At 42.5% G+C, this 122,525-nt stretch overlaps 1 protein-coding gene across 1 annotated transcript; it reads right to left on the reverse strand.

Moving 5' to 3' along the window:
* Nucleotides 1-37,577: 37,577 nt before the first annotated feature.
* Nucleotides 37,578-120,631, reverse strand: SPMAP2L (sperm microtubule associated protein 2 like). The gene is made up of 9 exons (XM_007998621.3): nucleotides 120,085-120,631; nucleotides 93,335-93,368; nucleotides 88,910-88,975; nucleotides 79,278-79,406; nucleotides 59,939-60,076; nucleotides 54,011-54,125; nucleotides 45,549-45,680; nucleotides 40,735-40,910; nucleotides 37,578-38,633 (listed from the first exon to the last, which is right to left on the reverse strand). Exons 1-9 carry the CDS (start codon nucleotides 120,575-120,577, stop codon nucleotides 38,519-38,521), a joined length of 1,398 nt encoding a protein of 465 aa, XP_007996812.3. The 5' UTR covers nucleotides 120,578-120,631; the 3' UTR covers nucleotides 37,578-38,518.
* Between the last annotated feature and the right edge of the window lie 1,894 nt (nucleotides 120,632-122,525).

Raw genomic sequence — 122,525 nt, forward strand, 5'->3', positions numbered from 1 at the left:
ATCTATCTTCTGTCAATATCCTGACCAATCCAATCCTTCTTCCACAAATGATAGCTACCAGTAAAAACAGCCAATGACATAAGAAATGGAAAGACATGTAAGTCCTAAATGATGATCTTTTAGATTATAAGCAGAGTGAACATGCACTAGCACCCAAGTCTCACAGTGCATAGAAAAGATATCCCCTTTGTTGTCATCATCAACATAGTGAGAAGGAGTGGCATCTAAAATATTTGTGAATCTAGGCCAAATCATTCCAGTAAAAAGCTATTTGACCTACTTATTCCAAAATTAAAGCTTATTCCAAAATAAAGTATCATTGACATACCAACTTAATTCCTCAGCTGGGCTTCCACTGAGTTCAGGTAGAAAGTTCTAAATTACGGCATGAAGTTTGTCAGGTTTCTGTTTTGAACAAGTGTATTAGTCCATTCTTACACTGCTACAAAGGTATTACCTGAGACTGGGCAATTTAAAAAGAAAACAAGTTTAATTGACTCACAATTCCACATGACTGAGGCCGCCTCAGGAAACTTACAATCATGGCGGAAGGCAAAGGGGAAACGAAGACCTTTTTTTATCTGGGGCAGATAAGAGAGAGCTAGCAAGAGCAGGGACAACTGCCTTACCAAACCATCAGATCTCATGAGAACTCACTCACTATCACGAGAACAGCATGGGGGAAACCACTTCCATGATCCAATCACCTCCCACCTGGTTCCTCCCTCAACACCTGGGGATTACAATTCAAGATGAGACTTGAGAGGGGACACAAGGTTCAGGGAGGCTTCCAAAAACCTCCTCACTGACCACAAAGTGTAGCTCACAGCCCAACTCATTGCATGGAAAAAAAAAAAAAGAAAAGAAAAGAAAAGAATGAAAGAAAGAGGAGGAGAGAGAAGAAAGAGGGATGCTTATGAGGTTCACAGAAAGAAAGATAACTCTTCAAATGAGGAGATGCCTCTTCTACATTAAAAAGCCTCATTTGGAAGTCCTCCCTGAGGGGCCAAAGGTAGGGGACCTAGAGAAGGATAACCTCATCCAGAATAGAGTGTGATTTTGCTCCAAACACACCAGCTCCCAACAGGGAATCTGAAGTGGCAAAAGGGGCAGCCAACAAGATAATGGAATATGACTGTTTATCACAAAGATGCCTAGGACAGACATTCCTGTAGGATCAACAACACAGCTAGGAAGAAAATGAAGAAGTCAGATTCTTCATCCATTTATTGAAATACTCACCAAGGCTGGGCATGGTGGCTCATGCCTATAATCCCAGCACTTTGGGAGGCTGAGGCAGGTGGATCTCCAGAGCTCAGGAGTTGGAGACCAGCTTGGGAAACACGGAGAAACCCCATCTCTGCAAAAAATGCAAAAGAAAAAAAAAAAAATTAGCTGGGTGTGGTGGTGCACACTTGTGGTCCTGAGAGGTGACTGTGCTAGCAGCCCTCACTCTCAGCACCTCCTCGGCCTGGGCATCCAGTCTGGCGGCGCTTGAGGAAACCTTCAGCCCGCCAGGGCACCGTGGGAGCCCCTCTCTGGGCTGGCTGAGGCCGGAGCTGCCTCCCTCTACTTGCAGGGAGGTGTGGAGGGAGATGCGCCGGCGGAAACCGGAGCTGCGCGCATCCAGGCGAGCGCGAGTTCGGGAGAGCGGGGGCGCGGCTCCGCGGGCCCAGCACACGGAGCGGCGGGCCAGCGCCTGGCGGCCCAGGGCAGTGAGGGACTTAGCACCCGGGCCAGCAGCTGCGGAGGTTGTGCCGGGTCCCCCAGCAGCGCCAGCCCGCCGGCACTGCACTCAAATTCTCGCCAGGTTTAGCTGCCTCCCCGCGGAGCAGGGTTTGGGACCTGCAGCCCGCCCTATCTGAGCTCCCCCCTGCAGTGGGGTCCCGCGGGGCCTGAGCCTCCCCCACGGGCGCAGCCTACTGCTCCGTGGCACCCGGTCCCATCGACCCCTCAGGGGCTGAGGAGTGCAAGTGCACAGCTCGGGACTGCTGGGCAGCTCCGCCGGGAGCCCCTGGGCGGGGTCCACTGGGTGAAGCCGGCTGAGCTCCTGAGTCTGAGGGGGACTTGGAGAACTTTTATGTCTAGCTAGATAATCGTAAATACACCAATCAGCACTCTGTGTCTAACTCAGGGTTTGTAAATACACCAGTCAGTACTCTGTGTCTAGCTCAAGGTTTGTAAATACACCAATCAGTACTCTGATTAGTTAGTATCTAGCTAACCTAGTGGAGACTTGGAGAACTTGTCTGTCTAGCACTCTGTGTCTAGCTCAAGGATTGTAAAGGCACCAGTCAGCACTCTGTCAAAGTGGTCCAATCAGCTCTCTGTAAAGCAGACCAATCAGCACTCTGTAAAATAGACCAATCAGCTGTCTGTAAAATGAACCAATCAGTAGGATGTGGGTGGGGTCAGGAAAGGGAATAAAAGCAGGCTGCTGGAGCTAGCCAGCAGCAACCCAGTTAAGTCCTTTTCTATGCTGTGGAAAGGTTGTTCTTTCTCTCTTTGCAGTGAATCGTGCTGATGGTCAGTTGTTGGGTCCATGCTGCTTTTATGAACTGTAACACTTCTCAAGAAGGTCAGTAGTTTCATTCCTCATAGTGTGATCACAAACCCACCGGAAGGAAGACACTCCAGACACATCTGAACATTTGAAGGAACAAACTTCCTACACACCGTCTTTAAGAACTGTAACACTCATGGCAAGGGTCCACGACTTCATTCTTGAAGTCAGTGAGACCAAGAACCCACGAATTCCAGACACAGTCCCAGCTGCTGGGGAGGCTGAGGTGGGAGGATCACTTGAGCCCAGGAGGCAGATGTTGCAGTGAGTCGAGCTCATGCCATTGTACTCTGACCGGGGTGACCGAGTGAGACCCCATCTCAAATAGAGAAAAGAAGAAAGAAAACTTCACCCATTCTAATTCACAACAAGCAATGAAAACAAAATCCAAAATCATGCATACTTTTTAGGATGATCCAAAATCATGCGTACTTGTTAGGATGCTTTTTGCTACAAGTGACTGAATAGTCAAGTGAAAGTGGCATATCAGGTTTTCTGTTTTTCTGTAGGCCATTCCAGGTTCCATTAATCCAACAGCCCAAGTAGGCCAGAGCTCTGTCATCCTTTCTGGAATTTTCTTCTCTTTCTCCTCATGGTCCCAAGATGATTGCTCCAGTTCCAAGCATCACATTCCACATGACATCATCCAAACACAGGAAAGGTCCTGGCTTAAATTATCAGGCACCTCTCATTTTATTTTTATCACAGAGGAAAAGCCTTTTCCCAGAAGCTCCTTAGGAGTCTTCTCTTCTGCAGTTGGACCACATGCCCACTCCATGCCTATAATTGGTGAACACAATCAGCACTTGGAACAGACTGGCACGTAGCAGGAGCTTATTACATTTTTGTTGAATGAATGAAAGGTGAATTGGATTACCATGGTTGGCTTAGACCAATTAGAGCCGGTTTCCTAGAGCCCATTTTCCTAGAACACGTTGTTGCTTAATGGCTGAAGAAAACTGGCATTTTCTTATCAAGGAAGAAGGAAGGAATGGCTATTGGGCAGTCAATAGTGTATGCCATATTATGCTATTTCTTAAAGCAGGGAACCAGAGCAACCCATTAAAAGGGCTTATTGTTTTCTAATGGTTACTTTGTAGAAAAAAATGTTTTGGAATTTAAACAAATTGTTTATGCAAGGTGTATCTCATTAGCGAACAAGTTACGCTATTCTAAAGAGAAATGAACATTTTTTTTTCCTGCTCCGGTTTAGACATCAGTTTGCGTAGATATTCCCCCTGCCTAAACCCCATCTGGGTTGGGTATCCTTCCTCTGTGTTATCATGCACTCTACCTCCCCACGTTACAGCAGTTACTACACTGGATTATATCCACTTATTCTCTCCTGCAGTACAGGCTGTTCACCAAATCCTGTTTGCTTTTCTTCTGTGCTACCTTTCTCAATCCCCTTTGCAGTTAGGTGTGGCCGTGTGACTCAGTCTGGTCAATGGAATGTGAGTAAAGTAGTGTATACCACTTCCAAGCTTGGCCATAAAAACTACCCGTGCAGTCTCCTGGCTTTCTCTTTCTTAATCTGCTGGCTTAATGGAGAAGACTTTGTGGACATAAAAAAATGTGGAAGGAGGCTGGGATCATGAACGACTGCGTGGAACAGAATACCTGTCTTCTCAGCAATCCACGCTATTCTAAGATGACATTGGTGAAGAATGCATCTTTTATTGTGCTAAGCCACTGAGAATTGAGTATTTGTGTTTTTGTTATGGTCGTTGTCCAACTCTAATGAATACAGTTCCTCATTAGAATAAAAACTTATTGAAAGTAGAAATCTCCTCTGTCTTGTTCACCATGCTGTTTCTTGACCCAGCACAGTGTCTGTAACATAATAGGCACTTAAGACACTTTTAAAAACTGAAATAAACGTAATTCTGCCAACATGTATTGAGTACCTACTAAATGTCAAAATAGCTTGAACTTTGTAATGCCATTGAAAAAACCTAAAATATTTCTTCCCCAAATTTTGAGGAGTCAAAGACACTGAAACAAAGTGTTGAGGACACTGAAAACACAGGAACGCTCTGCCCCAGCCTCCATTTGCCTGGTGGCAACCCCTTCCTTCCTTACTGGGGACAGCACTTGCTTATGGGTCCAAAGAGGGCATCAGCGGGCAGCAGAACACTCAGGGAACAGATTTTACGATCTTCCCACATTGTCCTGTCTTTTAAAAGACTGGAGCCGCTCTTTCCTTTGTGTTGTCACTGTGTAGGATTTATGGCTCTTTGTTAATATGCTATTTAATCTAGGCTCCAAGCTGGCTTGAGAAATACTTTTAAACTGAGGCCTGTCTTGCATGGTGGGTGCAGCATCCACTAATGAGCTTCTGCTTGTTTTCCTCTTTTTAATCTGATTTTTGTTTTCAGGAGAGTGTCTCAACTAAGAACCTAAAAATGGAGGAAAAAACAAACAAACAAAAAAAAGAAATTGTGTTTTCTCCCCTACACTATATTAGTAATTTTTTGATATCACTTCATAGCTCAATATAGGAACAAATGTCAATAGAAGAATGAAGTTCATAATTCAGAAAGGAGAGTTTTATTTCTCTTAAAAGTTTGCATCCTGCAGGGTGGCCATTCTTATGAGCCGGGAGGCATAGCATCCAGCCAGGGCCCGGAAACAGACACTTCAACGGTGGAAAGAATAAGACTGAAATTTATGCTTAGCAGGGTGGCCAAATATGTATATTCAATGAGGTATAGGAGGAGCGATGAATATTTATGAGAGGAGGAACATGCGCATGTGCAACTGAGCTTCATGCCTCTCCATGGGACCCACATTCCCAAAATGGTGGTGTTAGCATTGATACAAGAATGGGGTGTTTGTTTATTTGTTTGAGACGGAGTCTGGTTTTGTCACCCTGGCTATATTGCAATGGCGCAATCTCAGTTCACTGCAACCTCTGCCTCCCAGGTTCAAGCAATTCTTCTGCCTCAGCCTCCCGAGTAGCAGAGATTACAGGAATGCACCACCATACCTGGCCACTTTTTGTATTTTTAGTAGAGATGGGGTTTCGCCATGTTGGCCAGGCTGGTCTTGAACTCCTGACCTCAAGCCATTCACCCGCCTGGGGCTCCCAAAGTGCTGGGATTACAGGCATGAGCCACCACACTAGGCCCAAGAATGGAGTTTTCAACCCTCTAGAGTCAAAAGGTGGAGGAAAGATCATAGAAATCCTCACTGCGCATTCTCCATAGACTGGACAGAACCAATCTGTGCTCTAAGGAGGCCTGTCCGACCTCCCCATTCAGTCTTGGCCTAGAATGCAGCTTCCAAGGCTTCACTGGAGTCCCGTTGGCCAAGAAATAGTCCGTTCAGTCATTTTGGAGGCTTGTGATTTTATTTTTCTCATTGACAATAAATCCCTCAAAAAGAAGGGCTGAGAATTATCTATTGTGATTGACCTTTTTGGCAAAAAGGAAGGTAGGACAAACACTGCATCTCACCTTTTTTTTTTTTTTTGAGACGGAGTTTCACTCTTGTTGCCCAGGCTGGAGTGCAATGGTGAGATCTTGGCTCACAGCAACCTTCGCCTCCTGGGTTCAAGTGATTCTCCTGCCTGACCTTCCCGGGTAGCTGGGATTACAGGCGCCCACCACGCGGGCTAATTTTTGTATTTTTTTAGTTGAGATGGGGTTTCACCATGTTGGCCAGGCTGGTCTTGAACTCCCGACCTCAGCTGATCTGCCTGCCTCAGCCTCCCAAAGTGCTGGGATTACAGGCATGAGCCACCGTGCCCGGCCTGCATCTCACTTTTTAACCTGTGAGTGGGACTAAGAACTCCAGGGGACAAAGTGGATGGTGGAAACTTCCCCTCAATTTTGGTGTGTTTAAAAGGACACTTGTTAGCGCGTTTGTTGGTCTGTGGATCTGTCTCTAGTTTCACCCATGTGTGGATAAAACAGACCCGGGACTCCCTCTCTTCCAGCCTCTGACTGCCCTCCCATCTCCTCTCCACCTGCAACCTCCAGAATCACCTTCTCCATCATCTCCTGCTTCTGGGACTGTTGCAGGACTTTTCCGTAGTTCAGCTAAAGATGGGGGTCCTTGTCCCACAGCCACGAAAGTTTAGGTTCGAAGACGGTTTGAAGGGTGAGTAAAGCAGAGCTTTATTGGGTGAAAAGGAAAAAAGGGGGAACAGGGACTCTCTGAAAGGCCAGAGTTCCTCTTGGTGCGCTTCCCGCCTCCCAGTTTGAATCCCAGGTTCCACACAGGAAGAGGAGGGGCCAGACTCTTCCCTGCTGCAAACTGCGTGAACTCCTCAAGGCTCCACCCTAGTGCACAGGCTAGTTGGAGTTTTTCTGGCAACCCTTCCCACCTGACTGTGTTAGGACCAGCCACACCATTTTTGTGGTTAGCTCCTTGTTGCTGACCAACCAACCATGAGCTCCCAGATTTATCAGAATTATTCCACATATGTGGAGGCAGCCATCAACTCCATCTATGGTCTTCCTACAATTACTTCTCTCTGGGCTTCTATTTCAACCTTGATGATGTGGCTCTGGAAGGCGTGGGTCACTTGTTTGGGGCGGGGGGACAAGGTCTCCCTCAGTCACCCAAGCTGGAGTGCAGTGGCAGTGGTACAATCATGGCTCACTGCAACTTTGACCTCCTGGGCTTAAGTGATCCTCCCGACTCAGCCTCTCGAGTACCTCGGACAACAGGTGTGCACCACCACACCTGGATAACTTTTTGTTTTATTTTTGTAGAGAGTGAGTCTTGCTCAGGCTGCTCTCAAACCCCCGGGGCTCAAGTGATCTTCCTGCCACACCCTCCCAAAGTGCTGGGGTTATAGTCATGAGCCACAGCACCTGGCCTACTTCTTCCACAAATTGGCAGAGAAGAAGCACTAGGGTGCCCAGTGTCTCTTGAAACTGCAAAACCAGTTTGGCGGCCACACCCTCTTCCAGGACATCCAGAACCATCTAAAGATGAGTCGGGTAGTCCAGATGCAGTGCCTCACATCTGTCATCCCAGCACTTTGGGAGGCCCAGGTGGGAGGATCTCTTGAGGCCAAGAGTTTAAGATCAGCCTGGGTAACACAGCAAGACCCTGTCTCTACAAAAAAATTTTTTTTAATTAACCAGGCATGGTGGCATGCACCTGTAGTCCCAGCTACTTAGGAGGCTGAGGTGGGAGGATTGCTTGAGCCCAGGAGTTCAAGGTTACAGTGAGCTATGGATCACGCCACTGCATTCCAGCCTGGGTGACAGAGTGAGACTCTGTCTCAAAAAAAAAAAAAAAAAAAAGAAAAGTTAAAAATATAAATCAAATTTTTTTCCCTACCACTAGAATTATTAAATTAGAACCTCTGCACGTAGGGCTTGGGAATCTATATTTTTAACCAGCTCCCCAAGCATTCTGATGTCCAATGAAATATGAGAAATATTGCTGCCTACCTTGCCTATGCTCCTGTGTTTTTCAGTAAGTTAATTGAAAACAATTTTAGCATCTCCCATTCCATCAGATCCCTTTCCCTTTTAACTAGCTAATGTCCATGCTAGGAAACTGCCTAAAAATAGCTTAGGGTTTCCTTCCCGCTGGCACTGGTAGGGGTAAGACAGTTACAGGCTTCCCCTCTCACCTCTGTTTTTATTGTTTGTCTTTCATCAGTCAGCTGCAAAGCGTTACTGGCTCCATATCTCACAGGTCCTTGCAAATTTCGTGCTGCCAGGACTTGGCCTAGGTTAAGGTAGCCATTGACTTTCTTTTCATCTCAAAAATGACCACTAGAATTCTCATTGTTGATGAAAGTATAAAATGATACAATTTCTTTGGGAAAACTGTTCAGCAATATCTACTAAAGTTAAATATGTACCCACTCCATGACTCGGCAATTCCACATTTAGCTATATACCCAAGAAAAGTTGAATGTGTACATCCACAAGAAGGCATGGACACTAATGTTCATAGCAGCTCATTCATAATAGCAGCAAACTCAAAACAACCCTTCTGGGTTTGTCCAGTAACAGAAGAATGGATAAATTTATGATGTATTTATACAATACTATATAGCAATCATTTAGAAAACAATTGATACATGTAGAAATATAGATGGATCTCAAAAACATGTTATGCAAGAAGAGCCATCTGCAAAAGAGTATATGCTGTATTATTCCATTCATATGCACTTCAAGAACAGGCAAAGTTAACCCGTGGTGATAAATAAGAGCTACTTATAGGTGAGGGGAGGGGGCATATGAACTGGACAGGGTGTGAGATAATTTTCTGGGAAGATGGAAATGTTCTATTGATAAATCTTGATTTGGCTGGTGGCCTCAGAGGTGTATTTGTGTAAAAATTCATTGAACTGTACTCTTAAGATTTGTGCATTGTACTGTAATTCCAGATAGATGGCTGGATTCCATTGCTATCAAAAGACAGATCTAAAAGCGCATGCTTGTTACTTCCCCACCCTTTCTTGTCTGAATTTCTTCCACTCCACAGGCCTCTATAGTTTTTTGTGTTCTTACATACTTGCCAGACATTTCTTGTGGCTGCCAGTCTCTTCTGTTTTCTTCTAGAGTTTCCTCTCCTTGCAGTTGCCGTGAGCAGCACCCAAACCGATCCTCTGTATCCACCCCCTTTGCCTCCAACCAAGGGAGCAAGGTTGGGTCACTAACTAGCTAGAACTCTGCAAGCTTGGCCCTTTTATAACCTGAAGTAGCTGTTGCCACTTTTTTCTTTTTCTTTCTTTCTTTCTTTTTTTTGAGATGGCGTCTCTCTGTGTTGCCCAGGCTGGAGTGCAGCGGTGTGATCTTGGCTCACTGCAACCTCCAGTTCTTGGGTTAAAGTGATTCTCCCGTCTCAGCCTCCTGAGTAGCTGGGATTAAAGGCATATGCCACCATGCCTGGCTAATGTTTTGTATTTAGTAGAGATGGGGTTTAACCATTTTGGTCGTGCTGGTCTTGAACTCCTGATCTCAGGTGATCCACCCACCATGGCCTCCCAAAGTGCTGGGATTACAGGCATGAATCACTGTGCCCATTTGCTGTTGCTACTCTTTATGACTCTTTAAAATCTTCCATTTCTATTTATTTTCCCATTTCCATCTTTTTCATAAATTGGCTCCAGCTTCTGGGGATGAATGAAAACATGTTCCACTTTGGTTGGTAGATTTAATTTAGGACTGCTGTGGTTTTGGACACAATCCCACATAGATTTATCAAACAGAGTCAATGTGGCAGCAAAGCAATGTGATGAGTTGCTAACAATGGAGGATTTAGAACACCAAAGCTGGGAGGCCAAGATTAAAGACAGTTAAATGAACTGCTAAAGTTGGATGATCAATACAGAAGAGAGAGCACAGACGTGTGTAAAAGCCCTCACATGTATGTTGTATCTTAATTTTTCACTCAGAAATTTACAAATGATAAAATTCAGGTTTTTCAGAGCAGAGATGCCAACATATTTGGACAGAATCTGATTTTTGTTCCAAAGTGGAATGAATGAATCTCTGCCCACGGTTGAATCAACCTAATCCAAAAGGAGAAAAAAAACTGTAAAGCTATACTACTGAACATTTCTGAGTCACCCACAAAAATGAAAGTATCAGTTAAACAGGAGAAATTAAGGAGCCATTTTGACTTGGAAGGGGAGTCTGTTTTTGAGGGCATGTTGTCTTTGCTGATAGCTGTTCTTGGGTAAAAGTAGACAGGGAAAAAGAGCAGTCACTTCTCAAGTAACCCCAACCTGTTAAGAAGGCATGATGCTCTAGGCTGGTGGTGCTCAACCTTGGTTGCATCCTGGAATTACCTGGGGAGCTTTAAAAACCACTGTGGCCTGGATCCCACCCCAGAGATTCTGATTTAAATGTCTGGGTGTAGCCTGGGCATCAGGATTCTTAAAAACTCCCATGTGATTTTAATGTGCAGCCAAAGTTGAGAACCACTACTCTAGATTCTAGAACCTGGACCCAGCAGGGCACCTCACAGGCTACTAAACATTCAATAAATATGTGTTGTACTGGTAATAGTAATTTTAAATGTTTTAAGTTGAGATATAATCCACATAACAAAATCCACCATTTTAAAATTTGATTTGCTGATTTTTTTGTCCACTTATCATGTCATATAACCATCACTCCTATATAATTCCAGAACATTCCCATCACCCCTGCTGTAGACTAAACATTTGTGTCCCTCCAAAATTCATATGTTGAAATCCCAACCCCCAATGTGATAGTATTAGGAGGTGCCTTTGGGAGGTGACTAAGTCCTAAGGGTGGAGGCCTCATGAATGAGATTAGTGCTCTTACAAGGAAGAGACAGAAGAGCCCTCTGCTCTCTAGTAGATGAGGATACAATGAGAAGACAGCATCTACAAACCAGCAGGTGGGCTCTCACCAGACACAAGATCCACCAGCTCCTTGATCTTGGACTTCCCAGCCTCTAGAACTGTGAGAAATAAATGTTTGTTGTTTAAGGCACCCAGTATATGTTAATTTGTTATAGCAGGCCTATATTAGGCCATTCTTGCATTGCTACAAAGAAGTACCTGAGACTGGGTAATTTTTAAAGAAAAGAGGTTTAATTGGCTCATGGTTCTGCAAGCTTTACAGGAAGCATGGTGCTGGCATCTACCTGGCTTCCAGGTAATTGTAAGCTTCCTGGGGAAGGCAAAGGGGGAACAGGCATATCACATGACAAAAGCAGGAGCAAGCAAGAGAGAGTTCAGGGGGCAGGTGGCACACATTTTTAAATGACTAGATCTTATGTGAACTCAGAGAGAGAGCTCACTTAGCACCAAGGGGATGGTCGCAAGCCATTCATGAGGGATCTACCCTTATGATCCAAACACCTCCCACCAGGCCCCACCTCCAACACTGGGGACTACAATTCAACATGAGATTTAGGCACAGCATCTAAACCATATCACAGCCCAGTATGGTTTGGTTGTGTCCTCACCCAAATCTCATCTTGAATTGCAGTTCCCATAATTCCCATGTGTTGGGGGAATGACCAGGTGGGAGGTAATTGAATCATGGGGGCAGCTACCCCATGCTGTTCTCATCATAGTGAGTGAGTTCTCATGAGATATGATGGTTTTATAAGAGGCTTCTCCCCGTTTGCTCAGCATTGCCACTATGTGAAGAAGGACGTGTTCACTTCCCCTTCCGCCATGATTGTAAGTGTCCTAAGGCCTCTCCAGCCCTGTGGAACTGTGAGTCAATTGAACTTCTTTCCTAATAAATTATAATTACTGCTGGGCAGTTCTTTATAGCAGTGTGAGAATGGACTAATACACAGCCCAAACTAAGACAACTCCAAAGAGAAACCCTATACCTATTAGCAGTCTCCATTTTCTCCTCCCCTGAACCCCCGACCACTTATCTATTTTCTGTCTTTGTGAAGTTTCCTATTCTGGATATTTTATATACATAGAATCATATGATACATTGTCTCATGTCAGGATATTTTCAAGACCCATCCATGTTGTATATCGCAAGGTCAAGTGGCAACCATTTGGAATCTTTTGGAGGTTTAGATAATTCAATTCCTTTTCAATTAGGTGTTAAACAAAGTTTATAGGAAGGCATTGTTTTGGACTAGTCTCCTGCACTAGGCTCCAGCAGACCAGACCAAACCAAAATGGAGTCTGAAGCTTATGTTAACTGAAACAGGTACATCCCCACATGGACCAGTGTTTTCCTGAAAGCAAGAGATTCACAGCAACCAGAAAAAGCCGAGTTTGCTTGAGTCAGCATAGTAAGGAAGTCCCCTCTGCTTTAACCCTTATAAGAAATGAATTGGTAAGCTTGTGTTAACCAATCTACTTTTTAAAATTATTGTTTCCTCTGTTCCAGTGATGCATTCTGAAAAAACTTTTTAAACATTATTGTTTCCTTGTTCCCACTTACAAAATATATTCTGCCATGCCCAGGAGAACACTCATTCTATTCTATAGATTGAAGTGTTGCCCAATTATAGAATAGCAAATAAAATTCACTTAGATTTTTAAACTAAATGTGTCATAATTTTATCTTTTGACATAAGTTGCCCTATTTGTACCAACAATTGAGAATTGTGAGTGAAAACCCCACCAATAGTTTTAGATTCTGCAATTAGCAAATAAGTTGTAGACCATCTCCAAAGCCAAGGAAGCTTCAAAACAATAGCAGCAACCTAACAGGTCCTGTTTATAGGGTTAGCTGAGCCTAAACAAGGATAATAATCAGGGAACTTGCTTTACACTGTTGGGGGAAAAAGCCACAGTAGGGCTAGATTTAACAAGTATCCCAGAGAGAAGGATTGTTTTGCTTTAAGAAGCTGAACAGCTAGCCAGAAGGAGAGAGAACCTTTGGTATTTTTTTCCTGCTCTGGCCAACATTGTCATTCCTTTCATCTTCTCTCATGAGGAATATACTATGTTGTCCAGTCCTGGTACAAAATACTTATTCCATAAAAGCACATGAGTCTCTAGCCTGACAATCAGAAGGGACTTTCCCTTCAATCTCTCCTCTTTTGTGCTCTGCACTCCTTAATGCTTGGGGGATGTGGAGAGCAATAAGAAAAGCAAAGCCAAAGAATTAGGATCCCTGGGTCGTTTAATGAAGCTAGTTTATTTATTTATTTATTTATTTTAGAGCCTGAGACTTACTTGGGGATATTCAAAAGTCTGATAAAGTTGATCCAAATTCCACAAATATGGACTAAATGCAGTTTCATTTCAGTATAGTAAACATTGCCAGAGTGGCTACAAGGTGGCAGACAAAGGGCTGGGCACTGGGGTCCAGAGACGAATGAGGCCTGGACCCTGCTCTCACTAGATGGGTTTACTTAGCATCCAGCTCCAGAATTAAGCAGATTTCCCAGGGGCCATGTATGTCTGTCTTATACAGTACAATTGCTCTCCAAGTTTGCATGTACCTTCAGAACTGAACTCAGGTTAAGGATCAAGCAGAAGCTCAGATGTGGTTTGAAAAAGGGTGTTGGCCTTCCATGCTTAAAGGTGTAAAACCTGATGCGTATAAGCTCACCCTGTGATAAGACATCCCTGCAGAGCCTCCTTAGTTGATTTTCACAACATTTTGAGATCAGGACACATCTTAGAGTCACTTACTCAGGAGGTGGAGAGGGAAAGGCTACCTCCCCCTGCCAATTGCTGCACTTTCCATTCCAGTGGGTAACAGAATGCTGGGCACCCAAACAGCTTATCTAGGCCCAGCTGTCAGGCTAAGATGACACATTGTCCTCTCTTTATATAGGAAATGCTAGAGGATTAGAAAGGCTGACAATAAGACTGTTAATGACTTTGAAAAGATTTAGGGCTGCAAGGAACTGTGGAAAACATTTGAGTCCTGAGCAGTGGAAGCAAGAGGGGAGTGGTGAACAGAATGGACACTGGAGCAAAGAGCTTGTTGTCATTGTGCTTCTTCTCCATGGGCATGGCACCTCCCAGCGGTGGGCCACCCAGCTGGGCCCTGGGGCTCCAGCCCACATGGGAAACCCTGGAGCCAAATACTGCCACTATGGCCCCCCTGCTTAGTTGGGTAGAGATTGAATAAAGGTTTCATCAGACAACTCACAAAAAAGAAAGTCAATGGGCTCACACAATCCCCTTTCCACAGAAACAGGGCTTATCTTGGACAAAATTATAAATTTTGGACTGGTTTCCAAGGTCTTTTTGTAACCACCCAATGGGTTCATCTTGCTGGCTGCCCAGACAGAGTCAATTTATTAAGACAGAAATTGCATAGAGAAAGAGTTTAATACACATAGAGCCAGCTAAACAGAAGACTGGAGCTTTGTTATTACTCAAATCAACTTCCCTGAAAATTTGGAGGCTAGGATTTTTTAAAGATAGTTTGGTGGGTGGGGGGGCTAGAGAATGGGTGCTGCTGATTGGTTGGGGATGCACTCATAGGGTGTGGAAATAGTCCTTCTGCCCTGAGTCTGCTTTCGTGGAGGGGCCACAGGACTAGTTGAGTCATGAGTGGATTCATCAGGTTGTCAGAAATGCAAAAGTCAGAAAAGACACTTCAAAAGGCGAATCTTAGGTTCTACAATACTGATGTCATTTACAGGGGTAATTGGGAAAGTTACAAATCTGACCTCTGGAACAATGGCAGGTTATCATTTAACTATACATACATCTTAGCAGATTTCAAGCCCGTCTTGTAATCCTAACTTTGCAGACTTTAGTTTTACAAAGAAAGTTTAGTTTGGGGGAGGGCTATTATTATCCTTGCTTTAAGGTTACACGATAAACTAAATTTCTCCCAAAATTAGCTTGGCCCATGCCCAGGAATGACCAAGGACAATTTGGAGGTTAAGGTCAAGATGGACTTGGTTAGGTCAGATCTCTTTTACTGTCATATTTTTCTGTTATAATTTTTACAAAGGCAGTTTCACTTTCATATTTTATTTCTCATCCCAGTCACCCATGGGAGATTATGGCCTTTTCCTTATCTTCATCTTCTTCCATCAAAACTTATCTGTCCTATGTCTCATTCTTTCAGTTTCCTCTCTGCTGAACTGTGTTGAGAGGTATCCAATGTCTCCAAAGGTGACCACACATGTAATGGTTGGTATCGGCTGGGAAGGAAAGTCTTATGACTTAGCAGCAGGGACCACTGTGGCCAACCCACAGGGTAGCCACAGGGCTTTCTTGAAAGCTTCTTGGAGAAACCCCAGAGATTGTCAGGGAAGCACACCTTCTGACTTCACTCTGTTGAGAAATAAATCCTGCTATCTGGAAGCTGAAATTTTACTAGGGGAGATAAGACCTACATACAAATAAAATATATGGCCTGTATTAGTCTGTTTTCATGCTGCTGATAAAGACACACCTGAAACTGGAAAGAAAACGAGGTTTAATTTGACTTACAGTTCCACATTGCTGGGGAGGCCTCAGAATCATGGCAGGAGGTAAGAGGCACTTCTTTTTTTTTTGAGATGGAGTCTTGCTCTGTCTCCCAGGCTGGAGTGCAGTGGTGCGATCTCGGCTCACTGCAAGCTCCACCTCTCGGGTTCATGCCATTCTCCTGCCTCAGCCTCCCAAGTAGTTGGGACTACAGGCGCCCACCACCATGCCTGGCTAATTTTTTGTATTTTTATAGAGATGGGGTTTCACCGTGTTAGGCAGGATGGTCTCGATCTCCTGACCTCGTGATCCACCTGCCTCGGCCTCCCAAAGTGCTGGGATTACAGGCGTGAGCCACCGCACCCAGCGAAAGGCACTTCTTACATGGCAGCAGCAAGAGGAAGTTGAGGAAAAAGCAAAAGTGGAAACCCCTGATAAACCTGTCAGATCTTGTGACACTTATTCACTATCATGAGAATAGCACGGGAAAGGCTGGCCCCCATGATTCAAGTACCTCCCCTGGGTCCTCCCACAACCTGTGGAAATTCTGGGAGATACAATTCAAGTTGAGATTTGGGTGGTAACACAGCCAAACCATATCATTCCACCCTTGGCCCCTCCAAATCTCATGTGCTCACATTTCAAAACCAATCATGCCTTCCCAACAGTCCCCCAAAGTCTTAACTCATTTAAGCATTAATCCAAAGACCACAGTCCAAAGTCTCATCTGAAACAAGGCAAGTCCCTTCCTCCTATGAGCCTGTAAAATCAAAAGCAAGCTAGTTACTTCCTAGATATAATGGGAGTACACGTATTTTAGAAATGCAGTCATACTAAATGGCAGAAATTGGCCAAACCAAAGGGGTAACAGGCCCCATGTAAGTCTGAAACCCAGCAGGGCAGTCAAATTTTAAAGCTCCTAAATGATCTCCTTTGACTCCAGGTCTCACATCCAGGTCACCCACAAGAGATGGGTTCCCACGGTCTTGGGCAGCTGCACCCCTGTGGCTTTGCAAGGTACAGCCTCCCTCTTGGCTGCTTTCACAGGTTTGCATTGAGTGTCTGCAGCTTTTCCAGGGTGCACAGTGAAAGCTGTTGGTGGATCTACCATTCTGGGTCTGGAGGACAGTGACTCTCTTCTCACAGCTTCACTAGGCGGTGCCCCAGTAGGGACTCTGTGTGGGGGGCCTCCAACCCCACATTTCCCTTCCACATTACCCTACAAGAGGTTCTCTATGAGAGCCCTGCCCTGCAGCAAACTTTTGCCTGGGCACCCAGGCATTTCCATACATCTTCTGAAATCTAGGTGGAGGTTCCCAAACCTCAATTCTTGACCTCTGTGCACCCGCAGGCTCAACACCATGTGGAAGCTGCCAAGGCTTGAGGCTTCCACCTTCTAAAGTCACAGCCCGAGCTCTGTGTTGGCCCTTTTCAGCCAAGGCTGGAGAGGCTGGGACACAGAGCACCAAGTCCCTAGGCTGCACATAGCATGGGGACCCTGGGCCCAGCCCATGAAACCACTTTTTCCTCCTGGGCCTCCAGGCCTGTGATGGGAGGGGCTGCCATTAAGGTCCCTGAAATGGCCTGGAGACATTTTCCCCATGGTCTTGGGGATTAACATTAGGATCCTTGCTAGTTATGCAAATTTCTGCAGCTGGCTTGAATTTCTCCTCAAAAAAAATGGGTTTTTCTTTTCTACTGCATCATCAGGCTGCAACTTTTTGAAACTTTTATGCTCTTTTTTCCCTTCTAAAACAAAATGCTTTTAACAGCACCCAAGTCACCTTTGAACGCTTTGCTGCTTAGAAATTTCTTCTGCCAGATACTCTAAATCATCTCTCTAAAGTTCAAAGTTCCACAAATCTCTAAGGCAGGAGCAAAATGCTGCCAGTTGCTTTGCTAAAACATAACAAGAGTCACCTTTGCTCCAGTTCCCAACAAGTTCCTCATCTCCATCTGCGACAACCTCAGCCTGGATTTCATTGTCCATATCATTATCGGTATTTTTGTCAAAGCCATTCAACATGTCTCTAGGAAGTCCAAACTTTCCCACATTTTCCTGACTTCTTCTGAGCCCTCCAAACTGTTCCAGCCTCTGCCTGTTACCCAGTTCCAAAGTTTCTTCCACATTTTTGGGTATCTCTTCAGCAATGCCGCACTCTACTGGTACCACTTTACTGTATTAGTCCATTTTCATGCTGCTGATAAAAACATACATGAAACTGGGAAGAAAAAGAGGTTTAATTGGACTTACAGTTCCACATGAGTGGGGAGGCCTCAGAATCATGGTAGGAGGTGAAAGGCACTTCTTAGGTGGCAGCGGCAAGAGAAAAACTAGGACGAAGCAAAAGTTGGGACCCCCTAATAAACCCATCAGACCTCATGAGACTTACAGACTATTACGATAATAGCACAGGAAAGATCAGCCCCCATGATTCTGTTACCTCCTCCTGAGTCCCTCACAAAACACATGGGAATTCCGGGAGATACAATTCAAGATTTGAGCGGGGACACAGCCAAACCATATCATGACCAAATAATACTTTGAAATGTGGATTTCTTTCTTTTACTCTCTGTAGGGCTCCTCTCCCTTCCTCCAAGAAGGCTCTTGGCCTCATTGCCTTGGGGAAGGAATGTAGCAAAGGAGAACACAGATAAAACTTGAAAGTGGTTTTTTGCTCCTTGTTCCAAAAGCTTACACCCATAGGGAATCCAAGGGGTGGGGCACTGTGAAGGAAATTAAAGAAAAAGAACCTGTGTCATCCCCAGACTGGAAAGAGTTTTCCATGGGTAGGGGTAAAGAAGAAAAAAGGAGAGGCCGTGGGTTCTAGGAGTGGAAAGGATTGTGCCTGGCTTTGCAACATGGTCACTACTTAGAAAAGAAACCCCTAGAGAGAAAATGGCTGTGTCTAAGCAGAAAGAATTAAAGGAGCCTCGTCAAAGGCTTCCACATCCTGGGCAGGCTAGAAAGGCAGCAGGAAGTTGGAGGACCCAAACGGAACATACGCAGGAGAAGAACACATCCTAGCAGTAACCCATGTGGACCAGAGCCTAGAGGATCATCCCGATCCACCTTCCCTCCCATAATCCCCTAACCCCAGCCCTCCAGCCCCATCACTCAACATCTTAGCACTTGGGAGGCTCCTGAAAATTCAGAAAGGTATGAGACTGTTTTTCCACCAGCTGAGGGGGGGGTGGGGAAGGCTCAAAGTCAGAAAGCAAGCTGAGTTATGGAGAATAAAGTCATGCTTTTCATAGACCTGAGTTTACAGCCATGATTCAAGGCAGAGAATGCAGTGTGTGGCATGGGAGAGAAGGATGTAGGTGGCTCTTGGGCTGGAGGAGGTTGGAGTCTGATTGTGGAGAGTCAGTTTGAGTTCTCCTGGATTAGCCAAACTCCTACCACAGGGAGGAAGTTGAAGACTTGGTTCTCTGCCTGAGCAAAACCTGTATGTTCTCAGAAAAAAAAGAAATGTGTTATTGCTGATCAACAAGATACTAACAATAAAGCACTTTGTTAAACACCTTCATGTATGTTTGTTGATATGGTGAATCCTGTAGTGAGAATTGCTAAGATACAGTGTTTACTTAATAAATAAGCCGAGGGAGATTTGGAACTTTGCCTATAAAGGGTGAAATAGATTCATCTGGATAGATTTAATGTTCATGATAGTCAACCAAATAAGAAAGCTTATTTTGGCAATGGGTGCAAGGTATTTTTATTGCTCTCCTTTGGTTCTTATTCCTTATTGCCTTTGCAAAATAAATAATGCTGCTTCATGCAAAATAAACTTCAAGCATGCTTTAACCTGATTTGTGTGGATGAGTCAAGATTTCCCCAAGAAGCTATCCTGCACCAGTCTCTTCTTCCACTAATTTATTTTTGTGAAAAAATTAATAGACTTTCTTTTCTTTTTTAGCAGTTTAGGTTTACAGAAAAATTTAGCAAAAAATACAGAGTTCCCACATATACCGCTGCTCCCTACCTCGCCTCCCAATTTCTCTTATTATATCTTGCATTAGTGTGGTACAATTGTTAAAAAATTGATGAGCCAATACTGATCATTATTATTAACTAAAGTCCATAGTTGACATTAGGGTCCACTCTTTGTGATGTATATTCTATGGGTTTGAATAAATGTATGATGGCATGTTTCTACCATTACAGTATCACACAGAGTAATTTCACCACCCTAAAAATCCTCTGTGCTCCACCTATTCGTTCCTCTCTCCCTTTCCCCGCTCCAGCCCTGGCAGCCACTCCTATTTGCTTTTATTAATACAGCAAACGAAATGAGAATCCAATGAATACATATTTACATTGTATATCTAACCTTTTACACCAGTTTACATTGTCTCTATCTTTATCAGTAGGCAAGTTTATATTTTTCCATAGCTATAATAACTGTGCATATTACTTTCAATTCTAATTGTGTTCTATCAACATCACTTCATAGATCTATTCCTACGTACAAGCAGAGTCCACACACACATCGTCTTTTATCTTGCATAATGTCTGAGGATGAATTACCTTATACTTTCTATGATTTTTCAGCATAAATTGGTGATTTCAGGATAAATTACCTACAGTTATGAGATGTTTGCTCAAGTTCTAGCTCTTCAACATAAACAACTGACATTGTCATACAGTTTGATTCTTGTGAACTAAATGGTGTCATGCAGAGAGGGTCATTTTTCTTCAAAGAACAAGTTTTTGGAGATCTCTCATATTTCAAGATTCATTTTTCCATAGGAATAAAAAAAGAGCATGAGAGATGCATTCTGGGGGTACAAAAATCTATAACTATCGCAGCACATTTTTGTTTTAATGCTGTTTTTCATTTTTTAGCACTATTTTTAATTTTTCCTATAGGACAGTCTCCTAAATTAATAGTATAGTAATAATTAGCATTATTCATACCATTTTCTCATATCTAAATTTCATGCTGGACTTTCTGATTTGTGGTTGTATTTTTTCAGTCCAGTTTTAGCAACATCATCACTTGAATGACATTTTTATAAGATTTGTGAAATCTTTCAAATTATAGTAACAGTCGCTATTAGAATAACAATATAATAAATACTAACCTCACTCATAGAATTTCAGATGTCTTTGAATAACCATGGTTCTCCTGACATGGAGAATGAAGAGGATTACAGTCTGCTAACTGAAGGGGCACTCTCACATGCTAGGCAGCAAAAGAGAACAGTTTACAAGTCACTTCCCTACAGTAAGACTTAATATTTTTATATCATGCTGCATTACATTACTTTAAATAGAGTATTTAAAGTATTTCCACAGCAGAATGCATGCAGCCTTCAGCTGGCCCCGCTGAACTGCATGCACCTTAAAAACAACTAGAAGAAGGCCGGGCAAGATGGCTCATGCCTGTAATCTCAGCACTTTAGGAGGCCGAGGCAGGCAGATCACCTGAGGTCAGGAGTTCCAGGTCAGCCTGACCAACATGGAGAAACCCCATCTCTACTAAATACACAAAATTAGCTGGACATGGTGGCGCATGTCTGAATCCCAGCTACTCGGCCAGCTGAAGCAGGAGAATCACTTGAATCTAGAAGGCAGAGGTTACGGTGAGCTGAGTTCGTGCTGTTGCACTCCAGCCTGGGCAACAAGAACAAAACTCTGTCTCAAAAAATACAAAAACAAACAAACAAACAAAAAACTAGAAGTTTCCTTATCATCCAAATAAACCAAAAATCTCTTTTGGAACATAAGTTTGGGGTCTTCTTTTCTTTCAACATAAAAAACTTCCAAGGAGCTGGACAACAGTAACTCATTTAGAGAGGTTTCATTCTGGCTGTGCAAGCCACAGTCTGATTCTTGGGTCCTGACTTTCCTTTCCTTGTGAAGTGACTGCAGATCGTAGGCAAGGCTGTGGCCCTGGTCTAGCATTTCCCATGCAGGATTTACAGCCTCACTGCTGAAGGGATGCCCAGTGAGAGGCTTTGAAACAGCCTGTTTAGGTAAATGTAGATGCTGCCGCGTCCCAGTTAGCCAGCCTTAGCTGTGACTCTGCAGTGCCTGATAGAGCCGCACTGATAGACGTTCCTCAGGTCAGACCTGCAGACCATCCTACAACAGCTGCTCCATGGAGATTAAAGCTATATAAGCTAGTTTTTTTCTGTGTTTTTTTTTTTTTTTTTTTTTTTTTTCACTGTTGAGTTGTAGGAGTTCCTTATACCTGTTGGAGATTAACCCCTTATCAGATAGTTTGCAAATATTTTCTCCCACTTCATGGGTTGCCTTTTCACTCTGCTGATTTTCTTTGCTGCGCAGAAGCTTTTTAGTTCATTGTAGTTTCACTTACTTATTTTTTAGTTTTGTTGCCTATGCTTTTGATGTTATATTGTGAAGATGTGGAAGCACCCTAAATGTTCATCTGCAGATGAACAAATAAATAAAATGTGGTATATATATACAACAGAATATTCTTCAGCCTTAACAAAGAAGGAAATCCTGCCACATGCGACAATATGGACGAAGCTTAAGGACATCGTGCTGAGTGAAATAAGCCAGTCACAGAAAGACAAATACTGTATTATTCCACTTACATGAGGTATCTAAAACAGTCAAATTCATAGAATCAAAGACTGGAACGGTAGTTGCCAACCACTGGGGGGAGAAGAAAATGGGAAGTTACTAACAATAGGCATCAAGTTTCAGTGAAGCCAGATGAATAAACTCTAGAAATCTGCCACATTGTACCTGTACAACAGTTCCTCCTTAACTGCAGTTTTGCTTTTAGAGGTTTCAGTTACCCAAGGTCAATCACAGTCTGAAAATAAGTGAGTAGCGTACAATGCAATATTTTGACACAGAGAGAGAGAGAAACCACGTTCACATAACTTTTATTACAGTATATTATCATAATTGTTCTATTTTACTATTAGCAATCATTGTTCATCTCTTACAGTGCCTTATTTATAAATTAAAGTTTATCATGGGCATGGCGTTCTAATTAGGGAAAAGGAATCAGGCTCGTAGGACCAGGGGAAAGCTAAGAGATATAGCAAATAAGCTATATGTCTGCCTTTCTTCGTGGTCCAGAACATATAAACAAAAACCGGAAGCAGATAAGCTACAGGGCTGCTTTTCTTTATATCCCAGGACATATTGCCCTCCTGCACAGAGAGCATACAGAACTCTCAAACTTCCTGCTTACCATCTAACGCTTCAATTTATCAAACACCCCAACTGGCAGAAGAATGCAAGTTAAGCTCCCTGTTGCCTTGGTGTTATTGATCAGCCCCAGTTCCATTCTATAAAATCCTCAGCAAGCCTTTTGACATGGTTTGGCTATGTTCCCACCCAAATCTCATCTTGAACTGTAGCTCCCATAATCCCCATGTGTGGTGGGAGGGGCCCAGTGGGAGGTAATTGAATCATGGGGGCGGTTACCCTCATGCTGATCTTGTGATAGTGAGTGAGTTCTCACGAGATCTGATGGTTTTATAAGGGGCTTTTTATTTTTTCCTTGGCACTTTTGGTTTCTGCCACACTGTGAAGAAGTACATGTTTGCTTCCCCTTCTGCCCTGATTGTAAGTTTCCTGAGGCCTCCTCAGCCCTGAATAACTGAGTCAATTAAACTCTTTCCTTCATAAATTACCTAGTCTTGGGTATGTCTTCATTAGCAGCGTGAGAACGGACTAATACACCTTTGTTTCCTTGCAGTCTGCTCTTCTTGTGCTGGTTCTGCCTGCTGCCTCCTGGCAATGTATTTTCATACTTTTCTTAATAAATCCGCCTTATCTACAACTGTCTTGGTAAATTCTTTTATCCCCTACTGATATGGGAGTGCTGGGAAGGGAAGAGCGTGGTCCCTTTAAATGATACGAAAGTGGAGAAGGGAAATGCCAGGCAGAGCAGGGCGTGATCCCTGGCTAGGGCTCTACCCTCAGGGACCTAGGTGAAGACAGGCACTTCTGCCTTTCCATCCAAATGTTGCATTTTCCAAGTCCTCCCTGGCCCTATAAAAGCCTGAGACCCTAGCAAGGCAGAGACGCAAGCAGCTGGATGTCGGGAGGAACAAGGCAGAAGAAGACACAAGCATCTGGCTGTTGAGAGCATACTGGTGGAAGAGCATGCTGACAGGCACTGGCAAGCCATTGACCAGCAGAAGGACGCAGAATTTGGCCGGAGCAGTCAGAGGCGGCCCGAATCCAGGGAAAAACCATCTCCGTTCTGGCTGCCCCATCTGCTAAGAGCTACTTCCACTCAATAAAACCTTGCGTTCATTCTCAAGCCCACATGTGATCGATTCTTCTGGTACACCAAGGCAAGAACCCAGGGATACAGAAATCCCTCTGTCCTTGTGATAAGGAAGGGGGTCTGATTGAGCTGGTTAACACAAGCCGTCTACGGACAGCTAAACAAAAAGAGCACCCTGTAACACATGCCCACTGGGGCTTCAGCTATAAATATCACCCCTAGACACTGCCGTGGGGTCAGAGCCCAACAGCCTGCCCATCTGTATGCTCCCCTACAGGTTTGAGCAGTGGGGCACTGAAGAAGCGAGCCACACCCCCATTGCATGCCCTGCAAGGGGGACAAGAGGCCCTTTCCTGTTTCACTACCACTGGCTCAGGTAGTCATTGCCACCCCACAACAGTAGGTAGGTAGGTAGTAGGAAGAAACATAGTACAGTCATGTGGTGCACAACAACCTTTTGGTCAATAACAGACTACATATACGACAGTGGTCCCGTTGTATTTCTACACTGCCTTTTCTATGTTTAGCTCCACAAATACTTAACATTGTGTTAAAATTGCCTACAATATTCAGTACAGTAACAAAATTCAGTACAGTAGCTATACAGGCTTGCAGTTGAGGAGCAATAGGCTATACCACCTAGGATTGTGCAAGCACACTCTATGATGTTCAAGAATGACAAAATCACCTAGTGATGTATTTCTCAGAGCATATCCCTGTCACCAAGTGACACATGATGTATACACAGGGTTCTGTACTATTCGAGGTTTCAGGCTCCCCTCGGGGTCTTGGAAGGTATCCCCTGCGGACAAGGAGGGACTACTAAAATTAGCAATAATGTATTGTATACTTACAAAATCTGTTAAGGGGGTAGATCTCTTGTTTAGTGTTCTTACCACAACAAATAAAATAAAATAATTATGTAGATTAACACAGGAACATGAACACAGGAAAATACAGACACCTTGCATTGAACACCTGAGTTGGCAGATGAAGGCTAATAAAGGAAGATCTTAAAAAAGGAATGACTCCCACACCTTGGAATTATTCAGCAGAGAGTCTGAAGTTAGAGAGCCCCCGTGTGCCTCTTGTGTGAAAAGTCCTCACCACGGTCTACAGCCCTGGCTCCTGGCTATTTCTCTGACTGCCATCTGTCACTGTCCACTAGCTCACTTTGCTCCAGAGGGAAAAGGAAAGAGAACTCAAGGATTTCGTCAATATTAAAGGGACAAATAAAAGAAGCCATACAAGATCATATTTCTTATAAATTACTTACCTGGTGAACCCACACTGGTTCTTTGATACTTGCTACTCAAGGTGGTGGGGTCCATACGCCCAGCAGGCAGCCTGTTAGGAGCTGACTTGTATCTCCACAAAATTCATGTGTTGAAGTCTTAACCCCCAGTACCTTAGAATGTGACTGTATTTGGAGACAGGGCTTTTAAAGAAATAATTCAGTTAAAATGAGGTCATTAGGTGAGCCCTAATTCAATATGATTGACGTCCTTTAAAGAAGAGGAAATTTGAACACAGATGCACTAGCAAAAGGAAGACTAAATAAAGACACAGAGATTGCCAAGGACAGAGATCTCAGAAGGAAACAGCCCCACCAACACCTTGATCTCAGACTTGCAGCCTCCAGAGCTGTGAGATCATAAATGTCTGTTGTTTAAGCCACCTAGACTATGGCACTTTATGATGGCAGCCCTAGCAAATTAGTCCATGGCTCTAGCATCACCTGGGAGCTCCTTAGAAATGCTCACTCTCAAGCCCCAATTCAGATCTACTAAATCTCCAGGAGATGAAACCCCAGAACTTGTGTTTTAGCAAATCCTTGGAGTGATTCTTGTGCAGGTAAATTTTGAGCAGCACTCATCTGAGTGGTGGTTCTTGGCTGCACATTAGGGTCACCTGGGCAACTTTTGAAATAAGCCTCACCTTGAGATTGATTCACTTGGTCAAGGGTTGACTGGTCAGGGGTTGCAAGGGTGGACTAGACTTAAGTATTTTGTTTGTTTGTGTGTTTGTTTGTTTTGAGATAGAGTCTCACTCTTTAGCCTAGTCTGGAGTGCAGTGGCGTAATCTCAGCTCACTGCAACCTCTGCCTCCCAGGTTCAAGTGATTCTCCTGCCTCAGTCTCCCCAGTAGCTGGGATTATGGGCGCTCGCCACCATGTCCAGCTAATTTGTGTACTTTTTAGTAGAGACGGGGTTTCACCATGTTGGCCAGGCCGGTCTTGAACTCCTGACCTCAGGTGATCCACCTGCCTCAGTCTCCCAAAGTGCCGGGATTACAGATGTGAGTCACCACGCCCAGCCAGCCTAAGTATTTTTTAAAGCTCCTCTGTTGACTCTAAGTTGCAGGCAGGGTTGCCATACCCTGATTTAGTGCCTGCTGGCATAGTGTAGAAACCTACAGAAGAGATGACTGATCGCAGGTACTTTAGGGTAAACTGAGGCAGTTTACTACCTCCCTGGCCTAAGGAGCTTCTTTAGTAATGTGTGCCTTCAAGAACAAACTGGATATTTTTCTCTAGAGGTAACGAAGCACTCTTCCTCCACCTGCAAATCCTCAACTTCCTTCTGTGACTTGGGAAGCACCAACGCTGAGGAGGTAAAGGCATTGTCACAAATCAGAGCAGCCTGACTCATCGGATTGGGAGAGGAATTTAGGAATTCTGGATCCGGCACTGCTGTCCTTTTGCCTCATGTGGAACTGGGCAAATGCAATGCCCCTCCTGCATAGCATAAGGATGTATTGTGCTATTACTCCTGAGGGGTTAGTAAAGCTTATATTCTAAGCTTCTGGGGCTCCTCATTTAGGATTTTATAAACATCCATGCTGAGGTGTAAATGCCTGATAAGGATTAATAAGGTACCTTTTCTGCTGTGTTTGCATTTAAAAAAGAGATAAACCTTTAGGTGGTGGGGAAACAACCCTGGAGGTGGAATTTTTATGAGTTAGCAAACTGGCAAGAGAGATAGGGTTTTGACAGAAAAATAAAAATAGCAATGATAACAATCATTGAGTATATACCCTGTGCCAGAAATGCCTGTACTCAGAAGCGTTTCATCCATTGTCTCGCTTAATCTTCACAAGCATGCTGGAGGCAAGATCAGAGAAAACCTTTTTTTTTTTAGATGGATCTCGCTCTGTTGCCCAGGCTGGAGTTCAGTGGCATGATCTTGGCTCACTGCAACCTCTGCCTCCTGGGTTCAAGCTGTTCTGCCTCAGCCTCTGGGGAAGCTGAGATTACAGTTGTGTGCCACCACTCCTGGTTAATTTTTGTATTTTAGTAGAAGCATTTAAAAAAGAGATAAACCCTTAGGTGGTGGGGAAACAACTCTGGAGGTGGAATTTTTATGAGTTAGCAAACTAGCAAGAGAGATAGGGTTTTGACAAAAAAATAAACATAGCAATGATAACAATCATTGAGTGTATACCCTGTGCCAGAAATGCCTATACTCAGAAGCGTTTCACCCATTGTCTCACTTAATCTTCACAAGCATGCTGGAGGCAAGATCAGAGAAAACTTTTTTTTTTTTAAGATGGATCTCGCTGTGTTGCCCAGGCTGGAGTTCAGTGGCATGATCTCGGCTCACTGCAACCTCTGCCTCCTGGGTTCAAGGTGTTCTGCCTCAGCCTCTGGGGCAGCTGGGATTACCCACTCCTGGTTAATTTTTGTATTTTAGTAGAGACGAGGTTTCCCCATGTTGGCCAGGCTGGTCTTGAACGGACCTCAAGTGATCCACCCGGCTCAGTCTCTCAAAGTGCTGGGATTACAGGTGTGAGCCACCATGCCTAGCCAAGATCAGAGAACGTGAACCTACCACATCCACCTCACACTGTACTATGTACATGAACATGACTTAACATTTTTCCACAGCCTTCACTACTTTAGGAAACTCTTCTCCAGGATGATGAAGTTGCAAATAACCTTTATTGTTACTATCCTGAAAGTATTCCACCAGTCTCATCAACTTTCCAAGGCTCTGTTGGAAATCGTTTCCTTATAGAGTCTATCAATCCCTTGCCCAATCCTATTCAAGCTCTCCCAATGAAAGACCAGTCCTAGACCAGACCCCTCGAAATCTCATAAATATCCTACATGGCCCTCCCTTTGACTAAATGTTACCAGGACTCCACTGAGATAGCGAGAGCCCTCTTACCTCAGTAAGCTACAAACTCAGCTTTGCTTCATCCACAGGCTATGTGGTGGTGCCTTGAGGAGCCAGCACTGACAGGGCTATTCTTCTTTCCATTTTACAGGTGAGAAAATTGAAGCTTAGAGAGGTTAGTTAATTTATCCAAATATACAAATCAAGTAAGTGGTAGGTCCTGCGTTCAAATCCTTTCTCATTCCAGAATGTACAATTCTAGTCACATGTCTACACTGCCTTCCCTGAACATCTGAAATCATATGATGCAGAGTCACTTCTTCTTTCCCCACCTATGGTCAACCATGGGGTAATAATCCCAGAGAAGCTGGAATTTGAAATGGCTGCCTGACTTAGGCCATGTTTTAAGTTTCCTGAAGCCAGGAGTGTGGTGTTTTCCAATGATCCAAGCTCCGGGACATTCCTGCCTGCTGAGATCATTATACAAAAAGAGGTGTGCTAGCTGAGGTCTGTTATTGCTTTCCTTTGATGTCCACCTGCCTAAGTCACAGCCACCCTTGCCTTTCCTCAGAGCAGCTGCCCACCCACCACCATTATGTCCCTGGTATCTGCAGGGGGGAACACTGAAGTCTACAGCTTCTTTCTGCTCCCCCACATACCAAGCCACCTTTCTCCATACCCAGCCTGATGCCTGCCCTGTCTTGCAATCCTACCAAGGGTGCCCAGCGTTCTGGAAGTCCTAGCAGACCACACCTTGGCAATAGAGAGCAGGCAGGCAGGCAGATGCATGCAGCTGGTGGGTGGGGAAGGCACCTGGCAACCCCTTGCAGATGGAAAAGAAAAAGCAATGCAAACTATAACAGAATATGTGTCTTCAGGCTCCCTCCCCTTACTGCCTGTAACATGTCTCCACTACCAAGGGTGGCCATGGGCCAGCACCTCCTCAGACAGGCCGTTAGGAAGTAAAACCTTCTGGGAAGAAGGGGAAGAGTTACATAAGGGAGAAGAAAGGCTAACCACTGAAGACAGCTTGGGATCCTTATGGGCCTGACTATGATCAGATGCAGCAGGGACTCCGCTTAGGGGCTTGCTGGGCACCCCAAGCATAGAAATAAAGGAAAGATTTTGAGTCCCTTCAACATGACTGGGAAATTCCAGGCACCTAGCTAGGCTCTGCAACCAGCAATTAAAAAGGTTAACAGGCCAAGCGTGGGGGCTCACTCCTGTAATCCCAGCGCTTTGGGAGGCCAATGTGGGCAGATCACTTGAGGTCAGGAGTTCGAGACCAGCCTGGCCAACATGCTGAAACCCCATCTCTACTAAAAATGCAAAAATTAGCTGGGCATGGTGGCACGCACCTGTAGCCCAGCTACTCGGGAGGCTGAGGTAGAAGAATTGCTTGAACCTGGGCGGTGGAGATTGCAGTGAGCTGAGATCACGCCACTGTGCTCCAGCCTGGGCGACAGAGTGAGACTCTGTCTCAAAAAAAAAAAAAGTAAACAATTCAGTAAGCAAGAAGATGATAATAACCAACCCGGCCACCAGGGTGAAACCCTGTCTCTACTAAATATACAAAAATTAGCCAGGCGTGATGGCTCACGCCTGTAGTCACTAAGGCATGAGAATCGCTTGAACCTGGGAGGCAGAGCTTGCAGTGAGCCGAGATCGTACCACTGCACTCCAGTCTGGGCAACAGAGTGAGACTCAGTCTCAAAAACAAAAACAAAAACAAAAACAAAGGAAAAAAGAAATGTTTGGGTAAAAAATGTTTTAGTATATATTAACATGTCCATCTTTATACCAACAAAGTCATAAAATGTAAGTTTTAATATTATTTTAAGGAAGAAATTAATTATCCAGGAAAGCAAAAGTGCCTTGGGTCCATTGAAGCCACAGTGCAGTTTGTACCTGACATCTCCTTTTCAGTGTCTCAAAGGCATCTTCTAATCTACGTGTCCAGAATTGAACACATGCTTCTCCATGCTCCTCTTCTGGTCCTCACCCAGTGTCCCCTACATCAGTGAAGGGCTCATTGTTGTGAAAATAAACAAAGACCACCAAATAGGAGCATGCACAGCCTACTTATTTAGAGCTGGCGAAAGCGAGGTAGTCAGCCACGGTCACTTGCATTTGACAGCGACTCAAAGGCAGTTAGGGGAGAGGGGAAGCTTTACAGCAGCAGGGGTGTGGGGAGGCTTTGGATATGCTCTGATTGGAGGCTGCTTGCATGGGGAAGTTGAAGGGTGTTAACTAGAACTAGGGGGTCTTATGTGATTGGCTTAGGGAGCGTATTTGGCTTTCTCTGGTTGGTCCTGAGGTAGAAGTGGGGGCAAAAACATAGGCACCAATAAAGGACCATTGAGCCAGTTCTGACCATTCCAGCATTATTGTTGCAGAGGCTGTGGTTTAGCTTCCTCGCATGGTTGCTGCAGAGGTTGTGAGGCAGAATTCTGTTGCCATATGTGGCCTGGCTGTTGTTCATTTGTATATCCTGACTCTTTCTCCTTTTTAAAAATATGTTTTAATTCCATAGGTTTTTGGGGAACAGGTGGTATTTGGTTACATGAATAAGTACTTTAGCGGTGATATGTGAGATTTTGGTGGACCCATCTCCCAAGCAGTATACTTTTATCCCTCACCCACTTCCCACACTTTTCCCCTGAGTTCCCAAAGTCCACTGTATCATTCTTATGCCTTTGCATCCTCATAGCTTAGCTCCCACTTATAAAAACATACACTCTATTCCTGAGTTACTTCTTAGAATAATAGTCTCCAATCCCATCCAGGTTACTGCAAATGCCATTACTTTATCCCTTTTTATGACTGTTAATCCATCGTATACATATACCACAGTTTCTTTATCCACTCATTGATTGATGGGCATTTGGGTTGGTTCCACATTTTTGAAATTGCGAATTGTGCTGCTATAAATATGTGTGTCCAAGTATCTTTTTTGTATAACAACTTCTCTTCCTCTGGGTAGATAACCAGTAGTGGGATTGCTGGATCAAATGATAGTTCTACTTTTAGTTTTTAAAGGGATCTCCACACTGTTTTCCACAGTGGTTATGCTAGTTTGCATTCCCATGAGCAGTGTAGAAGTATTCCCTTTCCACTGCATCCACACAAACATCTGTTATTTTTTGATTATGGCCATTCTTGTAGGAGTAAGGTGGTATTGCATTGTGGTTTTGATTTGCATTTCCCTGATCATTAGTGATGTTGAGCATTTTTTCATATGTTTATTGGCCATTGGTATATCTTCCTTTGAGAATTGTCTATTCATATCCTTAGCCCACCTTTTAATGGGATTTTTTTTTTTCTTACTGATTTGAGTTCGTTGTAGATTCTGGATATCAGTCCTCTGTCAGATGTATAGATTGTGAAGATTTTCTCCCACTCTGTGGGTTGTTGTTTACTCTGCTGACTGTTCCTTTTGCTGTGCAAAAGCTCTTTAGTTTAATTAAGTCCCAGCTATTTATCTTTGTTTTTGTTGCATTTGCTTTTCTTCTGGGTTCTTGGTCATGAAATCCTTGCCAATGTCTAGAAGCGTTTTTCTGATGTTACCTTCTAGAATTTTTATAGTGTCAGGTCTTAGATTTAAGTCCTTGATCCATCTTGAGTTGATTTTTGTATAAGGTGAGAGATGAGGATCCAGTTTCATTCTTCTACGTGTGGCTTGCCAATTATCCCAGGATCACTTGTTGAATAGGGTGTCCTTTTCCCACTTCATGTTTTTGTTTGCTTTGCCAAATATCAGTTGGCTGTAAGTATTTGGGTTTATTTCCCAGTTCTCTATCTGTTCCATTGGTCTATGTGCCTATTTTTATAGTAGTACCATGCTGTTTGGTGACTATGGCCTTTTAGTATAGTTTGAAATCAGATAATGCAATGCCTCCAGATTTGCTCTTTTTGCTTAGTCCTGCTTTGGGTATGCAGGCTCTTTTTTGGTTCCATGTGAACTTTAGGACTGCTTTTTCTAATTCTGTGGAGAATGATGGTGGTATTTTAATGGTAACAGTATTGAATTTGTAGATTTCTTTTGGCAGTATGGTCATTTTCACAATATTGATTCTAGCCATCCATAAGCATGGGATGTGTTTCCATTTGTTTGACTCTCACTATCTCTCTCAGCCTATTCAGGCTGGGATAACAAAATACAATGAACTGAATAATTCACACATGATAGAAATTTATTTCCCACAGTTCTACAGCCTGGGAAGTTCAAAATCAAGGCACTGGAAGATTTAACATCAATTGATGGCTGCTTGCTTCCAAGATGGCACCTTCTTGCTGCATCTTCATATGGCTAAAAATGGAAAAAGGGATGAACTCCCTCAAGCCCTGTATTAAGGACACTAATCCTGTTGATGAGGGCATAGCCCTCATGACCTAATCACCTCCTAATGACCCTACCTCTTAATACTGTTGCATTGGAAATTAAGTTTCAACATGAATTTTGGAGGGATACTAACATTCAAATTACAGAATTCTGCCCCCAGTTCCCCCAAATTCACGTTTTTCTCACTTACAAAATGCATTCATTTCATTCCAGTAGCCCCAAAAGTCTTAACTGAATCCAGCATCAACTTTAAAGTTTAAATCCAAAGTCTCACCTAAGTATCATGTAAATCACATATAAATGAACCATTAGTCTGAGGCAAACTGCCCCTCCAGCTGTGAGCCTGTGATATTGAACAAGTTACGTGCTTTCAAATTACAATAGTGGCCAGGCACGGAGACTCATGCCTGTAATCCCAGCACTTTGGGAGGCCGAGGCAGACAGATCACAAGGTCAGGAGTTCGAGACCAACCTGGCCAACATGGTGAAACCCCACCTCTACTAAAAATACAAAAATTAGTCTGGCGTGGTGGTGGGTGCCTGTAATCCCAGCTACTCAGGGGACAGAGAAACACTTGAACCCGGGAGGTGGAGGTTTCAGTGAGCTGAGATCACGCCACTGCACTCCAGTCTGGGCGACAGAGCAAGACTGTGTCTCAAAAAAAAAGGAAGAAAGGAAGAAAGGAAGAAAGAAAGAGAGAGAGAGAGAAAGAAAGAAAGAAAGAAAGAAAGAAAGAAAGAAAGAAAGAAAGAAAGAAAGAAAGAAAGAAAGACAGACAATAGTGGTATCAGCATAGGATATACATTCTCATTCTGAAAGGGAGAAGTAGGAAGGGGGAGTAACAGGTCTCAAGTAAGTCCAAAACCCAACAAGGCAAACATTAACTATTAAGGCTTGAGAATGATCTTCTTTGACTCCATGTCCCATCTGCTGAACACACTAGGGTTCACCCAGGTGGGCTCACCCCCATGGCTTTGCTGGGCACAACCCATGGTCAGCAGGGTTTGGAGTCATGTGACGGTGGCTCTCCCGGGTTGATGTTGCATGCTGGTGGCTCTACCAATCTGGGGTCACAAGGGTGACCCTATTCTCATGGCTCTATTAGACATTGTCCTAATGCAGACTCTCTGCCAACTATATTGTACCTGGGCCCACTGGAGCCATACCTGGGGTGGCTGAGGGGCACTGCACCAGAATTTGTGGAGCAGAAATGTGAGGCAATACTAGGAAGCCCACAGATGCCCTGGGCTCCTGCTTTGGAATCATTCTGTCCTCAAGGGCCTGGCACTCTGGGCTTGTGATGGGAGTGGCAGCCTTGAAGATCTGCAAAATACCTTTAGGGTCATTCTCCCATTGTCTTGATTAATAGCCTCTGACTTTCTTCTAGCCATACTAATCTCCTTACCAAACATTCTCTTGGTCACACTCTTGGTGTTCTCTCCCCACCATGCTTCTCATTCTTTACAACTTGACAAGGCTGAGAATTTTCCAAATCTTTAAGTTCTGCCTCTCTTTTAATTATAAATTTCATCTTTAATTCAATTCTCACTTCTCACATTTTATTACAAGCAGTAAAGAGAAGCCAAGCAGCTCCTTCAACACTTTGCTTAGAGATTTCTCCTGCAAATATCATATATAAGAGAAACCAGGGCTGGGCGCGGTGGCTCAAGCCTGTAATCCCAGCACTTTGGGAGGCCGAGACGGGCGGATCACGAGGTCAGGAGATCGAGACCATCCTGGCTAACACGGTGAAACCCCGTCTCTACTAAAAAAATACAAAAAAACTAGACGGGTGAGGTGGCGGGCGCCTGTAGTCCCAGCTACTTGGGAGGCTGAGGCAGGAGAATGGCGTAAACCCGGGAGGCGGAGCTTGCAGTGAGCTGAGATCCGGCCACTGCACTCCAGCCTGGGCCACAGAGCGAGACTCCGTCTCAAAAAAAAAAAAAAAAAGAGAGAGAGAGAGACCAGGACATGAATACAATGTAACCAAGGTTTTCTTTTTTTCTCTCTCTCTCTTTTTGCCACTTATTACTTACTTCTTTAGTTTCCACTGCCTTATTCCTCATTTCCATCTGACACTTCACTAGAATGGCCTTTACTGTCCATGTTTCCTTTTTTTTTTTTTTTTTTCTTGAGACAGGGTCTCACTCTGTTGCTTAGGTTAGAATGCAGTGGCACAATCATGGCTCACTGCAACCTCAACTTCCCAGGCTCAAGTAATTCTCCTACCTTAGCCTCTGAGTAGCTGGGACTACAGGCATGCACCACCATGCTTGGCTAGTTTTTTATAAACATTTTTTAAAAATATGTCTATCTTGGACTCCTGGGCTCAAGCTATCCTCCCACCTCAGCCCCTCAAAGTGCTGGGATTACAGCCGGGAGCCACCATGCTCAGGTTACTGTCCATATTTCTGCCAACTTTCTGGTTCATGACCACTTAAGTAATCTCTAAGAAGATTGAGGTTTTCGGCCAGGCGTGGTGGCTCACGCCTGTAATCCCAGCACTTTGAGAGGCCAAGGCCAGTGGATCACGAGGTCAGCAGATCAAGACCATCCTGGCTAGCACGGTGAAACCCCATCTCTACTAAAAATACAAAAAATTAGCCAGGCATGGTGGTACGCACCTGTAATCCCAGCTACTTGGGAGGCTGAGGCAGGGGAATGGCGTGAACCCAGCAGGCGGAGCTTGCAGTGAGCTGAGATCGCGCCACTGCACTCCAGCCTGGGCGACAGAGCGAGACTCCCTCTCAAAAAAAAAAAAAAAAAAAAAAGGAAGATTGAGGGTTTCTCTGCAACTCTTCCGAGTTCTCACTAGAAATCACCCTTCATGCTCCACTGATGTCAATACAGGCTTTTTCTAGCCTGCTCCTTCAAACTGTTCCAGTCTCTGTCCATTACCAGTTTCAAAGCTGTTTTTACATTTTTAGATATTTGTTACGCAGTACTCTCCTGGTACTAATTTTCTGCCTCAATTTTCTTGGGCTACTATAACAAAACACCAAAGACTGGCTAATTTATCAAGAACAGAAATGTATTTCTCACAGTTGAGGCTGGGAAGTCCAAGATCAAGGTGCCAATAGATTTGGTATCTGGTAAGGGCTTGTTCTTTGCTTCCAAGACGGCACCTTCTTACCGCATCCTCACATGGCAAAAAGAGAAAAAGGGATGAACTCACTCCCTTAAGCCTTTTACAAGGGCACTAATCCAATTTATTAGGGCAGAGTCCTCCTGACCCAATCACCTCCTGAAAGCCCCACCTCTTAATACTACTGCACTGAGGATTAAGTTTCAACATGAATTTTGGAAGGACACATTCAAACCAGAGCACTCTCTACCCCGTTTCATAACCTAGAAATCCAGAAGTTATCTTGAATTCTTTCCTCTCCCACTCCCCATGTATAACCCATCATCAAATCCCATAAATCTACCTTCTCAAATCTCTCTTGAGCCTGTCACTTCTTACCGTCTCCACCATGGTACCACCAAACTATTTTCACCTTTCAAATGACCTACTAAATAACCTCACTTGGCCTACCCAGCTCCACTGCCCCTTCCCAATTTATTTGTCGTAACCAATTCTTCAAAAGCCAACCCTGATCCCATCATCCCTATGCTTAAATTACTTCAATAGCTTCCCTTTGGTTTTAGGATGAAGACTAAAAATCCTTAACCCGTCCTCCAGTGCCCTACGTGCTCTGGTCTGGTTCCCATCCTTCAGCCTCCTCTTGCTTCACACAACCTCGTATTTCTTGCTGTTTGGGCCACACTGGCAATCTTTCAGTCCCTGATGCATCCTTCCATCCACCTCAGGGGATTTACTGGAAGGTAGCTCTGGCGTCAAAGGAATAGCTGAAGCACCACGGTAAGAGTCAGAACAGTGCCAGGGACACAGGTAGTAGAAGAAAAACAAAGTCTCGTCAGGGCACCTATAATGGGAAATATCAACTCCAATTACCCTCCCCCGCCATCACCCTTGCCTCACTATGCTTGAGATCCACAGTCCCAGAAGACAGTTCAATGGGTGTGGCTGACTTAGGTTACATGTCCATACCTTGGCTAGGAAACCTCAAATAAAAATCCCCATAAAGCTTTAAACAATGAGGAGAAAGTAATTCTCCAAGAGAAAATGGGCAGTTCTTATTAGATGGAGGAAGAATGAATTCAGAGTGATCCAAAAATCAACAAATGTCCACTTAACATGTGTTCCCACTACCTGGAATGCCTTCCTGTATCCTCTTTGGTTAGTTAATCCTACTCGATTTTCAGCATCCAACCCAGTTGTTCCTTCATTAGAGAAGCCTTCTCTCACCTTCCTGTGGGATCAAAGTTCTCAATTTTGCTATTTCATAACACTATTTCATAGCACTTGCTAGTGTTGTAATTTTACATTTATTGGTGAATATTCTAATGAAATCATCTCTCCCAATAAGCTAGAGAGTCCATGAGAGCAGAACCTGTACCTGTTTGGTTCACTATGTTGTCTCCAGTGCCTAGCACAGGGCCTGGTAAAGCAAAGACACTCAACAGAATTCATTTAATGTAAGAATCAAGGCATATTTTCCCCACTGATATGAATTATGCCACTGTACCCTTAGAAGGCTAACACAGGTAAATTTCTTATTTTTAATTTCAACAGTTTTGGGGGTACAGGTGGTTTTTGGTTACACAGATAAGTTATGTAGTGGTGATTTCTGAGATTTTGGTGCACTTATCACCTGAGCAGTGTACACTGTACCCGTTATGTAATCTTTTATTCCTCACCCCCCTACCAGCCTTCCCTCTGAGTCCCCAAAGTCCATTGTATCATTTTTATACCTTTGCATCCTCATAGCTTAGCTCCCACTTATAAGTGAGAACATACAATGTTTGGTTTTTCCATTCCTGAGTTACTTCACTTAGAATAATGGCCTCCAACTCCATCCAACTTGCTGCAAATGCCATTGTTTTGTTTTATGGCTGAGTAGTATTCCATGGTGTATACATACCATATTCTCTTTATCCACTTGTTGGCTGATGGGCATTTAGGTTGGTTCCATATTTTTGCAATTGTGAATTGTGCTGCTTTAAACATGTGAAACACAGCTAAATTTCTTTTCTTGTCTTGTCTTTTTTTGAGATGGAGTCTTGCTGTATCGCCCAGGCTGGAGTGCAGTGGTGCAATCTCGGCTCACTGCAACCTCTGCCTCCCAGGTTCAAGCGATTCTCCTGTCTCAGCCTCCTGAGTAGCTGGGATTACAGGCGTGTACCACCACACCAGGCTAATTTTTGTATTTTTAGTAGAGACGGGTTTCACCATGTTGGTCAGGCTGGTCCTGAACTCCTGACCTCGTGATCCACCTGCCTCGGCCTCCCAAAGTGCTAGGATTACAGGCATGAGCCACTGTGCCCAGCCACAGCTAAATTTCTAAATAAAAATTTTTGTTTCAAATTCATACTTTATTATATACATTTTATCATCTAATCTTTACAAGAATATTCAGGAACCCATTTTCTACATAAAGAAACTGCAGCACAGGGAGCCAGGAAGTTTGTTTAAGATCACATATCTGGTAAATAATCCATGACAGAGACAAACGCAGGTTCTATCTGATTCCAAAACTCAAGTTCAAAACTACTAAGTGGTACTACCCCTCTGTAACACAAAGACCTTAAAGGTAGAGCTCATTCATCTGTAAAATTGGCTTTCAAGTAAGTTCATTTTCATGCAAATCTAGATATGCCCCATAAAAGTTAGTTTAATTTGTAAAATACTGATCTATGGAGAGAATAAAACTCTGGGCAGATGTAATTTTACAGAGAATTTTAATGCTTACCAAACATCTTGCTTTTTCTCTCATTTATGGTATGTGACTCTGGCATGAATAAAGGAACAGAGATTGGTGACATCATCATTTAAGGTAACCTGTTCCCTAAATTTCAATTATAAATTGTATTTATAGATTATAAAAAATATTTCAATTTTTCCAAAACAGCTTCACTTTTTCAGTGTTTTTTCTGAGTAATAAGGGGATGCTGAAATGACACAAAGAATGATTTCATTTCCCAGGACTTACTGGAGAAGGGACTGCGGCAGGATCAGCTATTGGGGAACATGGAACTCACTGGGAAAGGAAAAGCAAAACCCACAAATATAAGGAAGAGTGTTTCCTCAGGTCAGCTACAGCAATGAGGCAGCCAAGATGCTTGTGAGGCAACAGTAAGGATAATAAGGCAGTCTCTCATTTTCTCATTTATTGCGTGCTGGAGTCTTCAAATCTGCTAAAGATTCAGTGACAGGTAACAGCAACAACTGCTATTTAATGATCATGGCGGTTTTCCCTAAAGGTCTCATTTTGTGGGAGGGGAAGCAAGGGGTGAATATAAACTGACAGTACCACCGCAGGGAACTAAGTCATCTAATATGTGTTCTAGATACATAACCAGGGTCTGACTGTTGTGGCTTTCTGTATTTAACGTGCAAGAGGTTGTGACAACTCCCGGATCCTTTGAGAACACCGTGCTTTCAAAGCAGCTGGCTTGGTTTTAAAGACATCTGGATCATAATACACAATATGCACAGGAGCCCTGAAATAGGGGAAAAAGAAATCAACCTGAAATAAGATGAACAGAGAAGGCAACTAATGTTTCTCAAGCATCCACTGTATGTTATGTACTATGATATTATCCCATTTTATTGTCATGACCTCCACTATACAGATGAGGAAATCAAGACTCAGAGAAGTTAAATGAATGATCTATGGACAACACCAGATCTGCATGTCTCTCAGATTCCAAAACCTTTTCTCTTTCCCCAGAAAGTAAATTCAGGAAGTTGCTCAGTCTTGAACTTGAGTTTTGGAATCAAACAAGCCTGAGTTTGTATCCCCTATGTATCATTTACCATAACATAATTTGGCAATGTTAAAACAAGCCAGATCGTTCTCTGGTAGACTTAAGAAAATAACATTTTTGAAGTTGGCCACTCTCAGCACCTTACCACAAAATAATAATTTTGTCACCAGGATAAAACTTTGATAATGCACTTGATCATATTCTTCTCTTTTCTTTATTTTTTATTTTTTTGTATTGTATTTTTTTTTGAGACAGGGTCTCACTCTGTCACCCAGGCTAGAGTGCAGTGGTGCGATGTCTGCTCACTGCAACCTCCTCCTCCCGGGCTCAAGTGATTTTCCTACCTCGGCCTCCCGAGTAGCTGGGACTACAGACGTGCACCACAACTCCAGCTAATTTTTTTGTATTTTTAGTAGAGACGGGGTTTCACCATGTTGCCCAGTCTGGTCTCAAACTCCTGTACTCAAGTGATCCGCCTGCTTTGGCCTCCCAAAGTGCTGGGATTACAGGTGTGAGCCAATGCACCCAGCCTCTTCTCTTTAATGAACAGAGAATGAGCTTCATTTCATCTGATGGCAAATTTATTTTTTTAAAGGATAAACACATTATAGCATTTAAAAAATGTCATTATATATGACTAGCATATTTCCTTTTCCCTGAGCTCAAGACTTCCACAACTTTTTCTGCCTCTCCTGGGTTTTGCTAATGATGGTTTAAAAGAGGGATCAGATGTTATCCGTCAAGGTAACAAAATTAATTGAGGCTCAGGCAAGTTAAGAGGTCCTCCAAAAAATAAACAGAAATGAGAGGCAATGTTTTTCTTTGTTAACTATATATTCTTATCTATTGAATTAGGCCATACAAGTACATGATGCAAAACACTGGAAAAATACAAAAGCCTATTTACTGAAAAATAAGTCTTCCTCCTATCCCAGTTCCCTAGGACCCCAAAGGCAACCATTGTTACTAGCTTCTTGTATACCCTCTGAGATACTATAGGCATATGCAAACAAATATATGGCCCATGTCTTTTTTTCTTACACAAATTGCAACATATTACATGCTGTGCTCTAGAACTTGTTTCACTTAATAATATATGTTAGATAAAGAATTCCATACACATACTGATCGGACTGTCTCCTAGATCTTAAATTTCTTTTTCTTTTTTCCTTTCTCTTTCTTAGAGCCAGGGTCTTACTCTGTTGCCTGGGCTGGAGTGCAGTGTTATAGATCACAGCTCACTGTAACTTCAAACTCCTGGGTTCAAGCAATGACTTCCTGCCTCAGCCTCCCAAGTTGCTAGAACTACAGGCACATCCCACCACACCTGGCTAATTTTTTGTATTTTTGAAGAGATGAGGTCTCACTTTGTTGCCTAGGCTGGTGTCAAACTCCTGGGCTCAAGCGATCTTCCCACCTCTGCCTCCCAAAGTGTTGGGATTACAGGTATGAGCCACCATGCCTGGACAATTTTTTAAAGAACTTTTTGTAGAGACGGGGTCTCACTATGTTCCCCAGGGTGGTCTCCAACTCCTAGCCTCAAGCTACCCTCCCACCTTGGTCTCCCAAAGCATTGGGATTACAGGTGTGATCCACCTGCCCCATCCTAGATCTAAGTTGCAATACCTAGTCCACTAACCTTTTAACTGTAGCCTATGTTTAGGGTAAGAAGACCATAGATGTGTCAATAATAAATGTAATTTGTTAAGTAAGATGTTTTTGAAATTTTTTTTGTATTTCTACAACTCTTTCCATTTGCCTTATTAGGTCAACTTTCTCCCTCTCACCAGAACCCCAGCCTTTCCTGTCCCACTTTAGCCTGAAATTGACATACCTCTTATTTGGATTAGCTAGTTCCTGAATCCTGGGTGATGCTTTGGAATGAGTAGCAGCGTAAGATACTGGCCAGCGGGCATCGCGGTCAGGTAAGTAATCTTGATGAACAGACTTGGACTTCGCTAGAGCTATTGTTCGGGGGCTAGGTTTAGCTAGCATGGCAGCAGGAGTTACCTATAGTGGAAACAAAGAGACACAAAAATATATCCCAAATTTTACATTTCTCTATGTCTACAGCTGTATCCCTACTTAAGTCACAATCATTTCTTTTCTGGATTACTGCAACAGACTCCTAACTGGTCTCTCTGCTTCCATACTTGCTCCTATACAATGGGGCCTTCCATGACAGTTACTGAGGGAGAGAATGAACAAGTAATGAGTATGTTCTGTGAGCCAGACAGTGTTGTAAGCTTTACCTAAATCATTCCCACTCAATCATCACAACAACTTCATGAGCTAAGTACTTCCTAAAGCCCAAATCAGATCATGTCACTACCAGGCTTTAAACCCATCCTGGGCCGGGTGCGGTGGCTCAACCCTGTAATCCCAGCACTTTGGGAGGCCGAGACGGGCGGATCATGAGGTCAGGAGATCGAGACCATCCTGGCTAACCCCGTGAAACCCTGTCTCTACTAAAAAATACAAAAAACTAGCCGGGCGAGGTGGCGGGCGCCTGTAGTCCCAGCTACTCGGGAGGCTGAGGCAGGAGAATGGCGTAAACCCGGGAGGCAGAGCTTGCAGTGAGCTGAGATCTGGCCACTGCACTCCAGCCTGGGTGACAGAGCGAGACTCCGTCTCAAATAAATAAATAAATAAATAAATAAATAAATAAACCCATCCTGGGCCGGGTGCGTTGGCTGATGCCTGTAATCCTAGCACTTTGGGAGGCCAGGGCTGGTGGATCATGAGGTCAGAAGTCCGAGACCAGCCTGACCAACATGGTGAAACCCCGTCTGTACTAAAAATTCAAAAATTAGCTGGGCGTGGTGGCATGTGCCTGTAATCCCAGCTACTCAGGAGGCTGAGGCAGGAGAATCGCTTGAACCAGGGAGTCAGAGGTTGCAGTGAGCCAAGATCGCACCACTGCACTCCAGCCTGGCAACAGAGTGAGACTCTTGTCTCAAATAAATAAATAAATAAATAAACCCATCCTATTGTTTCCCATTTTGCTAAAAATAATACTTAGGCTGAGCCAAGCACAATGACTTGTGCCTATAATCAATCCCAGAACTTTGGGAGACTGAGGTGAGCAGATCATTTGAGCCCAGGAGTTCAAGACTAGCCTGGGCAAAATGGCAAAACCCCATCTCTAAAAAAAAAAAGAAAGAAAAACAAAAATTAGCTGGTTTACATTCCACCAACAGTGTAAAAGCATTCCTATTTCTCCACAGCCTTGCCAGCATCTATTGTTTCTCGACTTTTTAATAATCACCATTCTGACTGGTGTGAGATTGCGGTTTTGATTTGCATCTCACTAATGATCAGTGATGTTGAGTTTTTTTTCATATGTTTGTTGGCCACATAAATGTCTTCTTTTGAGAAGTGTCTGCAGCACTATTCACAATAGTAAATACCTGGAACCAATCCAAATGCTCATCAATGATAGACTGGATAAAGAAAATGTGGTACATACACACCATGGAATACTATGAAGCCATAAAAAAGAATGACATCATATCTTTTGCAAGGATATGGATGGAGCTAGAAGCCATCATCCTCAGCAAACTAACATAGGAACAGAAAACCAAACACTGCATGTTCTCACTCATAAATAGGAGTTGAACAGTGAGAACACATGGACACAGAGAGGGGAACAACACACACCAGGGCCTGTCAGGGGCAGGGGGTGTGTAAGGGGAGGGAGAGCATTAGGACAAATAGCTAATGCATGTGGGGCTTAAAACCTAGGTGACAGGTTGATAGGTGCAGCGAACCACCACGGCACATGTATACTATGTAACAAATCTGCACATTCCCCACATGTATCCTGGAACTTAAAGTGAAAAAAATTTAAAAATAAGAAAAAATAATAATTGTGAGCAAAAAAAATTAGCTGGGCATGGTGGTGCATGTCTGTGGTCACAGCTACTCAGGAGGCTGAGGTGGGAGATCACTTGAGCCCAGCGAGGTTGAGGCTACAATAAGCTGTGATAGCACCACTGCTCTCCAGCCTGGGTGAGAGTCAGATCTGGTCTCAAAAAAAAAATATATATATATATACATATATATATATATATATATATATAGACACACACACACACATACACACATGCGCATATATATATACATACATACATATACCCACTTAGTGTATTCTATTTTCATACTGCTACGAAGAAATATCTGTAATGGGGTAATTTCTTAAGAAAAAGAGGTTTAATGGAATCATAGTTCCATTGGGGAGTGGCTGGAAGGACGCCTCACCATCATGGCGGAAGGCAAAGGAAGAGCAAAGGCGCATCTTATATGGTGGCGGGCAAGAGAGCATGAGAGCCCAGTGAAGGCGGAAGCCCCTTATAAAACCATCAGATCTCATGAGAACTCACTCTCTATCAGGAAAACAGCGTGGGGGAAACCAACCCCATGTTTCAATTATCTCCACCTGGTCCTTCCCTTGACATGTGGGATTATTACAATTCAAGGTGAGGTTTGAGTGGGGACACAGAGCCAGACCATATAATTTAGGCTCCTTCTGGGACCTACAAGATCTGCCCTCTGACCTCATCTTCCTCCCCTCCTCCCCTTGATCCCTGTGATTCCAGCCACACAGCCCCCTGGACCAGCTCCTTTCCTCTCAGGACCTTTGCACTTGCTAGTTCTCCTTAAAAAAACTTCCCTCAGCCTTGGCTTGGCTGCCTCTCCCTCACTCAAGTCTCTAGACTCATACATCACATTTTTCAAGGAGTCTTCCCTGACCAGCCAAGACAAGTCAGCCTAATTACCCTCTTCTGCAGGACTTACTTAATCTTCTTCATAGCACATGTCAACACCCACATCAGCGCATTTATCACTTTGTTATTTCACTTTGTCTGTATTTCTCCCCATTAGAATATAAGCTGCTCAAGGGGAATTACTTGTTTGCTGAAAGCTAAAATTGGCTCTGGCACATAGTTGGTGCTGAATAAACATATATTGACTGACTCCTTTTGGTCTTACTTTGAAAACCACATCTACCAGATTGCCTTTCTGTTATGTTGCTTTATTGGTAAAATATCTAGGACGACATCTACTATTCTCTTTTAAATGCTCACTAAAAGAATTAGAGTGGGGCTAGGCATGATGGCTCACACCTATAATCCTAGCACTTTGGGAGGTTGAGGCACAAGGATCACTTGAGCTCAGGGGTTCCAGACCAGCCTGGGCAACATAGTGAGACCCCTGTCTCTACAAAAAATTTTAAAAACTTGGGTGTGGTGGCACATGCCTGTAGTCATAGCTGCTCAGGTGGCTGAGGTGGGAGGATCACTTAAGCCCAGCAGGTTGACGCTGCAGTGAGCCATGATCATGCCGCTGCACTCCAGCCTGGATGACAGAGCAAAGCACTATCTAAAAAAAAATAAAAAAAATAATAAAAAAAAAAATAACACACATACCCACACACAAAACAAAACAATTAGGGTGGCCAGCTAACACCACTCTCAGTAGTCTTGAAAGTGTTCTGCATTGCACTGGTGCAGATTTGTTTCAGGTTCTAAGACTATGATTTTCTGCAGTGGTATTCCTTTTTTCTAAAGACCTTAAAAAATAAAACAAACCCAAACAATCCTAGCAATTACAGAAAGATCTGCCTTACTTCCATTTTTACATACCAAAAAACTGAGAATAAAGTCATTTGCCTGACAGTCACAAGTCACTTCAGTAAACTTAAGAGACTCTTCCAAGGGTTTCTGATTCCCAGAATGGTTTTCTTTCCTAATAGAATTCCATATCAAATCCTCAGTTTCCTTGAAACAGGGTGAAACTGGTCCCACCTCTTTTGGCAACAGGATCATTTTTTGAAAACCCAACTGGAATAGGGCACCAAGTTGGCACTGCAGTTGATGGTGGGGAATGTCAAGGATGAAGAAGGAGGGAAGCCATCGAAGGTTCCAGGCTCTGTGCTGAGTGCCATGACTTACCTGCTACTGCTCAACACAGCAAACGTACCAGTGAGGATGGCTATCTCCAGAATTCCCTAGCTCACCTTACTCTACCCAACTTCAAGTGCATCCCAACTTTAGTACTTTGGCATGTAATCTTCCCTTTACTGGAATATTCTTCTAGATCTTCACTTGGTTAACTCCTTATCAGTCAGGTTTCAGCTCAAATGTTCCTTCCTTAGAGAGAAGTTCACTGACTACCACAGGCAAAGTATCTTACTACCCCAACCCATAGTCATTCATTTTCTATGTTATTTTCTTCATAGCATTTAGCATGATCTGACATTATCTATTGACTAATTTATTGTTTGTCTCCCCTGATTAGCATAGAGCTCCGAGTTATTCACTGGGATCACTGCCTTGCTCACAGTAGGCATCCAAATATTTGTTGAATGAATAAGGCTCAGGAAGGTTGTCCCAACATCATAGAGTTTGGAGTGACGAGGCTGCGATTTGAATCCAGCTCCAAAACTGAACTCCAAAGCCCATGCTCTTGGTGCTCTACTCTTTTCCCCTTCTCCCTATCATGTAGCTAGGTCTCTCTTCCTGCCACAGACCACTCTTCCCAGATTCTCTTTTCCAGTGACTTTGGGCTATGCCCTGTAGAGGCAAAATAGCACCCTAGGAGCAGCCAGAAAGTGAGCTGAAGGATACCAAGGTAGTGATGGCTTACAGGACGGATGGGCAGTTCACTTCTTTGTCTTTCATAGCACAGACCCTCTAACTTGATCCTTGGGTGGGCGAGGTCTACAATTCTTGGAGTTGCAATCGCACTCAGGGTAGAAAGTGAAATCGGGGTTTGCATCTAGGGGAAAAAATAAAACAGTACTTGTAAGCATCAAATAATAAACACTATCTAGTTCAAGATTACGAAGTATGATTTGACCTCTGGGCCAGACTTCTCAACACTCCAGTAGAAAGGGTGGGAATCTTGCAGTAACCTATAATCACAGTTGAAAGGATCAATTTCTATCTTTCTCAAACTAGATTGCATGGATTCCAACGTGGCTTTTCAAGAACCTAACTGTTAAACTAAAGACATTGAGGCAATAGCAAATAATGTTACATACTGATTCAGAGATAAATGGTAATGCTGATTTGTGAACTGATAAACTCAGCTAGGAGGCCAGGCTCAGCCCCACCAAATGAGAATACTATAAAGCAGTGGTCCCCAACCTTTTGGACACCAGGGACCAGTTTCATGGAAGACAATTTTTCCATGGACAGTGTTGGAAAAAGGATGGTTTGGGGATGAAACTGTTCCAACTTGGATAATCAGCCATTACATTATCATAAGGAGAGCACAACCTAGACCCTTTGCATGCACAGTTAACAATAGGGTTCATGCTCCTATGAGAATCTAATGCCACTGCTGATCTGACAGGAGGTAGAACTCAGGTAGTAATGAGTAAATCACCTCCTGCTGTGCTGCCTGATTCCTAACAGGCCATGGACTGGTATTGGTCCACAGCCTGGGGACTGGGGATCCCCGCTATAAAGGATGACTTAGCTTTGTTCTTAATTATTTTTGCCCTTTGGGAATTGGGGCTTATATTATCACAAATCACCATGCTTAAAGTGAATTTAAGTGTCTCCCTTCTAACTGGAATAGATAAGAAAAAGAAGACAAAGCCAATAAGAAGAAAAGCAGAACCACACATCTCTCCACTAGACTCCCAAGTTATTCTTCACTATCTGAATTGTGGAAATTTGTCCAAATTATATGGTCTTCTATTTAAATTACTTGTATTCAAAATCAAAGCTTACCATAAAACTTTGAAGGAAAATATAATCAATAACTGGAAATAAAATGGGGCTTTAACTGTGGGTTAAAATTCCTTCCTGTGCTGTTTAATTGATGATGATTATGATGATGATTATGATGATACTAACAGTGACAGTGTTTCACATGTTTCGTGTATTAGTCTTGTGTATTAGTCAAATTCCTTCTTGTGCTGTTTAATTGATGATGAAGATTATGATGATGATAATACACGTTTTGTGTATTAGTCTATCCTTGTATTGCTATAAAGACCTACCTGAGATGGGGTAATTTGTAAAGAAAAGAGGGCTTGTTGGCTCATGGTTCTGCAGGATGTACAGGTGGCATGGCTGGGGAGGCCTCAGGAAATCTACAATCATGGTGGAAGGGCAAAGGGGAAGCACATCTTACATGGTGGGAACAGGAGAGAGCAAAAGGGAAGGTGCAACACACTTTTAACAACCAAGTCTCCTGAGAACTCACTCATTATCACAAGAACATCAAGGGGGAAATCCACCCTCATGATCCAATTACCTCCCACTAGGCCCCTCCTCCAACACTGGGGATTATAATTCTACATGAGATTTGGGTGGGGACACAAATCAAACCATAACATATTGAATCATTTATTCCTCACTTCGGGCATCATTTTTATTTCTAATTCTCTAAGACAGAAACCAAGGTATTATGAGATTCATTAATTTATTTAAGTTTACATAGTAAGAGGTAGAGAACATTCAAACTGAAGAGCCTACCTCTTTGTACAACACAACAAAGTACTAATTAAGCATTTTAAGCATTTTTAAGCATGAATAAAGCTTTCTCTCCTCTCAGGCTCTGGGAAAATGAAAGAAATATATGACAACCATTGCTTTCAATTAAAGCTTATGATCTAAAAAGACTTAATCATTTACTTATTCAATTTATTAAACAAACATTTCTTAGGCAATTATAGTATGTAAGACACAACAAGGAATAATAAGATACAGTTCCTTTCCTTAATGTAATTTTCCACTTAGAAAGAACCATAAGACTGGGTGTGGTGGATCATGCCTATGACATCAGTAGTTTGGGAGGCTGAGGTAAGGAGGATGGATTGAGCCCAAGAGTCTTTTCAAATAACTGTGGATATTCTTCCTTGATACTACGACTTGAAAAATGCTAGTTTCTTAAATGGTAGCTGCAAAAAGTACCATTTGAAACTACGTGAATGAACTTTTTATACTCCATTACCTTACAATCTATTTGCTTATCTTGCACATTGAATGAACCTTTTAGCCATGCATAATTTTGAACTTAATATCTAGTTTTCACACCAGGGATGCAGGAATGGTTTAACACATGCAAGTCAATAAATGTGATACATCACACAAAGAGAATTAAAAACAAAAATCACATGATCATCTCAATAGATGCAGAAAAAGCATCTGACAAACTCTCCAAAACTCTCCAAAATCCAGCAAACTCTCAGCAAAATCGGCAAACAAGGGACATAACTTAATGTAATAAGAGCCCTCTATGACAAACCCACAGCCAACATAATACTCAATGGGGAAAAGTTGAAAGCTCTCTGAGAACTGAAACAAGACAAGGAGGCCCACTCTCACCACTCCTCTTCAACATAGTACTGGAAGTCCTAGCCAACGCCATCAGGCAAGAGAAAGAAATAAAGGGTATCCAAATCAGTAAAGAGGAAGTCAAACTGTTACTGTTTGCACGACATGATCATTTACCTTGAAAACTCTAAAGACTCCTCCAGAAAGCTCCTAGAACTACTAAAAGAATTTGGCAAAGTTTCCAGATATAAAATTAATGTATACCGATCAGTAGTAGCTCTTCTATGCACCAACAGTGACCAAGCAGAGAAACAAATAAAAAACTCCACCACTTTTACAATAGCTGCAAAAAACAAAAGTAAATAAAATAAAAAATAAAAACACACACACACACACACAAACAAAAACAACAAAAAAAAACCCAACAACAACAATAAACCCTTAGAAACATACCTAACCAAGGAGTCAAAAGACCTCTACAAAGAAAACTACAAAACACTACTGAAAGAAATCATAGATGACACAAACAAATGGAAACACATCCCATGCTCATGGATGGGTAGAATCAATATTGTGAAAACGACCATACCACCAAAAGCAATCTACAAATTCAATGCAATCCCCATCAAAATAGCACCAGCATTATTCACAAAATTAGAAAAAACAATTCTAAAATTCATATGGAACCAAAAAGAGCCTGAATAGCCAAAGCAAGACTAAGCAAAAAGAACAAATCTGGAGACCTCACACTACCTGATTTCAAACTATACTATAAGGCCATAGTCACCAAAACAGTATGGTGCTGGTATAAAAATAGGCACACGGGCTGGGCACAGTGGCTCACACCTGTAATCCCAGCACTTTTGAAGGCCGAGGTGGGTGGATCACTTGAGGTCAGGAGTTCGAGACCAGCCTGGCCAACATGGTGAAACTCTGTCTCAACTAAAAATACAAAAATTAGCCAGGTGTGGTGGTGGGCGCCTGTAATCCCAACTACTCGGGAAGCTAAAGCAGGAGAATCACTTGAACCTGGGAGGCAGAGATTGCAGTGAGCTGAGATTGTGCCACTGCACTCCAGCCTGGGCAACAGAGCAAGACTCCATTTCAAAAAAAGAAAAAAAAGAAAAGAAAAAAAAAAAATAGGCACGTAGACCAATGGAAAAGAGTAGAGAACCCAGAAATAAGCCCAAATACTTGCAGCCAACTGATCTTCGACAAAGCAAACAAAAGCATAAAGTGGGGAAAGGACACCCTATTCAACAAATGGTGCTGGGATAATTGGCTAGCCAAAAGTAGGAGAATGAAACTGGATCCTCATCTCTCACCTTATACAAAAATCAACTCAAGATGGGTTAAGGACTTAAACCTAAGACCTGAAACTATTCTAGAAGATGGCCGGACACATTGGCTCACCCCTGTAATCCTGGCACTTGGGATGCTGTGGTGGGTGGATCACCTGAGGCTGGGAGTTCGAGACCGGCCTAACCCATATGAAGAAACACCATCTCTACTAAAAATACAAAATTAGCCTGGTGTGGTAGTGCATGCCTATAATCCCAGTTACTTGGGAGGCTGAGGAAGGAGAATTGCTTGAACCCGGAAGGCAGAGGTTGCAGTGAGCTGAGATCGCACCATTGCACTCCAGTCTGGGCAACAAGAGCAAAACTCCATCTCAAAAAAAAAAAAAAAAAATTCTAGAAGATGACACTGGAAAAACCCATCTAGACATTGGCTTAGGCAGGGATTTCATGACCAAGAACTCAAAAGCAAATGCAATAAAAACAAAGATAAATAGCTGGGACTTAATTAAACTAAAGAGCTTTTGCACAGCAAAAGAGCAGTCAGCAGAGTAGAGACAACCCACAGAGTGGGAGAAAATCTTCACAATCTGTACATCTGACAAAGGACTAATATCCAGAATCTACAACGAACTCAAATCAGTAAGAATTAAACAAACAATCCCACTAAAAGGTGGGCTAAGGACATGAACAGACAATTCTCAAAAGAAGATATACAAATGACCAACAAACATATGAAAAAATGCTCAACATTGCTAATGACCAAGGAAATGCAAATCAAAACTACAATGTGACACCAGCTTACTCCTGCAAAAATGGCCATAATCAAAAAATCAAAAAACAGCAGATGTTGGTGTGGATGCGGTGATCAGGGAACACTTCTACACTACTGGTGGGAATGTAAACTAGTACAGCCACTGTGGAAAACAGTGTGGACATTCCTTAAAGAACTAAAAGTAGAACTACCATTTGATCCAGCAATCCCACTGCTGGGTATTTACCCAGAGGAAAAGAAGTCCTTATTTGAAAAAGATACTTGCACATGCATGTTTTCAGCAGCACAATTCAGAATTGAAAAATCATGGAACCAACCCAAATGCCCATCAATCAACGAGTGGATGAAGAAATTGTGGTATATGTATAGGATGGAATACTACTCAGCCATAAAAAGGAATTAATTAACAGCATTTGCAGTGACCTGGATGAAACTGGAGACTATTATTCTAAGTAAAGTAACTCAAGAATGAAAAACCAAACATTGTATGTTCTCACTGATACGTGGGAGCTAAGCTATGAGGACACAAAGGCATAAGAATGATACAATGGACTTTGGGGACTTGGGGGGAAGAGTGGGAGGGGGGTGATGGATAAAAGACTACAAATATGGTGCAGTGTATACTGCTTGGGTGATGGGTGCACCAAAATCTCACAAATCACCACTAAAGAACTTACTCATGTAACCAAAAACTACCTGTACCTCAATAACTTATGGAAAAATCACAAAAAAAGAAAAATGTTGAATGAAGAAATCAATGAATCAATCAATCAATGGACCAAGGAAGAATGGATAAAGTACAATTGTTTTATGCACTGTAAAATGAGTAAGTTGAATGAAAATAAAATGTAAAAGGTAAATTTATAAAATAAACATTTTAGGTGCAGCTATGTAAAAAAGAATATTTAGGGCTCTTAAAATTAATTGTTAAAAACTGCTGGAATTATAAATAAAATAATAAAACTTGCAAGCCAAGCTTAAAAGCCTAAGAAAAATCAACTTTTAAATTTGAAAATTTAAAAATGAGACTATTGATTATAGCATACCTCTAAACAGTCTTTTCTGCATATAAAATCCATGCTCAAGGATACCTAAAAAGCTTACATCATTGGGTGTGGCAGTTTTTTTTAAGTGCCTATAAATTCTTTGACACTTCTCTCAATTGAGAGGTGGGGTTTGTATCCCTGCCCCCTTGAATCTGGCCAGACTTGTAACTACATCAATAAACAGAGCATGTCTACTATAACGTTATGTGACTTCTAAGGTCAAGCCATAAAAACCATGCAGCTTCCACTTGTTCTCTTGAAATATTCACCCTTGAGACACTCCATATTAGTATATTCCTTCTCAGAACAGCTCTCATGACAAGAAAGGTCTAAGCCACATGGAGAGACCATATGAAGGAACTCCTATAGATATTCTCAACTGAGTCTATCTAGCTTTTAAGTTATCCCAGCCTGGGCACCACACACAGGTATTATTGTGGACTGACTGTTTGCATCCCTCCAAAATTCACATGTTGAAGCCCACATCCCCAGTGATTGAATTAGGAGGTGGGGTGCTTTGGGTAGTAATTAGATTTGGATGAAGTCATGAGACTGGAGCCCCCATAATAGGATTAGTGTCATTATAAGAAAAGGAAGAGAGACCAGAGATCTTTCTCTCTTTCTCTCTGAGAACCTACAAAGAAGAGGTCATGTGAGTATACAGCAAAATCGTGGTTGTCTGCAAGTCAGGGAGTGGGTCCTCACCAAGAAGAGAATATGCCAGTATCTTAATCTTGAACTTCCCAGGCTCCAGAACTGTGAGTAATAAATGTCTTTTGTTTAATTTACTCAGACGATGGTTTTAGGTTACAGCAGCCCAGGCTGACTAAGACAAGTATAAAGGAGCCTCCAGATGATTCCAGTCCCCCACCATTTCAGACACCCAAGGCATTACAGATTTCTCAGCTGAGGCCCTAGAAATCATGGAGCAGAGAAGAGCCATACCTGCTTGCCCAGTCAGAATTTCTCAGTCATAAAATCCTTGAGCATAATAAAATCATTGTTGTTTTACACCACTAAGTTTGGGGATGGTTTGGCATAAAGCAACAGACACCTAGATGAGAACTTTAAGGCTGGGTTCTCTGTATTGGTTTTGGATTATCTGGAGTTTGTTTTCCAAACTGATTAGATTTAAAGGCATTAATGATCCTATTGCTAGTGGTGAAAAAAAATACACCATAGTCCATGGCATGCAGTGGCAAAACAGAAAGAAAGGCTTTGGGTGATGAAGCACCTGCTGCAAGCAAACATTTTAGTGAAATAAATAAGTACAGTAGGATTGCTTGGTTGCTTCTAAGTGAACTGAAGAACTTTGAGAAAAGAAAATGGTAATCTCAGGCCTTTAAAATACAACTGTAGGACAGGCACAGTGGCTCACACTTGTAATCCCAGCATTTTGGGAGGTCAAGGTGGGAGAATCGCTTGAGCCTAGGAGTTCAAGACCAGCCTAAACAACATATGGAAACTTTGTCTCTACAAAAAATGTAAAAATCAGCTGATTGTGGTGGCATGCACTTGTGGTCCCAACTATTCAGGCCAGAGTAGGAGGATCACTTGAGCCTGGAAGGTCAAAGCTGCAGTGAGCTGTGATCACATGACTGCATTCCAGCCTGGGTGACAGAGTGGGACCTTGTCTTTAAAAAATTAAAAAATAGGCCGGGCGCAGTGGCTCAAGCCTGTAATCCCAGCACTTTGGGAGGCCGAGACGGGCGGATCACGAGGTCAGAAGATCGAGACCATCCTGGCTAACACGGTGAAACCCCGTCTCTACTAAAAAAAAATACAAAAAACTAGCCAGGCAAGGTGGCAGGCGCCTGTAGTCCCAGCTACTCGGGAGGCTGAGGCAGGAGAATGGCGTAAACCCGGGAGGCGGAGCTTGCAGTGAGCTGAGATCCGGCCACTGCACTCCAGCCTGGGTGACAGAATGAGACTCCGTCTCAAAAAAAAACATTAAAAAAATAAAATTCCACGGTAATGTCCACATACAGAATCAGAAAGCTTCTATGACTTCCCTAAAATTTTGAAAGCCTTATCTTCTAACTGCATAGGGCTGAACATTCTGAAAACCAGACCCAGAATCTAATTTTGTGAGTGGGTGAGTTACAGTGAAAATTGAATTTCCAAATTTGAACAGTCTTTTATGCTAAAGTTAGGGCAATGATTGGAAAAGAGTGGGGCCTTGAACATTGGAATGGGGATATATGGGCAGATTCCAATGAAGCTGGGGACTTTAAACACCAAAATACTGCTAAGCCTCCCTTGCTATTAGAATCAATCTTTCCTCCATCTGAAGAGGTTAGACCCTCCCTGCCTAAAGAACCCATAGAGGCTTCCCCTATCATAGACATATTCCAGGGAACTGCTGACTTGCCCCTATTATATCTCATTGCTTCTAGATGTATAACCAGACTCAAGTCCCAGCTGCCATAACAGGCTTCCACAGGCTTCTCCACCAGTTCCCACAGTTGCTGAAGGGCTAATTCCTATAATAAATCCTGTATTCTACATCACCCATAGTGGTTCTGCTTCTCTGATGCAATCCTGACTGATACCTTAGGCATGGAGGAAAGAGTCAGAAAAGTTCATTTGATAAGAGGGAAAAATAAGTAGGAAGAAAGGAAAACATATCTAGAAAAAGAGGGTAGGTAGCATGTTACAAGTCAATCAGGAACTGTTTCTTCCACATGGGCACACTTACTTTTTTTGAAGGATGATAGTTTGGGTCTGTGCCTTTGGCTACTGAGAGTTGTAATATCCGGGGAGAAGGATCAGAGATTCGAAGAGAATCTCTTGCTGAGTTATCACTGAAGGGTCTATATGCAAATGGAAACATGAAATATTACAACTGTTGGATGGAGAAACAACAATTGGATTTTCCATTGCTAAGATCAACTTCTAATCAATTATATACACTGCTTCTATCTTAGGAACATCTATCTCACAGTAATGCTCTTTCTATCAGATTGTTGTTTCTTAAAATATTTTTACTCTGATCCACAGTAAGAAGTACATTTTTGCCAGCACAGTGGCTCATGTCTGTAATCCCAACAGACATCCCAACATATTTGTAATCCCTCTGCCTTGAGAGGTGGAGGTGGGAGGATTGCTTGAGGCCTAGAGTTTGAGACCAGTCAGGCAAATATGGTGAGATCCTGTCTCTACAAAAATTAAAAAATTAGCCAGGTGTGGTGGCATGTACCTGTAGTCCCAGCTACTTGCAAGGCTGAGGCGGGAGGATCACTTGAGCCCAAGAGGTCAAGGCTGCAGTGAGTCAAGATTGCACCGCTGCACTCCAGCCTGGGTGACAAAGAGAGACCCCAGTCTCAAAAAAAACCCAGTATATTTTATATTGTGATACAGTACATGCAAATGTGTGTTTGTGTATCTGAAACGAAAATTATTATGAAATAATACCCTATACAATGCATTCCAGTTTTTAAATTTTAATTTAATGTCATTATGAAAAAAACTGGAACTGATTTTATGATCTGTTATAAATGAGTTGTGACCTGCATTATGAAAAACACTTCATTTTATACCAATTCCTCCTCTTAAATCTCTGAAATAAAAATTCCAGCCACCCTCTGCAATGGTCAGTCTCCTCTGCAGTATGATTTGAGATAGTGCTGGTCATAATTGCCAGCCACTTGGCCAATTTTCATAGGCTGTTCCCCACATATTTCTTTCCCTAATCAAAAACCTACCAATTAAATGACAAACTTACGAGCCTAATATGGAAAATGTTTTTTCTCAAATAAAAACAGGATTACTCTCCAGGGGTAGGCTATTAGTTTGGGTTTTGTTTTTTTGCTGAGATACAATCAACATACCATAAAATTTACCCTTTTAAAGTATACAATTCAGTGGTTTCTAAAATATTCACAAAGATATGCAACCATCACCACTATCTAATTTCAGAATCCTGGGAACCAATAATCTACTTTCAGTCTCTATGGATTTGGATCTATGGATTGGCCTATTCTGGAATTTCTTTTTTTTTTTTTTTCAGATGGAGTCTTGTTCTGTCACCCAGGCTGGAGTGCAGTAGCACTATCTGGGCTCACTGCAACCTCCGCCTCCTGGGTTCGAGCGATTCTTCTGCCTCAGCCTCCCAAGTAGTTCGGATTACAGGCACATGCCACCATGCCTGGCTAATTTTTGTATTTTTTAGTAGAGATGGGGTTTCACCATGTTGGCCAGGCTGTTCTCGAACTCCTGACCTCAAGTGATCTGCCCACCTCAGCCTCCCAAAGTGCTGGGATTACAGGTGTGAGCCACCGCACCAGGCCAGGAATTTCAAATACATAGACTCATACAAATATGTAGCCTTTTGTGTCTACCTTCCTTCACTTAGCATGTTTAGAAGATTCATATATCAATACTTCTTTCTTTTTTATGGCTGAATAATATTCCATTGTATGATTGCCACATTTTGTTTATCTATTCATCATCCATTGACGAACATTTGAATTGCTGCCAGTTTTTGGCTATTATGAATAATGCTGCTAGGAATATTTGTGTACCAGTTTTGTGTGAACGTATGTTTTTAATTATCTTGAGTACATGTCTAGGAGTCTAATTGCTGGCTCATATGATAACTCCATATTTAACATTTTGAGGCACTGAAAAACTGTTTTCTTTATCAGTTGCACTATTCTACATTCCCACCAGAAATGTATAAGGGTTTCAATTTTTCCACATCCTCAACGATATGCTATTGTTTTGCTGATTTATTATTTCTTATCATCATCCTTACCATTCTTGTAAGTGTGAACTGGTGTCTCACTGTGATTTTCATTTGCATTTCCAGGAAGGCAAATGACGCTCAGCATCTTTTCATATGCTTCTTGTCTATTTGTATATCTTTTTTGGGTAAATGTCTATTTAAATCCTTTGCCCATTTAAAAAATTGGGTTGTCTTTTATGGTACAGTTTTCAGGATTATTTTTATATATTTTGAATATTAGTCCCTGATCAGATATATAGTTTTCAAAAATTTTCTCCTATTTTGTGGGTTGTCTTTTCACTCTCTTGGTAGTGTGCTTTAATGCATAAAAGTTACTTTTGGCTGGGCGCCGTGGCTCACGCCTGTAATCCCAACACTTTGGGAGGCTGAGGCGGGCAAATCACAAGGTCAGGAGATCAAGACCATCCTGGCTACCATGGTGAAACCCCGTCTCTACTGAAAATGCAAAAAAAAAAAAAAAAAAAAAAATTAGCCCGGTGTGGTGGCAGGCGCCTGTAGTCCCAGCTACTTGGGAGGCTGAGGCAAGAGAATGGTGTGAACCCAGGAGGGGAGCTTGCAGTGAGCCAAGATCGTACCACTGCACTCCAGCCTGGGTGACAGAGCAAGACTCTGTCTCAAAAAAAAAAAAAAAAAGTTACTGCTTTAGGCAGTTGTCTTTTATGTCAGGTTGAAGAAAAAGAGTTACAAACAAAAATATATACATATTTACATTTTAATGTAATTATAATGTACTATATAAAATGTGCTACATTCTATATTTACCTATGTAGTTAACTCTTTTTGTGCCCTTTATTTGGATTTGAGCTATTGTCAAATGTCTTTTTTTTGTTTTTTTTGAGACACGGTCTCACTCTGTCACCAGGCTGGAATGCAGTAACACAGTCAATGGAGCTTCAACCTCCCAGGCTCAAGCAATTTCTCCTGCCTCAGCCTCCCGAGTAGCTGGGACCACAGGCATTCACCTCTACACCCCACTAAATTTTTTATTTTTAGTAGAGATGAGATCTCACTGTACTGCCCAGGCTAACTGTCCTTTCACTTTAGCCTGAAGGACTTTCTTTATTATTTCTCATAAAGCAGGTCTGCCAGCAATGAACTCTCTCAATATTTGCTTATCTGGGAATACTGTAATTTCCCCTTCAGTTATGAAGGATAATTTTGCTAAAAAGAGTATTATTAGCTTACAGTCTTTTTCCTTCAGTGCTTTATTTTATTTATGTATTTATTTTGAGACAGAGTCTCACTCTCTAGCTCAGGCTGGAGCGTAGTGGTGCAATCTCTGCTCACTGCAACCTCCACCTCCCTTTTTAATGGACTAACTCTTTTATGATATAAAATGACCTTTCTCTGTCTCCAGTAACAATGTTTGTCATAAAGTCTATATTGTCTGATATCAGTTTGGCCAATCCTGGTCTTTTTTGGTTGGTGTGCATGGTATATCTTTTTCCATTTTTTTACTTTCAATCTATTTGTGTCTATTTTTTTACTTTCAGTCTATTCTTGTGCCTCAGCCTCTTGAGTAGCTGGGATTACAGGCATGAGCTACCACTTCTGGCTAATTTTTGTATTTTTTGTAGAGATGAGGTTTTACCATGTTGGCCAGGCTGGTCTCAAACTCCTGACTTCAGATGATACACCCACCTTGGCCTCCCAAAGTGCTGAGATTACAGGTGTGAGCCACTACACCTGGACAATCCTTCAGTGCTTTAAATATGGCATACCACTGCCTTCTGGCCTTCATGGTTTCTGATAAGAAATCACTTTTTAACTTTATTGCAAATCATTTGTATACAATGAGTTGTTTTTCTCTTGCTGCTTTCAAGATTTTGTCTTTGGCTGTCAACAGTTTGATCACGATGTGTCAAGTTCTGAATCTCTTTGAGTTTATCCTATTTGGAGTGTGTTGAGTTTCATGGATGTGTAATATTTTTCATCAAATTTAGGAGATTTTGGGCCATTATTTCTTCAAATATTTCTCCCACCCCTTGATCTCTCTCCTCTGCTATGGAATTTCCATTACGGCTACATTGATACTCTTCAAAGTGTCACACAAGTCTCGGAAGATGTGTTCATTTTACTTCATTCTTTTTCTTTTCTGTTTCTCAGACTTGATAATCTCAATTGACCTGTGTTCAAGTTTGCTGATTACTTTTTCTACTTGCTCAAAATGCAGTTGAGCTCCTTTAGTTAATCAACTAAAATATATGTCACAAAGCCCAGGCTCATATCTGTCATCTATTGGACAGCCCTGCGTGTCTTCACTAAGCACTTGCTTTTTTCCTTCACATAATTATAACAAACTTGGTGATCTGTTTCCAATTCACAGAAGACTTAAAAAGTGGTTGGTTAGAGACTATTCCCTTGACAAAAAGAGAAATGACAGAAACAACTATGAGAAGCAAACATCTCATAATTTGAAAGCACAGAAGTCAGACCATTTAGCCTAAGGAAAATCTTGGCTTTATACTTAAACAGCTCCTGAGAAGTTTTCTATATTAAAGTATTATAAAATAGTTGATGTTCAAAATAAAGAGCTTAAGCCAATGAACAACAGTTCCATGTATGTTCAAGCAGCAGAAAAGTCTACTTAGAAAAGCAGGGAAATATAAACTTAAAAAAATACAAAATGTTTTAACACTAAAGGGCATTTTATTTACATGTAACATCAAACTAAGGTCTCTCAAGAAGTGGCAATAAAGTATTCCTTTGTTTATAACAATAGACACATTACCAAACTTATGTGTATACATAACTACCAAATTTTATGTATTTGGTATACAGCAGATTTTATTGAACGAATTGATAAATAAGTAATTGAGGAAACTTTGTGGGAAGAATTGGGCCTTCTTTAACAGTATTCTATGATGGAAAAGACTCAAGCTGTCTAGTTCAACCTTTCTCTGAATGCAGGAACCTTTTCTAAAATCCATGTAAAGTCACAATTCCAGTGTGGCTTGAAAACTTTCAGGGATTAGGGTGGAATGCCTGTTCACTTTACGTTACTGGACAGTCTCCATTACCTGATAGCTAGTCAGAAAGATTTTCCTACCCTAAGCTGACGTCTGCTGCCCTGTCAATGTTCTACTTCTAGTTCTAGGATTAACATAAAGTAATTTCACGTTCACCTCTTCTTCCTCTTCCAGTTGCCAACCCTTTTAAATATTTTAACACAGCTGTCGCCACTTTCTTATTCTCTTTTTTAAACTAAACATGTCATTTCTCTTAACTATTTTCCACACAACCTAGTTTCCAGAAGCCCAATATCTCATTTCCCACTTTCTGAATAGTCTCAAGTTTATTATCATTTCTTAAGGTATAACATCCACAACTGCACATACATGCCCAGTGTGTTCTGACTAAAGTAGCACACAGTAGTACTATCAGCTCTCCATAACTGTGCACTGTATATCTTCCACTAATGCAACCTAACATGGAATTAGCTTTTCCAACAACCATATCACAATCTTAGCTCCCGTGGAAAATGTACCACCTAGTGGTCTTATAAAGACAAGAAGAAATTCAGCCTTCAAAGCAAAAGGAAGAAAAAGTATCCTCAAAGTCAGAGAGATATAGGAGAACAAATTCCACAAACTGCAAAAACCTGTGGTGTTTTAGTTGCATATTTCCTTTCAACTGGCTAACAATGGTAAGGTTGAGTATAAATTTTAGTTTCACCACAATTTGAGCCAAATGTAATTACTGAAGATGATCTTCTCATTACCTACAATTGCTGCAAATATTTGATTTTTTTTACCTGATGCTTTGGAACACAAGTGGACTTTTAGCTCATGAAATTGCACACACTAAAACTAGAAAAAAAATAGTGAGACATCTAGCCAAATTAGATTAGGATTTACAGAGATTCTCAAGATACTCTACCTATTTAGTAGACACTGTCTTTTGAATCCACTGGGTTGTGACAGCCTCTGGATCCTTTTGGAGGGCTGTCTAAACAACGTAGGAGGAGTGATCTCCCAAATTACAGACTCTCTTCCACAACTGTAGTAATATTGAGCCCTGCAAGTCGTAGAAGAGAAAAGAAGTAAATGAAACAAGCATGATTTCAAATTATCATAGTAGTTTCCAACATTGATCCCCAGGCCTAGGGGAGCAGGTATGACAGTTTATTATTGATGAGTTGTTTTCCACGTGAGGAGAAATTACTTTAGAAATAGTTACACCCATCAAGTTTTCTATTGGCCTCTATTATACTCAAAACAGATAGTTTTCTGAAATAAATGATGTCTTTTTTTTCTTTCTTTCTTTTCTTTCTTTCTTTCTTTTTCTTTTTTTTTTTTTTGAGACAGAGTCTTGCTCTGTCACCCAGGCCGGAGTGCAGTGGCGCAATCTCAGCTCACTGCAAGCTCCGCCTCCCGGGTTCCCGCCATTCTCCTGCCTCAGCCTCCCGAGTAGCTGGGACCACAGGCGCCCGCCACCACGTCCGGCTAGTTTTTTGTATTTTTAGTAGAGACAGGGTTTTACCGTGTTAGCCAGGATGGTCTCGATCTCCTGACCTCGTGATCCACCCGCCTCCGCCTCCCAAAGTGCTGGGATTACAGGCGGGAGCCACCGCGCCTGGCTGACATCTTCTTTTTTTTCGTTGAGACAGGGTCATACTCGGCTTACTGCAGCCTCAACCTCCTGGGCTCAAGTGATCCTCCCACCTCAGCCTCCCAAGTAGCTGGGATCACAGGCATATGCCTCTATGCCTAGCAACTTTTTAAAATTCTTTTGTAGAGATGGGGTTTCACTATGTTCTCCAGGCTGGTCTTGAACTTCTGGGCTCAAGCAATACTCCTGTCTCAGCCTCCCAAAGTGCTAGAATTAAAGGCATGAGCCACCATGCCTGGCAATTACATTTTCCAAATAGACCAAAAGATACACAGATGAAGAGAAAATTTGCTTTTAAAACCAAATACTTCCTTTAGCATCTATATATAAATAAAAATTTTTACATTTCTATTTTATAGGATGAATTGTATTGATACTTTTTTAGATAACTGAGTTTAGGAATACATTCTACTTGATGATGTGCACAGAATAATCATTACTGGGGCTTGTTAACTATGATTTTTTAGGATAAGTAATAATATTGTTCTTCTTTTGTCTATTTATTTATTATTTTTAGAAGCAGGATCTTGCTCTGTTGCCCAGGTTGAAGTGCAGTGGCACAATCACGGCTCACGGCAGCCTCAAACTCCTGGGCTCAAGCAATGCTCCTGCCTCAGCCTCCTGGGTAGGTGGGACTACAAGTTTGCATCACCATGCTGAGCTTTCTTTTTATATTTGTAGTGATGGGGGCTTGCTATTTATCTAGGCTAGCCTTGAATGCCTGTGCTCAAGTGATGCTCCCGTCTCAGCCTCCCAGAATGCTGGGATTACAGGCATGAGCCACCACACCCAGCCACCATTGTTCTTCTTATCCACCGTACCCTTCAATCTTTCCTTAACAAAATATATCATCAGTGGAAAAGGAAGTGACATTGACTAACCCCAGACCTGATGTTAACTCAAATTGCAGTCCCACTTTTGCTTGTATTATAAGGACCTCTGTTTCTTTAGGACGTTCACAGATACAGATCTGCATCCCTCTGCCCAAGCCTCTGTCTGCTGGTTGCAGCTGTAAATATCCTTTACATCTAGGCTCAACTGGTGACTTGTAAGCCTTAATCTGCATGTAAGTCTTTATCCCCCTTGCTTGCGACCACCCAGTCTTGAGGCCTGTCTACACCATCACACACATCTTCTGAGGGGGCTGGAGGCTGCCCAACCCTGACTCCACTGCCTGACTGCACTGACTCACCAATACACACACACACACATACACACACACACACACACACACACACAGAGCCCAGCTTAAACAGGCAGGAAATCTCCTGCCCTTACCTGGGATTAGACTTTTGCAGGAAATGGCGGTTCAGTTTGGGAATTAGAGATACAGAAGGAAGTGTGATTTTGAACAATAGGGCACACTGCGGAGACCTTAGACTCAGGCAAGGGGGGCCACAGTGGTTGGGAAGAAGGTGATTATGCAGCCAATGAGCGGCACAAAGGCAAGATGTGCTTGGAAAGTAGGCCTGAGGGGAGAGGCCCAAGCAGTGAGTGAGAAATACAAAAAAAAAAAGAAGACACCAAAGACAAATCTGCTACACAACATACTCCCAGGTGGGAATGGCAACCAACAAACGCCAGGAAAATCTGTACTGACCGTAATACTTATGCCTTATGTTGCCAACACCTAAAAGTACATAGGTGTTCTATAAAATGGAGAAAATAAACAATGTATGGTTTTATGAAGGCTAAACAAGAGAAGTGTGTGCTATTTTATAATTCACAAAGCACTATTCAAATGATTCTATTAATCAACTTTTATATTAATTTTTAATTTCATATTTGCATATCTTTTCCTTATAGATGCTGCATATTAACAGAATGTACTGTTGCTGCCCTTGTGTACCTCTCCTCCTCCCAGAGTCATCCACGCATCCAAGTTTCACAGTGCTGTCAACAGAGCAGGTACTCAATTTTTTTTTTTTTTGGAGATAGAGTCTTGTTCCATCACCCAGGGTGGAGTACAATGGTGCAATCTCGGCTCACTGCAACCTCTGCCTCCTGGGTTCAAGCAATTCTCCTGCCTCAGCCTCCCAAGTAGCTAGAATTATAGGTGTACACCACCACCCCCAGCTAATTTTTGTATTTTTAGTATAGACAGGGTTTTGCCATGTTGACTAGCCTGGTCTCAAACTCCTGACCTCAGGTGATCCGCCCATCTCAGCCTCCCAAAGTGCTGGGATTACAGGTGTGAGTCACCACTCCCAGCCTCAAATATTATTTTAATATAGAGTATGCTGCATTTTTCTCATTGTAAAAGGGACACATATTCAGTATAGAAAACTTGTAAAGTAAAGTTTAAGAGAGAGAAACAAAAAGCATACAGTAGTCCACTATTCAGAGATAGTAACGGGTAATATCTTGGAATAATTTGAGTCTTTTTTCCCTCTATTTATACACTCAAAAAATACTTATGGAGCACCAGGTGCTGTGTTAGGAGCACTCAGTAGAAGAGAGTGGAGAATAGGATAATCACTGCTTTCTTGCAGCTTGTTCCCTATGTCAAGCGGAGAATACCAAATGTAAAATACAGTCAAGCACTGTGTAATGACCTTGCGGTCAACAATGAACCACCTATACGACAATTATACTGGATTGTACTGGAGCTGAAAAATTCCTATTGCTTTGTGATGTTGTAGCCATCATAACATCATAGCACAATGTATGACTCACATGTTTATGGTTATGCTGCTGTAAACAAACCCATCAGCACATACAATTCTGTACAGTACATAATACGTTTTTTTTTACTTCCCTGTAAAATCCAGTTTTAAACAGTACATAATACTTGATAGTGATGATAAACAACTATGTTACTGGTTTATGTATTTATGTTACAGGTTTATGTATTTTATTGTTATTTTAGAGTGTACTCTTTCTACTTATTAAAAAAACAGCCTCAGACAGGTCCTTCAGGAGGTATTTCAGAAAAAGGAATTTTATCATAGGAGATGACAGCTCCATGCATGTTTTGCTCCTAAAGACCTTCCAGTGAGACAAGATGTGGAGGTGGAAGATAGTGATTTGAATGATCCTGACCCTCTGTAGGCCTAGGCTAATCTTTATTTGTACCTTCTTTTTCTGTCACCCAGGTTGGAGAGCAGTGTGATCATAGCTCACTGCAGCCTCAAACTCCTGGGCTTAAGGAATCCTCCTATCTCAGCCTCCTGAGTAGCTAGGACTACAGGCATGTGCCACTATGCCCAGATAATTATTTTTATTTTTTTAGAGATGGGGGCCTTACTATGTTGCCCAGGTTGGTCTTGAACTCTTGGCCTCAAATTATTCTCCCATTTTGGCCTCCCAAAGCATTGGGATTACTGGTGCTAGCCACCATGCCCAGGCAGGTGGATTGCTTCAGCCCAGGAGTTTGAGACCAGCCTGGGCAACGTGGCAAAGCCCTGTCTCTACCAAAAAAATCCAAAGCAATTAACCAGGTGTGGTGGCGCACACCTGTAGTCCCAGCTACTTGGGAGGCTGAGGTGGGAGGATCGCGTGAGCCCAGGAGGCTGAGGTTACGGTGAGCAGTATGACTGCGCTCCAGTAAGGGCAACAGAGCAAGACCTTCTCTGAAAAAGAAAAGAAAAAGTTTCAAAGTTTAAAACATTTTAAAATAGAAAAAAAAAAAGCTTATATTATAAGGATACATATCAAGTAGAGTCCATTGGATTAAAAAATAATAATAAGGATATAAAGAAAAAATATTTTTGGATAGCTGTATAATGTGTTTGTGTTTTAAGCTAAGCGTTATTATAAAAGAGTCAAAGTTTTGTTTGTTTGTTTGTTTGTTTGTTTGTTTTTTGTTTTTTAAGTTAAAAAGCTTATAAAGGCCAGGCACAGTAGCTCACACCTGTAATCCCAGCACTTTGGGAGGCTGAGGCGGGGGATCACCTGAGCTCAGGAGTTCCAGACCAGCCTGGCCAACATGGCAAAACCCTGACTCTACTAAAAATACAAAAGTTAACCGGGTGTGGTGGCGCATGCCTATAGTCCCAGCTACTTGAGGGGCTGAGGCAGGAGAATCACTTGAACCCGGGAGGAGGAGGTTGCAGTGAGCCAAGATTGCACCACTGCACTCCAGCCTGGGTGACAGAGCAAGAGCCTGTCTCAGAAATAAATAAATAAATAAAATTTTTTTAAAAAAAGCTTATTGTAAGCTAAAGTGAATATATTATAAAAGAAAAAAAATTTCACAAACAGTATAACTTCAGTGTACAGTGCTTATAAAGTCTACAGTAGCATGCAGTCATGTCCTGGACCTTCATGTTCACTCACCACACACTCACTGACCCACCCAGAACAACTTCCAGTCCTGCAAGCTCCGTTCTTAGTGAATGTCCCATTCAGGTGTACGATTTCTTATCTCTTATACCATAGTCTTCTGTGCCTTTTCTATGTATAGATATGTTTAGATAGACAAATACTTACCATTGCGTTATAATTGCCTACGGTATTCTGTAACATGCTGCACAGCTTTGTAGCCCAAGAGCACCAGGCTACACCGCATAGCTCAGGTGTGTAGCAGGCTAACCATCTAGGTTTGTGTGAGTGCACTTTATGATGTTTGCACAACAACTACATCTCCTACAATGCATTTCTTAGAACATATCCCTGTCATTAAGCAACACGTAACTGTAAATAGTTGTGGTGAATACTGTGAAGGCATCAACTATTCAGCAGAGATAGAGGCTTCCTGGGTAGGTTTGTGAGAATGTTGAAAGTTGTGCTGAAGAGAATAGTCAGGGAGGGTCTCTGTGAAAAGCTGAGACCTAGGCTGAGACTTAAAGGATCAAAACATCTTAGTGACTTAAAAATGGGGAAAGCATTCTAGGCAGAGGAGAAAATGTGAGAAAGGCCTTGAGATGGGAAATATCTTGGTATGCTTAAGGAATAAACATTTTAAAATAAAAGTAGGATCACAGTATATATACAGTTTTATGTTCAAATTTTTCACTTAGTATTACAGCATAAATCCTTGGGTCATGAAATACAAATGATAGTATTTTTAAAGTAAATACTTTGGTAAATTAAAATGCTTACAGGAGACTTCCACTTCCAGGCATAATAGAATAATAGGGACTGGGTTTATCCCTAGAATAAAGACATCTCCAGTAACTTTCTTTTTGAGACAGGGTCTCACTCTATCACCCAGGCTGGAGTGCAGCAAGGCAATCATGGCCTCGACCTCCCAGGTTCAAGTGATCCTCCCACCTTAGCCTCCTAAGTAGCCGAGACCACAAGTGCTCTCCACCATACCCAGCTAATTGTTTGTATTTTTAGTAGAGATGAGGTTTCACCATGTTGGGCAGGCTGGTCTCAAACTCCTGACCTCAAGTGATCCACCCACTTGGGCCTCCCAAAAGTGCTGGGATTACAAGCATGAGCCACCACACCCAGCCACCAGTCCCGTTTTTTTTTAAAAAAAAAAAAAAAAAAAAAAAAAAAAAAAAAAAAAAAAAAACAAACTTAAAAGCAAGCCTCAAAAATGGACAAAGGATTTGGATGAACATTTCTCCAAAGAAGGTATTCAAATGCCAATAAACAAATGAAAAAATGTTCAACATCAAAAATCATTAAGGAAATGCAAATCAAAACCACAATGAGTACTGCTTCACACATAGGAGGACGGCTGTATCAAAAAGATAATAGCAAGTGTTGGTAAGGATGTGGAGATATTGGAACTCTAAAAAGATAATAACAAGTGTTGGTAAGGATGTGGAGATACTGGAACTCTCATTCATTACTGGTGGGATTATAAAATGACACAGTCACTTTGGAAAACAGTCTAGCAGTTCATCAAAAAGTTAAATATAGGGTTATCATGTGAAACAGCAATCAACTCCTGCTATACATTCAAGAGGAATGAAACATAAATTCACACAAAAGCTTGTACACAAATGATCATAGCAGCATTACTTTTGCCAAAATGTAAAAAGAGGTCAATGTCTAACAACTGATGAATTGATAAATAAAATGTGGCAAAGCCATACAATTAAAGTTTACTTAGCCATAAAAACAAATGTACTTATACATGCTACAGCACAGATGAATCTTGAAAATATTGTGCTAAGCAAAACAAGACAGTCACAAAGAACAACATATTGTAAGATTCCATTTATATAACATTGCCAGAATAGGTAAATTTATAGGAACAGAAAATAGATTAGTGGTTGCTTAGGGCTTGGAGACGTTGGAATAAGAATTGACTGCTAATGAGTTTAATGTTTCTTTTAGGGAAGACAAAATGTTCTAAAATTAGATTTTGATGATAGTTACACAGTCCTGTGAATATACTACCAAACTCTGATTTATACACTTTAATTTTTCATTTTTAATTTTTTTCAGTACAGAGATGGGGTCTCACTATGTTGCCCAAGCTGATCTTAACTCCTGAGCACAGGCGATTCTCCCACTTCAGCCCCCCAATGTAGGATTATAGGCATAAGCCACTATACTTGTATATTAAATTATATACCTTAAATGAGCAAATTATTTGGTAAGTGAATTAATCACAATAAAGCTAATTTTTTTAAAAAAAGAAAACCTCAGAAGATCAAACTGTTTAGAAATAAGGTAACTACATCCCAAAACAAAGCTCAAGAATATTTATAGGAATATAAAAACATCCAGGAGCCAGTAAGGTAAAATTCGCAATATTTGGTACCCAATCAAAAACTATCAGGTATGCAAAGAAGCAGTAAATTATGACCCATAATGAGAAAAATCAATTATTAGAAACAGACCCAGAAATGATATAAAATTAGTAGGCAAGAACATTAAAACAGCTATTTTAACTGTATTGCATGTTTTCAAGAAGGCAAAGAAAAGATTGAGCATGTTAAGTAGAGACAAAATATAGAAATACCCAAATGAGCCTCTAGAGATTAAAAACTACAGTGGGTGAGATGAAAAATACTCTGGGTGAGACAAATATTACACTGTAGAAGAAAAGATTAATGAAGACATAGAGAGAAATAAAACACAGAGGTGAGGAAACACATTCAATGTGCTGTGTGAAAACTTCAAGCAGTCTAATACGTCTAACTAGAGCCTGGAAAGAGCCCAGAAAAAACATCTAAAATAATAATAACTGAAAGTTTTCCAAATTAGATGAAAATCATAAATTTAAAGATCCAATGTTAATGAACCCTGAACAGAAGAAACGTTAAGAAAAAAACATTAAGATATATTATAATCAAATTTTTAAAAAACAGAGACAAAGAGAAAAATAAAGCAAAATAACAGTCGAAGTCGCATCAGAAATAATGGAGATAGTGAGGCAGTATTTGTCTATCTGGAGTTCTATGCCCACCAAAAATACAATTCAAAATGAAAGTGAAATAAAGAATTTTAAGATATGCAAAGCTGAAAGAATTCAGCAGCAGCAGGCCTGAACTAAAAGTATAAGCTGGGCTTGGTGGTTCACATCTGTAATCCCAGCACTTTGGGAGGCTGAGGCAGGCGGATCACTTGAGGTCAAGAGTTCGAGACCAGCCTGGCCAACATGGTGAAACCCTGTCTCTACTAAAATAAATAAATAAATAAATAAAATAAAAAACACCAAAATTAGCCAGGCATGGTGGTGCACACCTGTAATCTCAGCTACTTGGGAGCCTGAGACAGGAGAATCACTTGAAACCATGAGGTAGAAGTTGCTGTGAGCCAATATACCACTGCACTCCACCCTGGGTGACAGAGCGACGCTTCATCTCAATTTAAAAAAATATATATTATTAAAGAAAGCCCTCGAGGAAGAAGAAAAAATACAAAATGAAATGTATAGATTTAATAGATCTACACAAAGGAATGCAGAGTATGGGAAATGGTAACAACGCAGGTAAATATAAAACACTTTTTCTTATTTTAAAAATCTCCTTAAAAGATTTGACTGTTTAAAGCAAAAATAACAATAATATATTGTAAGATTTATAGAAGTAAAATGTATGATCACAGTGGCACAAAGGCCAGAAGTAAGGAAATGGTAATATACCATTATAAGAATCTTACACTAGGCTGGGCACGGTAACTCGTGACTGTAATCCTAGAACTTTGGGAGGCCAAAGCAGGTGGATCACAAGGTCAGGAGTCCGAGACCAGCCTGACCAACATGCTGAAATCCCAACTCTATTAAAAATACAAAAATTAGCTGGGTGTGGTTGCACATGCCTGTAATCCCAGCTACTTGGGAGGCTGAGGCAGGAGAGTCGCTTGAACCCGGGAGACGGAGGTTACAGTGAGCTGAGATTGCGCCATTGCACTCCAGCCTGGATGACAGAGCAAAACTCCGCCTCAAAAAAAAAAAAAAAAACTCTTACACGATACATTAAGTATTATAAATTAAAGATAGAAATATAGACTGTGATAAGTTGAAGAAGTACACTGTAAGTTCTACAGTAACTACTAAAAAACAAAGAACAACAAGAAGTTGAATCCCTGAATAGACTAATAACAGGCTCTGAAATTGAGGCAGTAATCAATAGCCTACCAACCAAAAAAAGTCCAGGACCACACGGATTCACAGCCGAATTCTACCAGAGGTATAAGGAGGAGCTGGTACCATTCCTTCTGAAACTATTACAATCAATAGAAAAAGAGGGAATCCTCCCTAACTCATTTGATGAGGCTAACATCATCCTGATACCAAAGCCTGGCAGAGATACAACAAAAAAAGAGAATTTTAGACCAATATCCCTGATGAACATCAATGCAAAAATCCTCAATAAAATACTGGCAAATTGAATCCAGCAGCACATCAAAAAGCTTATCCACCATGATCAAGTGGGCTTCATCCCTGGGATGCAAGGCTGGTTCAACATACACAAATCAATAAACATAATCCAGCATATAAACAGAACCAAAGACGAAAACCACATGATTATCTCAATAGATGCAGAAAAGGCCTTTGACAAAATTCAACAGCCCTTCATGCTAAAAACACTCAATAAATTCGGTATTGATGGAACGTATCTCAAAATAATAAGAGCTATTTATGACAAACCCATAGCCAATATCATACTGAATGGGCAAAAACTGGAAGCATTCCCTTTGAAAACTCGCACAAGACAGGGATGCCCTCTCTCACCACTCCTATCCAACATAGTGTTGGAAGTTCTGGCTAGGGCAATCAGGCAGGAGAAAGAAATCAAGGGTATTCAGTTAGGAAAAGAGGAAGTCAAATTGTCCCCGTTTGCAGATGACATAATTGTATATTTAGAAAACCCCATCGTCTCAGCCCAAAATCTCCTTAAGCTAATAAGCAACTTCAGCAAAGTCTCAGGATACAAAATCAATGTGCAGAAATCACAGGCATTCTTATACACCAATAACAGACAAACAGAGAGCCAAATCATGAATGAACTCCCATTCACAATTGCTTCAAAGAGAACAAAATTCCTGGCCAGGCGCGGTGGCTCACGCCTGTAATCCCAGCACTTTGGGAGGCCGAGGTGGGCAGATCGCGAGGTCAGATCATCCTGGCTAACATGGTGAAAATCCCTCTCTACTAAAAAAATACAAAAAAAAATTAGCCGGGCGTGGTGGTGGGCTCCTGTAGTCCCAGCTACTTGAGAGGCTGCGACAGGAGAATGGCGTGAACCTAGGAGGCAGAGTTTGCAGTGAGCCAAGATCACACCACTGCACTCCAGCTTGGGCTACAGAGCAAGACTCTGACTCAAAAACAAAAACAAAAACAAAAAAAACCTAGGAATCCAACTTACAAGGGATGTGAAGGACCTCTTCAAGGAGAACTACAAACCACTGTTCAATAAAATAAAAGAGGACACAAACAAATGGAAGAACATTCCATGCTCATGGATAGGAAGAATCAATATCGTGAAAATGGCCATACTGCCCAAGGTAATCTATAGATTCAATGCCATCCCCATTAAGCTACCAATGACTTTCTTCACAGAATTGGAAAAAACTACTTTCAAGTTCATATGGAACCAAAAAGGAGCCCACATTGCCAAGACAATCCTAAGCCAAAAGAACAAAGCTGGAGGCATCACGCTACCTGACTTAAAACTATACTACAAGGCTACAGTAACCAAAACAGCATGGTACTGGTACCAAAACAGAGATACAGACCAATGGAACAGAACAGAGCCCTCAGAAATAATGCCACACATCTACAACCATCTGATCTTTGACAAACCTGACAAAAACAAGAAATGGGGAAAGGATTCCTTATTTAATAAATGGTGCTGGGAAAACTGGCTAGCCATATGTAGAAAGCTGAAACTGATCCCTTCCTTACACCTTATACAAAAATTAATTCAAGATGGATTAGAGACTTAAATGTTAGACCTAAAACCATAAAAACCCTAGAAGAAAACCTAGGCAATACCATTCAGGACATAGGCATGGATAAGGACTTCATGTCTAAAACATCAAAAGCAATGGCAACAAAAGCCAAAATTAACAAATGGGATCTAATTAAACTAAAGAGCTTCTGCACAGCAAAGGAAACTACCATCAGAGTGAACAGGCAACCCACAGAATGGGAGAAAATTTTTGCAATCTACTCATCTGACAAAAGGCTAGTATCTGGAACCTCCAAAGAACTCAAACAAATTTACAAGAATAAAACAAACAACCACATCAAAAAGTGGGCAAAGGATATGAACAGTCACTTCCCAAAAGAAGACATTTATGCAGCCAACAGACACATGAAAAAATGCTCATCATCACTCACCATCAGAGAAATGCAAATCAAAACCACAATGAGATACCATCTCACACCAGTTGGAATGGCGATCATTAAAATGTCAGGAAACAACAGGTGCTGGAGAGGATGTGGAGAAATAGGAACACTTTTACATTGTTAGTGGGACTGTAAACTAGTTCAACCATTGTGGAAGACAGTATGGTGATTCCTCAAGGATCTAGAACTAGAAATACCATTTGACCCAGCCATCCCACTACTGGGTATATACCCAAAGGATTATAAGTCATGCTGCTATAAAGACACATGCACACATATGTTTACTACAGCACTATTCACAATAGCAAAGACTTGGAATCAACCCAAATGTCCATCAGTGACAGACTGGATTAAGAAATTATGGCACATATACACCATGGAATACTATGTAGCCATAAAAAAGGATGAGTTCATGTCCTTTGTAGGGACATGGATGCAGCTGGAAACCATCATTCTTAGCAAACTATCGCAAGAACAGAAAACCAAACACCACATGTTCTCACTCATAGGTGGCAATTGAACAATGAGAACACTTGGACACAGGAAGGGGACATCACACACCGGGGCCTGTCGTGGGGTCGGGGGAGAGGGGAGAGATAGCATTAGGAGATATACCTAATGTAAATGACGAGTTAATGGGCGCAGCACACCAACATGGTACATGTATACATGTGTAACAAACCTGCACGTTGTGCACATGTACACTAGATCTTAAAGCATAATAAAAAATTAATTAATTAATTAATTAAAGATAGAAAGATAGACTGTGATAAGTTGAAGATGTACATTATAAGTTCTAACGTAACTACTAAAAAACGAACAAAAAAATTTATAGTGAATAAACCAACAAAGAAGATAAGCTGGAATAATAAAAAATCAATTAATTTAAAAGAAGGCAACAGGCCGGGCACAGTGGCTAATGCCTGTAATCCCAGCACCTTGGGAGGCCAAGGCAGGTGGATCATGAGATCAGGAGTTCAAGACCAGCTTGGCCAACACGGTGAAACCCTGTTTCTACTAAAAATACAACATTTAGCCAGGCACCTGTGGGCACCTGTAATCCCAGCTACTCAGGAGGCGAGGCAGGAGAATTGCTTAAACCCGGAAGGCAAAGGTTGCAGTGAGCCGAGACTGTGCCACAGTCCAGCCTGAGCAACAAAAGCAAAACTCCATCTTAAATACATACGTACATACATACATACATACATACATACATACATAAGAAGGCAACAAAGAGGGGAAAGGGGAACGAAAGAAGGATGGACTAAACAGAAAACAACAGCAAGTTGGTAGCTTTAAATCTGAACATATTAGTAATCACAGTAAATGTAAATGATCTAAATACCTCAATTTAAAAACAGAGATTATCAGATTGGATAAAAAAAACAACATTTGCCTATAATAAATGTACTTGTAATGTAAAGACACAAATAGGTTAAAAGTAAATGGATAAAAAATATATGTCATGCTAACAATAATGAAAAGAAAGCTGGCATAGATGTATTAACAACAGACAAAGTAGATTTCAGAGTAAAACATATGTTACCCATGATAAAAAGGGTCAATTTGTAATAATAAAGGGGTTAACTGTATCCCTTATTCAAAATGCTTGGGACTAGAAGTGTTTCAGATTTTTAATTTTTTGGATTGAGGAATAAATATGTATATGCATAATGAGATATCTTGGAAAGAGTCCCAAGTCTAAACACAAAATTCATTTATGTTTCAAATCTACCTAATACATATAGCCTGAGGGTAATTTTATAGAATATTTTAAATAATTTTCTACCTGAAACAAAGTTTGTATACACTGAACCATTTGATTAACTTTCATGGATGTCCTTGCATGGGAGTGCAGAAAGGGGACTGCGTCTACTTTCCCTTATGGATGATGAATAAACTATGGGTTGTGTGCTTGTGTTTTGACCATGACCCATCACACGAGGTCAGGTGTGTAACTTTCCAGTCATGTCAACATGGAAAATGTTTTGGATTTGGAGCATTTTGGATTTCAGATTTTTTTTTTATTAGGGATGCTCAACTGTAATTCTGAAGTTTTATGCATTTAATAACAGAGCTTAGAGTACATAAAGTAAAAACCAATAGAATTGCAAGGAGAAATAGACAAATCCACAATTATGGTCAGAAATTTCAATATTCCATCATGATAACTGATAGAACAAGTAAGTAAACAGAATATCAGTAAGGGTGTAGAAAACTTGGACAAGACTACCAACCAACTTGGCCTAAGTGACATTTATAGAACACTTTACCCATTAGAGCAAAATACACATTCTTTGCAAGTGCACATCGAACATTTATCAAGATAGATCATATTCTGGGACATAAAAGAAGTTTCAAAAGGACTAGAATAATGCAAAATATGTTCTTTAGCCATAGTGGTATTAAATTAGAAATCAATAGGAAGACATCTGGAAAATCCCCCATATGTTTTGAAAACTAAATAATATACATCTGATATCCATGGCTGAAACATGATATCAAAAAGGGTATTAGAAAGTATTTTCAACTAAATAAAAATTAAGGCACAATATATCAACATTTGTGGAATGCATCTAAAACAACACTTAGAGGAAAATGCACCCCACTAATGACTATATTAGAAAAAATAAGAAAGGTCTCAAGTCAACGATCTCAGTTTCCACCATAAGAAACTAGAAAAAGAAAAGCAAGTAAAATAAAAAGTAAGCAGAAAAAAGGAAGTAATAAAGATCAGAGGAGAAATCAATGAAATAAAAAGCAGTAAAATAATGGAGAAAATCAATGGAACCAAAAACTGATAGATCTCTAGCCAGAATGTCAGCAAAAAAAGAGAGAAGGCACAACCTATTAATACCAGAAATGAGGGGTTGGGGGGATCATCACAGGAGGTTGCATAGCTATCAAAAGTAAGAAAATATATGAGCAACTTTATGCCAATAAATTTTAAAACAGATGAAATTAATAAATGAGCTGGGTGCAGTGGCTCATGCTTGTAATCCCAGCATTTTGGGAGGCTGAGGTGGGTGGATCACTTGAGGTCAGGAGTTCAAGACCAGCCAGATCAACATGGTGAAACTCCCTCTCCACTAAAAATACAAAGAATTAGCCTGGCCATGGTGGTGCGTGCCATGCCTCTAGTCCCAGCTACTCGGGAGGCTGAGGTGGGAGGTTCGCCTGAGACTGGGAGGTGGAGATTGCAGTAAGCAGACATCATGCCACTGCACTCCAGTCTGGGTGACAGAGCGAGACTACGTCTCAAAAAAATTCCACAGATTGCGGCTTCAACGAAATTAATAAATTATCTGAAAGATATACACTGCCAATGCTGACTCAGAAAGAAATAGGTCATCTGAATAGCCCTGTATCTATAAAATAAATTTATAGTTTAAAAACCTTCTCACCAAAATACTCCAGGCCCAGATGACTTCACTGGAGAATTCCACTATATAAATACCAATAAATACCAAGTCTATATACTCTCCAAGTGATTCTATGAGGACACCATTACCATAATACCAAAACCAGACAAGGACAATACAAGAAAACTATAAACCGATACCCCTCATGGACATAGATGCAAGAATTCTAAAGCTGTATTGCATCACATACAATGTGTACATGTTCAATGTACATAATGTCTATGGATGCTCTGGTGCTATAATGGTAGAGCTGGGTAGTTGCAACAAAGACTGTGTGGCTAACTTTACTATCTGGCCCTTTCCAGAAAAAGTTCGTTAACTTTTTGTTAAAGTTATATATTGAAAGAGATAGAGAAATGACCACCTTAAACTAGTATTTTATCTAAAACCAGATTTCAGGTAAATAATAGTATCTTCATCCTTTTCTTGTTACTTTAAGCTCCCTCACTGCCTGTACCCATCTCGTTCCCCTCCCCCAACAGTCTTTCCTCAGAGAGCTAACTTAGCAGAAAGCTTTAATCATTCAACCAGCAAGCACCGAAAGCAAATTCGAGCATCAAAAGCCTTAACAGCAGGCCAGGCGCGGTGGCTTGCACCTGTAATCTCAGCACTTTGGGAGGCCGAGGCAGGCAGATTCCATGAGATCAGAAGTTCGAGACCAGCCTGGCCAACATGGTGAAACCCCGTCTCTACTAAAAATACAAAAAAAAAAAAAAAGAAAAAAAATTAGCCAGGCATGGTGGCGTGTGCCTGTAGTCCTAGCTTCTCAGGAGGCTGAGGCAGGAGAATCTCTTGAACCCGGGAGGCAGAGGTTGCAGTGAGCCAAGATCACACCACTGCACTCCAGCCTTCAAAAAAAAAAAAAAAGGAAAAAAAAAAGCCTTAATAACATTCTTAGCTTTAGATGCAGTAATTAACTCATGCAATCAAGTCCATGTATATAATTAAAAATTCATGAAAATTTCATGCACAAACAAGTTCATTCACAACAATGTTACATATGCTATAAAAATTGGAAATATACTGTATCTCTAACAACAGAAGAATTACCTGCTTAATAAATTATCTACTCTTCCTTAAAAGAAAAGTTTAGAAAGATTTTTAAGCGCAAAAAGCACTATATAAATTATATATTTATTATCTCTAACTCTTTAAGTAGGCTATATATGTAAATACACCCATAGTAAAAAAAAAAGACTAGAATATCACAAAATAGTTTCTCTGAGTTGTAAGCCTACAGTAGATTTTTGTTGCCTTTTAAAATATATTATTATACAGTACAGAATTAAGTAAAATAAAGATATAAGTGAAAAGTCTAAAATAATATGAAGCAAATGTGATGCACACATACTGCAAATGGTATTGCAAATGGTTTTAGGTAGCACTTGAGTGAATTTAAAGGGAATGAGTGGTATTTTAAGAGTTGTACTAGACACATGTCATTTAAATACAAATACTGAACAAATAATTTAATGGTACACAAATATGGCAGCTTGTGAAGATAATATATTGATGGTTCAAGTCTGGGGAACACATTTTAAAGGAGAGAAGATCAAGGATTTTACCAGAAAGAAACCACATATAAACACATACACACACGAAAGATTCCTTTTGCTTTTTTTTTGTTTTGTTTTAAAGGGCAAAAGATACATATATGCATAATTTTATTTATTTTTTCTGGAAGAAATCATAAGAAAATTTAGGCTACTTTTAGGAAGATAGACTAGGGAAAGGAAAAATTCAGCTTTTTTCTCCTCCTTGATCCCTCCCAAGTAAATATAATCTCTTCTTTATTGAACTCCAAAGGCTTCTTAGTTACTACTTTAATCGACCTTGTATATCCCCCATAATAGATGATAAACTCCTTAAAAGCAGTAATAGTGTCTTACTTGCCTTTGCCCCTATGCTATAATTTGGATATGTTTGTTTGCCTCCACCAAAGCTTATGCTGAAATTTAATTCCCAGGCCGGGTGCGGTGGCTCATGCCTGTAATCCCAGCACTTTGGGAGGCCGAGGCAAGCAGATTACCTGAGGTCAGGAGTTCGAGACCAACCTGGCCAACATGATGAAACCCCGTCTCTACTAAAAATACAAAAATTAGCTGGGCGAGGTGGTGGGCACCTGTAATCGCAGCTACTCGGGAGGCTGAAGCAGGAGAATCGCTTGAACCCAGAGGTGGACGTTGCAGTGAGCCAAGATCGCACCACTGCACTCCAGCCTGGGTGACAGAGCAAGACTCCATCTCAAAAAAAAAAAGAAAAGAAAAAGACATTTGATTCCCAGTGTGGTGGTGTTGGGAGTTGAGGCCTAATGGGAGGTGTTGGGTCATGGGGACGGATGCTTCATGAATGGTTTGGTGCCATTCTCAGTAGTGAGTGAGTTCTCACTCTCTTGAGCCATGATTAGTTTTGACAGGAATGTGCCCATGAGAATGGGTTGTTATGAAACCAGATGCCCCTCGGTTTTCCCTCTTTGCACATGTCTGCTTTCCCTTTGACTTTCTTCTTCATGTTATGAAGTAGCATGAAAAGCCCTCACCAGAAGCCCAGCAGATGCCAGCGCCATGCTTCTTATACTTCTCTGTTTATAGAACCACAAGCTAAATAAACCTGTTCTCTTTGTAAATTACCCAGCCTCAAGTATTCTGTTGTAGCAAAATATTTGCTGAATTAAATTTAATAGTAACATGCCACCAAACATAATGATAAAATGTCACCAAACATGCAAAGATCATTTCTGTATTTTCTAGAAAGAAGATAAAATTAATCATGTACAACTGGTGTCCTTGTGTTTAAAAAAAAGGAAGTGATCTTCACTAAGAAATTTGAAAATATTATTGAATTCATCTTCTTGAATAAACTTTTACAAGTAAACAAATACACCAATGATTGTAGCCTGTAAATATCATTCTGAAGCAAATATCCACCTCAACATTAGATTAAAAAGCAGGTCTGGTGAGGCGCGATGGCTTATGTGTGTGATCCCAGCACTTTGAGAGGGCCAGGTGGGTGGCTCACTTGAAACCAGGAGTTTGAGTCTAGCCTGGCCAACATGGCAAGACTCCCTCTCTACTAAAAATACAAAAAGTAGCTGGGCATGGTGGCTCACACCTGTAATCCCAGCTACTGGGGAGGCTGAGGCAAGAGAATTACTTGAACCCAGGAGGCGGAGGTTGCAGTAAGCCGAGATCAGGCCACTGCACTCCAGCCTGGGTAACAGAGCAAGACTCTGTCTCCAAAAAAATAAAAAGTAATTCAGTTTCATATATGCTGGCCAGGTACAGTGGCTCACATCTGTAATTCCAGCACTTTGGAAGGCTAAGGAAGAAGGACTGCTTAAGCCCAGGAGTTCGAGACCAGCCTGGGCAACATAGCAAGACAACATCTCAATTAAAAAAAAAAAAATGATACAAACATGTTGAGTTGGAGATTCCTGTAGCACCTTCTTACAGGGGAAGTGAATAATTCTGAGACAGGAGAGAGGTTTAGGCTGGGAACAGGAGTTGGAGGTCACCACCACAAGAATAGAAGCAAAATTTCTATGAGGACAACTCCACCTTTGGGAAGAGTTTAGAGCAGGAAGAGAAAGAATCCAGGGATAAGACATTGGGCAACAATGGCAAAGAAACAGAAACCCACAAAGGATATTGAGAGGGCAAGGTGAAGAAGATGGGAGGGAAGCCAGGGCGGAGAGTATCACTGAAGCCAAGAGGAGGAGAACTTAGAGAAGGGAGTGGTCAGTCCTCGGCAAGAGTCGCAACAGGTGATTTCAGTATCCCCTGAACTTCTACAGTGTCTTTCATTCTAAAATTGGAGACCCTAACTTGAAAAAATAATGGCTTCTGTAGAATTCTTCAAATATATCTTGAAGAGATGTCTTCCTAACTCTGGAAGTATCCTTGTATAACACCTTCACTTTATGATTTTTTTAATCCTCATAAACCAAAGCATTATAATAGATTACAAGTCTGCAATAGTTAAATACTAGATTTTGCTCTGGAAAAGCTTACTTGTAGCATCAGATTGGAAACAGATATAGAATCCCTAATTCTCAGTGAATTTTGACTGCATGTTGAACAATTTGTGGCTTTTAGATAAAAGTTCGATGTCCATTTTCCCTAAGAACTCAGGATAAAGGCCGGGCGCAGTGCCTCACATCTGTAATCCCAGCACTTTCGGAGGCCAGGGCAGAGAGATCACAATGTCAGGAGTTCGAGACCAGTCTGGCAAACATAGTGAAACCCTGTCTCTACTAAAAATACAAAAAATTAGCCTGGTGTGGTGTGTGACTGTAATCCCAGCTACTTGGGAGGCTGAGGCAGGAGAATCGCGTGAACCTGGGAAGTGGAGGTTGCAGTGAGCCAAGATCACGCCATTGCACTCCAGCCTGGGTGACAGTCTTGAGATTCCATCTCAAAAACAAAAAACAACAACAACAAAACCTCCTGATAAAGTAACATGATAACACACAGACACTAACCTGTTAGGTACATAGAGGCAGGAAACTTCCTTGGGCTGGGCAAGGTTCTCAAGTCTTTTGGTCAGTTGAGCCTTCAAAGCACCCTGGGAAACAGGGCGAATAGGATCTTGATTTCCCCAAAACAGTTTTCTGTTAAGAAACATACAAATAAAATGGTAAAAAAAAAAATTGATTGCTAATGAAAATCTAAAAATTGACTCTTTTTTTTCTGAGACAGAGTCTCGCTCTGTTGCCCAGGCTGGAGTGGAGTGCAGTGGCTTGATCTCAGCTCACTGCAACCTCTGCCTCCTGGATTCAAGTGATTCTCATGCCTCAGCCTCCCGAGTAGCTGGAATTACAGGCACGCGCCACCACACCTGGCTAATTTTTTAGTAGAGACAGGGTTTCACCATGTTAGCCAGGCTGGTCTCAAACTCCTGACCTCAAGTGATCCACCTGACTTGACCTCCCAAAGTGCTGGGATTACAGGCATGAGCCACCGCGCCTGGCCAGAAATGGCTCTTGATGGCTTTTATACTGACTTTACTTCATTTTAAGAACTATATCACAGAATTTTATTATTTACAAGGATCTGAAATGAATATAATATTTATGGAAGTTAAACTATTACTGTTTAACCTATTGTCTTAAAATGAGGTGACCAAAAATGAACCCACTAGAGATAGTTCTGTTTCTGCCATCAAGTAAACCCTGTGGTTTATACTCAGGTTGGCATAAAATGAGCATTCTAACTATCTACACTAGCCTCCTGTTTTGGTTGAAGTCCTGTACCGGGTGGTTAGAAAATAAAATAGTAACAGAATAGTATTAATAGCTATAATTTGTGGAATACTTAACCTTTGCCAGGCATTGTGCTAAGTACTTTACAGATATCAGTTCATTTAGTCTCAACAGCCCTGTGAAATTGGGAGGATTACTGAACATGGGATGAACAGAAAAGGAGAAATCATTAAGGAATTAACCTGAAAAGGCTTCATGGAAGAAAGTAAAAAGCACAGATTGCCAGAAATGAGGTACATTCCACGTTGGGATAACAATGGGAAATGGAAATGACCAAGGCTTGAACCAGGAATATTTAGGGGGAAGTAGAATGTCACATTGGGAGGTAATTAAGCAACATTGCTGAAATGGGTAAGGAGGGCAGGAGAAGGCCTTGAGATGGAGGAGTAAGAAAAAGATACAGGCCAGGCATGGTAGCTCACGCCTGTAATCCCAGCACTTTGAGAGGCTGAGGCAGGAGGAAGGAGGATCACTTGAGCCCAGGAGTTAGAGACCAGCCTGGGCTACATGGTGAAACCTAGTCTCTACAAAAAAAAAATAAAAAAACTAGCCAGCAATGGTGGCAGCATCTGTAGTCCCAACTACTTTGGAGGCTGAGGTGGGAAAATTGCTTGAGCCTGAGAGGTCGAGGCTGCAATAAGCCAAGATCAATGAAACCACTGCACTCCAGCCAGTGTGACAGAGCAAGACCCTGTCTCAAAAACAAAAAGCAAACAAAAAAAAACCTCCGTACACTTGTTGTGACTTCACACATAATTAAATTTGTCCAACTAATTGAGTCAACCCTTTAAAAAGACCCCTGGTTTTCTTTTTTCAGCTTTGCTTATATTTTTAGATATAATCTTTCTTTCTCTGCTCTGTAAACATCAGTCAGAATTATTATTAGAAACAAGAATTAATATCCCTGCTCCCTACCTTCTGCTGATTCCATTTTCTTTTTGTTTCTTTCTTTTTTTTTTTTTTTTTTTGAGATGGAGTCTCCCTCTGTCTCCCAGGCTGGAGTGCAGTGGCACGATTTCGGCTTATTGCAAGTTCCGCTTCCCGGGTTCACGCCATTCTCCTGCCTCAGCCTCCTGGGTAGCTGGGACTACAGGTGCCTGCCACCATGCCCGGCTAATTTTTTTTGTATTTTTAATAGACACGGGGTTTCACTGTGTTAGCCAGGATGGTCTTGATCTCCTGACCTCGTGATCCTCCCGCCTCGGCCTCCCAATCCATTTTCTAAATATGGCTCAAATCTGTCCATCTCTCCTCATTCCCACTGTTCCTTCTTTTGTCCATACTCCCATTATGTCCACGCCTTTCTCTACGCCACTGCCTGAGTGATCTTTCTAAAAGCAAACTTGATCAAGTCAAGAGTGTCTGCCTCTCCAGCCTATCTATTCTTTCAGATCATGTCTTAGTCTTTTGGGGATTTTTCCTTGCATAGTTTAGTGTTGTACAGAAGTGGTACTCAATATTGTTTGATGGCCTTTTGTCTCATCAAACTCTACTGGAGCCACCTGCAAAAATTTGGGCAGGGATCTTGCTCTCATCGAGTCTGTTCAAGCCAGCACAGCCTGATGTGGAAATATGGCCTCCATACATACTGTCAGTGTTTCCGTCAGTATGTGAAGGATATCGGTTTTGTTAAATTGACTAAGTGATCTTCCTTGAATGGATTATGTGAGGCATCTATCCAGTGAAAGAAACCATGCTAGTTCCTTGTACATGAGATAAATTTTTTTAAAAGCCACAAGAAAGGCCGGGTGCAGTGGCTCACTCCTTTAATCCCAGCACTTTGGGAAGCCAAGGGAGGTGGATTATTTGAGATCAAGAGTTCAAGACCAACCTGGCCAACATGGTGAAACCCCATCTCTACTAAAAATACAAAAATTAGCCAGGCATGGTGGCATGCACCTGTAATCCCAGTTACTCGGGAGGCTGAGGCAGGATAATTGCTTGAATCTGGGAGGTAGAGGTTACAGTGAGCCAAGATAGCACCACTGCACTCCAACCTGGGTGGCAGAGTGAGACTGTAAAAAAAAAAAAAAAAAAAAAAAAAAACTACAAGAAAAATCACATAGTGGTTCGATGAATGAATGAATGGTGAAAACTGGGGACCCACCTGATGGTGACATGCAGCACATATTAGAGAGGAGAGAATAACCACAGGCAGAATAAAAAGCAAATGCCGATGTTTAGACCTCAAGTGAAGAGGGCCACAGGAAGGAGATCCACATGGGGAAGACAGTAACTAGGCTCCCAAAGAGAGAAGTAGTGGGCAGGCTGGGTGCAGTGACTCACACCTGTAATCCCAGCACTTTGGGAGGCCAAGGCGGGCAGATCACCTGAGGTCAGGAGTTCGAGACCAGCTTGGCCAACATGGTGAAACCTCTTCTCTACTAAAAATATAAAAATTAGCCAGGCATGGTGGCACATGCCTATAATCCCAGCTACTTGGGAGGCTGAAGCAGGAGAATCCCTTGAACCCAGGAGGTGGAGGCTGCAGTGAGCCAAGATCACGCCACTCCACTCCAGCCTGGGTGATAGAGCGAGACTCTATCTCAAAAAAAAAGAAAGAAGTAGTAGGTAGAGGTGAGAGAACCACGTAATAGAAGTCAAAGAGGGGAAGAGTTTGAGAGAAGGATGCATAAAATATATCAAACCAAGTATATTTTGATAAACAATAAAATATATCAAAAAGCATCAAATATAACTTAGATATCATAAAAGGATGAGCTCTGAAAAAAATCAAAAGACAATAGGATTTGGCCAGGCCATTATCAGTAGTAATAACAGAGTGAAAAACATGTCTTTGGATAGGGGTAAATATAACAGCTCAGATGGAGAGAGGCTAGAAGAGTCCGGGATTAGGAAGCTGAGGTGATGTGTATATATATACTGGGTTTGCACCCAGTTTCAAATTCAGAGCAAAAATTACCTTAGAAACAACAATGAAATTAAGTGCATAAAATATGGTCCGAATGATGTCCTCCAAGAACTGAACCCTCATGAGATTATAGCTGCTTAAAAATTTTGGCCACAAGTAAATATATAAACTTACTATGTACCCACAATATATTTTTTAAAAAAATAAAACAAAAATTTTGGCCACAAAAACTAGAAAACAGAGTATGAACAAAAGGCATTGAGGATAATATACAAAGCAGGATATTTGGCTTAAAGTAAGTTAGAAGGAAAAGACCAGTGGGATGAGAAAGAGCAGAGACTCCACAGTCAAGAAAAATTTGGTGGCTGGGCGTGGTGGCTCACGCCTGTAATCCCAACACTTTGGGAGGCCGAGGCAGGTGGATCGCCTGAGGTCAGGAGTTCGAGACCAGCCTGGCCAATGTGGTGAAACCCTGTCTCTACAAAAGTACAAAAATTAGCTGGGCATGATGGTGGATGCCTGTAATCCCAGCTACTCAGGAGGCTGAGGCAGAAGAATCACTTGAAACTAGGAGGTGGAGGTTGCAGTGAGCCAAAAACGCACTACTGCACTCCAGCCTGGGCGACGGGAGGAAACTCCATCTCAAAAAGAAAAAAAAAGAGAAAAATTTGGAGGTAAACTTCATCAGGAAGCGGGGAGGCTAACCAACAGGCTAAAGTAGCGTATTATATACAGAAAATGTACCACTGTACTGCCAGCATTTTAGAAATTACCTGTTTAGCAGTTACATGGCTAGTAATATCAAGAAAATAAAAATGTAATCTTCTATGGTCCATATCTAGAGCTTGACCACAGAGTATAGGATCTTTATCCATACCACACCTGTCTGATGTATCCATGAAACAGAACCAAGTCTGACACCATCACAATTACCCACAGAATTCTAGAATAATGGAACTAGAAGGATTCTGGGGGGTTCAGTGTTCAATCACCCCATTCTGCACAGCTAAAACTCTAGTCTGTTTCAGATTTCCAGATTTAGAAAACACAAAACAGCTCTCATCAGTCCATTTCCAGAGTTGTACTGTTCTGAAATTCTTATAATCTCTCCCATCATAACAAATACTTATTTAGCTTTTATCTCTTTAAAATGCTTTACGGACTTTTTGAATTTAGAAATCAGTCTTTAAACTTTCTTTGCCAGTCTAGTCTAGCCAACCACAAATTCTTGTAATGTTTCCTCATAGGATCCATCTTTCTTTTAATAATTTTCTTCATTGGCCTTTGAGACTCTCTCTTTCTTGGTTCTCTTCTAGCAGCTTCCTCTGTTTCTTTTTTGTTTGTTTCTGGTTTTTTTTTTTTGTTTTTTTTTTTGTTTTTTTTTTTTTGAGACAGTTTCCCTCTGTCACCTCTGTCACCTGTGCGGGAGTGCAGTTGCATGATCTCAGCTCACTGCAACCTCAGCCTCCCAGGCTTAAGCGATTCTGCTTCAGCCTCTCAAATAGCTGGGACTACAGGTATGTGCCACCATGCCCGGCTAATTTTTGTATTTTTATTAGAGACAGGGTTTCATCACGTTGGCCAGGCTGGTCTCAAACTTCTGACCTCAAGTGATCCACCCGCCTTGGCCTCTCAAAGTGCTGGAATTACAGGCATGAGCCACCACGCCCGGCCTCTCTCTGTTTCTTTAGGTAGCATTTCTTTCACAACTCAAACAATGGCACGTGCTCCAGGCTTCCAATCTCTTCAATATTATTATTATTATTATTATTATTATTATTATTATTATTATTTAGAGATGGAGTCTCTCAGTTACCCAGGCTGGATTGCAGTGGCGCAATCTCGGCTCACTGCAACTGCCACCTCCCAGGTTCAAGCAATTCTCCTGCCGCAACCTATCTCAAGTAGCTGGAATTACAGGTGCATGCCACCACGCCTGGCTAATTTTTGTATTTTTAGTAGAGATGGGGTTTCGCCATGTTAGCCAGGCTTTCTCAAACTCCTGACCTCAAGTGATCCACCCATCCCAGCCTCCCAAAGTGCTGGGAGTACAAGCGTGAGCCACTGCGCCCATCCTCAATATTATTTTATTATTACTAAACGCAATTCCCGAATAAGTCTCTCCAGTTATTCTCAAGTAGTCTCCTGAGTGCTAAATCCGTATTTCCAGATACTTATTGAATGTCTGAAAATCATCTGCATGATCTAATGTATCTTCCTCCCAAACCTATCTCCCTCTTGTATTTTCTCTCGCAGTTATAATAGTATTCTCTACCTTATTTCTAAAGACACAAAACTAGAAATCATATTTTACTCCTTCCTCAGACTTCTACAATTCATTTGTCACTAGGTCCTGTCCATCTATGTTTTGACTCTAACCTTTGTCTCAACCTTTAAGGCCAATGTTTTAGGATAGGCTATCATTATTTCTCTCCTGCATTATTTCAATAGCCCCAAATTATCTTCTTGCCTCTGGTATTCCATGCCATCAAAGGAACTGTGCCTTTCTAAAATAGACAGGATGATATAATGGAAAGAAATGGGCTTTGTGGGCAACGGATGTAGATTCAAATCCAAGTTGAATTGGGTAACTTACTTAACTTTTCTAAACTTTACTCCCTAATCAAATAATGTCTCCAATTTTTCTATTGGTTTCAAATAGGGTAGGTTGAGTGTTCCAAGATTTTGACAGTTCTAGTAATATTCATTAACGTATCTCTTATCAGTGTATACCTCTACTCAATACATATGTGTGTGTTCCTATCCATGAGTAAGAGAGAATTTAATGCATACTATATTTTTAGTTTTAAGCCTCTTAAAACTTAGTCTTCAGAGTAAAGCAAAGTTGCAAGATGCAGCATTAATATACAAAAGTCTACTGATTTTTTAATATGCTAACAAGGAACAATTGGAATTTGAAATAAAAAACAGAATGCTATTTACATTAGCATTGCGAAAAAAATGGAATACATAAGCATAATTCTAACAAAATACATATAAGATCTACATGAGGAAAGCTACAAAACTCTGATGAAAGAATCAAAAAAGAGTTATAAATATTGATAGGTATTCAATATTCATGGATAGGAAGAATCAATATTAAGATATCAATTATTCCCAACTTGGTTTATACATTCAATGCAATTCCAGTAAAAATCCCAGCAAGTTACTTCATGGATATTGACAAACTGATTCTATAGTTTATATAGAAAGACAAAAGACCCAGAATAGTCAACATAATATTCAAGAACAAAGTCAGAGGACTAACACTATCTTACTTCAAGACTTATAAAGCTACAGTAATCAAGGCAGTGTGGTATTGGTGAAAGAAGAGACAGATGAGTGGGATAAAATACAGATCCTGTAAGTAGATCCACACAAATATAGCTAAAGGACTGAAGGCAATCCAATCAAGAAAGGATAGTCTCAGCCAGGTGCGGTGGCTCACACCTGTAATCCCAGCACTCTGGGAGGCTGAGGTGGGCAGATCACCTGAGGTCGGGAGTTCAAGACCAGCCCTAACCAACATGGAGAAACCCCATCTCTACTAAAAATACAAAATTAGCCAGGCGTGGTGGTGCCTGCCTGTAATCCCAGCTACTCGGGAGGCTGAGGCAGGAGAATCGCTTGAACCCGGGAGGCGGAGGTTGCAGTGAGCCATTGCACTCCAGCCTGAACAACAAGAGTGAAATCCATCTCCAAAAAAAAAGGAAATGATAGTCTTTTCAACAAATGGTGCTGGAACAACTGGACATCTACATGCAAAAATAAATAATCTAGACACAGACCTTGCACCTTTCATAAACATTAACTCAAAATGTGTCTAGATGTAAACATAAAATACAAAAATATAAAACTTTCAGGAGTTTTATAGAAAAACACACAGGAGAAAATCCAGGTAACTTTGGGTTTAGCAATGAGTTTAGAAACAACACCAAAAGCATGATTCACAAAAGAAAAAACCAGTAAGTTGAACTTCATAAAAATTAAAATTTCTATTTTGTGAAACGCACCGCTAAGAGAATGAAAAGCTGAACCATAGACTGAGAGACAATATTTGCAAAACTAATATCTGATAAAGGATTGGCATCCAAAACATACAAAGAACACTTAAAACTCAACAATAACAAATAGCAAAAATGGGCAGATATGAACAAATACCTTACACAAATAAGCAAATATGCTCAACATCAGTTCATTAGAGAATTGCAAATTAAAACAATGAGATACCACTACACACCTATTAGAATGGCTAAAATCCAAACACTGACAACACCAAATGCTGACAAAGATGTGGAGCAACAGGAATTCTCCTTCATTGCTTGTGAAAATGCAAAATGGTACAGTCATCTTACAAGAGCTTAGCAGTTTCTTGCAGAGTTAAATATACTCTTACCATATTACTCAGCAATTTACACAAATTACTAAAAATGTATATGTACCAAAAACCTTGCACATGAATGTTTATAGCAGCTTTATTCATAATTGCCAAATTATGAAGTAACCATGATGCCCTTAAATAGATGAATGGATATACCTATATCCATAGTATATATGGATATGATACACCTACACAACTAAATAGTACCATATCAATAGAATATAATCTTAAAAAGAAATGAGCTATCAAGCCAAAAAAAATGGAGGAATCTTAAATGCATATTACTAAGTAAAAGAAGCCAATCTGAATGATTTCATACTGTACACTTCCAACTATATGACTTTCTAGAAAAGACAAAACTATAGAGACAGTAAATAGATTAGCAGTGGCCAAGGGTTTGGAAAGGGAGGAAAGATGAAAAGAAACGAATAGTTGGAACACAGATAATTTTTAGGGCCGTGAAACTATCCTGTATGATACTATAATGGTGGATACATTATGCATTTATCAAACCCATAAAGCCGCACAACACAAAAAGTGAACCTTAATGTAAACTATAGACTTTAATCAGTAGCAATGTATCAATATTGGCTCATCAATTTTAACAATTGTACCAAAATAATGCAAGATGTTAGTAGTAGGGAAAACTAAGGGGAACGGTGGTAAACATGAGAACTCTGTACTTTCTGCTTAATTTTTCTGTAAACTCAAAACTGCTCTAAATATTAAAGTCTATTAATTTTGTTTAAAAAGCAATAGGACAGGCATGGTGGCTCACGGCTGTAATCCCAACACTTTGGGAGGCCAAGATGGGAGGATCACTTGAGCACAGGAGTTTGAGGCCAGCCTGGGAAACATAGGGAGACCCCTGTCTCCACAAAAAAATTTAAAAATTAGCTGGGCACATGTGGTCCCAGATACTCAGGAGGCTGAGGTGGAAGAATCACTTGAGCCTGGGAGGTCAAGGCTGCAGTGAGCCATGATTGCACCACTGCGCTCCAGCCTGAGCAACACAGTGAGACCCTGCCTCAAAAAAAAAGCAGTAGGAGATCCAAAAAATATTCAAGCTTGACTCAGGAGCCAAAGAAGAAAAAGAAGAGTCCCTTGGCCAAGTATGAAAGGACTGAGGGTCTAGCTTGCTGGAGACCCAGAGGACAGGTGTGCTCTAATAAGAGGTTTAGCGGTATCAAGATTAGTGATAGCAGCCTTAGAGATACAGGCAGCAAAGCTGGACTTGGAAAATGCACAAAAAGTTTCAAAGGGGTGTGGAGTCACACCCTTGAGCAGTGGTTCTCAAGTCTGTCTGCCTATAGAATCATCTGGGGAGCTTTTAACTCCCAAAGTCTATGGCACACCCCATATCGACTAAATCAGGATTTTTTGGGAAAGCACTCAGCCATTACTAAAGTTCCCCAGGTGATACCAATGTACAGCCAAATTTAAGAACCACTGACCAAGGGTTAGCTTTTTACATGCTGACTACAATGAGGTGATAATATTGGTTCAGAGAATCTGTAGAGGTGGATGGATAAATAATACTTACCTATTTGATGTAATGAACACAATCATCACAAACAAGACCATATAATATTGCCTTACCTGTCTGGAGTTCCCCATTGCTTTTTAGGCTTTGAAAGATTTGGGGTTCTCTTCCTAGAAGAAAAACTAACAAATATCAGCTGATTAATTCAAAGAGAATGCTTAAGAAATATGGTTACATTAGATGACTCCTACTCAAACAAATCCCATATGAGGGGGAAAAAAAGAAGAACTAAAACCAATGCTATATTTGATGTGATTTGAAGAGTACTGAAAGGCTCAAAGTACCCAAAGATTCTTTGGACCCAACATTCTCACTTCTAGAATTACTAATATAACACATAATAAAATTAAGACAATAAATTATGCAACCAAACAATGAACATATTGTCTCCAGAAGACCCGAGGTAAAATGCACACTTTTTAACAGGAAAAACCTCAATCAGCCTATTAAGGTCATTTGTAGATGGCTTTGTAGCACTGGATTCTGAAGAGATTGTACAGACAAATTTCAGACAGAATATCTGGCTTTGGAAAAACTACGAAATAGGCAAAATACACTTTTGGTACCACTCAACGCCCTCTGTGCCTCACTCTGCTCCCTTGAACCTTCCCTAATTTTTCTTAATCCACTTGTAGCAGAGTGAGTTTGTGCCCTCCAAGCGTCTATGTGTTCCCCTGCATTTCCCAGCCTCCTTTGCAGTGTTTGGAGTGACATAACTGTCATGTCTAATTTCAGCAAGAGTACTGGGTATCACATATGGGCTAGTGTGTCTCTTCCACTTTTCTCTTTTCCTGTTGCAGGGACCTAGAAGTCACATATCCTAGATAGCAGAGCTACAAGGTTGAGAAGGGCCAATCAATTCACACTAGACTCTGGCAGGAGGGAGAAATAAACTTTTATTGTGTTAAGTCATTGAGAGTTCTGTATCTTGTTTGTTACTGTAGCATTGTCTATTCTATGCAGACTAATACACCACCTATGTTGTGGGGACTCATATTACAACTGTGTAATGGCCTTGGTTGGAGTCTGAAGGGCCCAATATATAACAACTCTTTTGGTCTACCGTCTTTAGAAACCAACTGAAAAATAGGCACAGGAGTCAGACAAATAGAATAAAAATACTATCTGTTATTGACAAAACCATATTGAAATGAGTAGTTTGGATCCCTGACACCCCCAGATTGAACTGACATCCCAAAGCTGCAGGCCTCCTCCTGTAGGGGCTAAACTTGCTATGTGATAGAAAGTAGATCACAAAGATCCTTGTACAGATTGATGCACCATCTTACAGATCACTGTGGACAGGCAGGCCCCAAAGAAAAAGGGTCCCAGAAGGGACCAATGCTTCTCCCAAACCTATCAAACAGATGTCACTCCTACTCCATGGAAAGTCTAACTAAAGAATGAGGCAAGAGGCCAGGAGAATTCCTCAACGGAAATGCTTCAATGTATAATGAGGGAGGTGATAAGGAAAAGCATCCCCATAACACTTGACTGAGCTCTTTAATAGGCTCCAAACTCTTTTAGAATAAGCCCTAGCCCTGGTGTCAGGTAGGATTCAGTCACTGACACAGCACATACAAGGCATTATGTGAAGAAATGGCCTTCCTAATTAAGTAGTGACTGATGCACCGTGGGAGGAGGCAGCAGGGGAGAGTGGGCTCAATAGTCAGCAGCTCCCAAGGGTGCACACTTGTATAACCTCTCAGCATTTGTTTGGTTTGTTTGTTTGTTTTGTTAGAGATAGGGTCTATGTTACCCAGGCTGGAGTGCAATGGCATGATCACAGCTCCCTGCAGCCTTGGGCTACTACCCAAACTCAGCCTCCTGAGTAGCTGGGACTACAGACATCTTACCGGACTAATTAGGCACAGCATATTTGCATAAAAGCAAACTTTTTAAAGGATACAGGGGTAGATAATGCAGATAGAAATGGCACAATTTCCTCACATGACTCCAAATTAACAGAGCAGAGAGAAACAAGAAGCAGTAAGAAATAACAATAATGAAAAACTTTTGGAACCACACTCCTCACAGCCTTTTTAAGTATAAAACTTTATGAGACACAAACTATCCAGTCACATGAAAGCTTGTTCACTCAGCATACATTATTTATTTTAAGTACTGTGGTATTTTGAGTGGATACTTGGTACTATTCAGTAGATGTTAATTCTACCTGCTCTACTCCTCAGCCACCTGACAACCTTGGGAAAGTGACTTAATTTTGCTGACTTTCATTTTCTCTCAGTAAAATCTAGTTGATATATCTGTCCTATCTACTTTTCAGAATTCTTTTGAGAAAACCTATTTTTTAACTGAAAACCATTAAACAAAAATAAGGTAGTAGTATTTGCTGCCTGAATAAGGAAGGGGGGAAAAAACTAGAAAGCATGGTAAATACAGCCAGGTGTGGTGGTTCACGCCTATAATGCCAGCACTTCACGAAGCTGAGTTAGAAGGATCACCTGAGGTCAGGAAATTGGGACCAGCCTGGGCAACAAAGTGAGATCTATCTCCACAATAAAATTTTAAAACTAAATGTTAAAACATAAAATACAAAATAAGTCTAAATAATAACCATACATGTAAATGAGCTACACAATAACAATAAATATGAATGGTTTTGACCCACTTCTTTAAAAAGTGGATGAAAATAATATCTGGTATTATTTACTTTTCACCTACATGAACCATTGATATGAACCCTTGGTGTTTCTCCCTAATGATTTTATAGGATGAGTATCTCTTATCCAAAATGCTTGGGACTAGAAGTATTCGGAATTTTGGATATTTTCAGATTTTGAAATATCTGTATATACATAATGAGGTATCTTGGGGATGAGACCCAAGTCTAAACACAACATTCATTTATGTTTTACATACATCTTACACACATGCCTGAAGGTAATTATATATATAATATTTTAAATAATTTTGTGTGTAAAACAAAGTTTGTGGTAAGTACTTATGTGTGAAATTTTCCACTTGTGGTTTCATGTCCATGCTCAAAAAGCTTCAGATTTTGGAGCATTTGGGGTTTTAGATTTTCAGATTAGGGATGCTCAACCTGTATTCTGTCTCCTCTTCTAACTGTATCTTAGCCTAACAAAGGGTAAGCATCGGTTTTCAGGAGGCATTTATTGTTGTGCATTATATGCCCATATACACATATACATTTTTCTTTTCTTTTTTTCATAAAGGGCACTTTCTTCAAAAGTCATTAGCTACTGTATTTGAATTAGAGGCAAGGCAGATTGGGATACATTGAACTGGAACTTCACAAAATCTATGATTCGAGATTGTCAATGCAGAATCCCAAATCGCTTAAAAGTTCAGATCTACTAAGTAATGAATCAAGTACCTAGCAAACAAGTGAAAAACTCAGAGAATAGAAGTGTTCTCCAGCCAGGCACGGTGGCTCAACCCTGTAATCCCAGCACTTTGGGAGGCCGACGTGGGCAGATCACAAGGTCAGGAGATCGAGACCATCCTGGCCAACATAGTGAAACCCCATCTCTACTAAAAATACAAAAATTAGCCAGGTATGGTGGTTCATGCCCGTAATCCCAGCTACTCAGGAGGCTGAGGCAGGAGAATCATTTGAACCAGGGAGTCGGAGGTTGTAGTGGGCCGAGATCGTGCCACTGCACTCCAGCCTGGCGACAGAGCGAGACTGTCTCAAAAAAAAAAAAAAAAAGAAAAGAAAAAGGAAGTGTTCTCCTGCATCTCAATCTTCTTTCCCACTGTTTAATAAGTCTAAATAATAGGCATACATATAAATGAGCTAATCAGTAACAATAAATATGAATGGTTTTTACCCATTTCTTTAAAAAGTGGATAAAAATAAAATCTGGTATTATTTACTTTTCACTTATATGAACCCTTCGTATTTCTCCCTAATGATTCTATAGGATGAATATCTCTTATCCAAAATGCTTGGGACCAGAAGTGTAACTTCTTAGTAATTCTGTCTTCCTTCATTCCTCTTCCCATAGGAACTGTGATTAGAAAAGGGCCTTATGGGCCAGGTGTGGTGGCTCACATCTGTAATCCCAACACTTTGGGAGGCTGAGGCAGATGGATCACGAGGTCAGGAGTTTGAGACCAGCCTGATCAACATGGTGAAACCCCGTCTCTACTAAAAATACAAAAATTAGCTGGGCGTGATGGTGCATGCCTGTAATCCCAGCTACTCAGGAGGCTGAGGAAGGAGAATCACTTGAATCCGGGAGGCAGAGGTTGCAGTGAGCCGAGATGATGCCACTGCACTCCAGTCTGGGGAACAGAGTGAGACTCTGTCTCAAAAAAAAAAAAGAAAGAAAGAAAGAAAGAAAAGAAAAGGGCCTTATGACAAAGGGAAAGCCTAGGAATGTCCTTTTTGAAAACCCCAAGGTAGACCCACGTCAAATGAATCTGTCCCATCCAGATTGGCTGGCCTATTAGTTTAGGTCTGTGAAAATAGTACTATAACTACATCTTACCATTTCCTTACAAAGTCACAGGAAACAGGATTTGCTAAAAGAAAACAAAAGTAAAAGCAAAAATTAGATTCAACAGGAATCAAAAATATGATCAAGATAGCATCACAAATTAAAAGAGAAAGGAATTAGAAAAAGAAATATTTGGGGAAATGGCCAACTGACATATATCATATTATGTACCAAAATAAACCACAGGTAAATCAAGGAGTTAAATATTTTAAAAACTGAATTAGAGGAAATAAGAGAATATTTACTTGATCCCTGGATTTTAATCTTCTAGAGTTAAAGGTGGCAAAACATATAAAGGACAATATAAATAGATTAAAATACTTAAAATTTCTGTGTCAACAATTAAAACTTAAAGATGATAGAAAACTTTGGAGGAATATTTGGCAATAAATATGATAAACGGTTAAAAGTCTTAACATTTGAAGAGTAAAAATGTACAGATTATAAGAAAACACTAAGGTAAGTGTCAAAATTAAATAGACAAAGGATGAGAACAGAATTCACATATGAAGATATAAAAAGGGCTAATAAACGTTAAGTAAAAGTTCATCAGCACTACAGGAAAGGAAAAAAAAAAAGAGAGAGAACGCTCAAATTTGCTTGTAATCAAAACAATGCAAAAAATGAGATTTTTCTTTAAACTAGCAAATTGGCAAAAATTTTTTGCAAAGTATAAAGATATTGGCAGGGATGAAATGAGTCCTCTTGTGCACTGCTGGTAAAAGTCTAAATTAGTATATTTTATGAAAAATAATTTGATAGTGTAAGTCAGTAATGTTTACATGCCTTAGTCCAATTCTATTTATAGAAATGGACCCTAAAGAAATAATTGCAAGTGTGGGCAAAGATTTATGCAGAAAAATCTTCATTGTGGTATCTTTAACAGTGGGAAATTAGGTAATCCTGAAATGTCCAAAACAGAAGAAATGGTTAAGCTAATGAAAAATCTTGTTTAGAAGCTGTTTTGTTTTTTATTTTAATGTGGAAAAATGTAGGTGATCCCATAGGCTTTATAATGAAGGATTACTCCAGAGTCTTTTCTTAGGAGTTTTTAATCCCATCTAAGAATCTAGAATGTTTTTGGTAAAGAAAAGTGGGTGTGCTACAGCATCAGACAGACATGGCTCAAACCTCAGTTTTGTTGCTTACTCCACTGTACGATCTTGGGTAATTTCTCAGGGATTCAGTTCCCCCTTCTCAGATAGGAGAATTAATAGGTCTGTGTAAAGATTAGTGATAAACAGCCGGGCACAGTGGCTCAGGCCTGTTATCCCAGCACTTTGGGAGGCCGAGGCAGGCAGATCACCTGAGGTCAGGAGTTCGAGATCAGCCTAGCCAACATGGTGAAATCCCATCTCTACTGAAAATACAAAAATTAGTCGCTCATAGTGGTGCGCGCCTGTAATCCCAGCTACTCGGGATGCTGAGGCAGGAGAATCGCTTGAACCTGGGAGGCAGATGTTGCAGTGAGCCAAGATCACGCCACTGCACTCCAGCCTGGGCGACAAGAGCGAAACAACTCCATCTCAAAAAAAAAAAAAAAGGATTAGTGATAAACAAAACAAGATTAGTGTATATATGTATATCACTTACATATATATGTAAAGAATCTTGCATATAGTAGATGAATGGTAGTTACAATTATTGGTTACAACTTCAGTGTATCAATGGCTTAAATAGAGCACTGTAGGAAACACAATTAACTATTCAGCCAACTTGTGATTTGGCTCCCATAGGCCAGCATGGTTCCAGTATGGACAGAACACAAATGAGGAAGGTCTCTCTTCTCAAAAAGTTTATGCTCCAGTGGGAGGCAGGCTATGAATTTCAACAAAAACAGTTAATGGAACTTTTAAATTCAGATATTTTCTGTTGTTCCAGACCTAAGGGAAAAGGGAGAGTAGTCTACAAAAATGCCCCTTGTGGCCAGCCGTGCTGTCACCCATGAAAGTTGCAGCACTTATTCTATAGGCTTTTTATGTATTACCAACCTTGCCTTTCAGCTTTATGACCTGACACAGGTTGAAGTCAGTAAAAAACTGAATCAGTCCTAAAAGACCATCTATAAGTACTGATAATGTGAATGAATAACTCGCTATTGTTCTTTTGTGCTATAATTTCTCCCATAGGTAAAGCTTTAACTCTATTTTAGAAAACACACTTTTGATGTTATCTCATTAATTGGCAGGATGAAATAGCTCTCAGGTGGCTGTTGTTAGCTAATGTCCCAAGCAAAGCAGTGTTACAGTGGTTTCCAAATTTGTCTGCAGATTAGAATCACCTGGAGATTTCTTACAACCTACAAGTCCCAGGCCACATCTCAGACCAATTTAGTCACAATCTCTGGGGAAGGGACACAGGCATCAGCATTTTTTGAAGCAGACAAGTTTGGGAACTGCATTTAATAGCTGAGACCACTGGCTCTGGAATCAGAGTTCCTGGAACCAAATTTTGGCTCTAACCTATGATCTAGGGCAAGTTTATTTAAGCTCTCTGCAACTCAGTATTTTCACCACTGAGTTCTTGCTTCAAAAAGTTGTTAGAGGAAAGTTAAATAATGCAAAGAATGAACTCTGCATAGTGTCCAAAAACACAGTAAATACACAATAAATGGCATTATTTGTTAGGCAGGGATCTAGACCTGACATGGCGGCACCACCCGGTGTAGCAGGCCCTTTGTTCGAGACTTCCCTTCCTCTTTGAACACACCCACAGACTTGCATACATCAGAGGTTCCGGCTGGGCAACCACACTCCCCCATGACCTGCAGCTCACCTGCATTCCACAAGTTCGTAAACAGCAGTTTCGGTTAACAGTTTCCAAAGACCCCTTCCTCATGACCCTTACTCAACTCCTGCCCTAGTAGTTTCAAGACCCCCCAGGCCCTGTTTGTACAACCAGCTTCCCTACCTCTCGGGCTATAAAAAATCCCCTACCCTCCTCCCTCAGCGCGACTTCCTCGGCCCGCACCTTTGGACCGAGGAACCTCGCCCGTGAGTCCTAATAAAGGCTATTCTCACTGCCATTTGCCTTGTGTCTTTGTTCCCAGTTCAGCTCAGCCTCAGTTTACCTTTACATTTGGTGCCAAAACCTGGGAGGACACCCCCTCCCCCAGACCCCTGCTGGGTCGAGCAGGCTCCCCTCTCCCCAAGCCAGGACCTTCTTTCCAAGCTGGGAGCCGTTTCACCAAATCCAAGACTCAATTTGATCACTGCTGGGTAAGTTTTCCCCTGTCCTGTAGGCCCCCTCTGGGAAGTCCCTGTCCAAAAGGCATGGCCACGTCAGGGGCTCCCTCCAGTCAACTGTGACCTTGGCACCGGGGACAAGAAGACGTCCAACTTCCCCAGAAGCCACCGTACCCTGCACTCCGCATGGCAGTAGGAGGACGCTCCCATTGCCTCCGGACTGCCCATCTTAGGACCATGGGAACTACCCAGTCCAAACCAGACCAAAAATCCCCTCTGGGGTGCCTCTGGGCGAATCTCCAGACTTTAAGTCTCAGCCAAGACATAAAACAAAAGCGGCTCATTTTCTTCCGCACAGTAGCATGGCCGCAGTATAAACTGGATAATCAGTCTCAGTGGCCTGCAGAAGGCACTCTAGACTTTAACATCCTCACGGATCTGACCAACTTCTGCAAGAGACTGGGCAAATGGCACGAGATACCCTATGTTCAAGCCTTTTGGGACTTGCGTTCTCGCCCAGATCTCTGCGCCCAATGCTCGTTAGCTCAGGTCCTACTCGCAAAGTCTCTTCCCTCGAGCAAGGAGAGGGATGATTCCTCCTCTTTTTCTGAGCCTCCTGACACCCTATCCCGGCCACCCCTCCAGTCTCCCGCCCAACCTCCTCCTTACCCTGACCCACCGTTATCCCCATCCTCGTCAATGCCTCCCCTCCCTTCCACCCCGCATGTGTCCTTACCAAACCCGACAGATTCTGTCTCCCCTACCTCCACCTCCTCCCCTTCCTCGCCTGTCTCAGCCCATACTCGGTCCAGGACCGACCTGTGTCCCTTGCGAGAGGTGGCAGGCGCTGAAGGAGTAGTCCAGGTCCATGTGCTATTTTCATTGGCAGATTTGTCTAAGGTTGAGGAGTGTGCAGGCTCCTTTTCGGCCAATCCTACTCATTATATCAAAGAGTTCAGGTATCTATGCCAGGCATATGATCTCACCTGGCATGACCTCCATGTCGTTATGACCTCAACCCTGTCTTCTGAGGAGCAGGAGTGCATCCTAGCGGCAGCCAGGCAGCACACTAACCAGGTTCATTTAACTGACCCTGTCATGCCAGTCAGCACCAAGGCAGTGCCCTCGGCTGAGCCCAACTGGGACTACCAGGTAGGGCAGGCAGGTCACCGCCACCGTGACATAATGGTTCAGTTGCCTTCTTGCCGGCATGCAGGCAGCCTCTAACAAATCAGTCAACTTTAACAAACTAAAAGAGGTTGTCCAAGGTGCAGATGAAAATCCGGCTGTTTTTCTTAACCGGCTGACTGAGGCACTTATTCAGTCCACCCGCTTTGACCCTGCCTCCCCTGCAGGAGGAACCATCTTGGCCTCATATTTCATTTCTCAGTCGGCCCCTGATATCCAAAAAAAATTTTAAAAGGCGGAGAAAGGCCCTCAAACTCCCATCCAGGATTTAGTCAAACTGGCCTTCAAGGTCTACAACTCCAGGGAGGAAGCAGCTGAGGCCCGACGACAGGCTAAAACAGAAGGTACAACTCCAAACCCAGGCCTTGGTAGCAGCCCTGAGGCCAGCTGGCTCCAGGAGCTCCCAGAAAAGAGTTACTACCTGAGCGCCACCTGGTGCCTGCTTCAAGTGCAGCAACGATGGCCACTGGGCCAGGCAGTGCCATAACCCAAAGGAGCCAACTCGCCCCTGTCCAAACTGTCGGCAGATGGGCCACTGGAAGTCAGACTGCCCCGACCTAAGGATGGTCGCTGCGCCTCCACGTGATGACCCTCCTGTAGGTATTGGAGGCACCTTCCAGCTCCTCGACACCGACGAAGATTGAAGAGACCCAGACTCAGGGACCCCTCTCACTCTCACTGAGCCCAGGGTTATGCTCCAGGTAACGGGTAAGTCCATATCCTTCCTTATGGACACGGGGGCTACCTACTCTGTTTTGCCTTCCTTCAGTGGCCCCAGCCACCCCTCCACTGTCAAAGTCATGGGAATTGACGGCACTCCCTCCACCTACCACCAGACTCCTCCTCTGTCTTGCCGCCTGGATAGCTCCCTCTTCTTGTACTCATTTCTTATCATTCCTTCGTGCCCAGTCCCCTTGTTAGGACGAGATCTCCTCTCCAAGCTAAGGGCCTCAGTTCACTTCCGACCCAACCCCTCCCCACACCTCGCGTTCCTCTTCCCCCTTCTCTCACCTGACAAACCCTGCCAGGCTGACCCCCCACTCCTGTTTCCAGTCCCCATTAACCCTAAGGTGTGGGACACCTCCACCCCGATCACTACCCAGCACCACACTCCGGTCCGCATCTGGCTGAAAGACCCTTCCAAGTTCCCCTCTAGACCCCAGTTCCCTATCTCCCTTGAACACCGACAAGGACTAAAACCCATCATTACACGCCTGCTCCAGCAGCATATTCTAGTTCCTGCCAACTCACCATGCAATACTCCTATCCTGCCTGTACGGAAAAGCTCTGGGGCCTATCGCCTCATGCAGGACCTACGCCTCATCAATGAGGCACTAGTCCCTACCTTTCCAGTTGTTCCTAATCCATATACACTCCTCTCGCGCGTTCCCCCTGACACCACTCATTTCACTGTCCTTGACCTGAAGGATGCCTTCTTTACCGTCCGTCTACACCCAGACTGCCACTTTCTCTTTGCCTTCACATGGGAGGACCCAGACACTCATGTTTCTTCCCAGCTGACCTGGACTGTCTTGCCTCAAAGGTTCCGAGACAGCTCCCATTTTTTCGGACAGGCACTGGCATGGGACATCCTCCTCTGCCCCCAACCCATAGCAGCCTTCTACAATATGTAGATGATCTATTACTATGTAGTCCTTCCTGGGAGTGCTCCCTTGCAGACACTGCTACACTTTCAAATTTTCTAGGCAACCGAGGTTATCGGGTTACCCTGGCTAAGGCTCAACTTTGCACCCCTACTGTCACCTACCTAGGTATACTCCTCACACCTACTACGAAAAGCCTCATGGCAGATAGAATGAGCCTCATCAAAACTCTCCAGCCTTCTCAGGATGTGGAAGAGATCTTGTCCTTCCTAGGACTGGTAGGGTATTTCCGGCATTGGATTCCCAACTTCGGGGTCTTAGCCAAGCCCCTCTACCAGGCTGCCAAGGAGACACCCACCGGACCGCTGTCCGACCCTTCTTTGGTTGCCAACTCTTTCAAGAAGCTTCAGGACTGTCTCCTTTCTGCCCCTGCTCTCTCTCTCCCCAACCTCCTTTGGCCCTTTCATCTGTTCACCGAGGAGCGCCAGAAGGTAGCTACTGGCCTCCTAGCCCAGCCGGTTGGATCCACATACCAGGCTGTGGCCTATTTCTCCAAGCAGTTAGATCCCACAGCCCAGGGCTAGCAACCTTGTCTGCAAGCCCTGGCGGCTGCCACAGAACTTACCTAAGAGGCCCTCAAGCTTACCCTAGGGCATCCTCTCACAGTCTACTCTTCTCACCAACTGTCAGATCTCATCACACATAAGTGTCTCAGCCATCTCATCCCGTCCTGGCTTCAACAGTTCCACCTGCTATTCATTGAAAACCCTCACATCACTCTCACCACCTCACCCGCTGTAAATCCTGCTACCCTCTTGCCCACTCTAGGATACAATTCCGCCCCCACACATTCCTGCCCAGAAGTTCTCACCACCCTGCCACCCGTCTGCCTCGGTCTTTCCGAACAGCCGTTGGAACACCCAGACCGTACCCAGTTCGTAGACAGGAGTTCTGTCTTAATCCCCAATAGACGCCGACAGGCAGCATACGCTGTCGTAACAGCAACCCAAACGGTTGAAACCAGGCCCTTGCCTCTAGGCACCACCTCCCAGAAGGCTGAACTCACTACCCTTACTCATGCCTTACTTCTCTCCGAAGGGCAGAGGGTTAATATCTATACAGACTCTAAATATGCTTACCTTATTGCTCTGGCAAAAGCGCAGGTTCCTTACCACCAAAGGGACGCCAGTAGTCAATGGACCACATATAAAGAGGTTGCCTGATGCTCTCCAGGCCCCCAAAGAGGTAGCCATCATCCACTGCAAAAGCCACCAGCATTCTAAGGACCTGTGTCGCAAGGTAACAGCCTAGCTGACTCCACTGCATGGGCCACTGCCCTCACTTCCTCCCCTCCCCGAGTGCCTTTACTCTTTCTTTCCCCCGCATATTCCCCTGACTACTCTTCCCAGGAACTTCAAACCCTGATGGCCCACCCCAGTGTTACCTGAAACAAGGATGGGTGGGTGTTCATTGACAGCCGAATAGCGCTCCCTTAGACTCAGGCAGTACATACACTGACCGACATACAACTCTACATAGGACTCAAGGCTATGTATAACTTCCTAGAACCCATCTTTCACCTTCCCTCACTGCAGGCCCAAATTAAGAAAGTACATCAGCAATGTGCCACCTGTTCGGCCACTAACCCCCAAGGTAGGCTCAGACACCCAGGGCTAACTCATCAGCCAAGAAGCCACCAGCCAGGAGAAGATTGGCAACTTGATTTTACCCACATGCCTCAACATAAAAAATTTCACTACCTGCTGACCTTAGTTGACACCTTCTCAGGATGGATTGAGGCTTTCCCCAAGAAGTCGCAGCAACCACTCTCCTAGAGCACATCGTCCCCAGGTTCGGTCTCCCCTGAACCATCCAATCAGACAATGGTCCAGCTTTCATTTCCAAACTCACCCAGCAGGTGGCAGCTGCACTCCAGATTACCTGGAAGCTCCATATTCCCTACCACCCGCAGTCGTCTGGTAAGGTAGAACGCGCAAAAGGCCTCCTTAAACTGCATCTAACCAAACTCACTCTAGAAACCCACCTCTCATGGATAACTCTCCTTCCCTTGGTTCTTATTTGTCTCAGGGCAGCTCCACGGGCCCCCACAGGGCTCAGCCCTCTTAAGCTGCTGTACGGACGCCCGTTCCTCTTCCAGGAGCTGCCAGCCCTCTCCCCTCCCTGAGGGTCCTACCTCCCTTACTTAACCCTCCTTCGGGAGCTTCTAAGAGAACACGCGGACAGGTGTCTCCCCACACCCGCTTCCCTAAACCCTAAAAATCCCGCCATTGTAGCACCAGGAGACCTGGTACTGGTCAAGCAGCTGCAGCCCCAAGCCTTATCTCCCCGGTGGGAAGGACCATACACCGTAATCCTTACCACGCCCACTGCTGCCAAGCTCCTCGGCCTTCCCTCTTGGTATCATCTGTCCCAGCTGAAAAAGGCACCCACCCAGCATGATTCCAGGTGGATGGCTCAGGCTGTTGCCCTACTAAACTACGACTTACGCATGCCAGTAACAACCCTCTGCCTAGCCTTCCTCGGCTATCCAGTTCTCCTGAGCCTAGGTAAGATTCCTGCCCGAACTCCCCCCGTCAACCCATTCCGCTGGAGATTCTATCAATCAGAGCCCTGGACCCAAAACAATCACATAAGTTCCCACATCTTAGCCACAGTTGACTGCCGGCCCCAAGGGTGCCAGAGTCAAGTTACCTTTAACTTCTTCACCTTTAACAGTTGCCCTGACTGGTGGAACTCGGTCATATGCTTTCTCTATGATCAGGTAGAATATAACTGTCTCAATTACTGGGTAGAAACCAATGGCGGGTGTCCATATCATTATTGTAACATGCATTTTACTTACCTCGACATGTCATACACCAAGTGGCAGCAACCGGCACCAACAGTTCGGTTAGTCAGATCATACGGACGAGGAGAAGTGCCTACATTCTTCCTTACCATTCCTGACCCATGGGACCCTCGGTGGGCATCAGTTATAGAGGCTCACCTTTACCAGCACGGCTACGAGTCTTATCCCATAGCCCAACTCAAGATTTATAGAGTCTACGTCAGGGTCACAAGCAGCCTCGTCAGCCTGGCCTCTGACATCAAACAACAAGAAGAGGTTATCTCAGCTCTAGCCAACCCAGACAACACAGCCAACTCAGACAAAGAGCCTCAGGGCAGCGGTAACCCTTTTTCTTGGCTAACCCTAGTCAGAGAAGGGGCCCAGGTAGTACATATGGCCGGGGTGTACAACATCTCCCATTGTTTCTTGCGTGCAGCATTGAATAAGCCCCCACTGGTTGCAGTACCTTTACCTAGCCCTTTTTACTCCTCTAACCTAGCCCCCTCCTTTCCCCTTCCCAGCCGAACCCTGGGGGAAGTTCCTCTGTTCCAAGACCTGCTTAAACAACAACTCCCCTTTTGCTACTCCACCCCTAATGCTTCCTGGTGCAACGGGACAGGATCTGCGCTTCCAAATCTCACTGCCCCCCCAGGTGGGTATTTTTGGTGCAACTCCACCCTGTCAAAAACTCTCAAGGCTTCCAACACTACCCTATGCGTTCCCATCTCCTAGTCCCCAGCCTCACCCTGTACAGTGAAGCCGAGCTATCCTCTCTTCTGTCCCTTGACCGCCCCTCCAGGCAAGGGCAGTATTCCTTCCGCTAATGATTGGAGTCTCTTTAGTTGCATCCCTCGTGGCCTCTGGCCTTGGAACTAGAGCCTTAACTCATTCTCTCTGATCCTCTCAAGACCTTATGGCCCGATTACAGGTAGCAATCGAAGCTTCGTCAGAATCCCTGGCTTCCCTCCAATGACAGATCACCTCAGTTGCCCAGGTGGCAGCCCAGAATCGCAGGGCACTCGACCTCCTTATGGCTGACAAAGGCGGGACCTGTATATTCCTTAATGAAGAATGCTGCTACTACATCAATGAGTCAGGACTAACCTCCTCACTCTAGAAAAAGTCCAAGAAGGACTCCACAAAAAAACCTCGGGATTAGAGTCCCCACTCGGGTGGTGGCAGTCGTCCATGGCCGGGTAGGTCCTACCCTTCCTAAGCCCCTTACTAATCACTGGCTTCTTACTACTCATAGCTCCTTGTATCCTCCGCTTCATCCAGGACCGCATGAAAGAAGTCTCCTGGGTCACTTTCAATCAGATGCTGCTCCACCCCTATACCCGAGTTCCGACCTCCGAAGAACCCCACGACGACCCATACCAGCAGGAAGCAGCCAGATGAACACGTCGCCCCTTTTTTCTTATTAGAAAGAGGTCGGAATGTTAGGCAGGGATCTAGACCCAACATGGCGGCGCCACCCAGCGTAGCAGGCCCTTTGTTCAAGACTTCTCTTCCTCTTTGAACACACCTGCAGACTTGCATACATCAGAGGTTCCAGCTGGGCAACCACCCTCCCCCATGACCTGCAGCTCACCTGCATTCCACAAGTTCGTAAACAGCAGTTTCGGTTAACAGTTTCCAAAGACCCCTTCCTCATGACCCTTACTCGACTCCTGCCCTAGTAGTTTCAAGACCCCCCAGGCCCTGTTTGTACAACCAGCTTCCCTACCTCTCAGGCTATAAAAAAGCCCCTACCCTCCTCCCTCAGTGCGACTTCCTCGGCCCGCACCTTTGGACCGAGGAACCTCGCCCGCGAGTCCTAATAAAGGCTATTCTCACTGCCATTTGCCTTGTGTCTTCGCTCCCGGTTTGGCTCCAGCTTCAGTTTACCTTGACATTATTAATTCTAAGAATTTAGGAATTAAGATTCTGCTTAAATTTCTGTGAATTAAAAAAATGTGGCCAGGTGCAGTGGCTTACACCTGTAATCCCAACACTTTGGGCGGCCGAGGCGGGTGGATCACCTGAGGTCAGGAGTTCAAGACCAGCCTGGCCAACGTGGCAAAACCCCATCTCTACTAAAAATAACAAAAATTAGCTGGTCTTAGTGGCAGGTGCCTGTAATCCCAGCGACTCAAGAGGCTGAGGGAGGAGAATCGCTTGAACCCAAGAGACAGAAGTTGCAGTGAGCCAAGATCGTGCCATTGCACTCCAACCTGGGCAACAAGAGCAAAACTCCATCTCAAACAAATAAACATAAACAAAAATGTTTAAGTAATTGTTAAGGAAGTGTTTACTATTAAGGGTTCCAATTGCTTTTTTTTTTTTTTTTTTTTTTTGAGACAGGGTCTCTCTGTCACCCAGGCTAGAGTGCAATAGCGCAATCATCACTCACTGCAACCTCCACCTCCCCAGTTCAAGCGATTCTCATGCCTCAGTCTCCCAAGTAGGTGGGACTACAGGTATGTGCCACCATGCCAGGCTAATTTTATTTTTTGTAGACAGGGTCTCACTATGGTGCCCAGGCTGGTCTTGAACTCCTGGGCTCCAGCAATCCTGCTATCTTGGCCTCCCAAAGTGCTAGGCATGAGTCACCATGCCTAGCCACGAAAATTATTAAAATGTTTAACCTACTTTGTAAACATGTACTCACATGTATTTTCATTGGTTTATGTGTTTCTACCCTCCATTTCTAGAAGGATTCGAGGTTGCTTACATAAACAGACTACAGTAGGATATGTCTGCTTTTAGAAGAAAAACTCAAGGAAAGAGAAAAATAGTGTCAGGAGAAGAGAAAGAAAAATAAGGGAAGCATATATAATAATGCCTAGAATAGTCATATCTGAGCATTCTACCATGGTAAGAAAGACACCAGCTGTTCCTAACATTGGAATCTTTCAGGAGGAGGGTGGAGGAGGGGCTTTCTTGTGTTTGTTTTCTTTCCCATAGATTAGTCAATCACATGCAAATGTCAACAGACATTTGTAGCCCTGCGGCAGACTGTAGGATTTACACTGACACGGCTGCACTGGGCGGGTCTGCATGTACAGTGCCGTCCTCAGTGGCACAGGTCGGGCTTGATGGACCCAGGCATGCTGGCCACCACCTTGCAGACAGTCGTCTCGGGGACACAGAAGGTAGGCCTGCGATGGGCTTTCCTGTTGTGAATGCTGCCCTTGCTGAGCCTTCTGGTCAGTGTTGTAGGGGATGAGGTAGTTGTGCAGATCCACAAGCCGGGCTGGAACTGTTCCACAGTCTCCCTCCTGCCCTGGGGCCAGGTGGCCCACCAGACTGCGGAGCCAGAGCATGGGCCACCGGCGTCCAGGCCACCAGGGGGTGCAGGTTGGCAGCGGCTGGAGGGCAGCGGGGCTCGGCCTAGCAGCGCCCAGCAACTGGAACTGCGACACATGTTGAAATCTTTAAAAAAAAATCTTTTGGATGAGGTCTTAACCGGTGTTATACAGGGAGCAACATAAATTACAAGATGACGGTGGAAAGCCAAATAGAACCTGATTTTTTTTTACGTTTTTTCCCCCTTCGAAGTTTACTCCTGACTTGTATTGCATGAAAACAAGTTAAAAACATAAGAAAGTAGCTGGGCGCGGTGGCTGACGCCTGTAATCCTAGCACTTTGGGAGGCCGAGGCGGGTGGATCACGAGGTCAGGAGATCGAGACCACCCTGGTTAACACGGTGAAACCCCGTCTCTACGAAAAATACAAAAAATTAGCTGGGCATGGTGGCAGGCGCCTGTAGTCCCAGCTACTCGGGAGGCTGAGGCAGGAGAATGGCATGAACTCGGGAGTGGTGCCTGCAGTGAGCCGAGATGGTGCCACTGCACTCCAACCTGGGCGACAGAGCAAGACTCATCTCAAAAAAAAAAAAAAGAAAGTTTCCAGTGAAGTACTATAAATGACTGAATATAAGGCATGATTTTCCCCAAAAATTTATTCTTCAGTAAAGTCTACCTTATACGCAAGCTCTTAAAAGAACCCATCTTGAGAGGTACTTTCTCAATTGCTTTTTTTTCCTCAACAAAGAACTGGGCAAGGAAAACGTATTCAGTCTGGGCATGGTGGCTCACACCTGTAATCCCAGCACTTTGGGAGGCCAAGGCGGGCGGATCACTTGAGCTCAGGAATTCGAGACCAGCCTGGCCAACATGGTGAAACCCCATCTCTACAAAAAATACAACTATTAGCTGGGCATGGTGCCAGGCACCTGTAATCCCAGCTACTCTGGAGGCTGAGACACGAGAATCACTTAAGCCCAGGAAGCAGAGGTTGCAGTGAGCCTAGGTAGGACCATAGCACTCCAGCCTGGGCGACAGAGCGAGACTCCATCCCTCTCTCTCTGTCTCTCTCACACGCACACACACATACTCAATATATGCTAGAATGGGAAAAATACAGAGTTCTCCCTACCAAAATTAGTAGGTTAAGCGGGGGAAAGGAATAAGAAATTCAAAACAGATTTAGTAATCATTCTTGGCAATATAATTGAAGGGGTGGCCTACCCTCCACGCCTGTGGGCGTTTCTCGTTAGGTGGAATGAGAGACTTGAGAAAAGAAATGAGACACAGAGACAAAGTATAGAGAAAGAAAAAGTGGGCCCAGGGGACCGGCGCTCAGCTTACAGAGGACCTGCGCTGGCACCGGTCTCTGAGTTCCCTCGGTATTTATTGATCATTATCTTTACCATCTCAGAAAACGGGAAGTGGCAGGACAATAGGATCATAGTAGGGAGAAGGTCAGCAGGAAGACATATGAATAAAGATCTCTGTAACATGAATAAGTTTATGGAAAAGTGCTGTGCCTTGATGTGCATATGCAAACATCTCCATAAACCTTTTTAGTGCATAAAGAGCAGCATTGCCACTAGCACATCCCACCTTCAGCCCTAAGGCAGTTTTCTCCTTTCTCAGTAAATAGAACATACAATCGGGGTTTACACCGAGATGTTCCATTACCCAGGGACGGGCAGGAGACTGATGCTTTTCTCTATCTCAACTGCTAAGAGGCCTTCTTTCCTCTTTTACTAATCCTCCTCAGCACAGACCCTTCACCCTTCACGGGTGTCAGGCTGGGGAAAGATCAGGTCTTTCCCTTCGCATGAGGCCATATTTCAGACTATCACATGGGGAGAAACCTTGGACAATACCTAGCTTTCCTAGGCAGAGGTCCCTGCAGCTTTCCGCAGTGTATGTGTCCCTCGGTACTTGAGATTAAGAGAATGGTGATGACTTTTAACAAGCATACTGCCTTCAGGTACTTGTTTAACAAAGCACACCCTGCACAGCCCAAAATCCATTAAACCTTGAGTCACCACAGCACATGTCTCCTGCAAGGACAGGGTTGGGGGTAGGGTCACAGATTAACAGAATCTCAAAAACAGAACAAAATGGAGTCTCTTATGTCCACTTCTTTCTATATAGACACAGTAACAGTCTGATCTCTTTCTTTTCCCCACATATAATCTCATAATCCTAAATGCTGGGTATTGCTCTAAAGCTTTAAACATTATTTTATTTTATTTTATTTGAGACAGAATCTCACTCTGTGACCCAGGCTGGAGTGCAGTGGTGCGATTGGCTCACTGCAACCTCTGCCTCCCAGGTTCAAGTGGTTCTCATACTTCAGCCTCCCAAGTAGCTGGGACTACAGGTGCACACCACCACACCTGGCTAATCTTTATATTTTTAGTATAGAAGGGGTTTCGCCATGTTGGCCAGGCTGGTCTCGAACTCCTGGCCCCAAGTGACCACCGGCCTCTGCCTCTCAAAGTGCTGGGATTACAGGTGTGAACCACCATGCCCAGCCCTAAACCTTATTTTAAAAAGCAAAACATGGCTGGGCGCAGTGGCTCACGCCTGTAATCTCAGCACTTTAGGAGGCCAAGGCAGGCGGATCATAAGGTCAGCAGATTGAGACCATACTGGCTAACACAGTGAAACCCTGTCTCTACTAAAAATACAAAAAATTAGCCAGGCATGGTGGTGGGCGCCTGTAGTCCCAGCTACTCGGGAGGCTGAGGCAGGAGAATGGTGTGAACTGGCGAGGCGGAGCTTGCAGTGAGCTGAGATGGCGCCGCTGCACTCCAGCCTGGGTGACAGTGTGAGACTCCGTCTCAAAAAAAAAAAAGCAAAACATAAACACAAAACACAATAAACCACACACAATAAACCACATAGTGATTGTATTGTAAAGGTAAAAGTACACCTACAGGATGAATTTTTTTTTTTTTATAGTTCCTACTTTTACATGACATGAATGAGTTCTGATGGCCTGTGATAATTTCCAGTGACAGCATCAAACACAGGTTCACAGGGACCCTGTCTGACTCCTAATAAAATAATGGAATCTAATAAAATAATGGTATCTAGGCAATGAACAAAACTGGTTGTTAAAACCATTAGGTGAAAGGTGGATGAGAACTAACGTTGAGGGATCAGGGCTGACCTCACCTAAACCCACTCATCAATCTTACATTCCCCACAAGTGGGAGAGCCAGAAGCATCCACCTTACTCAAAGTGTGATGTTAGAGGAAAAGCACGTTCAGAACCACCTATCAAAGAGCCTTGCCAAAAATACTTTATTCTGAGTTGAGAGCCTCATAATCTGTAACTGTGATTCGCAAGAAGTAGCGGAGCTAGAGAAACAAGTTAAAAACATCACAAAGAATGCGTCAAATTCAGAATATGGGCTATTTTACCGAATTTTCCTGACCAATAGATGGTGTTTCAAAAAGGGAGAGAAGACAAGGTCTATTGATGAAGAATAACAGAGACATAGAGACTGTAGGGGAGAAAACCTAAGTTATTTTCTTCCCCTTTTTGGGATCTTAGTTGAGACACTCTCCAAAAAAAAAAAAAAGTTTAATTTACAAAAGAAAAACAAGCAGAAGTTTATGAACATGAGCTGTACCCCTCGGGCAGGAGAGGTCTCAGTTCAAAAGTATTTCTCTCTCAAGGCAGTGGCTTAGGGGCTTTGCTTAAATCATATTTTAACAAAGAGCCATACATGCTATACAGTGACCAGAGAAAGGAGAAAGCAGTTTTGGTCTTTTTAAAGTCGGGAAAATGAGGGAAGATAGTAAAATCTGTTCCCAGATTTTTCTGTTGCCTGCTGGTGCCTTCTCTAGTAAGAAAGGGTTGATGTCCCCGCTGCCAGGCAAATGGAGCCTGAGGCAGAGCATTCCTCTCTGTTTTCATTGTCTTTTACTTAACATTCATTAGTATTTTGGTTTCCTTCAAGACAAAACTCCCAAATGCAATGTGAGGCTCTTGTTTAAGTCCTAATTTGAACAAATCAATTGTAAAAATACATTTTTGAGACAATTAGGGAAACATGTATTTAGTGGGCATTAAAGAATAATTGTGGCAGGGCATGATGGCTCATGCCTGTAATCTTAGTGCTTTGGGAGGCTGAGGTGGGAGGATCGTTTGAGATCAGGAGTTCAAGACCAACCTGGGCAACCTAGGAAGACTCCATCTCTATAGAAAAAGAAAGAAAGAATAATTGTAAATTTTGTTTGGTGTAATTATGACATGATAATTATGTGGCTTTTTAAAAATCCTTAGCAATTAGAGATGCATACTGAGGTATTTATGGGTAAAATGACATGGTATCTGGTAGTTTCTTTAAAACAAATTTGTCCTATAGGATGCCCAAAATTTAGGGTTGGGGGTGCCTAGATTAAACAAGATTCAAAAACAGTGTTAATAGTTGAAACTACATAATGGGTACATAGGGGTTTATTATAATATTCTTTATTTTGTGTATGTTAAGAAATTTCCATAATAAAAAGAAATTTATGTTTTCTATCTCAAATAACTTAGAAATAAAAATAATGTGCCCTCAAAAGTGTGTTAAATTACTCAAAACATGACTCTAGTGATGTCAAATATGCATGTGAAAAAATTAATAAAAGTGTTTTCCATGAAATATGACATTAGGGATAAATATTTCTAAATTATACCATTTATGTTAATATGTTACTTTTATTTTTAATTTAAATTTTTGTAATACAATTATAAATATTTATCTATTTTAGCTCTATTTTTTAAAGTTTACATATTTGAATTGGCAAAAGCATTTAAATGCCCTTATATTCAAGAATATACAGTAATTGCACTTTGGCAATATCTTGTTACATCAGATTAAGCAGTTGTATTAAAATATAGACTCTCAACATTTGTTCATAGTGATTGGCCAGTCTAACCACCTCATTTCACTAGAAAGGAAACAGACACACAGCTATGACATAACCAAAAGTAAATCCCAAGTTTCCTAACTCCTAGTCCAGTGTTCTTCACAACAGAATCAAGTTTCCTCTTCTACTAAATGTATGCTGCAACATACATTTGAAACATACGTTGAAATGCAACACACACTGAAATCCCCGGGGTGCAACTGGAGCCATGACTCCTGGGTACAGCAGTGTTCAAACACTGACATTTCTTTGGGGGCAGTAGAGAGGAGTTGACACATCCAATCCATCCTCATTGGCTGATTTTCCTGTAGTACAATTCCAGTAACACTCTCTGTCCCCAAAATGTTTCCCAGCCCGCTCTTCCAGAGAAAATAGCAGACGTGCTTCTTTTCTCCCATTTAAGGGGCCTGACCTATCTCATCACTAGTTCACAGTCTTTGGATGAACCGATATGGCTTTTGTCTGTCTGTCTTTCTTTTCTTTGTTTCTCTTTCCCTTTCCCTCCCTCCCTCCCTCCCTCCCTCCTTCCCTCCCTCCCTTCCTTCCTTCCTTCCCTCCTTCCCTCCTTCCTTCTTTCTCTTTCTCTTTCTTTCTCTCTCTCTTTCTCGCTTTCTCTTTCTTTCTTTCTCTCTCGCTCTCTCTCTCTTTCTTTTTCATTCACCACTGATCAGGAGGTATTATATGGTTTTTTTGGTGGTTTTTTTTGTTTTTCTGTTTTTTTGTTTTTTTGTTTTTTTGTGTTTTTTTGAGACAGAGTCTCGCTGTTGCCCAGGCTGGAGTGTAGTGGTGCGATCTCAGCTCACTGCAAACTCTGCCCACCGGGTTCAAGCGATTCTCCTGCCTCAGCCTCCCCAGTAGCTGGGATTACAGGCGCACGCCACCACGCTCGGCTAATTTTTGTATTTTTAGCAGAGGCGGGGTTTTGGCATGGGTTGCCCTGGCTGGTCTTGAGCTCCCCACCTCAGGTGACCCAACTGCCTCAGCCTCCCAAAGTGCTGGGATTACAGGCGTGAGCCACCATGCCTGGCCCATGATATAGCTTTGAATGCCGGTCCTCCATTATATGCATGGAGACAAAATACCAAGTCTTACATTCCTCATCTGTAAAATGCGGACGCAAATAGTACTTACTTCAAAGGGTTGTCTTAAGGATAAAATGAGATTATATTAAATATTTAAAACACCTAATGAACATAAGCTACTATTAATATGAGCTCAGTAACTCTTGAGTGAATCTAGAAAGTGTTCAAGAATGGCCATATGAATGACTTTTTTTTTTTTTTTTTTTTTTTTTTTTGAGACGGAGTCTCGCTCTGTCCCCAGGCTGGAGTGCAGTGGCGCGATCTCGGCTCACTGCAAGCTCCGCCTCCCGGGTTCACGCCATTCTCCTGCCTCAGCCTCCCAAGTAGCTGGGACTACAGGCGCAGCCAGAATGGTCTCAATCTCCTGACCTCGTGATCCGCCCGTCTCGGCCTCCCAAAGTGCTGGGATTACAGGCATGAGCCACCGCGTCCGGCCATGAATGACTTTTATGCTGAGTTTACCCATTCATTTTAAGCTTTGGAATAGAGAAGGATAAAGAAACTTAAATCCCTGTCCAAGGTCACGCAGCTTACCTTTCAGGTGGAAAGACAGACAACAAGCAAGTAACTAACTTAGATAGTGGTAAGCGCTGAGAAGGAAATAAATCAGTGTGATGTGGCTGGTAAGGCAAAAGGAGAGGGTGCCTACTTTAGGGAGATAAGTCAGGGCCTTCCTGAAGTAGCATGGTCACAAGACTCTCTCTAAAATGTATTCAGACTCTGCTTTAGAAAACACTACTTTAATGCAGGCACGGTGGCTCACACCTGTAACATCAGCACTTTGGGAGGCTGAGGCAGGCAGATCACTTGAGGTCAGGAGTTTGAGACCAGCCTGGCCAACATGGTGAAACCCCGTCTCTACTAAAAATATAAAAATTTGCCAGGTGTGGTGGTACAGGCCTGTAATCCCAGCTACTCGGGAGGCTGAGGCAGGAGAATCACTTGAACCTGGGAGGCAGAGGTTGCAGTGAGCTGAGATTGCGCCATTGCACTCCAGCTTGGGCAACAAGAGTGAAACTCCGTCTCCAAAAAATAAATAAGTAAAAAATAAAAAGAGGTTATTGTTGCCACTTAACTCAGAAAAATGAAGTGCTTGTCCTGTAGGATACTCCAGTACATTTTACTGGGTATGCTATGGATGTGTTATTGTTGTGGATGTGTTCAGCCTCCCAACCACATAAATAGTTCTTCAAGGAAGGAATCCATGTCTTATTCATCTACAGCTCAGTACCTATACCATGAACATAGCATGTGCTCAATAAAGTTCAGCAATAACAGTGATGATTAGATGATACTATTGTTAGGTGACAGAATAATAGAACCGATTCTATAAATTTTTAAAATTTGGCACACAACCGAAATGCCATGTCTTACTCATCTTTGCACTCCATAGGACACAGAAGAGTGACTTAGTAGTCACTCCATAAATGTTGGGTGAAAAAAAATCTTATTGAGTGAGTAGAGGCACAGGGATGTGCTAATTGTCGCCCAATGTTTACACTACGTTTTGTAAATATTATATAAAATACTTAGTGTTTGTTGAGCTTTACAATAGGAATTAACGTGAAGACATATTGGAATTGACAAGGAAAATCTAGAAGACAAATTGAGAAGGTAGAAGGCTTTAAAGTAGTCTTTTCTTATGTTTTGTTTTTTTGAGATGGAGTCTCACTCTGTTTCTCAGGCTGGAGTGCAGTGGCATGATCTTGGCTCACTGCAACCTCCACCTCCCGGGTTCAAGCGATTCTCCTGCCTCAGCCTCCAGAGTAGCTGGGATTACAGGCCTGCGCCACCATGCATGGCTCATTTTTGTATTTTTAGTAGAGCTGAGGTTTCACTATGTTGGCCAGGCTGGTCTTGAACTGCGACCTCAGGTGATCTGCCTGCCTGGAGATCGAGATCATCCTGGCTAACATAGTGAAACCCCGTCTCTACCAAAAATAAAAAAAATTAGCCAGTTGCGGTGGCGTGCGCCTGTAGTCCCAGCTGCTGGGGAGGCTGAGGCAGGAGAATGGCATGAACCCAGGAGGCGCAGCTTGCAGTGAGCCGAGATTGCGCCACTGCACTCCAGCCTGGGCGACAGAGCAAGACTCCGTCTCAAAAAAAAAAAAAAGAAATCCAGGTAAGAAGTGGCCACAACTAGACAACTGGAGTGAGTGTGTTAGCAGCAGAAATGAATAAATTCAGGAAATATTCTTGAGATAAAACACAGAACTTTCACTGGGTGCATTGTACTTGAAGGTGAGGCAAGAAAAATCGAAGAAGAGTAGATTTTCTTTACTTGAGCAACTTCACGATATTTTCTCAGATGGGGGAAACTGAAGGAAGAACAAGGCTGGAAGGGAAATCAAGACTTCCGTTTGAAAGTATAGTCAATTTGAGAAGCATATATCAAGCAATATATCAATATTCAAATGGAGATGTCCAGGAGGCAGTTGAATATATAAGTGTCAGACTCAGAGAAGAGAGAATATAAAAATTTAGAAGGCAGTAGCATAGAAATGCTAAACTATTGCGTGTGGTTATGACCACCTAGGGGTAAAAGTGTAAATATTTTTTAAAGGGGTCAGGATAGAGCCTGTTAGAATTCAAGAATTCAGAGAGGGTTCAGCAGAGGAGCCTGAGAAGGAGCAACCAGTCAGGTGGATGCTAAACTAGGAGACTATGGTGTCACAGAGGCAGTTGTGTTAGATGCTGCCAAGAGGTTTAATGAGATAATAATACTAACACATTGGCCGGGCGTGGTGGCTCATGCCTGTAATCCCAACACTTTGTGAGGCTGAGGTGAGCTGATCACCTAAGGTCAGGAGTTCAAGACCAGCCTGGCCAACATGGTGAAACCTGTCTCTACTAAAAATACAAAAATCAGCCAGGCATGGTGGTGCACACCTGTAATCCCAGCTACACTGGAGGCTGAGACAGGAGAATCGCTTGAACCCAGGAGGCGGACGTTGCAGTGAGCCAAGACTGCACCACTGCACTCCAGCCTGGGCAACACAGCAAGACTCCATCTCAAAATAGGAACAATAATAATAACAACACTACAACACTACTACTACTACTACTAGCTAACATCTACTGAGCATTTAAAATATACCACATCTGTTCTAAGACCTTTATGGGTATTAACTCTTTGACTCTCTTTGACAATGCTAAGGATAGAGAAGAAACCACTGGATTTGGTAACGCAGAGGTCAAATGAAGAGATCTTTCATTCAACAACAATGAATTCCTGACTTGTTCCAGGCAAGCTTGAGGCACTGAGGATGAAAGACAAAGGTCCTGCCTCCATAAGAGCTTAATGTAAACAAGTAAACAAATAGATATACAGTCAGATAAGTGTCTCAAAGAAAACGAGCAGGCCAAATAATGCTCTTTTTGGTACTCCATGAAAAGGAGATGAGAAGTATTTGCAAGAAGAGTGCCCTGGCAGAGGAAAAAGCAAGTGAAATGACCCTGAGCTCAGAGCAAGGATGCCCATGTGCCTGCAGAGCAAAAACCGACAGGGGAGTAGTAGAACATGATGTCATGGACATATCAGGTCAAGTTCAAGGTGAGGTTAGTGACAGGCTCAGATCAAGTGGGGCCTTGGAGGCCTGCTAAAGACTTTAGAGCAGGGGTTTCCAACCCCCGGGCTGTGGACTGGTTTGGTCTGTGGCCTGTTAGGAGCCAGGCTGCACAGCAGGAGGTGAGTGGCAGGCGAGCAGGTGTTACAGCCTGAACTCCGCCTCCAGTCAGATCAGTGGTGGCACTACATTCTCATAGAAACACAAACCCTATCGTGAACTGTGCATGCGAATGTAAGGGATCTAGCTTGCGTGGTCCTTATGAGAATCTAACTAACGCCTGATAGATTGATCTGAAGTGGAACAGCTACCCCGACCCAGTGAAAAAATTGCCTTCTACAAAACCCATCCCTGGTGCCAAAAAAGTTGGGGATCCCTGCCTCAGAGGACATACTACCTGAGGTGAGAACCCATTCTGGAGAGCAAGAGAACTGCATATAATTTATGTTCTAAGGGACTTCTGTGACCACTGTAGGTACAATGCACCGGGGATGGGGCAAGACAAGAACCCAGCTGGAGGCTACTGCAGTGGACCTGTAGCAGGACTAGCCGCAGACAAAACCCCTCAGACACCAAGTTAAAGAAGGAACGGCTTTAATTCGGCCAGGAGCATTGGCAAGACTCATGTCTCAAAAGTCAAGCTCTCCGAGTGAGCAATTCCTGCCCCTCTTAAGGGCTTACAACTCTAATGGGGTCCTCGTGAGAGGGTCATCATCAGTTGAGCAAGCAGGGGGTACGTGACTGGGGACTGCAAGCACCAGCAATTAGAACGGAACAGAACAGGACAGGGATTTTCATAGTGCTTTTCCATACAATGTCTGTAATCTATAGATAACATAACCGATTAGGTCAGGGGTCCATCTTTAACTGCCAGGCCCAGGGTGTGGCACCGGGCTGTCTGTCTGTGGATTTCATTTCTGCCTTTTAGTTTTTACTTCTTTCTGTGGAGGTAGAAATTGGGTATAACACTATGAGGGGTGGTCTCCTCCCTTAGACCAGGCAAGAGATGATAGTGGCTTACAAAGATGATGACATTTTAAATGTTAAGAAACAGCCATAGTCAGGATATAGCTCAAACTTACAATTTGCTAATGGTTTAAAGTCTGAGTGTAAGAGAAAAACAGGCGTCAAGAATGATGCCAAGGTTTTTGGGCACCTGGATAAATGAACGGTGGTGCCATTTGCTGAAATGGGAAACAACAAGGGAAGAGCATGTATGGGTATTGCAGGAAGACTTCAGTGGTGAGCACATTATGGTTTTTTTGGTTGTTGTTTGTTGTTGTTTTTGAGACGGAGTTTCACTCATTGCCCAGGCTAGACTGCAATGGTGCAATCTCGACTCACTGCAACCTCTACCTCCCGGGTTCAAGCAATTCTCCTGCCTTAGCCTCCCAAGTAGCTGGGATTACAGGCATGTGCCACCACGCCTGGCTATTGTTTTTGTATTTTTAGTAGAGATGGGGTTTCACCATGTTGGTGAGGCTGGTCTCAAACTCCTGACCTCAGGTGATCCACCCACCTTGGCCTCCCAAAGTGCTGGGATTACAGGCGTAAGCCACCACACCCGGCCCACATTATGTTTTACATGCCAAACTGATATTCAAGCAGGGATGATAAATCAACGACTGGTTATAAAACTCGAGTTTAGGGGAAAAACGGAGGCTAGAGATAATTTGGGAAGTTACCAGAATATAGTTAAGGCCATGGAACTGATGACCTCACCCAAGGAATAAGGAAAGTTCTAGAAGAATGTATCTGAGAGGACTAAGCCATTGGTCACTTCAACCTAAAGGCTAGGAAGAGGAGGATTCAGCAAAGGAAACTGACTAAAGAACAATCAATGAGGTAGGACCACAGAGGTAGAGGCATCCCAGAAGTCAAGTAAAGAAGACTTCTAAGAAAATAGGAGGTTCATGTGTCAGATGAGTAAAATGAAGATGAAGAATTAGCCATTGAATTTGACAAGGCAGAGATCATTGTGACCTCAGCAAAAGCCACCACAGCTAAGTGGAGGGGATGAAAATGTAAGTGGGTCTCAAGAGAAGGGGAAAAAGGGGGAAAGAGGACATGTAGATAACGACTTGCAGGTAATTCAATTGCAAAATTTTTCCTCTACAGCAGAGCAAGGAAATCATGATACCTGGATGGGCACATGGGGTTCAGGGAAGGTTTGGGGTTTTTTTAAAGACAAGAGTTATTGTGCATTTTGCTGTTGTCATTGTTGTTGTTTGGTTAGTTGGTTTTTGTTTTTGTTCTTGAGACAGGGTCTTGTTCTGTTGTCCAGGCTGGAGTGCAGTGGCATGATCATATCTCACTGTATCCTCCAACTGCTGAGACTGAGGTGATCTGTGATACTCCTGCCTCAGTCTCCCAGTAACTGGGACTACAGGTATGTGCCACAATGCATGGTTAATAATTTTTTTTTTTTTTTTTTTTTTGTAGAAATGAGGTTTCACTATGTTGCTCAGGCTGATTTTGAATTCCAGCCTCAAGTGATCCTTCCACCTCAGCCTCTCAAAGTGCTGGGATTACAGGTGTGAACCACCGTACCCAGTGCATTGCACATGTTTGTATGCTGATGGGAATGATCCAGTAGAGGAGGAATACAATGATGCAGGAGAGAGAGGCTAATTTTAGGAGCAAATAGCTTAAAGAAGTTAAATGAGATTGAAAGATGGGATTGAAATCCAACATACAGATTGATGGAATGGCCTTTAATAGGAGCAAGGACAGTTCATCCATTATTAACAGGAAAAAAAGTAGAGTACATACATATAGATGCTGGTATTTTGGTAGATTTCATGGTGGAAAGATATGAAGATCTTTCAGAATTTCTTCTATTCTCAGTGAAGAAAAAAAGTGAAATCATCAGCTAAGAGCGAGGAGGAAAGGATGCAGAAGGTTGAGGAATGAGAGCACTCACCATAATTTCTGGGACAGTTGGAAAATAAATTGACTGGGGAAATACAGTATGACTGGCAAGCAGCACTGAGAGCCCACTTGAAGTTCAAGACCACGGATTTAAAGGTCAGTTAGCATAGTTGGCATAGTTGTTTGCCTTTCTCTTGCCATTATCTGTTATTCCAAGTGCAAGCAAGAGTTGGATTTAACAAGGCAAGAATGACAGAGGGAGAGAGAATCAAGGGAGTGATTCCATTTTTGGTCCATGGAATATAAGGTGAGGAGAGACGGCAGGACATAAGATAGTGATATATAATGAAAAGTTAGTAGGATCAATGTATTAGAAGTCCCTTAAGCTGAAAATCTGATAGAGGGTTCATGGAGGAGTGAACTGGAAAGCTAAGACATGGTTAGAGATCAGAGTGCTTGAAATAGTCTGGAAATGGTACAGCAGTTAACAATGGCTTTGATAGTGGGTGCCTACAATGGGGTGAAGGACAAGATCTTTCCAAGTGAGGAGGTCAAAGAACTGAGAAGCCAAATGGATCATCCAAGTGGATATGAAATCTCCATGCATGACGATAGTAGTGGTGGCAGAGAGAAAAGCAGTAAACAGAGCAGTTTTGGGAGAGTAGAGAAAAGAAGCCTAACCAAATGTGTTGCGAATGAGAGGTGAAGAAATTGAGTCAGTGAGTATAGACAACTCTTTCGACAAGTTCTGCAATGAAGAACAGCAGAGAAATGGTGGTGATGCTGGTGGAAGGGGAGAGTTTGAAAAATGACATGGGGTCAAGAGTTATTTCGAGATAGAAGATTCTAGAGTATGAGTATGCTCACGGAACTGATTAATTAGGGAGAAATTGATGCTGTAGGAGAGAGAGGATAACTGCAGGAAGAAAGTTCTTCAGGAAATGAGAGTGTTATCTAAAGCATAAGTGAAGGATTTTGCTTTTCATTAAAAAAAAAAAAAAAAGGCACAATTCTTCCCTGAAATATGAGAAAAGGTAGAATCATGGGTACAGATGCAGGTAAAGCAATAGATCCATTGTAAGAAAATAAGGGATTTCGTGATTGATCACTTCTATTTTCTCAATAAAGAATGAGGCAAAGTCTTCAGCTGGGTGGGGGGTCAAATGTGTGAACTTTAGAAGAGAGTAAGGCAGTCAGTCATCTTCAGAGACTGGGAAAACTAACTTACTAAGGAATAAAGTGAGCTTGCCAGGCAGTGCCAAATGACCAATTGAGATGAAATTGAAATAAACCAGACAGTATGACTGCGCAATTTTGCACAGCAAGAGTCAACTGCTGAGGTGTAGGAAGATCGATGGCTGGGTTCAATCAGGGTTGGGGTTTTGTCAGAAGTATCGTGGATAACCACAGAGCCAATGGAATGTTGGAAGAGGTAAGGGAGTAATTGCAATGGCAGATCATGGAATCCAGGCTGGGTAAGGAGGAGTCAGTGAGAACATGAGATAAAAATTGGTTTCCCAAAAGATTGGCGGTCCAATGAGGACAAATAATTGCTTTGGATTGGGTCATTAGTGAGGGGTCATAAATGAGCTGGTGGGGTCAGACGAAGGATGTTTATACCCAACTCCCATCTGCTCTGTTACCTTGTGAAGGTGGTGGGGACTGAGCATATCGTGAGCACTTTGTAGATGCATACTCTTTGAATACTTGCTCGATGAATGCTTTGTTTCCACATGTGACCATATGCCAAACACTGACGAAAATATCCGCCCTTCAAGGATCACTCTTTTTAGTTAAGGAGAAAGACGAATGGTGAAATACAAGATCTTAAGTGCTCTAACAAGGGTAACATTCAAAGTGCAACCCAGAGGAATGCAATGACTAACTGTAGAGGCGAATGAAAAAGGGCTTCAAAAGGAGGTAACAATAGCTCATTAGGTGGCAGTGGAAGAGAAGAGATTCAGTTTCATTATCAGGTGTCAATTTCCCATCTGAGTCCCTTGAAAGGCAAGGGCTGATGACTGCGAAGCAACAGGTAAATGACACGAGTTCCTTTCAATATGGCAAGCTCTTGCATGCAAACCTCCACCTTAGGACCTCCGGTTCTAGATGGGGCGTGGTTGCTCAGCGCGTGGGGAATAAGGGGAAGGGAGGAGGAGGAGAGGGGATGAGGGAAGGGGAACACCTACCTCCCAGGAAAGACAGCTGAGGCCGTGGCGGGGCTCTGGTGATCAGAGATGGGGAGATCATTACTGCGGCACTGGGAAGTAATTCGGTTTCCTTGGCCTCGCGGGGCTTGCGGGGCTTGCGGGGCTCACGGGCTTGGCGGAGCTGTCGGGGCTCACTGGCCTTGCGAAGTTTGGGGGCTGCATGGTGCTCATGGAGTTCACAGGGTGCATAGGAGTCCCGGGGCTCATGGGGCGCATAGGGGGCGTGGGGCTCATAGGACTCGTGGGGCTCATCACATTCCTCGGACTCGTCTTGCTCCCTGACCTCCTCTGGCTCCTCGGGATTCTCGTGTTTCTCGGGATCCTCCGACTCTCCAAGCTCGCTGTGAGTGTCGAGAATCCTGAGCACAATGGGCTTCTGGAAGACTTCGGAGCAAGTGGCTATTTCTGTTGAGACCTGCCCATCGGTCACTTCGGACGGCGCAAATGAACCTAGAAACTCTTGGTTCTCCATTCGCGCCAGAAACTGCTGTCCCGCGCGGCGCTCACCCTCCCGGCTGGTTGCCTAGGCGCAGTTTGCTCTCTGCGCGATACTACAGGGCCGCTCGTTCCCAGCCCCGCCCCGAGCCCCGCCCCGAGCCCCGCCCCAGTCTTACACAGCCCCGCCCCGGTCTCGCCCCCGAGTCCCGCCCTAGTCCCGCACAGCCCCGCCCCGGCCGGACTCAGCCCATCTCACGTCGCCTTCCTGCGCGTTGTATGGTTGCCAAGGGGACGCACAGCTCTCCAGGACCTTCTGGACGCATCCCGGGGCGCGGAAAAGCCAGAGACACGTCGGTGGAGATAGGAGACGAGATGCTGACCCTGTTGCCGGTGTTCGGCGCGAGGATTCTCGCCTGCTGTCGTTCGGGGAGGCCCTGGGGTAGAACATGTCAGTTTCTAATCTAGTTAGGGCGCCCCTCAGACCCCAGAGCCAATCTGTATAGAGCTTGTGCCCAGAGGTTCCTGGACACAATCTCTATACAGACTTTTGTCCCCTAATCATACTGGGAGAGGATGCCGAGACTGACAATATTCTAAGGCCCTCAGTTGCTAACACTGATTTCCATCAATTTCTAGTTAAAGACACGACAATCAGAATGGAGTGGGTGCGGGGTGCGGGGGGTGCGGGGGAGGTGGATCCACCAGTGCAACATTTGACATAAGCTTACATTCAAGAAGAGTCTCAAACTTGAATCCTTTACTTTATCTCCACATGAAGTTCTTCACACAGTCACAAAGAAACACTGACTGGATTAAAAGAAAAATATATTCATCTACAACTTGTGTCTCATTATAAGGCTCACTATCTACTGAAGTATGCTATAAGCTACTTTTTATAAAGGGCTGTAATTATCTTGTGAACAATACAACTGTGTGCCGTGTTTCGTGGGTGCGTCCATTAATTTGGTAACTGTGGTATCTTTTAAATATACCATAATTCTTGTAATCCTGTTTTTGGCATCCTTTTTTTTTTAATCACTTATAATACCAAGAGACTTTAAAAACGTAGGTGGCCTGGCCCTCTCTCAATCCTTGAGGAGTGCTTTCAGCTAATTTTCATGGTGGTGACAGTTTGGTAGAGGGGAATAGAAGTGGTGGAGTTTTACTGATGTGTTTATTTTCAAGGGAAGGGACTAGAGGTATTAAGGAATAAGTTGTCTGTCAAAATATATAGTAAACCCAAGTACCCCTTTTGCTCGTTACTGGGTATTCCTTGTATGTACTTAATCTCATAGATGCTAAGAAAAGTTAGAAGAGAAATATTTTGCATTGTGAATGTTATCTGGAATGGAACTAGGAGATTCATTCTAGCATATGCATATATGAATCAGGGAATCTCCTTCAACCTTGCTTTGATATAGATGTGTGTAATATTGTATGGAAATTCAAAAAGTATCCCCCAAAACTTGCAAGGAGAAATAAAGCTACTCTCAAAGAGTTTTAACTCAACCTGTAAACCAATCAGGGAGGAGTTATGTAAATCCACCTTAAAGAGGCAGGATGGCCCTTAAATCAGTAAAAGTAGTTCCTGGCTACATGAAATGTCTTCAAAAGTCCAAAGAACGCATCAGTTGAAAGAGGGGGATTCAGCCCACTGTGAATGTACAGAAGGAGCATCATAGAGGGTGTGCCTTTTCAAAAACTGCAGAAAGAAGGGGATCTAAGCCAACAGACTGCAATTGTTACAGCCTATCTTTTAGGCCCACTTGCTATGAATGTTGTACCACTATACATCAAAATATTCATGCTCAGCTTTCTCTCGTTCTTTTTTATTTGGGACAGGGTCTGGCTCTGTTGTCCAGGCTGGAGTGCAATGGAGCGATCTTGACTCACTGCAACTTCTGCCTCTTGAGCTCACACCATTCTCCCACCTCAGCCTCTTGAGTAGCTGGGACTACAGGCACATGCCACCACGCCTGGCT

This window comes from Chlorocebus sabaeus, chromosome 7 (genome assembly GCF_047675955.1).
Source record: "Chlorocebus sabaeus isolate Y175 chromosome 7, mChlSab1.0.hap1, whole genome shotgun sequence".
In the NCBI taxonomy this organism is placed as follows: domain Eukaryota; kingdom Metazoa; phylum Chordata; class Mammalia; order Primates; family Cercopithecidae; genus Chlorocebus; species Chlorocebus sabaeus.

Bases quoted from the DNA above. Each gene is read 5' to 3' on its own strand.
- SPMAP2L (XM_007998621.3), bottom strand. From the start codon at position 120,577: ATGGAGAACCAAGAGTTTCTAGGTTCATTTGCGCCGTCCGAAGTGACC. The intron at 88,976-93,334 runs GTAAGATGTAGT...GATATTTGTTAG, and splicing joins TGTGACTTTGTAAGGAAATG to TTTTTCTTCTAGGAAGAGAA. The intron at 79,407-88,909 runs GTAAGGCAATAT...GTTTCTTAACAG, and splicing joins CAATGGGGAACTCCAGACAG to AAAACTGTTTTGGGGAAATC.